Source organism: Perca fluviatilis, chromosome 19 (assembly GCF_010015445.1).
Source record: "Perca fluviatilis chromosome 19, GENO_Pfluv_1.0, whole genome shotgun sequence".
In the NCBI taxonomy this organism is placed as follows: Eukaryota; Metazoa; Chordata; class Actinopteri; order Perciformes; family Percidae; genus Perca; species Perca fluviatilis.
Genome location: NC_053130.1, coordinates 10,350,110 through 10,468,175, shown reverse-complemented (window position 1 = coordinate 10,468,175; position 118,066 = coordinate 10,350,110). Strand labels below are relative to the sequence as shown.

The following is a 118,066-nucleotide window of genomic DNA, read 5'->3' as shown; positions in this document are numbered from 1 at the left end:
TGGGGGTGGTGTGGTGTGGGTCTCTGTCTGTCTGTCTGTCTCTGTCTGTCTGTTCTGTCTGTCTGTCTGTCTGTCTGTCTGTCTGTCTGTCTGTCTGTCTGTCTGTCTGTCTGTGTGTGTGTGTGTGTGTGTTGTGTTTTCTGTCTGTCTGTCTGTCTGTCTGTCTGTCTGTCTGTCTGTCTGTCTGTCTGTCTGTCTGTCTGTGTGTGTGTGTGTGTGTGTGTGTGTGTGTGTGTGTGTGTGTGTGTGTGTGTGTGTGTGTGTGTGTGTGTGTGTGTCCCATCTTTCCATAATCTGGTATACCTCCTTCTCGCCTCTCAGACTCTTGCTCGGTGTATCATCATGTGGGATGAAATCCTCCCTAATACTGAGTGGGTCAAGAGTAACATACCCCAGGTGAGAAAATGCACACAAAGACCATTATTGAGTTGACATATTTGGAGCTGCGATGCTGCAGACCTGGAAATAAGTCACAGTGACATATAAAGAATATCCCAGCGATGAGGGTTCATTTCTGTGAAGGGGGGCAGGTTTAACTGTTTCAGATATGTCCAGTTCATCAGAGCTTTTCCATTTGCTGTTATACACACTCCCTGTCTAGTAGTTCTCCCCTGATGCACAAAAGAAGAACTATATAGTTTGCATGAACAGAAACAGCCACTCTGGATAAACAAGAAAAGAGCATCAGCTATTTCATGAGCAGAAAAGGATGTTTGACTAAACAAAATGCAGTGTGGAAATACCTAACTATTACATGTGGCTTGACATATTTTGCCCATTTGTGAACATGGGAGTCTCTTAGAGAATTACAGTACATGATATTTTAAGGTAATGCAATGCATAATCCATAATCTAGAAGTCATTACCGGCACTTAGAAAATAATTTCATTCTAGGTGATTGGATGGTTTTTCCTGCAACACTCCCTGGGAGTTGTTGTCTTTTAATATACCGTGTCTTGTACTTTTAATATCTGTCCGGTAACTGACAGTTATTTTCAACACCAATTCATTGTTTTGATTCAGTTGGAAGAATTGTATGCCCATTTAAATGTTCAAACGGCCAGATACTGTGCATAGAAAGGACCTACATTTGATTTGTTTTCAGATCATGAGGGGGACTTTTGACCCTTCAGAAGACATTAACATGGAGACAATGGCGTGAGTATTTAAGCCAAAAACTGGCATCTAACTTTTATCATAGAAATTCTGGGTTAAACTTTGAATATTGTACTTTTTCAGGGGAATTTAGGGTAATCCATTCCTTTATGTGACAAACTTCTGTAGTTGTGGTAGTGATGTTCTCCTACAACCAGGACTGATCTGATCATGTTATTTGTTTCTCTCAGCCAAGCTCAAGACTACATTACTGCCGGAGCATGTATGGCATTGGGCTTACGCTTTGCTGGCTCTGCCAACTCTGATGCCTTCGACTGCCTCTACGAGTTTGCCAGGAGCTTCATGAAGATCATGTCCTTTGCTGGTACAGCTGCGGTTGTAAGTGTTTGTATAAGTTTGTGTGTTTAAAGTTGATAGAGTTGAACTTTGATTTGTTATAAGAAAGGCCATAAAGGATTGTCACAGTCATGAAAAGTGCTGTGTTGCAGGGTGGGAAATTATCTTTTTTGCCCACCAGCCACAAATTTGCCCAATTTTACTAGCCACTTATATTTTTTACCAGCCACTTTTTCCGGAATTCAAATTTATAAAAGTGCACTAGCATATTTTGAATTGCTTCAGTACATAATTTTTTATTATTAATACATATTTTAGCTCCAAGGTTTTAAGGCAGTGCCAACAATGAATACATTGTGCTTAGAGGTAAAGAGATGGGAAAGATTTATTTTACCATCTTCAGTATTGATGATGATCTACAGCCACCATGGTTATGGCCTTCTCTTTTTCTGTACTTCGCCCTCAACAGCTACTGCTGACTCCGTGGCGGGCCTCTTAACACCGGGGATGTGTCGCCACATTTTTTTTAACCGATAATTTTCGTTTTGTCTGTGCCTCAGTTCAGCTACATGGTGTCACGGACTAGCGCTGAAAACTACTCGACAAAAGTCTGGAGTTGACGGAAATATGCCTGGTCAAAGCCCCGGCTGTGAACGGTTTCGTTTCCTACAAGTTTTTCAGAATAAAAGTCCTCCGTTATTTTGGTATTTGAATGTTTTTATTATGAAGCAGCAAAATCCGTTACAAGGAATGTTTTACAATCCACGCGCCACTGTGGCTGGTATACAAGGCAAAGTCACCCGCTACTTTGAAAAAGTACCCACGGTTGGCTGGTGGCGGGTGCTAATTTCCCACCCTGCTGTGTTGCCTCATGCACTTATACTTATTATAATTGGATAATTATTTCTTATATTCCTCCTTTGTTCTCTCTTTCTGTGTCTGTCAACCTGTATCCTGGTTAAATTAGCAGACAGGTTATTACAACCTGCAGACCGGCCTGTCAATGATTTTGCTGGCGATGTCCATGGTGATGTCCGGCACCGGGAACCTGAAGGTCTTGCAGCTCTGTCGCTTCTTCCACAAGAGAACTGGCGGCGAGATGAACTACGGCTTCCACATGGCTCATCACATGGCACTGGGCCTGCTCTTCCTAGGAGGGGGCAGGTGAGACGCAAACACATGCACACACATGTACACACGTACAGGTACTACTGTATAGACCTTTTTCCACAGCAGCCATTTAAATGCTATATTTGGGGTCAAAAATGTGCAATTACATAAACAAGAAACTATAGGAAATCGTATTGTGATTTTTTTTTTTTGGCTGAACATTTATTATTTTCCCTAGAATCAATATTTATTATTTTTATTTTTTACCAATGATTGACCTAAATAATTTCTGTTTATACGGAACCGTTGACGGCGACTTTATCATATCCGTTTCCAGCAAAACAGACCGAAAGCAGAAAATTCTGAAAATACATATATGTACTTCTGTACAAATGAACGACTGACTGACATGTGATGTGCATTCTTCTTAGAAAACAATAGTTTTTAGAAATGTCTTATGATATATTGTCTCTAGAAGTCTATTATTCAACTTGTTTTTGTTAAAGAAGGAAAAGAAAATCGCAATACTCAATACTAGCGAATCGCAATAATTCTAGAATCGCAGTAAATGAAACAAATCGGGACAAAAGCATATTGTCCCAGCCCTACAAGAAACTGACTCAACATTTATTTCACAGATTCTCCACAGAAAAAAAAAAAAACTTGGCTGAAAACATGTTTGAATACACAACATAATGATCTATTAATCTGTGCAATTATTTCTCCACCTTTTGAAATATAATTTCAGGGTAAGAAAAACTGTTACTGTCAGCTAGCTTTTAAGCTTTTCATTCGGCTACACTCTGATCCCTCCCCAAGTTTGTGTCTGGCACTATTGTTTAAAATAAATAGAAATCCTCCATTCCATCAGTCACATTGAGTAGATCTACTGTATTCATTAAAGTAATATATTTTCTCAACTGAACCTTGCTGCTGTAGTGAGTATTTATGGAAACAGTTTGGTGTTTGTGGGATTGAGTCAAAATAAGCTACAGCATCAATGTTCATGGTAATGAAGGAAAAGTGTCACCCAGGCAACAGTTTGGCTCATTGATCTGTTTTGTAATTGTTCGTCGACAACAATAAAGGTCTACGACAAAGAGGAATAAGATATCTCAGACTATGGCTACACAGGCAGTACGTTTGTAAGGTCCATTTGCTGTTGGTTTTGCTGTTTTTCATGGGATTTGTTGATAATAAGGAAAATACCAAGGCAACTGTGAACCTAGTATCAGTAGTATCCGTTTGAAATTAAAAATATATTTTCATTTCACCTGAATTGCTGTATGCACACAAATTGCACACAGACACAGGTGCAACCACATACACATACTATGGGTCTGTTTTGAGTGCTATCTTGGTTATAATACATGATATTTATACACACACACACAAACCAGGTTCTTCCAAACACTGACCCTGGCCTGGGTATTTTCAAGAGAAACAACGGCTCCCACTCTGTCATTACATGTTGCAAATGTTTCCCCACCTACAGCCGTAACCAGATAACCCTTTTGATTGTATTCAAATCATGCGTTGTTTTAGACCTGCCAGATGAAAGCCCACGCAGCTGCAGGGACTCAGCTTGAATGTCATGCACCGTAGTGTGTATTATCATGAGTGTGTTACCGTGGCTCTGCAGAAGTTAAAGTTCATGCTGGTGGGCAGACTCATGCCATGCCATTGTTGTTTTTCCTTCATTCTCTCCATCTGTTCGTCTGTCATTCAGTCTCTCACCTGTTTGCTTTGGAAAAAAAATTTATTCACATTTGCTTTCCACGGATTTCATCGTTATCGAATCATCACTGTCATTCTTTTTTCCATTCATTTTCTCACCTCTGTTTTTCCTCATTGCCGCTAATCTGATGTGGCGGTTTCTTCCTTTTTTTCCTTCCTTTTTTTCAGTCTTCCTTCCTCACTCTCTCTTTCTGTTGTCTCAGTTTCTCTTCCCATTTATTTAGGTTATTTTTTATTTTATTTTTTAGCAAGGTCTGAAGTGAAACTTAAGTTTTTCCACCCAGAGTCACAAATGGCGTTCAGACCACAGCATACTATAGGTCTATATTAGCTTATACCAAAGCCTGCCAGGGGCTTTGCATGTCCTTCCCATGTTTGCATTGCTTTCCTGTGAGTGCTCTGGTATAAATACTTCTGCCATTTCCCTATGACCAAAACACTGGCCTCAGAACTGGATATGGTACCTGGATGTTGCCCACTGCTCCTAAAATAGTTAGCGTGGGTCAAATTCAGAGGACAAACTTCCGCACAGGGACTAATAAACACTATTTTATATATATACACTACCGGTCAAAAGTTTGGGGTCACTTAGAATTTTGCAATTATGTAAGCACATAATGTAATCTGAAAACTGCTGCCCTAATTAAAAAAACAATGCAACTGATCTCAGCTGGTATTCTGTTTGTAATTGAGTGGAATGGAAATTTCTAAGTGACTCCAAACTTTGTGTGTGTGTGTGTGTGTGTGTGTGTGTGTGTGTGTGTGTGTGTGTGTGTGTGTGTGTGTGTGTGTGTGTGTGTGTGTGTGTGTGTGTGTGTGTGTGTGTGTGTACAGCATAAAAAAGTGAGTCAGAAAAAGTTGTTGCCAGGAATCCTCCTTTTAACGGCTCAATCGTCTTGTTGTAGCAACAGTGGACCCTCAAAACAGGAAGTAAGTATTTAACCATATTCGGTCTACAGAGGACAGCAGTGGTTTCCAACCTTTTGGCTTAAAGCAAATTGATATCTACTTGTGACCCTTGTCGTTTGTTTATTGGCTGTAGGCAGTTCGACCAAAGAGGATGTTTTATTTGAAGGATTTTTAAAATGGCGTATAATTGATTATCAAAGTAGCTGCAGATACATTTTCTATTTGTTTCAGCTCCAATCCGGCAATTTCCCTTGGGACCTCTAGGGGTATCCCGACCTTAAGATTGGGAACCACTGGAGTACACTAGAGGAATTAAAACTTTTGGTAAAACACACAATTTTACCAGACAGTTAATTTTCAGTTAAAGTTTTTGCTCTTCCAAGCTGACAAAGTGTAGCAGAATACTTTTTTGTATACATGAAGGGACCACCCAAAAATGTTTTGAAAGAACATACTTGCTTTAAAAATCTTTGAAAACAAATGCCGATTAAAATTCACAAAATTTTGCTAGCTATTTTATACCAATATAGTGCCAGTGCAAAGATGGCAGCAGTATCTGTTATTTCATTCATTTTTCACTCTTCCAACCAGTGAAACTTTAACTTCACTCATTCATTAGTTGCTGTTATGCATTCCCCAGTACTGATGAATTTAGACCAGATTTTCTCTAAAATATGCCGGTTTATCTTCACCTTAACACACTATGAGTCTCTATTTTAGGATGTTTTGAATTGTAAACTCGTGGGAAAAGAATGTAATGTTCGATGTGGTTTAAACATGCTTAACATGCCCCAAGCAGCCATTTAATTGAAGAGCATCCTTTACCTCAGTTGATCGTTAATAAGTGCTCTCACAAGTAACCTTCTATGTACAAGCAGCCTTTATTGTCTGACCCAACATTATTATAATTACTAAATTAGACAAAGCACACACTTCACTGCCAACTATTATTTTTAAGAGGCTCTGTTGTAGCGTGTGATGACGTTAAATAGATTTCAACACTCACCTTATTTTACTACAAGAGAGCAGAGGGTTTATAAAAAGTGTTTTATTTGGAGTGCATCTTTCAAAATGTGTAATATTGGCTTTGCTTTGTGTTATGTTGTATGGGGGAGTAAGAAATACATTCCTGCATTTATTTGGGATCATAAACACTGTAATTTTGTTATTTTTATCCTCCTGTCCCAAGTATACTTGTTATAACCATCACTGGGTGAATGTGGTAGCGTTGGTTGTCAACTGTTACGGCAAGTGGGCAATTTTTGCTCACGCTTTGCTGTTGCTTTTGGCCAGTGGTAAGAGTTTAAGTGTGTGTGTATATGTGCGTGGACCAGGATCTGGCTGGCTGGCTGTCAGTGAAGAAATTAATGAATGTATTTTCAGTATTTGTGATATTGTTTGATTCTGTCTGTTAGGTACACCCTGAGCACCTCCAATTCAGCCATCGCTGCTTTGCTGTGTGCCCTGTACCCACACTTCCCTGCTCACAGTACTGACAACCGGTGAGACACACACACACACACACACACACACACACACACACACACACACACACACACACACACACACACACATTAAAAGACCTTGGTCAAGTAGTGTATACAGATGCTTTAGAAAGTTTGTTTAGGTATGTATGTTTTGGGCTGAATGGATGGTGTCTGTCGTATGTGATGATCCACATGGTCCATAGAAACTGGATAAATGGAAAAACTTTAAATAAAAGTTCAAGTAAATTTTCTGTTGTTTTGGTAAAAGAGGAGCTTTTATAATACAGGACAATATCATGACTGTTGTTGTCTGGATGTATGACTGTGTCGATCTTTTTTTTTTTTTTTTTTTAAGACAATATAATAGAGCTGTCTACTGAAAGAAAAAGCTGTGTGTTGATGTTGCTCTTGTTGCTGCAGCTACCACCTGCAGGCCCTGCGGCACCTGGCCGTGCTGGCTGCAGAGCCACGCCTGTTGGTCCCTGTGGACGTTGACTCCCTGAAGCCCTGCTATGCCCTTTTAGAGGTAACCTACAAGGTAAGTTCATCAAGGTTGGTCAGGCTGACTGTTACGTCCCTACTTTGTCTAGGGGTGGAGGACGCGAGCAATTTAAATTATAAACCCGGGCGAAGGGAAAAGGAAAGGCAGAAACGCTTTCAACGATAACTTAAATGATTTATTATTCAAACTAAACACAAAACAACCTTCAAAAGGAAGGCGAAAATGACCACACAAAGACGAATCGAAACCCCACCGGCCCACTGGCTCTGGTACGCTGCTGGCTCCTCTCTCTGTCTCTCGCTGGCTTCCACTGAAGCTAACCACTTTCCTGTCACTCTGGCTTCACACAGACATTTAACACCTTCCCTGATTCCGGCTGAACCGCTTCAGCTGTGGGAGTGACGTCATAAGCACACCTGGAGGGAATCACACAGGCAGACAGCACCGCAAAACAAAACACGGCACGTAACACTGACACAGGTAGCCACAAACCTGTGAATGAAGGAGAAGCTCCCATTGCTTCCGGGCTGCCCTTCCCTTGAGCAAGGCACTTGTCCCAACACTGCTATAGTGTAGAGCAGGGATGTTCAATTACAAATTAAATTTTAAAACCACAAAATGTAGATAGGGCAGACATTTTCAGTAACCTATTTAAAACGTGGGCGTGTGTGTGGCTGCTTGTCTCTGTCACACACTATATAGACACAACTGATAAGTAAAATAAGTGCCTAGTTCAAAAAGCACAATTACAGTACAAACAAGATGATATTCCTAATAAATATAGTGGATGGGCAGACGCAGAGAAGAGGTGGAAGCGCCCCAAAGCTGCATGCTCCCTTTCGGCAGCCATGTTAACCAATTGGGCCGTTCAAACAGGGTGCGCTGTGGCCAGCTCGCAATACACTGAGCGTATCTGGCAAGAAAACGTAATGATAATCTATCATAAACAATATAAGGGATATATTGTATATAGCAGATTATGGTGGGCCACTGGGAGGTTGCTTCTTAGCCATATGTGGCTGCCAATTAAATAGGCCGGGTGTAGAGGCAGAGTTTGTTTTTAAAATGGCGTCGCAAAGCAACCAGGACTATAATATTTAAGAACTGATTAGTGGTTATTCCTACCTACAAATTGTATCATTGTTTCACCATGGCTACTTTTACTGTTAAATCTGTTGAACATGCCCCAAAACTCAAAGTACAATTTGTACAGTTTTTCTGTATGATAGCATGCACTTCCTCCCTTCCTGTCCCTCCCTCCCTCTCTCTGTCTCTCTCTCTCTCGTTCTCTATCTCTGTCACACATACTTAATTGTCCATTGCTGCACTTCCTCTTGACAAGCTGTTTTACATGCAACCACATTCACACAAACACGCTAACACAAGCTGTAATGTACAATATGTGGTGGTTTGAGGTCATGATGAGGCACAACAAAAATGGGCCTGTCCACCAGACTTGCATGTTCATCTTTTCTTTCCTTTACGTCAAGCATTACTGCTGTCAGCTGGACGGCTTCCTCAAACTCACAGTTCAGACACTTGAGGTGTAATTTGTGCAACTTGCTCACACCATTCAGCCAAGGCCAGCGGTCTGCTAACAAGCAGATGAATGAAGTTTAGCGTTTGTTAGAATTAGTAAACTACCGCTTTAAAAAAAAAAAATAACTACCTAGTGCCAGTTTTTAACCAAGTGAAATTGTTTACTTGTTTATAGGATTCCCATTTGCTTCTGCTGTTGTGGTTGCTAGTCATCATGGGGTCCGTTACTGCACACAAATATACATGAAAAATGAAATGATTAATTACACAGTTTAAAATAATAACACATGACTAGGGTTGGGCATCGTTTGGATATTAACAATTCTGATTCCAATTCCGATTCTTCCTTTCGATTCCGGTTCTTATCGATTCTCGATTCCGATTCTTTGAGTGGTGGAGTTGAAACGGGTCACATGCTTATTTCACTAATTAGAGGAACGTTTTATTTTGATTCAAAAGGTGGGTTGCAGTTTGACAGGGCTTTTTCAACGTAAAATAAAGCAACGCTAGAGCACTGCTTACTGTGCTCCATGGCTGCAACACAACAAGCGCCTGGCCGCTTCGGAAACCAAAACTTGCGCATGTTAAATTTGGAACCCCATGATCTGACCCCCAAATCCTCCAAACGATTCCAAATGATTCCAATAAAGAAACGATTCTGATGGAATCGTAATTTTTGAAACGATTCCAAGTAGGAATTGGTTCTCGATGCCCAACCCTACACATGACCCAGAGAGTGATTACAGAGTTATATGTTTACATTAGTCCATATTAACAAGACTATATTTCATTTGCAGTCTGAAGCTGTTTAGATAAGTATTGTATTTTAAGTGTGTTGGTAAAAGGTTTCAATCTGAGGATGATCTGTCTCCTTCAAATCATTTGTTTTAGAAACATCCACATTTTTGCAGAAATATTCTGTTAAAACTGTCCGGGATTGCTGAGAAAAACTGTAGTTTTTTAAATCCAAAAACACTCAATTGAAACCAACAAAGAGTTCTGGTTCCTCTTTGTTATGCCAGTTCTGGAGAGGAGCCACTGTGATGCAGTCCACAGTGGTTCAGACTTCCGATTTTGCGTGACCGACATTGCACAAGAGTACAGTGTGTCCATTCATTTTTGCCACAGTTATGTCATTTGGATCATGTGCGCTCTGTCACGACCATTTCCATGTGAAGCAGAAAGCAGACATACACTGCCAGCTGTTCCTGATGCCCATTTTTAGAGACACTTATAAAAAAAAAAAAAAGTTTAAAAAACCCAACCATCTGTTATAATGTTCAACCACAAAATAAGATGCTAACTGTAGATGTTTTCCAGTGTTCCATATTTACTCAACTATTATTTTCCTCCAGTCTTTCTGGAGTGCCCCAGCTTTTTCATGTGCATGTACATTCGACAGCCTTTGTTGCAATACTGTAGTTGTGTCTTTACAGATGCAGTAAATAGCTCCTGAATTACAGGAGCAGTACTTTCTAAATCACCATCTGTGAGGTTTTGTTGCTGCTCTGTAAACAGTACTGTAGATGTGGCTTTTTTTAAGAAGTCTTTGTTGTCGTTAAGCATTTAGATTTCAAACCTTACTGATTTTGCAAGTAGTCATTTAAAATTCTTCTTTAAAGCTTTCAGTAAACCGTAGTCCATTGTGGCTGTCTGCTAAAGCAGAATGTGTGACCTTTATATGGAAGGGGAAACACTGAGGAAAGTAGGAGTGTGCACATCCAATGGGGAGGGTAGGTGGTAGAGATTTATAGACCAAGATGGTTTGGACTGGAAGTTTCCGAATTTAAATCCCAGATCAACTGGAAATTCTTGTAGACGGATAGAAGAGAAATGTAGATGGTTAAAGATAGAGGTTGTTGTCCACAGTGAGGACCACGTCTGACAGCATTCCTCACTTTAATTAAATTCATACCAGAAAGCTCAGCTTGACACTGTAAAGATCATCAGTCACTCCTTGTGTGAGAGAAATGCAAACATTAATACGTACAAACATATAAGGTACAAACAAGGAATGGGGGGGGGGGCAGAGTAGTAGTAGTAGTAGTAATGGAGCCGAATGAAGTGAGTAGATGAACTGTGTCATTGCTACACAATGCACAATTGCTGCAATGACACAGCTCGCATGTAGCACTGTTAAATCCGTACACTTCGATGCAGCTGTAATGTGTTTAGAGATCTTACAGTTCAACTTTAGGTTGTGAGAGTGTGAAACTCTTTTGGCTAATTCTGGCACTTTTAACCCATGTATAATCATGTGTTTTATTAATTTGCACTGTCCCCTTAAATAAACAAAATTAAGTTGTATGTTGCTGTGTTGAAATGACGCCATTTTCTGTTTCAGGAGACCAAGTGGTATGATGAGACAACTGTAGAATTGATGGCTCCCACCATGCTTCCTGAGCTGCACCTTCTTAAACGGGTAAAGCCTGAGAACAACACTTCACCGATTCTGGACTTTGTAATCCAGTGGAAACCAGACTCTTCAGTGTACCTCCCTTTGTGCTGAGGATTAACTAAGTGATGTGGGTGTAGAGCAGGGGTGTCAAACTCAGTTTCCCAGAGGGCCAGACTGGAAAATGAGAATCCCATCCAGGGCCAGAAATGTAGAGATTATTGACATGTGTTTATTGAAGAGAAAAAGTCAAATATTTTGACTGTATTATTGCATGTCTCATATACTGTAGTCTTCTCACTTACATTTTGGGCCTCATAAAGCCCCCAAAAAGTTTGGCAAAAAAGTTCCTCAGCCAGCGACAAATGCGTTGGAAAAAGGCCGAAAACATTTCTATGCAAAATAGTCTGAAAAAGTTAGAAAAACATCAGAAAGTGCCAAAAACCTCGTAAAAAGCGCGAAAAACTTCAGAAAAAGTGGCAAAACATAGAGTAAAGCGTCCAAAATGTAAAAACAAAGTGCCTAAAGCATTGAAAAAAGCGCATATATGTAAAAAAAAAAAGCACCTAAATTGAAATGTGGGCCGTATCAAAACCTGTGAGGGGCTGGATTTGGCCCTCGGGCCTTGAGTTTGACACGTGGTGTAGAGTATTGATAAATGCATTATTTGCCGATAAAACAGGCACACACTGATAACATAATCCTTTCATTTTCTAATTTATGTTTATTTATTGGTTGCAGGTAAAGGTGAAGGGTCCACGATACTGGGAACTGTCCGTAGACCTCAGCAAAGAAACACAGCATCTAAAGTCAGTATAGAGGGTCATTTCAGTAAACATCATCTTTAACTTATTCAATCACTCAAATAATACCACTAAATACACAGTGTGAAAATGATACCCGACCACCTTTGTCTTCTTGTGCCACTATTTTGATAGGGAATCCAGGGTGAAGCTCTGATCTCATGAATTGACTCAATGGTCGACAAACTTAAAGGACAATCTATTTCTTTACATCTCCCTCAGGTCCATCCTATCCAGAGATGGGGTGTTGTATGTTAAACTCCGGGCTGGCCAGCTGCCCTACAAAGATGACCCTCAGGGCTGGAAGAGCCTGCTGGCCTCCACCGTCAACCACCGCAACTCTGGAGTCAGAGCCTTCGAAGTAAAAACATATAGATGTCACACATACCCAATAGGGCTGCAGCTATCAATTATTTTAGTAATCCAGTATTCTACAGATTATTCCATCGAGTAATCGGACAAGAAATAATTTAGCTTTATAGTAAATGGCAAAAGTAAATGTACAAAAGAGAGGTTTCCTTTTCAGAAAAAGCTAAATTTTTATTGCTTAAATTGCATACAATAACAGGGATAGACACTAATGTTTTAGAGGACTGGCTGCACAGGCCACAAAGCCCTTAAATTTGTTGGCCAATGTACATTTTTGGCAGGCCAAATGTAAACCTCTGTAATTAAGTCCCAACTTTTCCGCCCCCCTTCCCCCCATGCCTCTGGCTCTTTAGACTGGATATGCAAAATAGCTGTTCACAGCTAAGCCCAGGTAAATGTGTCTGTACAAAGCTTACAGCAGGGCTATTCAACTATACTGTTCAGGGGGACACCTTTTCAGAGGCTAATCTAAATTTAGAAAGAATGAATAAAGCAGACATCAGCGGCTAGGTCCGATGACATCATCAACGTGCATAATAATTAGCCATGAGCAGGTGCCGCTGGTAGAGAGAGAGGGGCTGGTTTGTCTTCACCAGTTTACAATAATTTGTCCAAATTTCAAGATTCCTGGTAAACTAAGATAAACGGTTAGACTACAAACCGACAGCTTTTCGTTAATGTTATCTTGTGTCGGGTCCGCTCCGTGGAATGGATGAATAGACTGGATGTTTTCTGCTGAGATGCTGTAACATGAGCAATGGCGCCATGCCATTTTGGTAAGCTAGTTCCATTTTACAATAGACACACTGTACAAAGTTTTACTTTTTTGCAGCTTAAAATGATCCCAAACGTTCTGTAGTTTTCGCCACCTGTCTCTTCTCTTAGCCCCTTATTTAATTCGCGTCAGCCCATTGTGTGATAGTAATAATCATCCGTGCGGAAACACAGTAAGCGGTTATAATGTTTGTTACATTGATTAAACAAAGCTTTGAGGCAGATCATTTTTATTAATCAGTTATTTGAGTTACTCAAGGATTCATCAAATAATTTAGGATCATCTGTGTGTCTATGATCAAGCCTCAGTTTGGGCTTCATTACAACCGCTTCCTGCTGGAGATGTTCTGACATGTTGTAAATTGCAGTTTATGTCGTTTAAGTTTAGATTTTTTCTTTCAATAACATTTCCTTTAATAACTTTGGTTTGAAACAGACCAACACATTTTAAGAAATAAGTCCACCAATACCCAGATAGAAATAGCAGTGAGTGGAATTGAATTGACCTCCTCCCCAGTGGCTGTTTGTGTCCAGTCTTGGCAGGTTGTCACTGCAGGTTCAACAGGCAACTGTGTGGTTGACAGACTATTAATGGTTTCCTGATGGCCTCAGTGTATGCTGTCAACACACCTGCAGGTCCAGGTGGGGGGGGAACACAAAAAAAACATGATTTACTCCACTTGTCCTCACTGTCTCCCTCATCCTTTTCTTTTTATGCATTCATCTTACCTTTCTTCCTTCCTTCTCTAATTATACTCTTTTCTTCCATTCATCCCTTGGCTTCGGATTGTCTAAAATAACCCTTTCCCTTTTCTTTCCTCTTACTCCTCTGTGACTTTTTTTCTGTGACTGTCTATTAAATTCGCCCTTGTTTCTCTATACAAAATAAATGTACATTTCTTCATGTGTTTCTGCAGCCTGAAGCCATCTCCACGTTCACCTCAGAGCCTGCCTTGGTCTCCTTTGCTGAGTTCTTCTGTAAAACATCTGAAGAAATTAAACACGTGAGTTTAACACAAAGAAGTGGATGTAGGTGACCTCTGTGTCTGTGAGGCACCAGTGAGCCTCCCTTCTCGCATTTTTGAACGGTTCACACGTGGCGCTCAAGCATGTGCACTGGAGCCAGCCAATGCCGATTTGGGGCTTTTGCCGGGGAGCTCCAAAAAAACAGTCCGCAAGAGGAAAACTTACTGGGAACTCGCCATTACATAACAATCACACCTGGCAATTAGGAACAACGACTAATAGCAACTCATCTCTACGTAAGAACTAGTTTGTATTGTAAAACTTCAGAGGTTTATTTTTTGAGAAGAAAACACTGGGGGGGGTTTGGTTAATGTTCTCAGCAAGTCTGAGTGCATCAGGGAATTTTACAGTGTAGATGCTATGTACTTGATAGCCTCATTCGCACATTCATTTTATTATAAGGTTGGCTTCAGTCCTTCTATTGGAAAAATCCCCTTTAGAAAAACATTAAGTAACCAGGAAGGATTTTTTAGCTCCTGGAGGTGCTCTGATTTTAATAATGGAAAGTCACGCAAAGGTTGTTGAATGTTTTATTAGAGCCAAAATGGAAACTGAGCTCTAATTCACACTTTCCTCAACATTCGTTTTGAGTGTGTGGTTGGTCTGGCTATCACTACAGAAACTCTCCGCTCTGTTAAAACTCGGCTCCAATGTCTTTCCTCCTAGCCAACTGGTTTTGGGAGCGAAAACACAAAGATGTGTTTGTTGTTTTTGTCAAAAACTAAATTAACATAGTTACATTCACCCTGCATCCCTGCTAATGTGTATCCTGAATCAGTTCTTCAGGCTAGCATCTTGATAAGCATCCGCACATCTAGTCACAAGTATGTGAAAAAGGACTGTTTGGAATATTAAATATAGACAAAACTTCAATCAAGAGGAAGAGAAGTTGGTATGCCTCATAATATACCACATGAATAACATTTAATCATCTAATAGTCATTAAAATGAATGTTCCAATTTTAGTAAAAGTCAAGGTTATGTGTCAGCTCTTAATAAATTATATCTTTAGCTTTCCCAAATATCAAAATACATGCAAACACACTGAATGTTTCTATAATAAACAAAATGTGTACCATAATTAAGACCTTACATCACAGAGTGCAAAATGATTCTACAAGCAACTATGGCATCTTTCAGGAGAGATTGATTAAAAGTAAAAGTGATGACCAGACTTTCTGTCTGTGTTTTTATATGGTTATGTAATAGATTGTAATAAATAAATTGACACCTTGAAACGTTTCTGGATAAGCTAACAAGTTTCCAAGGCTCAACAATGTCCGTGGTCTTGAAAGAGATCTTGGAAATATTTTGAGAAAGACATTCAACCATGACTTTGACTCAAAATGCCAAAACAAAACCGATTAGTAAACAAGATAAATGGAGAAAAAAACTCTGTATGCAGCTGCGTTAAATGTGGTTTAAAATCGCAAATGCATACATTTTTCATGTGAAATATCCAAAGCTGTTTTAACTTTGTTCATGTAGGATCCCATCGAGTAGGAAGCTGATTCAGTAAATAGGTTTTCAGGGCCTTTTAAATGGAGCACACCGAGGGCGCCCAGATAGCTCAGTTGGTAGAGCAGGCGAGCATATATAGAGGTTTACTCATCGACACAGCGGGCCAGGGTTCGACTCCGACCTACGGCCCTTTGCTGCATGTCATTCCCCCTCTCTCTCCCCTTTCATGTCTTCATCTGTCCTCTGAAAATGCCCCAAAAATAATCTTAAAAAAATAAATAAAAAATCTTCTAATAAAATTTTTTATCACACTCAGAGCAGGGACTTCACGTTTCTGTGCTACAACGTGGCAGATTTTCTCAGCTTTAAACACACAACTTTATATGTCATACACTGGGTAATTTAAAATACATATGTACATTTGTCAGGACCAAGGCACAATCTGCTTATTAATCACTTGACTCCTATTTTCTGAATAAAGAGGCTACCTCCGGTTAATGAGTTGGATTTCACAGAGGTTACTAGTTTCAGCTTGAACAGTGAAATGGAAGAAAATGTGTGGTTTTGTACCTCAGCGTTCTGTAATTGAATTTAACGACATGGCCATTTTGAGTCCTTCAATTTCATTCATAAAACCTTCAAAGTAATTTGAAAGTCATTCATTTTGCGTACCGGAACCCTGTTGAAAAACACAAAATTAGGGCGCCTGGGTAGCACACCTGGTAGAGAGCGCGCCCATATTCAGAGTCTCAGTCCTCAACACAGTGGCCGCACGTTCGATTCCGACCTGCGGCCCTTTGCTGCATGTCATTCCCCCTCTCTCTCCCCTTTCATGTCTAAGCTGTCCTGTTATAAATAAAGGCCTAACAAAAAGGCCCTAAAATAAAATACAAACTTAAGTACACTTGCTGGTATATAAGCAGTGTTTACGCTTAAATGCCAATAACCTCATGAAATGGGAACTCTCGCTCACGAATGAGGAAAAAAAAACAGCTGCTTTCATGCAAATTCATCATAAGGTCTGCGTCTGACTAACACGATATGTGCGGAAATGCAAAATGTATCATGATAAAGCATTTAAACTGTAACGTACCAAAACAAGCTTCAAGAAAAAGCATCATTGTTGAATAAATTACTCAACTAACTTAAAACTGTAGCTGCTAAACAAACCTAAATGAGCTCGGTATTTGAGATTTATTTTCTGTCATGAAGCCATCTATATTTTGTCAAAATGTTTGTTATTTTAGAGAGAAGTTATCTAATGTATGCACTAACCTGTTGGTCTGTGTTGTGTTTGCAGAGGGATGATACTCTTGTGTTGTTCTCGGCAATGCTGTATGAATGTGTGACGCAGGAATGTCCAGAGATGCTGCCCACATATATTGCTGTTGAGCAGGTAAGACACACACACACACACACACACACACACACGCTAATGTATGCAAATTGGTTCTCCTTTTACTTGTCAGTCCTCCTCTTACTTGTCGATGTTTCAGCATTTGTAGTGCAATTACATTACCAGGCAACAACAATGAAAACATTTCAAAAAATTAATAAAATAAAGGCAGAGTTCCCTCTCATAGGTTACTCATCTCAAGTTAGTTTTGTTTCCCCAAAATTGAATTTCATCACAGAGGCTTGCTTCGTTTTGAAATATCCAGTGACCGATCCACTGACAGATGAAAACCTAAAGTCACTGGCAAAGATAAAAATCATTCTGCCCATGTGATGGTAATATTAACGTGTTTCGTCGCTGATGTCTTTCAGGCGGTGGGTGCTCTACGTCGGGGCGACCTGCTGCAGACCTTCCCCTTGTGGCAGATGCGTTTGGTGGTGGAGTTGTGGGACAGCAGGGTGCTGCGGGGTCCAGCTAACCGCCACAACGCTCTGCTCACCTCCGAGTTTCTGCCTGTCATGAAGAACATGGTGGATGTAGCACTAGACAACTGGCTCAAAGGTGAGGCGGGGCGGGACGGATGGAGTGAATAAGAAGGCAGATCAATAGAGTGAAGACAACCGGTTGTGAATGCTGAAAAAAAGGCTCAGTAATCTCCACCTCTTCATTAACACACAGCTAGCAGAGCCGTTTCCACTGCCATCCTTTTCCATTACAGTAAATAAAACTGTGTAAATATAGCGACCTGACGGAATAGACCCAGATTCAACACAGTTACTGTGGGGAATTTAATTAAGGAACGATACTATTTGACCACATACACCTAATTAGTGTTGCAGGGTGATTTAACAGGTACAATTTGACACTCCATTATAAATCAGAACCTAAAACCCCAAAAGGTATCTATGTCAGGACCCCCGTTAACCCCTTGCATCAGGTATAAATGCAGCGTAAAGACAGTGCTGCAAGTTGTTTGAGAGAGAGAGAATAAACACCAAACCAGTAAAGTCAGCTCAAAGCAGCAACCAGTGTCCTCTACTATTTCCTTCTGTTTTCCTGGTACCTTGATAATTAACAAAGCCTGAGTTAGGCTCAGTTATTCCAGTGTAGCTCCTCATTTAATGATGAATTAGAAACTTGATGGGCAAATACCAACTATATTTAAATTCGTACTCGCCAACATTAAGGACAAAATGAGACTTCTTTAAAATATTAAAGAAAGTGTGAGTTCTTTACATAATTCATTTCACTTCAACTACATGAGACACAAATTTAAATTTGGCTTGGTTTCGCAGCAGTGTCACTGGTGGAGTATTTCACAAGCTGGGTGTGTTTCAGCTCGATTTCCTATTCAGGGTACACCCTGCACAATAATGTTGAACAGACACTCAAACAAAGTCACATTCCATCACATACTTGCACACGCATGCACACACCCCTACAGTAATACATGAGAGGCGTGGGAAACAGGTGAAGTCGTCAGACGAGAGTGTTATCATGTAAACAGTTAAAACGTGCTTTCACTGTCATGTTTCATGAAGCCTCTTGGTTCTGTCACGTTTCAAAGGAAAACCAAACTATCTTGACCTCAAGCGTCAGGAATGTTGCTGTTCCCTGGAACTATCCCACGAATGAAATCTGTTTCAAGATTTCTTTATTTTTTAGGATGTGTGTTTGTCCTCCTCTGCTCTCAGTGCCGTTTGACTTTCTATTAATGAAAAAGTGTTATACAGACAGCGGACGTTATTGAAAGGAATGCAGTTTCTAGAAGTTTTCCCCTTTATAGAATTTGACAAATGATGATGTGGTGAACAGAATATTAATTTTGCATTGAGGTTGTTTTAGTTTTATATTTAATTGTAGTTCATTTCGGTTTCATATGTAAATTCTAAATTAATTTAGATTAAGGCATTATGATTCTTATGTCAAACAAGTGTTTTTTTTTCTCCCTGTGGAGAAAGACAGATGATCTGTACTTGACTTAAAGTCAAGTACAGATAGTAATAGATTTACAGATAGTAAACAGTTATGGCAGCAAACATGTTTGATCATGTTTATTGCACTTTGCAGTCTGTCAACACTATCCTGTCTGATTTCCTTTATCTTACATTCAATCAGAAACCAGCTTTTACATTTATCTTGTACAAAAAAATTGTAATTGTTGCCTGATTTATTTTAATGAAAGCTGTAGGTACACCTGACAAAAAAAAAAAAATGGTATGTCTTGTTTGTGTATTTTTTCCTAGACAACAGCTCAGTGTTGAGATCCTACATGAGGGGCGAGGCCCTCCCTAAAAACGCCCAGTCCATCATGTTGGCCTGCTTCCTGGTGTACCGCTCCATCCCCTGCCTCAGGAACACACACACACAGCTGGAGAGTAAGATAAACACAAGTTTTCACTATACTGGACAGCTTTACCTGTGCACACTTACTGTATATTTGCATGTAAACAAACCGCATACTGTTCATACACACAAAAATATAGTTCCCTTGTGCAGCTTTAAACTCTCACTGATATCGACTTACTCTGTGCTGGAAAGTAACTAAGTACATTTATTCAAATGCTGTATTTATGTGTAGTTTTGAGGTACTTGAGTGTATCCATATCATGTTACTCATACTTCTACATTTCAGAAGAAAATATAGTTTTTTTTTACTTTTTGTTTTACTGCACTCTATTTTGTGACAACTGTAGTAACTAGTTACTTTTCAGATTAAGATTTTATATTAAAAATAAAAATTCAATGCATGATGGAAGATTAAATTTATTTGGCTAGTGTCTAGTAGGGGCTTCTTCTCACAGGTTTCAGATGTCGTTAACAATTTCAACAAATTAGCTCTCTACACTTCTCAGATGGTTTCATTTGAATGAATGTTTACAATCATTCAATATTTCACAAAAAAAGCTCAAGAAAAAAAAAAACAATTATTTTTTTTCACCTTTCCTACGATATTAATCGTCTAATGACGAACTTGTTACTGTTGGACGGGGCCCGACCCCCAGGTTGGGAAAAAACTCGACTAAACTACCTAACTATATCTAAGTAGTTCAAGCTAGTTCCACTTTGAGCAGCTACAACGGTAAAATGCTTACACATTGTTTCATTAGTACTAACAATCTAATCCTATAAAATTTAATATATGTTACAGTACATCTTCCAGCAAAACAAGTGCTTTTTATTTTGATACTTTAAATACATTTCACTGATATTATAATGTACCTTTTGTAATGGAGTATTTTTTACATTTTTATACTTGTAATTTTACTTGAGTTTAGCATTTGAGTCTGTGTTCCCCCACTGTACTTACATTGATCAAATTACATAATTGAGTCTCCTTAAGCCAAGTCCCATCCCAACATCCTGTTCATGCAGAACAACTACAAACTACCAAAGAAAATGCTTCTTGGGACAGTGATGTTTGACTCGTCTGAAGCTCTTGTTCTCTCTCCCTGCAGGTTGCAGCTCATTTGGGGATTTATTGTCGCGTAGCACCGAGTTACGCATCCCTCTCAGAGACCTGCTGAGGCTGGTTCCCGTCCTGCTGGGCTCTGCCTCCGGAGCACAGACACTGCTGGGCTTCCCTCTGAAAGCATTTTGATCCTGATGCTCAGTACTAGTCTGGTACTAGTCTGGCTAGTAACCTCTCATAGCCTTACGTTCCCACTAGGAGCACAGGTAGGACAGATAACTAATTTCTACCTGTAACACCTACTGGTGTGTGCAACAAGTGGGACAAAATGTCACCATAAGAGGTCTTACTGCATCCCTGCAGCGTGGCTGCTCTGCCTCTGTAAAGAACTGTTTGGAAAATACATACTGTGTTTCCTTTTTACCCCCTACTAACTAATATTAGTTTTGTAATATAATATTTCTGTTTAGTATTTTTACAGCATAAAGAACGTTTAGGCTGCAGTAATGATGCAGAACATGTGCCATGTCTGTGGTACAACAAATCCAGTATTGGGACTTTTTTGATGTGTACCAACTTTTTCTCACCCCCAAACATGGACAGAAAAGACTGGTCAGTACAAAATGAAAGGACTCGGCTGGACTCGTACCAGTGCCGATGCTGCTTGGGTGGGCTCTCATTTAGTTCAGGCCCTTGTGTTGTGAGGACGAGCAGACCAAGGCAAGACAATAAAATAGAACCTTTTAAAAAATACCTGCACACCTCATTATTAATATTGTGGTTTATTCTGTCTTGATATTTCCTCACAAGGCTCAGTCACTTCTTGCGATAATCAGGACATCAGCTGCCTTAATTGTTTTCTCTTTTGTTTTGTTTTTACTTTTAGTATGTGAACCACTTTGAAGAAAATCTTTTGGAAAGTATGTGCATTTCGTGGGTGTTTCTTCCAAAGGCCAGCTGAGGTCTCGCTGCTCATTAAAGAGAACTGTACTCTCCTTTTTTGTTTTGCTGTATTCTCTCATTAGCTGAAACTGGTTAGGCTTCTGACAGTGTTGTCCATCATGTCTTGTATATTTAACACAGATGTCGTTGTGGTGTCGACACATCTGGCAAGGACTAAATCTATATATTAAGGGCTAACTGAGTTTTTTCAACAGGCACTTCTGTTAGCTGAATTTTGTCTTGACTTGCCACATTACCTCAGGGCAATGATCCTTTTATGGTATCATTTTTACAGATAGAGCACTAATCTGAGACCAGTTTGCCTAAAATGATGAAGGTTGCTTTAGCCAATCACCCCCAGACAAATCTGTCTTAACTGTTGGTCAGAAATGCAGTTTGGTCTTTAAAACCGTATAAAAGTGTTTCAGATATGAAGATTAATGACCACAAATAAGTAATCTGATATTTAAATGATACAATTAACATTTAAAAATTGTAAGAAATACAGTCAGCAACACCCAGCTAGTGATGTGATATTGTCCACAGGGTCAGGGTGTTTTCCTGAATACATTTGCACATTTGTTATGTAATGCTGTTGGATTTTCTCATACAGCTGAATGTCAGTGTTGTGTTTAGCCAACAACTTTGAAACCTAAGACTGTGGGACTTTTACTACCAGTGCATGAATGCAGCATACATGCCTATGACATTTATGGAGGCACTTGTTACGATTTTGACTGAGGGGGTCCCACGGTTTCAGACTTTGAAAACCAACGCCTTTAGCTTTTAAAGTTGTTAAAAAGTCTTGGATTTTGATGCCCAACTGAGTATGGAAACCTGTAAAGTCCTTAGTGTGTGGGAGGATGTGCATTGTGTGTTTGGCTCAGAGTCTTAGATCGTTTCTAACCAACAGCTCTGAGGACATTCCAAAGTAAATGGAAAACATCCAAACAAACAAGTGGTCCACACCCTCCTCACAGAGCTGCAACACACAGAGCAGCTCCTCACACTCAGATCAAACTCTTCAGATGCTAAAATGTGAGTTCATTTTGTACAGTGAGGTTATATGAATAATGTTAAAGGGGCACATGCCACATGCCTTTTTTTTTGTGGTAGTCTTTACCTGCACAAAAAGCGGGTTCTAATGATGTCTTTTCTATCTGTTGTAAGTCTGCTCTTTCTCATACCAAGGCTAATGTCTCTGGTTTGCGCTGACAACAGCACAGGATCAGATCTGTTGTTTAAGTGTGGGTGGACCAGCAAAATCATTGTGCTTTCTGCTGAACAAAGTATTTACCTTCTCTAAAGGGATTTTCTTAGCTTTTTAACATTGAAAAGGCTCCAAAAATAGCAACCACACGTCACTCATATACTTTTTAGGGTTTGAATGAAACATTTAGACCCACAACTACGTGGACAGAGGTTTTTTTTTTTTTTTTTGGCCACAAGAGTACATTTTGTGGTTATTTCTATTATGTCTTACTTACACACTTCCTGGCTTGTATTGGCACTCCCAGTTATTGGGTGGATACTTGACCTAAACACCGATGCTTCATTTTCTCTTCACTGTAATTCTCTTTTATTCTGTATATACTGTATCATATGTATGTGACAACTGAGGTGTGTGCATCCCTTTTTTTTTCTTGAGAAATGGTTTTCTCTTTGTAATAGAATTCAATACAGAACACGCCAGAAAACTCAAACTAACAGTCCTGTTGCTGCTGAAAGACGTAGTACCTGGTCGTCTTCGCAAAGGTCTCATGTAATCAAAGTAATCGTATCATCATACTCACATTTGTTTGACATTTAAAGCTGCACAAATATTTTTGTATTAACAAAGGATAAATATGGGACTACATATATTGTCAAAGATATCTCTCACAGTGGCCAACGCACCGAGAATTATCACCTGACTAGAGCCCTCAGCTCTACAAAGTGCTTTAGCGTTTTTAGCTCAGTGTTTTGGTTTTCTGTCCTGCAAACGTTGCTCTCATCTATCTTCTTTCCAGTCGCAGCAGGCAGTTGTGTTTCACGAAAAACTCAAAAAAAAGAAGGAATGTCAGACAGACGGCTAGTTGGTAGACACAGAAACAGTGGAGCATTTAGCAGATAAAGGGCCATTCTTTATTGTCCTTTTCCAAGGAAATGCGTTGCCACAGTCCATACAAAGCCACCGATAAATACATAGATACATAAATATATTATGCACCAAAATAAGACTACATGAATGACCTCAGATACATCCGCATTTATGCACACAGACCTGTACATAGCAGGAGAACAAATATTGGACGCCAAATTAATGATAATGTTGCTCTATGTCTGCTGGATGTGTAAATAGGCTACTGTTAGCTAACATGTTAAGGTGATAAGTCAATATTGTGGTTTTAGCCTGTTCCGCTCCACCTAAGTGACAAGAAAAAGATTAAATGCAGCTTTAATGCTCCAAAACAGGTAAATAATAGTAAATGTGTTAAACACTTCTCCACACATATATTCTTTACTTGTGAGCTTTACTTTGACGCGGTCTGCATTAAACTTGTTAGAATAACTATTAGATCATATCTTATCATTAGGATGTCTGCCACCGTAATTGACCTCCCTTCTAACTATGCCAACATGCATAGCATGTATCATATTTGACTGAGTATCCAGTATAACCAAGCCTTCAGCGTCTTGCTGTGTTTAACTTTCTGATAATGTTTGTGTGGTTTCCTGGAAACACGTGTCACTTTCAGTCAACTGTCTTAAAAAACATTCCAGAGAAATGTCACGAACAGTAAACAGAGTGCGGGGAAGCAGGAACTGGAACCACCCGTGGGTGTCGTGGAGTGTCTTAAAGATGCTCAAAGTCTGGTGGTTTTAATAGTCCTGGAGTCTCCACTGAAGGCCATTTAAAGGCCTCTTTTCTGAACTTGTATGAGCTACTTGTATGCCTGGTTTTGTGATGCCACGGGGCCCCAGTATGTTCAAAGTAAGGGCTAAATACTGGGAATGGCAGGAAAAGAGACTACATTTCACCAGCTGTGTCATACCTTGTGCTGACAAGGAGGCACTCAGTCTGAAGCATTTTAGTACAGTAAATGCAACAAGATGCAAGTTGTTTGTGGGAAATGTGTGTTACGGTCATATTTCTCCTCTCAAACCCAGACAAAAAGTAGCATCTGCCTGTTTTGACACATGGTTGAAACTAGGGATGGAGAATTAATAGTGGAGTCAAAGAGGGACAAGAATACGACAGTGAAAGTGAAACTAAACTGAAGCTGACTTTCTCTGGTCTTCATCTCATTGCGGTTGCTTTTCTGGATTAGAAATACCAGCAGATGAAACTCAAATAGAAAACACGTGACACGAATGTGACTCAAGACTTAAGACATGGCTGCAGTGTTCAGGAACAGTGAGGCTGACTTTCTCACAAAGGAGAAGGAAATGATGCCTTGTCAAATGTGTCTTCAAGTCATCGAGATCCTGACTTTGATATCTTAATTATATAATATCACAGACAGCTTGAATTCCAGACCAATACTGTATAATCTAAATCAAAGAAGAAACAACTTCTGGTGGAATTGGTTGCAAGAGTTCTACTAATTGAAGTAAGAGACACTAGCAGCAGTGCTGCTAGTGTCAAAAAGGTTGGGAACCACTGTCCTAGTTCACCTTTCTCAATACAGAATATGCCAATTTCAAACACCAGTCTTGGGGAGTTTTAACTTTCCTTGTTGAACTTTATAGTTGGGGCCTAACTTCAACAGCTAGTATGACAAGGTTATGCTAACCGTTAGGCAGTTTGTCCCTTTATCAGCTCCAGATATAAATGCCCAACAGAATATAAGATTGTGTAATAATGTGGCAGTTGTGTTTTGTCCCAGACTACACTGAGGCATGTGTTGGGAAACAGACAGCCTCGAGTGTTTGTAATGACTGTGTGTCTGTATTGAGTCAGTGGGAAAAGAGCTCTTCCTCCAGGGGAAAAAAAATCCTTTTGTTTGTTTCCACAATAAGCCAATCTAAGTGTGTCACAATGAGCACGCCCCCTAACCCTGCAACTTGTATTGTACTTCTACACACAGGCGCACAGAGGATGAAGTGCATTTCATTCTAACCCTTACATAAATCCCCTAACAAAGGACATTTTCAAGGACTCTAATTTGACAGCAGCTTCCTTATTAAACCCAGCCTGACTGTGGACCACCAAGGAGACAAAACTATGGGTAATATAGCAAAGTAGTAAAGAAGAGGATTTCAAAAATAGGGCTTTTTTAAGTTGACCTTAATTGTATCCTTTGAAATCTTTTAAGTACATCATAGGAGCTGACACACCAGAATCTCAACATTTACTTTCTTTTAAGTTCCACACAGTTCTACTCATTCAATCAACTGGTTAAATTCCTGCATCATGAGTAATTGACACTAAAGTTTGATTTTGAAATGTGACCACAACATGAAAGAAGAAATGATAGAGAAATCACTAATGAACATTTCATATCTTGTTTGTTTAATCCGTACAAGAACCAATGTTTATTTTCCAGTATAATTCATGGTTGTATGGCAGGTTCCATGCCTCCTCCCAGCTGGACATGCCTGGAACACCTCCCTAGGGAGGCACCCAGGGGGCATTCTTACCAGATGCCCAAACCACCTCAACTGGCTCCTTTCGACACAAAGGAGCAGCGGCTCTACTCTGAGTTCCTCATGGATGACTGAGCTTCTCACCCTATCTCTAAGGGAGACGCCAACCACCCTCCTGAGGAAACCCATTTCAGCCGCTTGTACCCTGGATCTCTTTCTTTCGGTCATGACCCAGCCTTCATGACCATAGGTGAGGATAGGAACAAAAATTGACCGGTAGGTCGAGAGCTTTGCCTTCTGGCTCAGCTTTCTTTTCGTCACAACGGTGCGATAAATTGAATGTAATACCGCCCCCGCTGCGCCGATTCTCCGCTCCATTGTCCCCTCACTCGCGAACAAGACCCCAAGGTATGAACTCCTTCACTTGGGGTAAGGACTCATCCCCTACCTGGAGTAGGCACTCCATCGGTTTCCTGCTGAGAACCATGGCCTCAGATTTAGAGGTGCTGATCCTCATCCCAGCCGCTTCACACTCGGCTGCGAACCGATCCAGTGAGTGCTGAAGGTCACAGGCCGATGATGCCATCAGGACCACGTCATCTGCAAAAAGCAGCGATGAGATCCCCAGCCCACCAAACTGCAACCCCTCCCCACCCCGACTACACCTCGATATCCTGTCCATAAATCTCTCAAACAGGATTGGTGACAAAGCGCAGCCCTGGCGGAAGCCAGCACTCACCTGAAACTTGTCTGACTTACTGCTGAGTACCCGGACACAGCTCTCTTTGGTCATACAGAGATTGGATGGCCCTGATAAGGGACCCCCTCACCCCATACTCCCGCAGCACCTCCCACATTATCTCCCGTTTGGGCTTACCAGGTCAGTCAAGAGTCTTCCCCTGACCCAACTCACCACCAGATGGTGATCGGTTGACATCTCCGCCCATCTCTTTATCAGAGTGTCCAAAACATACGGCCTCAGATCAGATGATACGATTATAATATCGATCATTGACCTTTGGCCTAGGGTTCTCTGGTACCAAATACACTTATGAGCATCCCTATGTTCGAACATGGTGTTCGTTATAGACAATCCATGACTTGCACAGAAGTCCAACAATGAACAGCCACTCGGGTTTAGATCAGGGAGACCATTCCTCCCAATCACACCTCTCCATATGTCTCCATCATTGCCCACGTGCGTTGAAGTCCCCCAGCAGAACTACGGAGTCCCCCACTGGAACCGCATGCAGGACTCCATTCGAGGTCTCCAAGAAAGCAGAATACTCCAAACTTTTGTTTTGTGCATATGCACAAACAACAGTCAGAGTCCCCCCTCTCCCCCCACCCGTATGGCAGCGCACCCGACCCCAGCGGTTCCTCCTACAGGTGATGGGCCCATGGGATGGAGAGGGAGGTGCCACGTTGCTTCCTAGGGCTATGCCCGGCCGGGCTCCATGGCAAACCCGGCCACCAGGCTTTCTGTTGTCCCCTGTTTTGAGTCTTTATGCTGAGCTAAGCTAAGCTAATCACCTGCTGCCTCTTGCTTCATATTTAACAGACAAATGTGAGAATTGTATCAATCCTTTCATGTAAGTGTACACATATTTTCCAAAATGTCAAACTATTCCTTTTAAAACGTAGCAATGTCTTTCAGCTTTCTTACCCTGTTAATCCTCTCATGTCAGATTTATCTTGGAACTCCATGTGGGGAACCCAACCCATTGATTTTGGTAATATTTTATCACACCCTTACTAACTTAATTTACTAAGTTTAAATCCAACATACAGAAATCCCACTGTCTGTTCCTCAGATTTATCTTATAAGAATATGACATTTGGGTTATTTGTGGAACAAAATTATTGAAACATCTCTACTTTTTCAAAATCCCGACCTGACACCACATCTGTACTTTCCTCTCTTCTAACGTCCACTTTTCGACATTAAGGCAACGCTACTACCAACAGCGTTTTCACCACACACATTATGTAAATCGCAACAGGAAATTTCTCACTAAGCATTTATGCAGAAACAAGCCAGGGTTCATCTCGGGCCACTTCTGTAAAAAGTGTGTCCATGTGAGGAAGTCATTGTATCTATCCCATTGAAGCTTGAGCGTGAACAATTACTGACAAAGGTTGACACTTCCAAACATGCAGAGCAGTGACAAGGACACAATGACCCTCTATTAACATCCTATGTCTACTTTTGAGCAAGGCATCAAGAATGAACGAAACACGCTGCAGGGAAGTCACCCCAGCTTCTGCCATAACTTCTGCTTTTACTGTGTGTGTGTGTGTGTGTGTGTGTGTGTGTGTGTGTGTGTGTGTGTGTGTGTGTGTGTGTGTTCATGAAAATGTGCTGAATTTCCCTGACTTTTTTTTTGTTAATGCATGACTTCTTTTAATATATCTGCATAATGTCCTGTATTATTAGAAGGCTATATGAAGCATGGGAGAAAAAAAAAAGACAGACATCCTCTGCATGTGGCTGATGTGGATTTTCTTAGTAAATACTTTTTTATGGTATTTTTATAGTTCTATTTATTTATTGTGGCATATAGTTTTATGTGGTTTTAATCTATGGTTTCAGCTATTTATATCTTACAGTATGTTCTGTAATCAGTGTTTCTTGATTAGTATTCTGTAATTTCCATGATTTATGGATTAATAAATTGAACTTTGAAGCTTGGTGGTCAGTACGAGAACCAATCTGCATCATCCTCTTTTTGGCCACCCACATAATTGTACAGTGAATAAATAAATAAAACGGTATAATAGCTTACTTACAAATAAGTAGGTTTGATTTACACTGCTTGGACTCCCAGGTGGGTGGAAACAAGAACTTGAAGACCAATTGTAGTGAAGACATCCACCAGATAAATTCTCATGTAGAGACATTTACCTTGGATTTTCTGACACTGGAGATGGCTTTGTCAGTTTTGTCACTTTGGCTTTTGTCAGTCGGTTTACCACTTTGGTCCAACTGAAATATCTCAACAACTATTTCATAGGTAGTCATGAAATTATGTAGCCTACAGACATTCATGGTCCCCAAATGACAAATCCTAAACACTTTATGATATCCTAATTTTTCAAAGATTTAATTTGTCAAATTATTTGATTTATGACCAACCTGCAATGTATGCAGTTGCCATCAGCCTAGGCTACTTGGTGTTAGTTGCTAATTATCAAATGTTAGCATGCTAAGACGCTAAATTAAGATGGTTAATATGGTAAACGTTATCTGCTAAACATCAGCATGCTATCATGCCAATATTAGCATTTAGCTCAAAATACAGCCTTGTTAGGCAGAGTTGGAACAGGCCTCTAAGTCATTCTCTCTTTGGACCATCATAATGAAAACATTGAGTTCTTATTCAGAAATATTTACCTTTTTAAAGATGATTTTCAGACACGTTCGCTGTAGCCTACAGTATTTCCTACACTTCCAAGTCAAGTATACCAGTTAATGTGTGTACTTTGCAGTAGAAGCAGCCCAAGCAGCCCCCCATTGTTCATAAGGGTCAGTGATAGGTGTGTTTATACCGTCAAGCAATTCTTAAACGAAAGAATGTATCTATGTACTGTGAACATGGTATATATTCTATAACATAGATGGGGGAGGAAACAATACTTTGACCAATGGCTAAAAGCCAACTGGCCTTGTCTCGAGGCCCCACTGATAACGAATGTCAGATGTTTCCAGAGAGGTGTCTTCTGAAAGTAGAGTAAAGTTCATACGAGGTCTCCTGTCGAATCTTAGATGCCAGTCCTAAATGTTCAGATAAAGCTCAAATACATGTTATATAGAATGATCAAATAAAATAGGATGAAAATACACCTCAGTACATTTCACGTCTCCCTGTTTGTGTGTGGGATCCAGATTAATCACAGAGCTCCATTCATGACGAGGTTTCCCCTTGTGCAGTAGAGAGGGACGGACTGACAGGAGGTGGGTGTGACCAAAAAATACGAAAATGTATTACAGTGCAAGTCTCGCAACCACTTCAGTATGAATGGTGGAGCTGCTCAGGAAAACTCTGGTGCAGCAATTAAGAAAGTTAGTTAGGACAGACGCAGAGAGAGACAGAGACAGCGCACACATGGTTTCCTGACTGTGTTGATGATTTTTATTCTGCAGTGCAAAAGATTGAAAGTGAAAGAAAATGTGTCAGCGCTGGTGCAGATGTGCGCCTGTGTTGGCAGTTGGAAAAAGAAAAAGACGTGCAAAGTTTGCGCCTGACCGCCAGTGATGTGGGGTAAGTCAGAGAGTTCAATTTCTTTTATGAATTAAAACGCATTAAACTCCGTTAAGTTCTCCACTTCACAGCTGTGCGCTCTTCAAAGTTCAAACAAGGAAGCAGATTGTGACTTTGATAAAAACTCTGCATTCACTCAGGTTGAATTTGTGCGACTTCACAGCGATATTTCAACACGTTTTGCAAGTAGACACTGCAGAACTGATGGTAAGAATTCTTCAGAACTTCAGGGAGGTTTGAGGGCCGTGCATACTTCAGCTCACTCATGCGGAATGGGCGGTTTGTGCAAGATAAAAGGAAGTATGCGGTGTCAGACAGAGATAGTAACCCGGTCTTCCTCTTCCTTTTTGAATTTTTTAAAAACGTGATTGAATGACTTGAAACGTTTTTCTTTGACTTGGTTTTGCACCCTATCCGTATTTTGTATCCATGAATGAACCACACGCGTCAGAAGCAGCACCTGGGTATTATTAATATTCTTGTGACTTGTGTGAACTTCACTGATCTTTTTATAGTCTGATCCTTATCGGTATGGGAAGTTTGATTGGTGAGCGTCACCTCCTTGAGAGAGTCTTGCCAGAATCCAATGGGCGTCACTTACGAAGTCACTATGAGATGCTGCGTTCAGGTCCTCCATGAGTATGACTGCCTTTTTTTGTGTGCTCATACCTCAGAATTGAGACTTCAAAAACACAACTGATTGTGCTTTTGTTTAAACCATAATGACAAAACAAACTGACAAATGATGGTTTTTATCTGTTTAGAATGACGTACATTGTGCTGCAGCGTCAGAATAATGAAGAAAGAATCCGATGCATAGGCTAATTGAGTTTAATTTGAATGAAATTTGTGACAGCTGAATGTTACAGTGAAAAAACAAATGTAGATGTTGATAAGACATGTTCTCACTCTGCCTCGTCGGATTCAGGTTTTGCAATTGCACAGGACAGGTACTAATCACAATCCCGCCTCAAGGTCAATTTAGTAGTCGGTGCTTTCGATTGCATCACACAATCTTCCTCAGCGTTTTTTTTTTTCTTCTTTTACATTAACCCTACGAACTACAGGCCCCCTATACAACAATAATATTGTTGAAGCTGCCTGCACTTGGATGTAAGTTCCTTAACTGGAGGGCCTTGTCCTTGGAAATGGTAGTTTGCGTAAAAACTGAAGTCAAGTTCCACATACTAGGTTTTTCTTGGGCCTTCAACTGCATCTCACGTCATCTTCCATTAGACGATGACATCTAAGCAAGTGCTATCCACTGATTAAAACCGTGAGATGCAGTTGTAAGCTCTGGAAGTCTAAGGTCCTCTTTTTCTTTGTGAAGGATTGATTTATCATTACAGCACTACAATTACAACTCAAATTAAGGTGACATTTCAGTCATTTGTTGGCTCAGATTTGTCACATTGTTTTAATATTTCCAACATTATCTGAACTCATTATCACACTGCAAAGAATATTTCCTTCATTTGTTTTCCTAATAATGACACAACCTGGTGTAAATGCACAACCTTTCTCTTATTTTCAATTCTTAAGAAATGTCTTAGTTCCGTTTCCTGCAGAACTTCAAATATTCGAGGAAATAGCCTGAGATGACAGATGAAATTTCTATAACCTTTTTTTGCACATTCACCACCTTTTCTCCACCATTTGGACTCATTAAAAGTAAAGATGTAGATGAACTGTGTGTGTGTGTGTGTGTGTGTGTGTGTGTGTGTGTGTGTGTGTGTGTGTGTGTGTGTATGTTATGTGTATGTGTTTGTGTGTGTGTGTGTGTGTGTGTGTGTGTGAGAGAGAGAGAGTTTCATAATGTGTGACATGGGGTTTCCCGGCCCGTTTCCTCCATTCATGTGGCTGGAGACAGAAGTATAGAGCTGTCAACCCGGATGTGAGCTGAATATTCAGTAAGTGTGTTTAAGGGAAAGAGAGTGTGTGTGTGTGTGTGTGTGTGTGTGTGTGTGTGTGTGTGTGTGTGTGTGTGTGAGAGACACAATAGGAGGTAGTGTGTTTGCATGTTTTATTTATACAACCTTTATTTAAAGAGGCTTGTTCTTTAGTGTGTGTGTGTGTGTGTGTGTGTGTGTGTGTGTGTGTGTGTGTGTGTGTGTGTGTGTGATATAAAGACAGCAGCACAGTCATTTCCTCATTGCTTCCTAGTGACCTCTGCAGCACAAGCTTCCTCTTGTCACTTTTTGGCACCGACACAAGATGACGGATCCCAATACTTGTAAATCGGAAAGACAAGTCGCATTATGCGCAACCAGCTGTGATTTCTTTGTAGTTATTCCACCTGCTGCTCAAAACAAGTTAAAGGGCTTAAGATAATCTAGGACTTTTATCGATTCATTGAAAAACCCCAGTGGGTACTTTGGTCTGTAGTTCACACAAATATCTATTAGAGATGTATTTTATAATCATGGAATCATAATCCTGTGTTTAAAATAAAATGTAATATCTGTCGTACAATCGTCCTCTGTTGTTGAGCTTGTGAAATGCCTTTAGGGGGCAGTGTTACTGCAAAACAATGTGCAGCCTAAAACATGTTTTTAACACAAAAATCTGAGCAGCTGGCAAAGTAATCGGAGGCATTGAGGAGTCAGTAATCCTATCAAACCGCAAACGCATGTTATAGTAATTCAAAATTACTTAAAGGCCTGGTTACCACCACACAGGTGTTTTCACTTATTTTACATACTGTAGACCTCTTCTCAGGTGTGTTTGGGAGTTAACAGACTGTTTGACATCTCCCTCTTTAGTCCTTTTACACAGCAGATATTTTGGCTTGTCATAGTAGGGAAAGCACAGGTGTTACTAACAACATTAACAGTGGTGTCGCAGTAAAGCTGTGACAGTGAGCCAGCATGCACAGCATCAGGACTCTGAAGCTGAAGCTCATCAGCTGAAAATCATTCCATTTAGTATTTACGCCTGTCCTTTTCCTACTGTGTCATGTAAAACTGTCTTCAGATGAAAAAGATATTTTAAGGTAGGATGAACTTAAACTATTGGTAAAAAAAAGTTTGGTGATCTCCATGTATTTCCCAGAATAGCTCCGCCCATCCTGATCCGTGTGTAATGGCAAGAATACAAGAATATGGAAAGACCTGCGGAGGCGCGGGACCTTAAAACAACAGTGTGACATTTGGAAATACTTTCTTTCGCTTAACAAACATTTTGACTTTGTGTCATTTGTTGTGTTACTTGTTGGTCTTATACATAGTTGAATCCTTTTTCAAGCCAAAATATCAGGCATTCGCTGGTTCCAGGATTTGCTGCTTTGGTTCATTTGCTATATCTATTAATAATTGAATAGTCAATTAATCAATAGTGAAAATAATTGTCATTTGCAACCCTACTGGCATGACTTATAAAATGAAATCATTAAAGTTGTGCTTTTATCTGCAATGAGGAAGGTCTATTTAGGTTGAGGATGTGTTAGCTTAGCACAAAGACTTGAACTGGGAAAGCAGCTAGCCTAATTATTCCCCATTTAAAACCTCTTCCAACTTTATTATTTTTTTAAACCTTGTGTATGTTCGCTAAATATAGAAATAAAATCACTTAATATACTCTAGATGTGTCTATTTCTGGAGTATAAAGCCATAAGGAAGGGAATTAATTTACCATAGTGAAGTCACATCTTAATCGCAGTAAAGGAAGCCCTCCACTTTAGCTGTTGTGTCGGTGAGCATGGAAATAAATACAAAGTAGGAACTGATTATGGGCTTCTCTGTGTGCTGTTCCTCCGTATAGACAAATTAGAGGAAATGTACACGAGATGTTGCTATGGAGACACAGGCAGAAGCAGAGAAAGGTGAGAGTTCAAAAGTGGGAAGTTCATTTCATGTTGAACTTCATCCGTCACAGCCAGGTGAGATTCAAGTTCAAGTGATATTTAGTTCAATTTATCGTCCCTTTGTACGTTGACTGATTTGATACAGGAAGAAGAACCTGATTAAATCTAAATAATTAACAATCTGCTACAGCAGAAAGTGAAAGCATGTTGAAAGCCTGACCATGACAAAACTTAAAGCTGCAGTAGGTAAGATTGTGAAGAGCCAGGACTTTGCCAACAAATTTGAACATGGACAACTTCTCAGTCCCTCCCCCCTTTCTGCTGCAGCCCAAACCGTCTCCTAAGCCCCTCCCACACAAGGGAGTTTGACAGAACTGCCGGCATGTCAGACAGACAACATTTTCAATAACTAAACACTAACACAATGTTAACTTTACTCACCAACAGTAAAACGATGCTAACTAGCAGGCTACCGTTAGCCATTTCAGCATCATATCAGACCGACCACTGTGCTAACGTTACTATCATCCTCACCAACGTAGCTTTGTGGACTTTTGACTACTAATAACCAAGTGAAAGATAAATCACTCATGGTAATTATGTTACCTGTTGAGAAGAAATGTGGCTACATCTTCATCGTACTTCAGATCTTTAAAATCCTACAGCCACGCCACCTCTGAAAAGCCACTCCATTATTCACAGAGTTTTGGAAAACTTTTCTGCAGCTCGTGCCCGGGAAGGGGGAGGGGAGAACGCTATATATGCGTGTACGTGCCTGAGCAGTGATTGACAGGCAGATAGACCACCCCTGTGGCCCTGATTGAAGAAAATCGACCGGGAGCGGTGGAATTTTGCCAATGGCACTACAGGCTGTAGGAGGTGCCAGAGGAGCTGTCTTTTTTTTTTTACATAATTCATGTAGTTCTACTGGAACACAGGGTCAGTTTCAGCAAATATGACAGAAAGTTAGTTTTATAAGACTTATCTACTGCATCTCTAAGTTAATGTTACATAGCTATGCCTCTTTCCTGCCATGCTTGGTGAGATCTGGGGAAATTCAAAGTTGAATCCAGCACACTGTTGATCAAAAGCTGGAAAAAAGGCTACAGACAGTAGGTCAGAAAAAGAACAAAGATAGTGTTGTCACAATTCCATCCAGTGTCGCACTACAGCAAACTGAAGTCGTAACAAACCAAAGGTGTTCCGCGATGTAAAATTACTGTCTGGTGGCTTTGTGGAGAGAATACATGGATATAACTGCTTCAGTTCACTGTCGAAAAGGGCTGTCTGATAGCAAGGTAAAACAGTAAAGATATTCTAAATATAGCGTAAAATTAAACCAATATAGATTTATTTTTTTAGGTGGCAAAAATACTTATTGCTGTGTGGCCCGTAAGTTCCGTATGGGTACTCCTGTCTGCTTCTCCAAACTGGGGACCTACCGACCTGACCGCCATCTACTGTAGGATAAGTACCTCATATGACCCCACTTCAAAATATCCAAAACTATCTCTTAAATTTAAACTGCATTAACTGCTTTTTGAGCCACTTGTGGGCAACAAAAACAAGCTGTAAACACAATGGCATATTATCACGTTTTAAGTTGATGCCGTTGAACTTCCTTTTAGCTCTAGTTTTGGTCTCCACCAACTCCTGAAGGAAATCCCAGTCTCTTTAGCTGCTAAATGCTACACTATGTTCATCAGCTAGTCACTAACTGTGTCTGTCTACCGTTTGGTGCTGGGCAGGTTGTGTACTGTTGGTGCATTAGAGCTTTTTTTAAAAACTAAAAACGGCTGCCTGTTGTGGCTGGAAAAGAAAAGGCTGCAGCCGTAAAACCAAAACAATAAGCTGAAAGATGCTAAAGCGCTCTGTAGAGCTGAGGAGAACTGCAGAGTCGGGTGATAATTCTCTGTGCTTCGCTTCAGCATGCAGTCATCAGATGTCTTTAGAGGCTACTCCTGCTCTTTATGTTGCAGAGAGAGAGACAGATGCAAACTACAGATTATTCAAATGAAAGTAAACCTTGTGTCTATTTGTGCAGCGACAAATACAAATGAGGAGGCAGCTTTTACATCGCACACGCATACTGAAATTGGCTCCAGTCATCTCATCTCACTGCCACAGTTGTAGTCCTTATGTGTCTCATTGGTCGAAATACAAGTGAATTAGAGCTGCTACTTTACGGAGGGATGATATTGACTTTTAACCGTACCAATGCTAAATACCTCAAAAAACTAACTTTTGCAACTTCACCTCCATTTTTATGTTCTCACTTCAGTTGAAGGAGTACCTTGTTCCTCTGTGAGTTCCTGCTGTTTTACCACCTTGGTTCTTATGAAACCTTTTTTCTGAACCACAGTGGATAAAGTCACAGATGCAAAGTGGGTTGTCTTGACGCTTTACCACTCTCTCAGCAGCCATGTTTCACTTCCAGCAGTAGTAGTTTCGGTGGAGTGTTTTGGGGTCTCATTACGGTCTTAAAGGAATAGTAAGACATTTTGGAAAATATGCTTATTAGCTCTGTTGCTGTGAGTTAGATTAGAAGATGGATACCACGCTCATGTCTGTTCATTTAGTATGGAGCTAGAGCCGGGAGACAATTAGCCTAGCATAGCTTAGCATAAAGACTGGAAGCAGGGGGAAACTGCTAGCTACAGTAGCTTCAACATGAATTTACCATAAGGTTGCCAGGAAACCAGCAGAGACTCCAGAAATTCACTGCACTTGGATGCTGTTCTTTGGGAAAGTGTTACAGCACATAACTACCCAAAAACTATGTTTTCTTTTTGTGTAAGAACAAAAACTAAATATAATAATGAGCTTAGAGGTAGTGCTAGGTTTGTTTTTAAACTTTAGTTGTAAATTATAAGCTCTAAAAGTTCTCAGATCCTCTTAAAACCCTAAGGAATCTCCAGTGTCACAGGTATGGCCATTGCCATGGTGATAAGACTTTGATTGACAGTATTCTTGACTCTGCATTGGAATCAGTTGAGAATACACTAAGTGTGCAGTGTGTATTACCACAGTGCATGTTAATGCACACACACACATGCGTCACTGACAGCACAGGGACAGTAGCACTTTCTCTTCTGTCGCTGTCAAGTGTCGATTTTGACATGACACCCGTCAGGCAAAAAAACCCTCTTATCTCCAACATCTAACTTTTCAGGAACTGATAACAAGCCGCCTTGTTTGTAGCTCAACAGGCAATGTGTTGCATATTTCAGATTAGCAAATGGGCTTTGAACATTTTCTGAGAGCCTGAGGGTTTGTGAGAAACAAGATCCTGTTACTGAGGTTAAAACATGAAAACCACAAAATTTGTTTTATGCAAATTTCACACGACAAGAGCATTGGTTCAGTAAGGGTTTGTGTGTGTGAAGGAGTGTAGAGGAATGTGTCTATATATGTGTATGGGAGTATTTTAGGCTCGTTTGTGTGAATTTTATGAGGTTGTTTGTGCAAATGTATGACTAAGTGGGTGCAGTGAGTTTGCATACCTGTCGCTCCTGTGGCCAGCTGTATCCTTTTATCATTTTATTTTGTAGGAACAGTCAAAGTACAGTGGGTTTGGTTTGGAAGCAAGCTGATCAGTCTAACCTGTCAGCGGAATTCCTGTCTTATCACACTTTTCATACATGCATACATATACTGTATGTATGTATGTATGTATGTATGTATGTATGTATGTATGTATGTATGTATGTATGTTTTAAAATCTTATCAGCTGATAACTTGCAGGACATAAAGTTTAGGGGGGTGGCTGTCTTATCACTGGTGTGTGTCACTGTACCTCCACCTAGGAGGGTGGAAACAGAGGGTTGTGTTTTCATTCCGGTCTGCTTCTTAGAGAGATGTCTCAGAACGTTTCAGATTTGGCTGCACAGAGAACAAGAAATCTGCAAGAAATCTAGCTCATGTGAAAAAATCTGGAGCTGTGCTAAGATCACAGCTGTTCAGGCTAAAAAGAGCCATAAAAGGTGAAATGTTTTTGATGAATAATTAGAAACAATAAGCAAACATGCAAGAAAATTACTTTCAGGTAAGAGCGTTTTCTTTATAGATTGTAAAAGTTGCAGTGGAGACTTGCAGGGGGAGCAGATGGAAGCAGAATGCAGTGCATGTATGCATAGTTGTTTTTTCTTTATAGCATAGCCCAGCGGAAAGGACTTGGAAGGCTGCAGTTTTGCTTGTTGCAGAGTTCTTCTGTTTCTCTTGAGGTTTGGACTCTTGCTTGTATACAGCAATTGGACAGTGAGACCATCAGGAACTTGTCTCTTTTGATTTTCAGTTCAGTCAGAGAATCATTTTCATACCTTAAATAGGTAACACTCCCATGTCTGTTATCAGTGCTTGAACTTTGAAACAAATCCTCTTCCTGATTTGGTTGTGAATTGCTCTCGTCAGAATTGTAGCAATAACTGTTCACTCACACCCATAATACACAAAGGTGTGTGTGCGCAGGTTTTGTGGGGCGACTACACTGGCTTACAGTTGAAGCTACTGGTTTACAGTAAGATGCTGTGCACCTGGGGGGCTGGACGATGTGTGACAGTTCTTGTGTAGACGCCACTGAGGGGTTAACTGTCTCACACTGTGCAGTTTGTCGCTAACGGCTGCCACGAGTGCACCGTATACTACTACAGTGGGGTTTTTAGTCAGCTACTGGTTTCCAGTAAAGACCTGCACCCAGTGGGTTCACAGCAGAGGAAGTGGTGGTGGAGCCTGAAACTGTACAGAAAATGTTACCATGCATCAATTGCTTATCTTTTCATGCAAAATGTTTTTTGCCTCACATGCATTTACATGTCTGCCTTTATTCAATTGAGCTGATGCTAAAGCAACTTCCTGTGAGCATACACAGTGAAAGAAAAGGTCAAAGGTCAAAACTACAGCACACTACAATGAACAGAACAAATATGCCTGTTTTATGCATATTGCATTATGCAATTCTCATAATTCCTTTCTTAAAACAGTTTTTATGTCACAAAAGTGACCAATAAAGAATCTGACCTGAATGTTCTGACAGTAAATAAGTAAAGTTTAATGTTTGAAAAGCCTCAACAGTATAAAACATTCTAATATCTTTTTTGATCTGCTACATTACCTCATTTTACTTCGTGAATGGATGTGGAGCCAATGTCACCACTTCGTGCTGTACAGAGGCTTGTATCACCACCTAGTGGAAAAGCACAGACATGACGCTAATTGTAGGGGTCCACATCCGAATCTCCCATAAACATCTGCACACTGTAGTTGGCTGCTGCAGCAAAGTAAAAAGACAGCAGGTTAACATGAATATATTAAAATAGGTTTATTAGTAGGATTAGAAAGGTAAAACCTTTCAACATGCTGTTAAAAACCAAATAATAAGAGAGTGTAAATAATCTTGTTCTGGGCATTTTTCACTATACTCTGACATCTCAGACTTAATGACTAATTCATTGATAAAAACAATTGTCAAATCATTTGTTTCAGACCTACACTCCACTGCCCAGGTTTTCAGAGCGAGATGAGTCAGCCAACCTTTCAGCCTAAAACCTACAAGACTCTGCCTCCACCTGCTGTTTGAGTTTGAAAGATGCTGAATTTCTTTTTTAATTGCTTTCAACCCATAAATCACTCCTTGAAATGTATCTTTAAAAAGCCTTTTGTTAATGTTAACCACAATTTTATATTTCTCCAGTTATTTTCATCTTATTTTATTGTAATATATGTTCTTGTAGTTGCTGGATTTTATTTGTCTCATTGCTAATATTTGTAGTCTTCTACCTAGCGGGCCTTTGGACCTTTAAAGCTGCATTGTGTAAGAATGTATCCCATCTAGCGGTGAAATTGTATATGACAACCAACTGAATATTACTTTCTAGCCCCTTCCATTCCGAGTGCGTTTTAACTCCTACGGTGGCCGTATGCCAAGATTAACATGGCTTCCAGTACGACTTTGTTAACTTTAGAAAACAATTACAAATTGCATTTAGTTATCATTTAGTTATTTAGTCAGTTAACATGTAAAATGAAGAATAGTTTTATGTTTTTGTTATTTTGGTACCATTTCATAGCTAACATCAGCTATCAGGTTCCCAAACGAATGCAAGCCAATATTGGTAAAGTATCAGTGCTATCGTTATTCTGTATATTGTACGAGATTAATAGTGTAAGGCAATGTTTACAGCGTAGGCTACACATTTTTCTCTGTGAGCAGAGTCAGAGATCAGTTGATGCAACAGAGATGCGAGGGAAAGCTAAAGGAAGAGGGAAAGGTAAAGAAAAACCAAAAGACAGAGCCGGTGGCAGTGCATCGGTGAGACCTCCTAGGCAAAGAAAAACTAAAGAGACTCTCCAAAGATGACGAGGAGAGAGTGGAAGTCCTTCAAAGACAAAGGAGAGAAACAACGGAGGTTTGTGTTTTTAATATATTTCTCTGAGCAGTATGAACAATGTAAATGAAACCGAAATTAGCTGTCAGTATCTCCATCGTTTCCATGCAGCTGTTCTAGCTGTAGCCTAGTCAGTGTTACAACTACAGTTGTTGTCTGCCACGGAAATCACGACGTTATGCACAACCATACTATGCTATAGTAAGCCAAGCAACTATAAAACTTTGAATTTACTCAAATAGGCTGAATTACCTGTCGAGAAGAAAGCAGGCAACTTCGCTGTCCCTTAAAATCCTTGCTCCTCCATCTTGGAAAAGCCACTCCAATATTACCTTTGGTCTTGTTGTTTTGCCTGTCGCGTTGTCGTTTTAATTCTCTTTTTCGCTTTCTTGGCGACTCCGTTACATGTCAGTAATCTCCCCCTGGCATTCATCACAGTGCCGCTGAGTGTAAAAGCGTGAAAGGCGGAGCTTGAATTTCCAGGTATGTCCCTCTTTGGTCAATGTATTTTAAAGATGGAGGCGAAACATGGCTGCCGCCATTCGAGCGACTCAATCGTAAGTATTCCGAATGGGCAGATTCTACGCTTATGAGAATACTTTGATTAGTTGGTGGAAGTAATTACACATGAATGAGCACATATTTGTGAAAGAACAAAGGGGGTTTTGCTAAGAATAAACTCAAAATAACACAATGTAGCTTTAAGACAATTAAGTCAAGCAAATTTTAATTAATTATTTGTTTATTTAATACAGATACAGATTGCTACATAAGTAGAAGCAGTGCAGCAGTTATGTATAGAGGGTGTCTAGCTAAAGCTAATATGCTGTCCCTGGTTACGCTTTTAAATTCAGGTTAAAACAGCAAAACGAATAAGTGAATAAAACAAACTGTTAGGCTATTTGATGTGAATATGTATGTGTATGTATTGTAGATGACTGTATATACATCAGAAAAATAAGTGAGATTGTGTGTGTATGAGTGTAAGTTTATGTGTACTGTATATACCGTATATTAGTATGTTAAGCATACATATAATTGTTTAAGTATCCTTGAGCAAGACACTAAATCACTACAAGTCTAGGACTGTGGTTTCAATTGCTGATCTCTCATCTCATCTTTGTGGAAGGCAGTTCATCATGATCAATAAACTCCCGCTTCTACCGATTACAGGTTTACCTGGGAGAAATTTTAATACAAATATTACTGTATAAATCAGCTCTGAGGTAGAATTAATAATAATAATAATAATAAATTGAATTTATATAGCGCTTTTCAAAGACTCAGTCGCTTAAGAATGAAGCAGTAACAGAGTAGAAAATAAACTAAAAGTTATTTAAGAAACTATTTTTAATTCACAGAAATATTATTTCATAAACCGCACAGAAGTAAGTAAGTAAGTAAACTTTATTTATATAGCACCTTTCACAGACTAGAGGGGTCACAAAGTGCTTTACAGAAGGAACAAATAAAAAGAAACAACAAATTATGCTTGTCTAAAAAGATGTCTTTAGGTGTTTCCTAAAAGTTTCAACAGAGTCCAAGGCTCTCAAGGATAAAGGGAGAGAGTTCCAGAGCCTTGGGGCCACCACTGAAAAGGCACGATCACCTCTTGTTTTAAAACGTGTTCTGGGAACAGTTAAAAGGTTTTGACTTGAAGACCTCAGAAAGCGACCAGAAGTGTGTGCGTGCAATAGATCCTGGATGTAAGAGGGAGCTTGGCCATGCAAGGCTCTATAAGTAATGATTCAAATTTTAAAATGCACTCCAAAACCAATAGGTAGCCAGTGAAGAGCCTTAAGCACAGGAGTAATGTGCGTATGTCCTGCTGGTCTTAGACAAAAGTCTTGCTGCTGCATTCTGTACAACTTGCAATTTGTCCATGGAAGATTTGTTTAATCAAGTGTAGAGTACATTGCAATAATCCAAACGAGAGGAAATGAAAGCATGAACAAGCATCTCCATCTCTTTCTTAGAAACCACAGATCTAATCTTAGCAATGTTCCTGAGATGGAAAAAAACAGGAATGAACCACAGATTTCACATGACCGTTAAAACACATAGATTTGTTAAAAATGACACCCAGATTTCCCACAACATTACAGTCAGAGTTATAGAGCCTCAATGGCCTGCCTAATCTTAGGGGTGATGTTGTCAGGAGCAAAAATCATCACCTCAGCTTTGTCTGAATTTAGTTGCAGAACATGCCTTTTCAAGGCAATGAAGATATATTTTCATGCTGCACTGAAGTCAATATGAAAAATATGAATTTAATAAATCTATCCACAAAATGTCATTGTCTAAGTCAGTTTTAGGAGCTAAACATCTCACGGAGTACTAAAAAGTGTAAAGTACTCACCCAGATCAGAGACAAAAGAGTAACCGTTAGCTGTCATGTGGGTCCTGGTTGTTGCCAGAGGAGGGCAGTGGTTCCCATAGTGTGTGTGTGTGTGTGTGTGTGTGTGTGTGTGTGTGTGTGTGTGTGTGTGTGTGTGTGTGTGTGTGTGTGTGTGTGTGTGTGTGTGTGTGTGTGTGTGTGTGTGTGTGTGTGTGTGTGTGTGTGTGTGTGTGTGTGTGTGTGTGTGTGTGTGTGTGTGTGTGTGTGTGTGTGTGTGTGTGTGTGTGTGTGTGTGTGTGTGTGTCCGTGTGTCCGTGTCCGTGTCCGTCCTCCAGCACACCATCAGTGGATTCTTTCAACCGCTGTCATTTCCAGAGGGTGCACGTTTGAAACCCCGCCCCCTAAGGAATGGGTGGTATTGATTGGTTGGCGGGTGTCAGCTGGCGGTATTGATTGGCATACTTAAAAACAATGTGGGAGAGCAGTGAGAAGCAGTCTGGTTTTGGTTCACACAGTAGATGAGCTCAGTGAAAGCAGAGACAGGTGTGTGTGTGTGTTCCCTTTTATAGTGAATATTGATTGGGCGCTGCAGTTGGAATTTTCCAGTATGTATGGGAAAGAATCTCCAATCAAATGCCGCACACTGTCCTTTGCCTCATTTTTGTCAGCGTGCAGTATTACTAAGATGGAGACATGCTGCCCTGTCTTTTGGTATGACTGGGTTTTTGACTGACTGAACGTTATGTTGGAGCGCAAAATGTAAATGTCAGACAGAATGGAAACTTTGGCTTTTGTTTGTTTCATATCAGAAAGTGGAAATCAGATGCTTCCTCCACTCTCTAGACTCTAGAAAAAAAGTCATGTCATCAAATGCCTTCTTTTGTCCAACCAACAGTCCAAAAATAGATAGTCAATTTACCGTAATATAAATGTTCTCACATTTGAGAACCTGAAACCATATTTGGCATTTTTGTTTGAAAAATTACTTAAATGGTTAATTGTTTATTCAAATAATTGCTGGTTCATTTTCTATCAATTACTTAATCATTTAATCGACTAATGGTTGCAGCTCTTATTTACACTTTGTAACAGTGACTAAGAAAAGAGTATTTGTGTTTTAAGTCATGTCTGGCAGATTCCCAGTTCACTATAGACAGAGACACCGATCCAGTTCATCAGATTAGTTATTTTATTATTTCAATGACTGAGTCACTATTATACCCTCGGCGGGGACAAAGACATCCCACCTGCAGCAGCAGCAACCCAGGTGGTCTCACTCAGGCATTTATCAGTGAAAACATACACATTTTCTCTCTTTCTGTCACACACACTCAGCCCACAGGACCACACACAAATCTGGGAATACACACAAATGCCTCCCACACTAATGCAAACTCACATGATGCAGACATTGGCAGCTCTATGTAGGCTCCCACATCCATGCAGGATAACCCCCTGAGGGGAAAATCCCTCACACCCCCCATGTCTGTCCATGTGTCTCGGTAGGCTAATCAGAAACACAAAAGCGTCTCAGTGTACCACCTGGAAACAAATAGTGTTCAGACTCAAGAAGAGGTGAGTCAGATCGTCTGCTCCTTCTGACTCATGACTTAGACCCAGACCGGACTGAAGGAGACTGAGGGAATGTGGGAGGAAAGGCAAGGGAGGTGGGGCAGGGAATTAATTTAGCAGTGGCAGACAAAATAGAATAGACAGTACAGTGCAATACATGCCTGAGGCAATGATAAGTTGTTGTTAAGATTGTCTTGATGATCATTTTGGAGGCAGTATACTGCTTTTTGTTGCCCCGAAACCTGTTGCTATAACATGGAGGACTTCTGTACTGTATTGATACATGTTTTTATTTTGTCCGCCCCTGTGCATAGTGAATACATATACTGTGACAAAAAAGAGAGATACATTAAATGGGTGTGTGGGTGCTAGTCGATTCCCACTAGTTGTGAAGTCTCAGAGTCTTCCTGCCCAACAGTATTTCCATGGTAAACATCAGACAAATTGTTCCACTTTACGTCACCGCACTAACCAGTAATGAAAAAGTCATAGTTTAGAGGACAAAGGGGGAAGTGTTGTTTTGAGGAGGTGGAAAGGACTGGTAGAGTGACAAATGGATGGAAATGATTTCTGCTGAAATAAACTTCAACATGTAATAATTTTAAGAAGCTAACTCAGATATAGTGCTATTCAAGATTAGCTTGTTGCGTAAGCTGATATTGTGTTTGTCACCAAAGTTACAGTACAGTTGTCTTCTCATTCTGAGCAGGAAGTTAAAGACAGCAAAGTTGACAATTTCTTTTTTTTTTTTTAAATGTATAATCAATTTTGCAGGCATCATGCATTTAATTAGCCTAGAAATCTAGACGCACCCTAGCGGCAGCAAATGTAATTTGCAGCCAGGGGGGTCTAGGCACTCTCCGTTGGAAAAACCTAACTCTAGTCAGGCCAATCACATCGTGTATAGAGTCGGTGGGCGGGCTTATGGCTGCTGCTGCTGGGAACCAAGGGGGTAAGCTTCGCTTCAGAACTCGAACCTCCGATGGCGCCATTTTGTTGCTGCAAAGGTATCACCTCCTGTTAGCATTCCACTGACCACCATTTTTTTTTTACGTCACTTGACTGCGAATAACTTTACATCTGAAGCGTTTAAAGACTCTATTTGTCCATTGTTTAGTTCTAAAGAAACACGACAATGTATAAAAGGCTCCATTACCTTGTACCTCATGTTATGGCTCCGGAGCAGATGTTTTTGTAAAAATAGGCTAACGATTGTGTCATAACCAAGTGACTTACTGTCGCACAGTAGAGGAATTACCGTATAGTACAGGAGAAGCTCGCAGGCAGTTTCGACTTACATTAGCTGTTTAGGTTTAATTGCTAATGTTAACTAGCATGTTACGTAGCAATAATTAGCCTGTGCTTATGTTATCTCCTTACATATACCTACACTCTCCTTCTCTGTAAGATTGGGAATGATTGAGATTTCTCTTGGCGCAGCTACCAGAAGACTTACAACTTTCAGTCACGTTTCTCACGTCACATTTACGTTGTCTCCGTCAGTTGGAGGCTGCGCAGTAAAGCAAGGGATCACCGCAAAAATGCTTCTAATAGCCTTCACTGGTCTCCGTCCAGAGCAACGGGGTCTATTGGTCCATTATATATATGTCAATGCTGGGAACAGCGGTCTTCTGGAAGACTTGCGGAGTTAAGATTTTCTTTGAGTAAAGAACGGCACTGAAATCATTCTTAAAAAAGGAAGATGTGTTCGGAGTTTTGCCGAGCGGATACGGCAAAAGTTTAATCTATCAATTAGCTTCGCTACCTTATTTGTTGCTCTGCCTGGTTATAGTGTTATCCTATTGCGTGCAGAGGGAATTTGAAAGACAACCGTTTATCCCGCCCTTCGGATTGAGCTCCGTCAATGGTGAGTTCCCAGACCCAACATCTTGATGTGGGTCTGGCTTATCAGGCTAGTATTTACAGTTTTTTTCAATTGCTTAAGCACAATTTTGAAAACCGGGACAGTCTTTTTCAAAACACTACACACAATTAACACAACCACACACCCAATTAGCAGAACACCTCAGACCCTTTGCAAAATGAAACACTCTTGCAAAAACTATACACTAATTTATAAAAAACATATTTTGTTACCATATGAAACACACGTTTCATTTGACTTAATCCTGTTTGAAACGGTTACACACTGCTGTTGCTAACCTAAAACACTTTTAGCAATTCTACTTCTCAGTGATTAGAGTACTGTAAATGAACTACACAGAGAAAGTGAAAATATACAATAAGTTCAACACAATACATAACACCAATGCTGCAGAATGAGAGAAATATAATTTATTTCTCTCCATATACCCAAATCAGTCAACATGTCAACATGGAGAATCGCAACAAAACAAGTCCCAGTTTTCATGCTACTACAGTAGTGTGCATAACACTGTTATCTCCACAAACAACAGATTGTACAGGTTACAATCACAGAAAAAACAGACAAACAAAAAAAAAAGATCTGAAAAAGTACAGAAAATACTAGACATTATCTCTTCGCCTAGCTGGATCTGACCAGAGAATTTCATCAACATCACAGGCAATATATCCTCATTGGCAAGACAACCGTCTTGAATGTCGAATCCATCCTTGCACAGCTGCGGCGTCGACTTGGTCACAGGCGTCCTCCATGGCCTCAATGAGGGGTACCTGAGCCTGGGGCCGGAGATCGTAAAACCTCACGTGAAAATGGCCCCCCCCTTCCTCCTTGTCATTCTCGACCCTCAATCCTCAAATGTCACAGGGAGGGTTGCTGATATGGTGCATACAGGAGGACAGATTTTCTTTTACAGGTTTCCTTGTCGAAATGTCCTTATGACAGATGCCACTGTATATCTACTAAGGTTTGGCTGAACTCTTAGTCCAGCCTCCCTCAGCATCAATCTGTGGTTCACAACATGGTCCACTAGTGTTGCGCAACTTTCATTTGATAAATTTGGTCGTCTTCTTCTTTGAGCATATTCTCCGGCTTCAGGTCTTCCTCTTCCTCTATCTCCACCTCGGCCTCTACCTCTGGCTGGGCCTCTTCCTCTTCCTCTACCTCCTTCTCCTCCTCTGTGGATTCTCCCTCTCAGTCTTCTTCTTCTGACTCCTTCCATTTTGGTTGAGGGCAGGTGAACTTACCTGCTGCATTTTATATAGTGCTTAAACCTGATTGGTGTGTCTACAATTAAGCAATCATGTGTTTTCATACCTGGTGTTTAAGCAATTGGTTCATGGGTGCGTTCATTTGAAAGCCTTTGCTTTGAAATTGCAAGGAAATGACATCATGATACATTTCTGTGTCAAATGCATACAAGTGTGTTTAGTGTTTTGCAAATCACTGTGTGTGATGTTTTGCAAAAAGTGTGAAGCTGACAATGTGCTTACAGTTGTGCAAATCTAGGCCAGTGTTTTGCTCCTTGAGTGTAAGGTTTGCTAATTGTGGGAATGTTTTAATTTTAGTGTGTAAGCAATTGTAAAAAAACTGTAAGCACACATGATAAAAATACACTAAAATGACAGACACTTACAACACAACAAGGTTTCATGTTTTTTTTTTTTTTTATCCCAGATGATATATACAATCTTGACACAATGTGTCATACTATAGCATTGGACTGATATGATTTTACCATATTCAGCATATTAACTTTGTATTTATTCAGCAGTTTAACTTTGTATTTATTCAGCAGTTTAACTTTGTATTTAGTCAGCTAATTACGTAGAGTACATCTTTCACACCAAACACACTGTAAAAAAACAATATTTAGCAACCTTTTTGTATTAGACCTTGGCTCTTACTGGACTAACAACATTACATTAACACTACTTAAATGTCCTGTGTGGAAAAACTACAAAAGCAGTGGGACTTAGTAAGGAAGTAAAACAACCAACACCTATTTACTCTTCCCATTGGCATGTACCCTGGAGTGAGGTCAGCAGACCCCTCTCACCTTCTGAGTCAGCAAGACGCCCTGCAGAGTAAAGAGATGGTTACTGGTTACTTAACACAAGATATGGGGGTGTCTAAATGAGTCAGGCGCGCTACTCGTCCAAGTTTTTCTTTCTGCTTGATATGTTGTTTAGAAGTTCACCTTCCCGCTGGTGAGTTTGTATTCTTAAAACAGACTTATTATAAACTTTTTTTTCAGATTCATACTTGTATTTTGTGATTCTACTAGAACATGTTTACATGCTTTAATGTTAAAAAAACCACTTTATTTTTCTATTACTGCCCATGGCTGCTGCACTTGTATTCTCACTCAGAGACACTCTGTTGGAGCGCCTGTCTCTTTAAGCCCCCCTATTGTAAAAGCCCAGTCCAATCCTAGATAAAAGCTTCTGAACCAAATACTACCCAACCGGATATGTTTCAGCAGTAATATGACCCGAAATTGGGGAGAAATTAACCGCAATGGCAACCAAGATTATAGCGGAAAGCTGTAATCTTGGCTGCCGTTGTTGTTAATTTCTCTCCAGGTGCAACCAGTGTGTCTTCAAAGTACAGTAAAACAATATTTGGGCATGGGCACATAACCTAATAGTAATGACTGTGCGACAGTTTGATTCCCACACAGACACCAAAGATGGACCCCTGTGCCATTCATTCTGATATTATGTGTAATGGTTTTCGTTGGCGTATCTGTAGACTCAATCTTCCACAATCCTCCCACAATGTGTACTTTTGCTGAGCCAGCATTTATCAAAGTCTTACTTTCTCTTTTTATCCTTATGGATTGAGTCTGTATAGTTGCAAGTCTGTAAAATTACAACTTAGTTGTAATTTATTTAGTGCATATAAAAGGTCACAGTTGCATACTGTCATCATTATACCTCAGCATGCTAGCATGTTGAAGTTAGCTCAAAGTACCATTGTGAGCAGAGCCTCAAAGAGTAACTAGTGGGGTTGTAGACCCCAGGTCTCATTCAGGTCAGTGTCCAACATGACCTCATAATCTGTCTCAGGCAGAGAAGTTCAACTCTGTCTCCATAAGATGACAGGAGACCTTACAGCTGTATGATGAGACAGTGCTGCTTACAGCACTTTCATCCTGCCATGGTCATGGAGGAAGTTAACACATAACACATACTCACATTCATATCAGTCAGAATACTTAATTGATCCCTTCAGGGAAATTGTTCAGTTGCAGTTGCTCCCTGTCAGATTCAAGAGTAAGAAAAGAGCTAGTCAATAAGTGTATAAAGGAAAAAAGTAACCGCTACAGTGCATGAAATAAAAGGTTAAGTAGAAGTAAAGTAAGATTAGTTTTAAAAGTAAGATTGGGTTAAAAGATTGTTACTTAAACAATGGATTGTACAAATGCTTTTGTAGTTCAGTGTGAACATAAATAAAGTATAGTGTGAATATAAGTAGTAGCAGTAAATACAGATATTGCACATGTAACTGAGAAATTATTGCACCTAGTAATAATTGTACATAATTGTCCAAACATATTGAGATGTGATGTACAGATACGTGCACACATATGGATAAGCTTTACTGCAGTACGGTCAGGCCGACATTGTTTTCTGTCTGTGCTGAGGTGTTTGGATTAATGATTTAGGTAAGCATACATGCTACGGCGCTCGCAGTATCTTTGTTTACATTGAAGGTTGAGCTACACTTAAAGCTATAGTGTGAATCTATTTTATATTAATGGACGCCATTGCCAAATGAGTTGATACAAAGCTAATTAAGCATATTGGCTCAAAAATGCTCTCTCTGTATATGGCTGTTTAGAAAATGGTGTCATCTGGCGACTTTCGCGCATGGAAGCTTGAGTGAAGATAATTACCTCTTCCAGAGAGTCCATTGTGTTTTTTAATCCTCTGTGTTCTCCAAGCAACTGCATGGAGGAGGGGTGGGGGTGGTGCGCGATCATCGAAGGCTTGCATCATGTGGATGCAACGACAGTCTTGTTGGCATTTTTTAGAATTCCTCATGGGGGAGACAGAAACTATGCACTATAGCTTTAACAACTCCAGCATGAGTACACACCTACAGGAGGACAGGAACTTCAGAAGTTGTTTTTTAAATGCTTCTGTGTAAATCATCAAAGTCTCCTGAACCTTCTTCACGTATGTATCCGTTGTCTTCTTTTCTTAGTCTTGTTTCTGTGTGTGTCATTTGCAAATCAAGGACTTGCCAGTGACATTGAATGCACCTCCTGCCACACTTCCATCAAGCTGGTCAAGTTTGCTGATGACTCCACAGTCCAAGGCCTCATCAGGGATAATGATGAGTCAGCCTACAGAAACACTGTCACAGCTGGCAGCATGGAGTACAGATAACAACCTAGAGCTCCATGTCACAAACATGGTGTGGCTCGTCATGTACTTCCTTAAAGCTCCACTACTCATCAACAACGCAGCTGTAAAGGTGGCAGAGTCTATTAAGTTCCTGGGTACAACAATCGCCAGCGACCTCAGATGGGAGACACACTCATCTCATGCTAGTGCACAGGCACAGACATGCACAGACATGCACACAAAATTATTTACAGTATACTTGGGGTCAAAGTGCTGTACAGTGACAAGGCAGGGTAGCTTCTAGCTGGATGGTCTTCTACCAGAAACTGGCATACACATTCTTCAGTGCTGCAGTAGTCTCGCTTTGCCAGACCCTCCTCTAAAGTGCGCTGAAGGAGGGTCCGGCTACTCCACATAGCATTCGGGGATGGGAGGAAAACGTGCTCTGGTTTAATGGCATTTCTTTAAACCAATCAGAATCATCATCCGCAAAGAGCCGCTACAAAATAGTTGTGCGAGAGAAAACTCAGATTGGACAGATAGTCTAGCTAGCTGTCTCAATTTACTATGTAGAGATCTGAGGAGCAGTCAACAATAGTACAAAAATCCACTGAATTTAAAATTCCAACACAAAGATAGCAGAAGGAAACTGAAAATACATGCATCTGGCGGAATTTCCTGCGGCACCGGAGCAATCCCGAAAGTGGAACGTCAAGGATATAGAGTAGTGGTGTAGTAACAACTGCATGCAGAACTGTCCTATCCTGTTCGTCACCAATATACTGTATGTGTAATTTACCAGGCTGAATCATCCGGTGTAATGTGTAATTTGTGTGTGTTACCCATTTCTTTCACTGCCAGTATGACTACACATACTATGCATGAGACCTCATGTCCAAGTCTGTACTTGCCTAATGTGTGTATATGTGTGTGTTGGGAAAAGCGTGGGAACTGCAGAGAAGAATGTGTGTATTTTCAAAGTTGGCTCAGAGTTCCCATGATTTCCTCCGGATAGGAGGCTTGGCTGGATGGGGCAGGAATTAATGTGTATCACAATAACCTCAGAGGCAGGCTGATTTATACTGTGAATATAATATAAATCCAGGATTCACTATTTTTGGTATTATGGATAATTTCAGGTTGGTTGCGTCTCTACAGTGCTAAAACTTGTCCTGAAACATTGCAAACTGTATCGGAATGCGTGGGTGTAAGGTTACATCTGTACAAGAGTTTTAAATATCACAGGACAAGAAAAACTGAATGATACATTCTCCGGATGATGCAGTCATTTTGTTCACTTTATCTGTCTCATGACTGCTGTGTCAATATGTAAAACCAGGGGCAAGATGACAAGTTCCTAAATGTCACAGAAAGTGCTGGCCGGGCTGAGGGTGCAGATGTTCAAGTTCTCTGACTTACAAAAAGCATGACATAAAATGAAACCATTTGCAGTTAAGCACAAATGGATTAAAATAAATTACAAGCCGCAATGACCTGAACCTGTGTAGTTGGGCCCAGCCTAGTCAAGTGCAGAGATGATACACAGGTCATCATAGGTTACCAAACTTGAACTTCGTGCCCCCAAGGTTGTGAAAACATGCACTTCCACCATCTGCTTTCTTTCCTGTTTTGATCTCAGTGCTCTACTGACCGAACCTCACTTTTGCCATCCCATGCGGCTTTCTTTGCTCATGCTTTGCAGGATTTTAGAAGTGATTTAGAGGCAAAGTATATCCGTCTCAAACCTCCTAAATCACTTTTCTTCTGTCTAACTGCACCCTGTAACATGGCCTTGGGTTAAGGTCATTAACATTTTGGGAAATTTGCTTGTTTGCTTTCTATCTGAGAGTGAGATGAGAGAATTTAGTTATAACCCAATGTTTGTGCGATAAGTACCGAGCTGAAGTCAGCACATGGATGACTTAGCTCAGCATGAAGATTTACAGCAGGTGGAAACGGCTACCCGGGCTCTGTCTGAAGTAAATAGATATGCCTGTAAATAACTCATTAACATGTTGGGATGTTTTACAGTACATATAAATTGTGGTTTTAGGGGGAGTTGTGTATGTGGTGGAACTATTTCTTGGCGAACAGCTAGGGGAATGTTACTGTGCACAGTCTTGTTGTCACAGAGTTAAAAAGTGCCTTTACAGATGCCGAAACAGAAACCTGCACTAGGCAGAGATGCTCAGAAGATAATCTGGTACATGTCAAGAAATAGTTCCAGTGCATTACTCCCCCTAAAAACCCCACTTACTGTTTTTACATTTCTGTTTATGTACGTATAAACAAACAAGATATGTGTTAATTAATGAGCTTTAGAGTTGTTGGTTTCCACAGAGCCAGACCAGCTCCCCCTGCTTCTAGAGGTGTAAAGTTAGGGGAGTGACTCAGTAATGTCAGTTATGCAGCAGTATCTATATAACGTTAGCTACATACTGTAAGCCAGTGGTCATAATGCTAACAAAACCCCTGAGTGTATAACACTGAGCGAGGATGTATATCTTATGAAGTAGGTTTTATTTGTAAAAGAAATACTGTAATGTGTTTCTTCCCTCAAAAGCTACACTCTCACTTTAACACACATTAAGTGATATCCATCATCTGATTTCACTCTCAGAAAGACCACAAACAAGCATTTTCCCCCAAATAATGAACTATTCCTTTATGCAAGGCACTAAGCCTGATTTCTCCAGCAACATATATTATACTGTGGATGTGAAGCAGAGTGTTCAGTAACCCTTCCCTGGATGGATAAAAATTAAGAAGTCATACCTCTGGGAATTCTGGGAAAAGGGATACACTGTTTATTTCTTAATGTAGCAGCAGACTGTGCTGTTTCTCATGACACACATAGTAGGGTCAGTTGATGGGTCGGCTTCTCAGGCTCTCTCTCACTCACTCACTCACTCACTCACTCACTCACTCACTCACTCACTCACTCACTCACGCACTCACGCACTCACTCACGCACTCACGCACACACACACACACACACAAACACAAACAATCATCCCATATGTGATAGAGGAACTAGTGTGAGCAGTTTGAAGCTGAGAGAGTAGGAGTGATTACAGTTTAAGTAGAAGATGATTGTGTATGTGTTTGCCTCAGAAAGTTGGCCACTCATTAGTAAAGAGCTCTTGGAGGAAGTGGTGGTTACCGATGACTCAGCCAAGCCATGCATTTCATTCTTTCTCTCTCCAGTCTCTCTCTGCACTCTCCTCCCCTCTGTCATCTTCTTTTCTTTCTACATTCTATTCATTCCTCTTTTCTATTCTGGCTCTTTTAACATTTTCTGACCGTCTCCCATTCTCTTAATCCCTGTCCCCCCTTCTTTTCTCTCTTCTCCTGATTCATCCTTGACCTTTGGAGGTGTGTGTGAGTGAGTGTGTGTTGTGTGTGTCTGTGTGAGTAGGACACTCAGCAATGTGTGTGGGAAGATAACTGGTTTCCTTCAGAGTGATTAAAACATTCCTTCTCTCTTCTTTTTCCTTTCTCCTCTCTCTTTCTCTGCCCTTCTTAGTTTGCAGTGAAGACTTTCTGATGAAGAGGAGGACGAAGACTGACAAACTGGTGAGTGAAAGCAACATTGGCTGGTATTTATAAATCTAAGAAGGAATGCAGTCCTCCGAATGTCTCTTTTAGATTCAGGCTCAGGATTCCGATGACGACGCAGTTGTCTCTCTACCAGCCCATGAGAGACTGTCATTATAGATCAGCATTTCTGCTTTAAAAAGTTTGGTAAAAGAAACCGAAATTAAAAATCCAGATTTTATGTTGTTTATTTGTAAGACTGGAGAAAACACAGGGCTAAAGAGCAGGAAGGACTCAAGAGCTAGATGGAAAATATTACAGAACGTTTTCTAAACTTTGGTCGACTTGTAAGTGAGGTGCTTAATGTATATTTTATGTCACTTTGAATTCATTTTATTTCTCTTAAGTCTTAAAAAAGCAGCTGATGAATCACCTTTTTTATTAAATGATTATGGTGAGGGATTTTCCTTGATCAATAACACCGCATGCAGAAGAGGTTTCTCCGTCCACAGCGATAGGTTAAAAAAAGAAATGTAATGTAAAATCTTACTAGATAGTCACAGAGATGGGGAATAGAGGACAAATGTGTTTAGTTTGTTTGGCAGTCAGTTAGGTTTCGGCATATATCTGCTATTTTTGGCACTTGGCACATAATCCACTGCTCCAAATTTAGTCATGTAATGATGATGTGACATGCTGACCGCACCTGTGAAGGGCTGAAGTGAAAGTAGCGGTGTTTGTATATCCTGGTGATATTACAGCAGCTGTCTTCAGATGGAACAAGCTGATCAAAATAACCCCAATATAGGAGCACTTTAATCAACTTGATCAATCTGTGTACAGGAATGAGTCTCTTAGTGACGTTAATGGGAGTTTCACAATCTGTACTGACGCACAGTATACAAGACCTGTGAGCAGTATGTTGTGTATGAGGACGCTGTCAAAAACACATACTGCACTACACTCAAGACTCACAATTTGAATTCGGCTGAAAGGCTTTGTTGACTGGGCTAGCTACTGTATAAGTGAGGACTGTATTCCTGCACAAATTGCTTGCGTAGTTTAGTAATAATGTTTCACACCCAGACACATTTAATTTTTTGTTAATTATCACTTGGAAGATGAAGGCTATGTGTTTGTTTTTCCTCAATGGCAAATTACAAATTTGCTTTATAGGTATACTTGCAGTGGCAGAAACTTACCACTATAGCCACCACATGCCACTTTATATAGCCAACTAAACTCTGAACATTTGACTATATCATCTCTACTTGGCATTAAGACATTTTGCACTCTCTGGCAGCCATATTGGAGGTCAGCTCTTGGTCGTGCAAGCTGCAAACATCTGCTCATGTTGAGCATGATTACCACCTATTTGGCTGATTGGGTTGTGATCATTTTTGGGTAGTGATAATTTCACAATCTGTTTAACTTTCTGTTTGTCTGATTCTCGGTAAGCTTGTACTGTCATGAAACCATCCCTTCCATGCATGTATTAGGAAAACTAGTTACCTTGTTACGAGATGGTGCTGCATTCATTCCAATGAAAGTTGCGCACTGGGTGCATAAACCAAGAATGTTCTTTGGACATAATAGTTCAAATCGTGATACAGAGTATATACAGAGAGTATATGCCCGAAGAAATGTATTCCTTGTTTTACAGCATTTAAATTTGAATGATTGTGTATGGGGAAAAAGCATTTTTGGGCCTGTCATGTTACTTGTAATTCTGACTGTGATCACGACAACAAAGTCACTTGGTCGTGGGGGCTTGATCACTGCATACTAGCAGTATCTAGTAGAGGCCAACCTTAGTGCTGGATAACACCTAGTTGCTTTGCTAATTTACCCTACTGACTACTTAGCTTGCTAAACATTACTGTTGCTAAACATCCGTGTTATGTTTCGCGAAGAGAATTTTTGCCTTTGGTTATTCACGTAAATTTGACCGCTGGACCATTTGTGCAGTCTGTGTTTATTCTTCCCAAACAGCCGACTGTACAGACGTTATCTGAAAGCTTGTTAGGAACGTACTGTACGCACCGACTGTGTGTGTGTGTGTGTGTGTGTGTGTGTGTGTGGTAGTGTGTGTGTGGTAGTGTGTGTGTGGTAGTGTGTGTGTGTTTTGTGTTCAGCTCAGCCTCTGACTGTTTTCAGAACCCACCAGGAACTCCAGTTCTTTGTATTGTTTTTCTCCTTATTTTCTGAAATCCCACCCTCTCGCGTCTTTCCATTGACTGTATGTTCAATGATGTTCAGTGTACATAAAACAATCTAATACAAAGAGAAAAGACACTTTGTACCAGATTCGGCTACTTGCTACTTTCTGTCTGCAGTATTTTCTGGATTGGTCTACAAAAATACACTGTCGCTGGAATAGTTTACTAGCTGCTCAAAAAGTAGAAATTGCCATACCGAGTTTTGAGTCAATTTTAATATTGTTAACCACTGTCAATCAGTGGTTCTTTGAGTTAACTCTAAACCCTGGTGCAAAATTAACCAGAACTTCTGAGCACCGCTACAGGCTGAAAATGGCAAGTTTTAAGGAAACGTTCGCAAATTACTTTTATCAATGTATCCAGCTAATTTATATAGCTCACGTTACTGGATTGTGTGAACATTTAACTTCATAATATTGTGCATGTGTATGTGGCGTTTTCGTTTGTGGAGTGCAAATGTTCTACCAAAACAAGTTCCTTCCCGAGACCATTTTGAAGAGCCACGCTCGTTGCATTGGGAGCTTAGCCCCGCCCAAGACAATTGTGATTGGTTAAAAGAAATGCCAATAAACCAGACCATGTTTTTCTCCTATCCAGGAATGTTGTGTGGAAGGGCCAGACCTTCCTACACAGCGCTGTGGAGATAGGTCTGGCAATGCGAGACTAGTACATACTACACTGGGTTTTCTTCGTATATGCGTTCCAGACCTGTCTGGTCAGCGCACTTATATGCTGACGGATGTTGAGGCGCAGCCCAGGTTCTTCTCATGTCCAGGACCTCAGGGACATGTAGATGACAAGTTGTATGTCCCTTACATCCACAATGATGTAAGGGACATACAATAACTGAGCAGCTGAAAAAGTTACAAAGGTCATCATTCCTGTCTTCACCATTTTTTGAGCTCAGATACAAAAGAATTGTGTATTCAATCTGAAGAAAATACTACAATCAAGAAACTCATGAGGGGCAGGTTGCACTTATAAACTTAGCACAAAAAGTAAGGAAATTTGTATTTGGTAGATTATTTCTCTGTGGTCACAATGCTTTTGGCAATAAATATTATACCGTTGGAAAGCCTGTTTAGTTCCCTTTCAAATGGTGCCCCATTTGTAAGGAACATGCATTTGTGGGATGAGCAGCAGCGCTGAGTATGTGGGTTGCGCCCCATGAAAAATTTACCAAATCTTCTCTGGTGGAGGCAGAGTGATGGTGTGGGGCGGCATCTCCCTCACTGGAAAAACAAGGCTGGTCATCATAGGAGGCAATCTCAATGCAGAGAGATATAGAGATGAGTTTCTGCAACCAGTGGCAATCCTATATCTCCACAGTCTGGGACCGAACTCTATCCTCCAAGATGACAACGCTCGCCCCCACAGGGCGGGGTTCATCAGAGACTACCTCCAGAATGTGGGAGTGGAGAGGATGGAATGGCCTGCCAGCAGTCCTGACCTCAACCCCATTGAACACTTGTGGGATCAGCTTGGGTGTGCTGTTCGTGCCAGAGTGACCAACACAACCACGTTGGCTGACTTGCGACAAATGCTGGTTGAAGAATGGGATGCCATCCCACAGCAGTGTGTGACCAGGCTGGTGACCAGCATGAGAAGGAGGTGCCAGTCTGTTGTGGCTGTGTATGGTTCTTCCACACGCTACTGAGGCTCCTGTTTGTGAAATGAATACATTGTTAAATTACCAATATGTCTTTTTTTTTCTTCAAACTTCAATCATCCAATCCACCAAACACCAAACGAGTCAATGGCAGAATAAGCTGTTTGGCGCAACCCACATACTCAGCGCTGCTGCTCATCCCACAAATGCATGTTCCTTACAAATGGGGCACCATTTGAAAGGGAACTAAACAGGTATAAGATGTATTGCCAAAAAGCATTGTTACCACAGAGAAATAATCTACCAGTTACCTTACTTTTTGTGCTAAGTTTATTTTAGTCTGTTTAGTTTATGCATGCATTTGAGGGAAAAAGTCCCTTGACCCTTTTTAAACCCCCTTCTAATTAAATCCCTCTGTGTTCAAAACTGACAAATTGACACAACAAAAACATGGATAACTTGATGTCTCAGCGGTAGTTAAGACCTGCTTTGTATTTACAAGTGTGTTGGTTTGTTGAGAACTGTACTGTCATGCTGTCCATCCAGAAACTTTGAATCTATTTGAAATTTCAATTTAATCACGCCTATAAATTTAATTTTACTTGTTTGCTATCCGATTGTTGCTAGCCTGTTGTATTTGTATTTATTTTTAGCAGCACGATTTCTCCACTGGACTGTCATGAAACTGTAGTCTAGAGAATACACACATAATATCTCTTTTTCCCACTATTTTTTTTTACATTCTTCATAATGATCTATAAGTGGTATCAGTTTCCATATAGTGCTAGAAAAAGGTACACACACACACACACACACACACACACACACACACACACACACACACACACACACACACACACACACACACACACACACACACACTTATGCCAGCCCTGTTCCGTCAAGGCACCCCTCGTTTACCGTAAATGTGTGTTTTTGTCATCTGTGGGCCTAGATGAAGTGATGCAGTTAGTTTTGGTATCATGTCATGGCCGTGCATCTCCACCACTGAGAGAGAACGAGAACAGTGCAGCGTGGGTAGGCGTGGGAGGGCTGCGCCAGAGATGACTCAGCACTCTGTTGCCGGGTAGAGAAGCACCAAACCCACTCCCTCCCCCATACATTTAAAAAATACAGTATTTGATGTAGCTATTAATCATGATCCCATCCTTGGATAAACACTTATCTAAGCTTTAGGCCTACATGGATAATATTTGCATGACCCATTTCACAGCAACCATGTTCCTCTTTACTGGAGAGTTAGCTGTATGTAAATAATGGATTAATAACAAAATCAGGCAAGAAACAAAGAAATACCTGGCAAAGATTGTGGGGGTGGGACTAATTTTAAAGTAGCCCACTAAACTACATTGTTCAGTTAACTTGAATAGGTTGCTGTTTGCGTTGTAAGCTAGCAACCAGTGTCAACTTTAAAATGTAACTCACTTCTACTACATAAAGGCATTCACTAACAATCAAACCAAAATGTGTTGAAGCAAAACAGCACTGACCAGATACCTTGGTTAGCTGACAACCTATCGGATGCCCCGGTAGATGAAGCATGATAAAGTGCCCTCGACGACGGCCCTATGTGCAAGAAAAGGGGATGAAGTCCCTTGTAGGGTGCCAGTCCAGTGGAGAACATGCCTACATGCTCGTGTAAATGTCAACGTTATTCTTAATCTATTGATACATGTTCACGGAGATGTTTTTGTCGGTTTTTACGTGGTGGACAACACGAATATGTGAAGTAATGTATTTCAATGGGAAGCATATTTTGTGGCCACAGCACGAAAATGGTAGGGAGTAATATAAAAAGCCAAAAATCCGCGTAGGGACATTGGTCGGGGTGGTGGATGGGTCAAACAACACCGGACTTTCACCCGGGCGAGCGGGGATGGTGTCCCGCGTGTGGCGCTTTGTTTCCCGGGGATGGTGTCCCTGCGTGTGGCGTTTTGTCCCGCGTGTTACTGTGGTGCGTCTCCCGGCGTTTAAGGCACCCTTTCCCCGTAAGGTTTTTCCTAAACCCAACCTCCGCCATCCCGTTATTGTGGCGCGTCCCCAGCGGGCCGCCTGACGGGCTCCTCCCGGATTATGGAGCTTCCTTTTCGGCCGCCTCCCGGCGTCCTTTCCCCAAGAAAATAACGTGATAGTTACACTTAAAAAACGAGAAAAACGTCTCTGTGAACACGTATCAATAGATTAAGAATAACGTTGACATTTACACAAACTGCTGTGAGACCGGGTTGTCTGTACGCATTTTGTAACTAAAATAGTTCTAATGATACATGGAGACTTTTTGGCTGTGGATCACATGGCTAAAAATCACGAGGACTCACGGGAGTCCCCTGACATGACTTTGAATACCACTGTACAAAAAAGAAAAGAAGAAGAAGGTGGGTGTGAGGTTGAGTATGAGCAACAGGTAAAGAATCACAGGACGCCGGTCTATTTTGTCAAAAAATCACACTTTTAACATTAACCTTTAACTGTCTTATCTAGCTAAATGGATGCTGATTTTGCTGTTACAAGCACACAATTAGATTAACTGTAACTTAAATTATACGAATAGTAACTATTAAAACTGACCGATCAGATGAATCAAATGAAAGATCTACCTTCTAGATTTGATAATAAATCTACAGGTGAAGTGAGGGACTCGTATTCAGCACCACTCAGCAGAAACATGAAGAAGAGGTTTCAGTTCTAATATTTCACACACCAAAGGACCTTGAGATGAATACAACATTACAAGAACACAATGAATACAACATTACAAGAAAATCTTTCTTTCAACTGGGGTTGAGAGGAATCTATTAATATATTAAAGATGTGGGTTCAGCAGATAAGAGCAGCTACAGAAGTGAGAACTTGCTATGTGTCATCTAGAGGATTAAAGCAGAAACGAGAGATTAGAAATGTACTTCGCACCACAGCTCAGTCGAGGTAAACAACGATCGGCCCTGTTCTTTCAGTCTGAGCATAGACTATTTTACATTTTTATGATAATACTCCACCTGAAATATCACATACAAATGGATGCATATACAAATTATTGCACATCTGAAAATGTATTTGCCTCAAGGGAATTGATACTATTAATGTACAAAAGCCAACATTGAACCTGACATGAGTGACGACTTATAATTTAATCTGCTACCTTGTAACCCTTAAAGTGTGCAGGTTGCATTGAAGAATAACGTTTTTATTTTTGAAAATGTAAAACGACTGCAGTCTTGATTATATCAACAGATTGCGTTGCCTATTTTCCAATGATATATAACACTTTGATATTTCCTCTCATAGGTGATATTATCCAAAATATGAAGACACCAAAATGTATTAATGTAACATTGTTTACTAAAACAACATTCAGGACAATATCCATTAAATGGCTGTAACTCACTGATGAAAAGGTTATACCAAACTCCAATACACCTAAATACAACTTTTCACATAAACAAACAAAAATGCCCTGGTTGACAATAGAGTTATTCAACAAAACCGTTTAATAACTCCATAGTTTTTTTTTCACTGGGCCATTTTGTTTAATGTCAAACATGGTTTGCTCACACAAAGGTAATAAATGATGACTTCACACTGCACCAGAAAGAAAGGGTTGGTTCCCTGAATCATATTATATAACCTTTGATTCTGACTGAAAGAATACGCTCAGAATTAGCAAACATATAAAACTATGTCCAGGAGTTTCTTTGTCTAGGCTTTAGAGGGTCAAACACATTTTATAGATTAACAAAACAATCTCACCACAAAGTCCATTTACTAGCTGTTCTGGAGCTTTCAATTATATTACAGTCTTCCTCAGCAGACGGAGTTTGTCCAGTTGTCAGAAGTTTAACATTTAATATTTCCGTGCACTTTAAGGACTTCTCTTTCATATTTGCTTCAAAGTTCAGATTGAAAGTTTGGTCCTGACTTTGGAAATAGACAATTATCTAAAACAGATACTCAAAGGACCTTGTGTTAAGATATTCTTGTCAACAACTGTTTCTAAGATCAAGAATGGACTTTCAATCTCTGCATTTATAGAATGTTGGACTAAAACTGAGCAGATTTGTATTTTAATATAACCCTAAATATACTCTCTTTAAGGTCCACATCCCTAACAGTGACTTACACCTCTTGTTGTAAATTAACATTGGCTAATTGGTCTCACAAAAATAGAACGTCCAAATGTTTAATCCATGCTGTATCTATCCTCTGCTTCAGTGTGTGTGCTGCAGTGATACTTCCAGTGTTAAAGGGTGTGATCGCCTCTGAAAATGCCCAAAGCTAGTAGAAAATGGCAATAGCATTAGCAATTTTGACCCCAATTCACTTGAAATGATCCAAGTTGAGTGTATTTTTATACTGTGAGCGCTTTACAGTAAATGCTGAAAACGAGAACATACAAAAACAAGCTGCAATGCAAAAAGAAGAAGAAAGTAACAAAACACAGAAGAGAAGACGGGGCCAGAATTGCTTTTATGTGCGTCTGTTGTAAGCTTTGTACTGGTTTCAATCAAACTGGTTTTGGTTTGTCTGAATGTGAAACCGTGACATTGTCCTTAAAATGCCTTATCACTGTAGAAATGAATGAGTCGGTAATGTACTACCAGGGGGGTCGAGGTACCATGTGGAGGTTTCAATTGAATGAATTGAATGCAGACAGAGTCGTTGGAAATCATAAATAAAAGTAGATAATTTCTCATAATTGAACATGAGCTCCATTTATAGTATGATTTTAAGAGAATACAAGAACAGTGAACATTTAAAAGCCGTCACTTTCTAGAAAAGGTCTGCGCGTGAGGCATGATTGCTTATGTCTTTGTGCTTGCAGATTTGGGTTGAGAGCTGGCGATATGTGTCCCAAAATGACGATAAACCTTTCATAACACTCTGGATAAGAGTGTGGTGTTTGTTCTCATGAGTCAAATGAGTTCTAGATCAATAAATGTCAAAAGCTGAATATCCTGTCAAGTTGAAAACAATAGTAGGTCACTAGTTTGTGGGCGTGTGTGGGTGTGTGTGTGTTCTGTTGCACCTTTACTCATCACAAATTACGCTCTAAGATACAGTAAATGACTAAGAACACCACAAACATCACTCTGCTCATTACTCGGGTGTTGTAAGAGAAGTTACAATTGACGAAGAAGTTTTCAGATGCTCATATTCTGTGGCTAGCTTACTCATTTGTCTGCTTTTTTTCGAACTCTTAACTCCCATAGAAAAATGACTAATGTCATCCTACTAGAGATTCCTGATTTGTGAAATATGGAGGTTACAGAGTTCAACTAATGTTTTTAAAATGGCCTTGCTGTCTAACCTAAAATCGGTTTGGGTAGCATTTTAAATGTGTGCAATGACTGCATTCAGTTGAAGCCTGAGAAAAACTTTAAACAAGATGCCATCTTTGAGAGGACTGTCATCCTCTAGTGGCCTCTATGATGCATTTAGCTTTTTCATAGCATTGCAATCAAGTCATGTTTGTTATACACTGTAAGTTGTTACAAAACTAAAGACTTCTGTTGCGTCTTCATTTTTTTATTAATTTAGATCAACTTATTGATCCCACACAGCAGCAAGTGCAAGAACAGATGCATATAAATTTAAAAAAGAAAACTTGATGTATATTATGAGCAGCTATTGTTTACAAATGGAGCATGAAAAAGCTAAAACAAAGAGTACTAAAAGCTAGAGCTAGAAGGATTAGTCAATTTATGGATTAGCAGTTTTATTCAAATTTTCTCTAGTTAGAGCTTCTTAAATGTGAAGATTTGAGGCTTTTATTTGTCATATATGAAAACCTAAAGACATTCAGTTAGCTATCAATAAAATAAAACAAAAACAATTTAAATACATATCATTGGGCTGTGGGAAATGATACTGGGCCCTTTTTTTAAACTGCCGGTATTTTTTGTATTTTATAGACTAAACAATGAATCAAGAAAATAATTGGCGGTTGCAGCCTGCTAAATGCTAGTAAGAAATGGTAACATGGAGACAAAGCTGCAATAAAAGATTAAAATGGTTACTCAACATTCAGAACAATAATATAGAAGCAAACAACAATTTGCTATTTAAAGATATAGTGGAGTAATGGCGTCATGAGCAGAGAATGAACTCTCTATGTGCACAACAGTGGTGGAATGTAAATAAATACATCTACTCAAGTATTGTACATAAGTACAAATTTAAGGTACTTGTACTTGAGTCTTTTCTTTTCATGCCAGGTTCTACTTCTATTCCACTACATTTCAGAGGGAAATAATGTACTTTTTACTCCACTACATTCATCTGACAGCTTTAGTTACTGTCCAAGTCCAGCTGAAATATTTAGCTGATTAAACACAGAACGATATTTGAGTTGAGTTTCCAGTTTAGAAAATGTGAGGATTTTTCTGCATTGAGTATTTTTGCTTTTAATACTTTAAAGGTCCCATGACATGGCGCTCTTTGGATGCTTTTCTATAGACCTTAGTGGTCCCCTAATACTGTATCTGAAGTCTCTTTCCCGAAATGCAGCCTTGGTGCAGAATTACAACCACTAGAGCCAGTCCCACAATGAGCTTTCCTTAGGATGTGCCATTTCTGTGTCTGTAGCTATTGAGGAGGAGAGAGGGAGGGGCAAGGTGGAGGGTGGGGATGTGGCCTTGACCAACTGCCACTTTGCTCATTTGAAAGCCATGATGTCTCTCTCTCATGGGTTGGCCAAATTCTCTGGGCGGGCAAAGCAGAGAAAGGGGAGGTAACCTTGCTTGTTATGACCTCATAACAAGCAAGATTCCAGATCGGCCCATCTGAACTTTCATTTTCTCAAAGGCAGAGCAGGATACCCAGGGCTCGGTTTACACCTATCACCATATCAAGCCAATTGGGGACCATAGGCAGGCTGGGGGAACGCATATTAATGTTAAAAAACCTCATAAAGTGAAATTTTCATGCCATGGGACCTTTAAGTACATTTTCCTGATGATACTTATATACTTTTACTTAAGTAACATTTTTAATGCAGGACTTGTAACAGAGTATTTTAATAGTGTGGTATTGCTACTTTTACTTAATTAAGGATCTGAATACTTCTTCCACCACTGGTGCACACAGTGTTGTAATCTGAGCTTCTCTGTTCTTAGTTTTGCTTGCCGGACTGGCCGCGCGTGCATGTGGCACTGACAAAACATAGGCAGTATTTCACATATTGGGACACGGTAAGAGCCGAGTGCAGGAAATACCATCCTGCCGTTTTGTGGTGGGGACATAGACTGTTAATATTAATGGACAAAGCATCCGGTTCGGCGAAGTACTGCAAATGCGGAAGTGCCTTAAACCTGCATTCTATCTGAATTCCAGCAGGGGGCGACATGTGCGGTTGCAAGAGGAGGTCTGTTTCTGTAGAAGTCTATGAGAAAGTGACCCACTTCTCACTTGATTTATTACCTCAGTAAACATTTTCATAATGAGTTTATAGTTCTCAATCGCTAGTTTTAAGTCTTCTGCAACACAGAATGATGTTAATTTTTTAAACTATGTGTTATAGGGCGTGGCTATGATGTGATTGCCGGTGAAAGTGTGTAACGTAATATAGAGTGTAAGCAGCGTTGCCAACTCTCACCTAGCTCCTCCCTCACTCCTCCCTCTCGTCTAAAATCGTCACATCCGCAACCAGGATGGCTGCGCCCGTAACGGCAAACTCAACGACTCATAACAGATCTCCACAAATCAATGGGTGATGCCACACATGCGCTGTCCATTAATATTAACAGTCTATAGGTGGGGATCGAATAGTCTGACAGCCACAGGGACAAAAGACAGATTACAAAATATAACCTGTAATTTCTAACAAAGTAATGTACTTCCTTCCTGTGTATTACTTAGCATTTACCTCGCAACAGTTTATAAAATTAGGACAGGAATCCACAGTGGTGGTGTCATGCAAGGTATTTTACTTGGTGGAACAAAACATAGTGTGGCTTTTATTTTGATGTTTCTCGTAAATCCTTTCAGTACATCTCATTTGGTACCAAGCAGCAGAAATAATAACTTTTTGCAGCCTCTAACACATCGCCATCCTCTGCCTCTCAATTCTAACCACACAGTTTCAACTTCATGTCTAAATGTGAGGTGGCTGTTATCGGCTCCTTCCATTATTCTTCTTGATCTTAAAAACAAACAAAGCGATGAGAGAGGAGGGCGTGAACAGTAGCAAAAAAAGCAGGGTTTATTGTAAAGTATAGTAAGTCTTTATTCTGGGAGAGATTAGCAGAAACAGTTAAACCAGTTAGAAGATACCAATCATCTCCACCATGGAATCATTTGTTTATGAAAACTATATATTGAAAGGTCAGTGTTCACAAGAATATACTGATGTTTCAAAGTGCAACACGTAGCTGATTTTAAATTTTTTTTAATTTAGCTCAGTCTCCAGGTAGAAGCTGTTTGGCCCGATGCCCACAGGCATTTAGATGTTGATGGACACAATAAGAGTAAGTCACATTAAGCTGGCATTGTTGCATCCGTTTCTGTGTTTTTCTGCCTTAAGTCCGTCCACACTAAACCAACAACTGAGCTTTTCCAAAATTCCCCCCAGAGTGGACAGCGGTGGAAGACGTACTCAGATCTTTTACTTGAGTGAAATTACTTGTACAACCGTTTAAGAAACTCCATTACAAGTAAAAGTTTTGCCTGTAAAATTTGACTTTATTAAAAGTATGTAACATGCAAACAAAGTATTTCAGAAGTATCAGTACTACAGAAACATTTCTTCTGTAACTGATATATTATGACATTAGATGAATCAATTACTGTTGCAACCAATCTAGGTGGAGCTAGTTTGAGCTGCTTTATATACAGCTCTGGTATTTCAGTCCTGTAGTTCTCAACCAAGGGGTCGTGTCCCCCCAAAGGGCCACAGGATAAATCTGAAGGGTCATGAGATGATGAAGGGGACAGGAAAGAAGAAAAAAACAAGTTAGATTACAGACATTTGTATTCTTAGAAAATCCTAGTATATAAATGTATCTCAAGTGCCAAATGTTAAAGTTGTGCTCATTGTGAACAGCAGCTCTTGTCATTTACAGTTGTTAAGGATGCAATAACATGTCTTGACTCCATATACTGTTTGAACTCGTAACAGTGCATCATATTTTATGAGCTCATTAGAGGCTGTAGCCTGATAAAGTGTTCCACTGCATCACAGCATTAAGAAGTCATCATATCTGGAGGGTTTACCTGGGTGGGAGCAGATGCCATTGTATGGGCGTTAACCGAAACCTTAGGCAAGGTGACTGACAGTAATAATTGTGTGTGTGTGTGTGTGTGTGTGTGTGTGCGTGTGTGTGTGTGTGTCAGACGGACTGATGTAGTTCAGTTTTTTTTCTCTACTAGAGGGCGACTCTTTCCCACAGGAAACAGCCTGTTCACTCCAACGATGTCTTTCTCTGCTACAAATAAGTGTTCGAGTGTTTCCACTGCATCACAGCATTAAGAAGTCATCATATCTGGAGGGTTTACCTGGGTGGGAGCAGATGCCATCGTATAGGCGTTAACTGAAACCTTAGGCAAGGTGACTGACAGTAATAATCATGTGTGTGTGTGTGTGTGTATGTGTGTGTGTGTGTGTGTGTGTCTCTGTCTCAGACGGACTCATGTAGTGCAGTTGTGTCTCCACTAGAGGGCGACTCCTTCCCACAGGTAACAGCCTGTTCACTCCAACAGTATCTTTCTCTGCTACAATTAACTTACCTGCGTCTAAAGTAGCCTACATTTTAGTGAACTTAAAACATTGTTTTTGGAAACGTTTCTGTTAAATTTCGATCCACCACCAACATGAACCACAACCAGCCACTGTTTTACATCATTAAACACCCATTATTAAACATCTGTGTTAACAGGAAGCATATTATCTTTTCAGTAAAAAGTCTAACACGAAAATAACACTTTTCTGACAAATAATCACCATAACACAGTCTACCAAATAATAGGACTTTATGTTCTGAATAGTGAAGCTGTGGCGCTTAGTAGTACTGAGTTTAGTCACTTTCTACTGCTTTGCGGTGTGTGTATTCTCTCTGATGATTTATTATGTTCCTACTAATAGCCTATTCCCACTAACGAAATGACGCTGCTGTTTTTGGTTTGAATAAGTGGCCTATGCTGTTCTTGTAGGCTATTTATCGTACTGGCCGAATTTTATTAATTCAAATCCACATAATATACGTTTTTATAAAACACCAGTTTTGCTGTGAAATATTGCGCAATCTCCTCTTGTCTCCTACTTCGTGTAGTCGGTAAGATTCATTAGAACATGTTGTCATTTTAAAACGTGTCACTTTTCTTAACAGGATTTCAAGACTATGACATGTAACACGTCATTTTTACCCAAACGAAAAATATTGGTTATTTGCTTATTAATTAGTATTTGATCTACATGTTACACACCTCCATTTTAAAGGAATATATCACCATCAATAACTAAATAATTGGATACCTTTTTGTGTACGATTACCGGCTAATATACAGTGTTGATGGGTTGGAGAGTAAATGCTTTATCAAATGAGGTTATTCGTAACCAACAACAAACATGTATGAGCCGCGATAAGATATAGCCTTCATAAATATATTGTGGGAGCACGGCTTTGCTATAAATCCTACAGTAAAAGGGTCTAAGCACGTCCTCACTTCAGAAAAGAAAAGAAAAGAAAAAAAAAATCTTCAGATTTCATAGCCGTATTAAGTTTGTTTATAGGCTATTTAATTTGCTGCTGCTGTTGGAAATTAATTAGGAAGCAGCTGCAGGAGATGACTCAAGATTTGATAAGAAAAAAAATCCTTCAAGCTAAACGCAGTGATGACTAATTAGACTGTGTGTGACTGTGATTTCTAAATGAACGTCTGTGCATTTCGCTTCGCTTTTCTACATCCTACAGATCGCGTTTGGACGAAGTTTATGTTGAGAAATGGCCTGCAAAACTCCATCATGTCCGCCGAGCCGTTGCTGCTTCCATATACAAAACGTCGCTGGAACTACAAAAAAATAAAAATAAAAAAATGAAGTCCAAATGTCCAAAATGTTTTTCACTTCGCACGTCTTAAATCCAGTTTGATTCCTCTTCGACGCGTAATGGGGGACGCTGCAGGGGTTTTGCGGCGAGTCTTTGCTTTTTAACGCATCTCTTTTATTTATCTATTTAATAATCTATCACTCCACAGCAGCTGTTACTTTATTTTTTTGAACTATCTATTCGAAGTTGAACTGGTAATATGAAGAATACAGATCGGCAGAAGTTCGTTTTATTTCGCCAATCTAAAAATAGTGCATCCCAAACCAGAAGAACTCCAGTCATTTAACAATGCGTGCATAAAATACGTCCTAATTGAATTTGCATTAAGATATTTTCCTTTTTAAAAACGGTTTAGTTTTTTTGAAAAAAAAAAGCCCGTGTGATTTGAATAACATAACAAAATATTACGATATCCTTTGCATGACATGGAAATATCTGTCTGCGATGTTGTTGACAGCCACGTTATCACTCTGTAAACATCAAAACAACAAGAACCGATGGGCTAATCAAAATGTCACAGCCTAATGCACTTCCTGTGTGATGAGATGGTACACATTTGACATTTTGGGTTTTGTTTTTACTTCTTGCACTTTCTCACACACAGAGAAGGAAATTCAGTCAAATCACACAAGCAGGGATTAATGATCTGTAACGAAATGTTTTTGTGTATTAATACCCCACAACTGTCATATCTAAAAAAGAAAAACCCTTTAACTGTAATAGGATGTATAGTGTTTGAGTTGTTTTATTTAAAACATGACACAATTATTAAAAACAGTAAAAGTGTCTAGTAACACTCTTATTGAGCAAAATGAATGATCAATATTTTTTCTGTAAACTTAACTTTGAACTTTGTAATACAGGGCTATATTATTTATAAGAGCGAATATAAGAGAATAACTAAATGCCTCATTTTCAGTATCTGAGCCATGACAGAAAAAAACATGGCTATAAAATCCTAAAAACAGACCTAGCCTACTTAAACATTTTGTTAAAATCCACATCAGCATTTAGAATTTCATTTTCTTTGAACTTTGAAGTTTCACATCTTAATTCTCGTGTGAGTGTGTTTGTGTGTTTCTGAGTCACCTGCGGTTGTGAGGAAGATACTATTCACCTCACTGGTTCCTCTCATTTTAAGTCAGCGTAAAATGGATATTAGAAATTCTGTAAAGGCTGACTGGTGCTGCAGTCTGCACCCTTCAGACACTTAATGTACATGTAGGAGGTGGAATGTGTTTCCCGTTATTTCACATTGTAGCTGTGAGGAGCTAACAGCTGCTTTGACTGTGAACCAGACAATACAGACATATAGTGGAAAATATAGGAGGGTGTTTCTGTTATTTAGCCTTCCCTCATTGATATAAATGGGGTGGACAAAAAAATGGAAAAACCACCAACTGCAGCCTCCAAAAGAATCATACAGTTTAATCAACATCTCTCTGAACAGTTTCAAGAAAAAAATAGTTATCATAACCTTTGTGACTTTAGGATTTATTGTTGTATTGTATAGACTGCATTAGTTTGAGCTTGGTGTACTTAATAAACGGGCAACTAAGTGTAAAGCTGCTGTAGCCACAGGGCACACGGATATTTAGGTCATGTATTTAGGGTGTTGGCAATGCCATTTTCTGAAGTGGAAGTATTTGAGGTGGTTGTGGTGCCTTTATAGGGGGGAAAAATGCTTTAGTATGTATAGGCCTATATTCAAATGTATCTGGTACTGTAGTTGTGGATTTTTTACTGTTAGTTGTGTGTAATGAATCCCCTCCTGACATTTTTTATGAAATACAAATACCCAGAAAGAAAATCTTTGAATAATACTTTGTCTGTTATATCTCCACAAACATTCTTAGAATTACCTAAATTTGAGGTGAGCACAGAGAAACTAATTTTGAGTGTCAAACTGCACTGTGAAGCTTAAACATCCAAGGGAATTAACAACAAGCAAAACATATTTTTGATTGGAGGGGGACTTTAAAGCTATAGCTTCTGTCGCCCCCAAGTAATGACAACAAAACTGTCGGCTTGCCCACATGATACAAGCCTTCTGTGATCGCGCACACCCCCCACCTCTCCTCCACACAGTTACCAGTAACCAAGGAAGACACGGAGGATTAAAAACCCATTATGGTCTCTTCCGAAGTGGTAATTATCTTCACTCGCGTTTCTGCGCGCGAAAGTGGCCGGACGCCACAATCTTCTGAACATAGCCATACTGAGAAATACAGAGAGAGTTGTGTGGAGCTGATGGTCTTTAATAGCTTTGTAGCAACTCATTTGTCAATGGCTTCAATGTAACAGACGTTCATAAACATCAAAAAGTTTTAAATAACACTTCTTTTTTGGGGGGGATTCTTTATAGCCAAGCAATTGGGAAGATATCCATTTGTAGTACTGGGTGGAATAACTTTACTTGCCCCAATGCAACTCAGCTCACAGTTTATTAACCTTTTGTACTGGTTGATTTTATGATTTTATTTTGCTTCTAAGATTGATATTCGGCCTAATCTGATTTCAGATGAGCATCAAGTGAAATTGTACAATCAATACGGTTCTTTCATTCATCATGCAAACCATAATCATCTAATCGGGGGAAAATTTACACCTGCTTCTAAAACTGTCCGAATACTTACGACTTCTAGAACTGTCCATGCAAGGACGGAGCAATCAGCTGCACGCTGCTGTAGTTTGCTTTGGCATTCTCACTGGTTGTTTCTTTTGTAGTTTTTGCATTTTGAAATTGAAGCGTATGCTTCTGTTCTGTTGTTCTTTTATTATTCTAGTGTTAAGAAATTAAATATATCTTTTAATTCTGCAGCCGCTGATGCACCAAGACTTAGAAACTTTAATGCCTGATTTAAAATGAGACAGTTACAGTTCCCATTTAGGAAAGATAATGTGGGACATTTATTTTTTTGTGTCATAATGGAACAAGTGTATACATTTACAGATATCTGCCCTACAGCATTTTATGAAATTTTGTTCTTTGAACTACAGGTAGAAAAGATATACAAAATTGAAAAAGAAAAAAAAAGATAATCGATAGACTAGCCCTAACAAAATTCATACAATCATACAATATGTGCGGCAACTCAAACCTATTTAGACAAACTCCTATTGTGCACCTGGATATGAAATCAAAAGTGTCTTTTCACTCTGCAGCCGCTGAGCTTGCTGCAGAAAGCATAAAGCAGAGAATTATAGAACAACAGTACCCATCACAACTTAATACCTGATTTAAGATTGGTAATGTTTTTTAGTTCCTCATGCATACACTGAAACTACAGCCGAGTCGAGGCAGCAATTTAATGTTTATAACTCTGCCAGACACCACATTACAAACGCATGTTGCACGGCAACATGTCCAAAATCACAGAACTTAATCGAAGATAAAATCCCAGTTTACCCAAAGAAAGCAAATACTGTGTATTAGACTGAATTATGTCTGTAATGTGTATGAAATTATGCACAAAACACCATGCACAAAACATTTACCATGCTTGAGAAAGCATATAAATATTTTAATATATAAGCATCATACAGCTTTAAGCAGCTGTATGCTGGAATGTTGTTCAGTGTGGAGACTAAATTCTCCAATTTGAAACCTGCATCAGGGGCCATTTAGTTTTTTGGGAAGAATCAAAAATGAACTTTTATGAGGTTCAATAAAGCGACCAGTTGGTCCAAATATCTGACAAGAGTATTGGCATTAAAATAATCTCTCTCTATCTGGTGTGCATGCTGACACGTAGGTTATGTAAGGCCTGTATGCAAGATGATCAGTAACCACATTAAAAACACACCTCACCGTCCCAGTATTTACATCTGTCAGATATGTAGTTGACCTGCAATAACTAGGTCAATCATTATAACTTTGTTTTCCAGTGAAGGTCTCAGTCTGACTTAAAACCTGTACTGTAATGTAATTAAATTTAGGCATGGATCATATCGTAGGAGGAAGTTTTAGTGTTGTTTCGTGTGGAGAAGTGTGTGTGGAATGAAACCCGACGTTTGTGTCAACTCACTGCTGTTGTGAAGCTTCATAAGGAAATCAGGCAAGGATCCGGCCGTGACGCATGCCTGCTATGGAAATAAGAGATTATTATCATAAACTCATCCTGTCCCACTCGCAGCACACACCTACATGCTCTTACCAGTTAACACCCTCATACTGTCTCACGCAGGTAAACACTGAGACACCCACATACTCACTTTGTCTCTCTCTCTCTCTCTCTCTCACACACACACACACACACACACACACACACACACACACACACACACACACACACACACACACACACACACACACACACACATCCAACCCTCCACCCATCAGCACAGTCTTCTACATGACCATCTTGTAAAATCACATTTGCTACGAGTGTGTTTTCTAACCCTTGACAGATAAATCTGCTGTGTGTGCTACGTTTTTTCTCAGATTTTTTTTTTTAGCACTTTACGTTACTGACAAATGTCACTAGTTCCTCTCCAGTGTCACATGAAGATTTGTACATCTAACACACACAGGTAATTTAAAGTGCTATACATGATGCATTCAAAAGGAAATACAGCATAAAACATAAGAATGCAAATGCTAACATTGCTTCTTGCTTCTGTACAGTTATGTACAGTAAGTGGTGCTTTGCAAACACTCAAATAAGGCTTTTGGGCTGCATGATGGGCAGACATATGATGCACTTTACATCACGCTGACCCTTGGGGACCATGGGGGTCATTGACAGTCACATTTTGTTACCTTGCTGGCTACAAAGAGACTGGATTAGTCAGCCAGCTTGATCCAGCTGTTTGACTCTCATAGTCAATCAAATCGCTAATAAATATAAAAAAAAACTACTGGTCAGAGAAGCCGCACCAGCTTGACCAGTTTGATGATCATGTCCTGTTGTGACCGCAATTACTGGTTTAGGTGGTCACGACTGGGATAAAACAGCATTTTGAGCACATGTTCGTCCTGTGTGGTCAACCAGCATCATTTAATTCCTGACCAAAAGAAGCCCAGCTGTTTCCGTCAGCAGATTTGTTTTCAGGACTGAGGTCATGTCCTCTGCGTTTCTTCTCTGTGTGTCTTTAACCGGCTGATTTTAGTGTTTATAAACTCAATATGTTTAAATGTGACTACTTTAATGATACATCATTTATTTCTGGCAGCATGGAGAAGGCTTTGAAACAGCATTTGAACCTTCATATTGGGAAATAAAACTCTAACGCTTTATTTTACAGGCCTATAACTTCCTAATCATTTTCAAGAGAACTGCCAGAAGTATGTAATTTGGTACTAATTACAGGGAAAATGGAGCCAAGGGTCTGACAGTAATTTGAGTTATAGTTTAGATGATTTTCAGAGGATTTTCCTTAAAATTAAAAAATAAAAATAAAAGACTCCATAAATAAAATATGTAAAAACCTACACTCTCATGTTGGTGCCCATCACAAAAGAGCTCAGACATCCTCTACACAGCAGTAACCCTCTTTAGTCTGTTTCCAGCAGAGAGATAGATGCACAGAGTAGTACAGTAGGAGCAGCAGATATTTTCTGCCAATCACTACAGTAAACTAAATAAGCTATAAACCACCTGGCTCATCTCTTCTGTCAGAAATGTCACTTTCCTCTCTGCAGTTTGATGCATTTCCTGATGTTTGTCAGCATGGCATTTAGAGCAGATGAGCATGACCTTTGAACGTTAACATTAAGAGAAAACCTAATTTGAATCTTGCACACAGCTGTAAATAGCAGGTACATCACCCTGTTACTGTCAAAGTCTAAAAATATGCAGCTTTGCAAAAGAAAAAAATGAAAATGTACAGGAGTGTGTGAACAATGAGAGAGACGTATGAGTTAAACTCTGTGCAGAAGGTGTGTACTTTGTTGACTTTGTCGTGTGCTTGCAACTGATGACATCTGCTGTGTGAGTTTTTAGCTGTGCATGTAATAGCTGCAAATATAACAGGAGAGTACCTGAACACATTTATTGTGGCTTCCATTATTGATACATTTAAGGTAAAAGTGAATAATGTGCATGAGGGAGATTTATTTCCCTCAATTAAGTTTTTGAATGTAGACATTTGGCTTAGTTGGCGAATAAACAAGCCAGCTGCTACTCCATGCTGTTATCTACTAGATTGTGTGTGTCGGATTGTGAGCTACTTATGTTTATAAAACGGATAATAGTTTCCTAGTTGACGACAGTATCTAAACATATCACAATCAACAATGAAATGATCAGTTCCCAGTCAAACCTGCTCATAAATAAACCACGCCTGTTCAATTCTGTGGAGGTTATTCAGTTGAGATCCAATGATTGTTTTTGTTGGATTTGCCTATTATTATTTTTTAATTAATTGATTGATTGTTCTATAAAATGTCAGAAAATACTGTAAAATGTCCAAAGTGATGTCTTTAAATTGTATCTTTTGTTGAACCCAACAATCCAAACCCCAAATACAAGTATTCCATCTATCATCGAAGGAGACAAGGAAATACACTGAATATTCCCATAAACCAGTCGATTTAGCTTAAAGAAAATACATTCACCATCAAAATAGTTTTTGCGTCATTTTCTATCGACTGACTAATTGAATAATTGACTTATTGTTTCAGCTTTATAATCAGCTGTTGGTTAATATTGTTGTCAAGAGATGAGAAACTTCCACATGGCTGCTGCATCACTGAAAATCCACAAAATAAGAGAGACCTAATGGTGTTGAGGTTTAGGTGAGAGGAGTGTGCCTGGGCTTTATTTGGCTCCACAGATGGCGTACACACACACACACACACACACACACACACACACACACACACACACACACACACACACACACACACACACACACACAATGTTAAATGTCAGCATGCAGTAATACCGTTGCCTCCTGTCACACATCTCCCTGAATAGTAAAGCATGAAACCCACAAACCTTTTCTCAGTTTTGTTTTTCAGAAGTTGACAAGAAAAAACAGTTGTTTCACCTCGAAGCGGTCTAAATAAGGTGTGTTTTGAGCCAAGATATTCATATTCCTGGAACACACAATATCACCTGTTTATTTATCAGAAGCAGTTGGTTTATGAAGGATTCCCCTATCACAGGCCTGTCTGTTCCTGTCTACACAACGCTGTGCGAGGAAACAATCCGCTAATTTGAGGTAGAGAGATCACGTGCTGAGCGATCGCAGGCGACCTGCTTACCGCCTGCCTCTTATCAGATATGAAGCTGTGTCATTATTAAAGCAGAACTCTGACACACTCACCCAAAATGGACTTTCCCAGTTTATCACATTCATTTTGATCAGTAGCATGTTCACATCTTACCTGCCTGCATGCAGCTCTACCAAAGGATTTTAAGCAGTAAAAAAAATGTGTTTATTTTGTATTGTCTGAAAGAAAAAAGGTCCCTGGACTAGAGCCAGACAGATACATTGGCTGGGCTGATATACTGGTAGATCAGTTTATTGTGTATACTTTTATTGTGTATAAGTTGGCTGAATTAACAAGAACTTGCAGTACATAAATGCCAAATATTTTGTACGTTTTAACAGTGATGCAACAACATAGTTTGTTTTCCAGAGAGCTGTAAAGTACCCTACTCAGTACATATCTTGGTCACAATTTGAAAAAACTAAATCAAATTTAAGGGGTTATTATCAGATTTTTTTTTTTAACTCTCAAATATCAATATCAGAAATGTTCCTTTAAGGACTGGATTTTGCCTAAGGAAATATTCTCACATGGCTAAAATCAGGAGTTCAGCATGTCAAGGTGCAACACAAGACATGCCAATGTTTATAGGAGACATTAGCTATGGATTGTTGTATAAAGTCTCAGGCTGCTGTCTTGCTGTTAGTCAGTGTCGGCTAAAAATAGAAGAGTGATGTTACTGCTTTATGCAAATACAGTTAAAAATTAAATGTGATCGTCTTTGTGCACAGTCTTCTTTTTTCTTTTTCTCCAAAAGACAGAACTGGACACAACTTATGAAACAGATCTGTATGCTGGAGCAGAACAAAAAGCATGCAGCCTAACTCAGCTGCACCTCTTGATTTATTGTTGCACTGCTTCAAATTGCGGAGAAATCTGCCAGCTGGCAAAAACAAAACAAGAAAGAGCTGAGGCAGTGACTAAGATGGCATCTACAATTTGAGATAGGTTTGACTTTAGATCATTTTTATTATTTTTACTGTCATGAGTCACCAGTGAGTTGGAAAAGACGTGCTTTGTCCATTGCTTGTTAGGACTGCACTGGAGGGCTGGCAGAAAAGATGTGTGCTCTACAGTTAAGCGGTGCTTCATCTTTGTAAGCTCACTTGTTTAAAAATGTGCGCTCAGATAATTGGCCTATTGTAGATGTCTGGAAACATACCACAAAGCCACCATTGTTTTGGTTTTCATGTTTTCATTTCAAGTGAAGGATGGATTGAGTAAAGTCTGTGGCCCTTGAGGCTCAATAAAGTCTTTCAGAAACCCGCTGTTCAAACTCAAACCTGCTCAGTGGTCAACAGTTTGGTCAGAACGATGATTACGGTGGAATAAAGGAAGAAAAAAGAAAGGGAGAAAAAAAAAATTTTTTTTAAAATAAAAAAAAAAAAAAAAAAAAAAAAAAAAAAAAAAAAAAAAAAAAAAAAAAAAAAAAAAAAAAAAAATTTTTTTTAAAAAAAAGAAAAAAAAAAAAAAAAAAAATTGTGGTTTTTTTCCGGGGGGGTTTTGTCTGATCCAAAATCCTCATCACCATTTAATGTCATCCACTTTCACATTTGAGCAGGACTTATTGCTCTGATCATGTTTGCACAATGCAGCATTATGCAAGTAACATTCTCTGCTTTGGCACTGTTTTACAGTGATTTCTCTTTGTCAACATGGTAGCCTATTATCTACAATTACCCCAATTTCCCAACATTGTGAAAAGATGACTGTGAGACACTTTTCACAGCAGGTGAAAAGGACTTACTGCTGCCAAGAAAAAATGCTACTACTACTACTACTACTACTATGATTCAATCCTATCAACACATCCATCTGCTTTTTAACATGCCTTGACTCACTGGGAGTCTTCTGGTGTGAATTGTAACCATTTAAATGTTTCATGATTTATATTTTCTCTAGCGTGTGTTTATTCTTTGTCAACATCTGAGATGATATTGATTGATCCCCTGTAGCTGTAAATGTTGAATATGATTTTAATTCACAATACAAAAAAACAGCAAAAAGTCAAACATTTCCATCATTCACTGTTCCTCTTCTCACAGCTGAGAAGCCAAACTGGGTTAAATATTGACTTGCTAATATTTCATAACATTTAGTGAAGTTTGGAGTTACCAAATCACTTGGTTTATCACGTGGGAACATAGTACTTCTTTAAAAAAAAATACAAAATGATGCAATTAATGTGACTACACATTTCATCTCTTTGTAGCTTCATGTCTAGATTTGTACTAGAAAGAGCAACCACTCCGGTGGGTAACAATGCTCAGGTGTTGCCTTACAGTGGCTCTGTTGCTTTAGGCATATACTGTTAAAATCCTCAGGGAACATAGAGTATTTTCCAGATGCTTTGCCCAAACTATGTTTTCTGTCACCCTGAAGGTAACACAAGTAGAATTCTGATCTGATGCACAACACACCTTTCAGAAATCTGAGAATATTGATGAATTGTTTATTCAGTCCAGTTTCAGCTGTATCGCCTCACTTTAAGATCTAATTGCTGGGAGCATTATCCAACAATGTTGTCACATCTATCACTAATGCTGGGACAGGAGACACTGTAACAATTTTATTTACTCTTAGAAAGGAAATAAATATGCAAGCTCTCCTCTAGAAACACCTTACTTTGCAAAATCTGTTTTGCCACAGAGGTTTACCACATAAAAAAATACAATAAATGCATCTCTTGCCTCATCACCGGTGTCAGCAAATCACGTGAAATATAAAATTAGAGTAATTGTACTGGGGGTGTAACATGGCACCTGATGCTCTAAATTTGTACATTAAAAGAAAATGAAAGTGTATCATCAGCAATGTAAGAAAAAAGTCTCCTTATCAAGTAATTCTTCCTGCAGTGTCTGTAAAAACAGATTTATTACAACATCCGCCAGTGCAGTGAGCTATTATCAACCAGCTTCCAAGGCAAATTAATTTTTGAATTATTTTCTAATACTAAGTTTATTTTTTTTGACTATTGCAATTACCTGCATCATTCTTTTCTTGAAAAGTGGATTTATGTTTGAAACAATATAAATATTCTTATTGCACTGCACAGAAAATAAGGTTTTTATGACAAAAATAGACGCTACTTGTTGAAGGAATATTCAATGTCTTATCGACTGTGATTCTGTGCCATTGTGTGTGAGTATGTGTGTGCATGAGACCTCTCCCACTTGTGGTTGTCTTTTCTCCCAGACCGTAGGAGGCCTGCAGTCTCTCACATCAGGACGCTAGACGTGTGCATGCCACCAACACACGCAAAAACACAAACACACACACGATAACTGACACAGACTTGTGCACACACACTGTTCTGTGATGTTAAGGCTGATAAAAAGACACACATGCTGTGAAGAGAGAAAGTGTTAAAGTTTAAGGACACATTGTGAGGCAAACAGTCAGTTTACCTCCCACCTGACCAGATAAAATCATCTTCTTTCTGTCAGAAGATGCACCAACATGTTTGAAGTGTAAATGCTGTAGTGATGTTTGATTGAGGCTTTTTAATGAAATCTAAAGAAGTCCCATTGTTGTGTAGAGAGAGGCAAGTAAGAGCAGTAAAGGAAATGTGGTAGAGTGATCTGTTGTTTGATTAAAAAAACTCATAAACCCACACTAAAGGTCACAAGTTTGATTTTTGCAACAGACAATTTAAGACATAACCACCTTGTATCTGGTTGAAGCAAGGTTGAAGTCCGTCACACTGCATGCTGCACTGGACAAATATTAAAATGTAAACTGGATACTAAAGCATTTAAGTGAATAAGAAGAATATAAGACTGGCATACTGTCAACAGATTCCATGACGAGACCGAAAAAGACTGAAAATAGTTGCAATGCATTAGTGAGTCCTGTTTTAAGTGATGTTTGCTAAAAACTACAGCTGTTTTAAGATATTACCTAACCTTTTTAAACAAAACAGCCTAGAGCCATGCTAGCAGCTCTGCAAGGGCTGCACTAAGGCACAGCAATTCTTCGAAATAAATGCCAACATCGGCATGCTACCACGCTCACAATGACAATGCTCGCATGCTGATGTTTATCAAGTATGTTCACCATGTTCACTATCTTAGTTTAGTGTGTCAGCATTCTATTTTTTGGGTTTGCATCCAGATTCCCATCTGTTGTTTTGTTAAAACTTCACTGTCACTGCAGACATTTTTTGTATTAAACAAGACCACGATATTTCCCTACTGTTAACCAAGTGCAGCCAATCCCTAAATGTCCCATACGACTTTTACATCTGCATCGTCTCACATAATGAAATTCTTTGTACCTCAGTGTAACCTAAGTACATTTTAGCAAACAGGCCTCATTGTTTCTAAATCCTTCACACTTTGCATATAGGAATAGAGTGGGAGTTGGTGGTGTACTGACCTATAAGCTTCATTGCACTTGGAAACAGCAGGTAGTTTCTCTTGGAGTATTTTATTTTATGGCATTTGAATGCATTACAACCATATATTTTAGCATGTAAACAAATGGCTTACACAATTGCTGGAATCATGGACTGTCTCTTTTTTAGACCTCAGCCAGCACTTTAAAATGAGGTTACAAAGAGAGGTTTGCCACAAAACAGTTTTATGACCCATATTCACACTGACTGTGAGCTTGTCACCTTCTTTGATTCGTTCGCAGTCCAACTGAACCAAAGTGTTGACTATCTGTTTGTGTGATTTCAGTGAAACTTGAATATCAGTGAGACCAAGCAGTTGTTTTTCTGGCAGCCTTTTCTGGCCTCTAATTAAAAAAAGACAAAACTGCTGACTTTTCTCAGGTGTCATAATAGAGCCTGTATTTGAACAACATCTTAGTGTGTGCTGAAATTAGTTATAATCTGGAATTGTGGGTTATTTTAATGCAGAGATATACAGTAGTCTGTCTTTTCCTTCATCATGTTAAAGGAGAAACATTCTGACATGAATTCTCAATTTTCTTGTACGTAAATATGTTCTAGGCACTATTCATCCCTTAAATATTGTCACACTCCTAATATTATGAGGGAGCTCATTGTGGCCTTATTTCCTCAGGAGATGAAGAGGATATATTATTAATTTAATAATAATAATAATAATAATAATAATAATAATAATAATAATAATAACAACAACTTTTATTTATATAGCGCCTTTCAATTATTATATATTTCAAAATAGTATTTGACTTCATCAGAGCCCTGCCTTGGAGTCCTTCTGAATAGAAAACAAGGGCTGAACCTAATCATTGTTTCAAATAATCGATTCATCTGATTAGTTTCTCAATTACTGCAGTTCTTTATTCTATAAGACACATCCAAAAAAAACAGCTTTTACCTTTTCTCTGAGCCCAATGTGACATCATCATCATGGAAGGATAATTATTTTTCCTCTGTGAAGCTTAAATGGTTTTAAGTTAAGAGAAAAGATGTTTGAATTTAGCAGCAAGTTTTCCCGTTTTACGCATTACTTTACTGGCTTGGAATGTATCACAGCCCAAGCATGATAGAAATGATGACAAAAATCGGATCAACATGTTGTTTAGAAAGGCAGGTTTTGTAGACTTATTGGAGGTTTGAGAGAACGAAGGCCAAACTGCAGCTTGTTCTGCGTCATTAAGGCCATCCATCATACAGTAAACACCTGATGATGTTTACCTGCCCCACTGAGAGAAGAGAGAGGTATTTTGTGTATGCAGTGGTTCGATTAAATTAATGAAATGTGATGTTCAATAAGTCCTAATATGAACACCATTTCAATATACTGGAAGTTCAGCATCCCTGAAAATGACCAGAATGCACCGTGAAATGCTTTTAAGCATCTTTACTCACTCGATAGTAGTTTCACTAACTCTTGTTGACTTCCTCTCAGTGACTTCCCCTGAGAAGATCCCCATCTCCACCGTAAGTGACGCTCCAATACTGGAGTAGTATCTGTGACACTGACCCACCAAGAACACACTGTAATGTAGTTTTACACAGCTATAAGGACATTTCTAAGTGTTTGTACAGTACCTTTGACAAATACATTTATAAACACTTATATCTGCTTACAACTACATTAGTGTATTATAAACCACTTATCACATGTTTCTTTACTGTTTATGACAAATAAAGGGACTTAAAGTGTTGCCAACATCTGATGTGAAAAAGGCCTATATACTCATTCACAATTCCCTATAATCTTTCAATAGTTACTAGTACTCTATAGTGAGAAGTAAGATGAGATCTCGGACACTTATGAATCATCATTTTGTGCCGTCAATGACAGGTGTATTGTTATTTAAATGTAATTTCCACAGCTAAAAGTAAAGCATATAGCATTGTGAGAGTTTTTAAAGGAGACATATGCTCAATTTCAGGTTCATACATTTATTTGGGGTTTCTACTAGAAAATGTTTACACGCTTTAATATTAAAAAAAGTCTGCCTGAATATACCTGTGTGTGTATATATATGTAACACTTAGTTTTAGTGCTTGTCTTTTTCAGCCCCCCCCTCCTCAAAAGCCCAGTCTGCTCTGATTGGCTTGTGCACCTTTGTGAAGGTAGTTTTGAAACTACAAATCCCGCGCAAAATGAACCTAAGGGTTAATAACACATGTGCACCCAGTTGACCGTTCTCTGGGATTTGTTTTCATGCTAATCGAATATGACCAGTTTTATTGCAAGCCGCTAATTACCTTATAATGCTAGTCGTCGGGGCACGAGTAAAGTAAAAATAAATCGCTATTTCTATACCACTAACAAGGCTCAAAATAGCACCACACATCCACGGCAGCATAATGAGGGTCCCTACATGTAAACCGAAGCATTGAGAACTTTGTAAGTGTACAGACAGTTTATTAAAAAGATAGTTTAGAAAGACAGTACCGTTCACGTATACAGGCGGGCGCCATCATTGGGAAAACAGTCACGACCAGTGTCAACTGTCTGTACACTTAAAAAGTTGTCAATGCTTCGGTTTACATGTAGGGACCCACATTATGCTACAAATCCCAGAGAACGGTCGACTCGGTACACATGTGTTATTAACCCCTAGGTTCATTTTGCGCCGGATTTGTCCTTTTAGCCGTGACTAGTCTCGCTTTGCCAGACCTTCCTCCAGAGCGCTGTGGAGGAGGGTCTGGCTAGTCCACACAGCATTCCGGGATAGGAGAAAAACATGCTCTGGTTTATTGCCATTTCTTTAAACCAATCACAATTGTCTTGGGCAACTAAGCACCGGCAGCAGGCCCGGTGCTGCTGCTAAATAGCATCGGGAAGGAACTTGTTTTGGTGAACATGTGTACATTCAAAAGTTGTTTTAGTCGTGCAACAGAAAACTCAGATTGGACAGATAGTCTACCTAGCTGTCTCGATTTACCCTGCAGAGATCTGAGGAGCAGTTAACCAATTTAAAATTCCATGTATGTGCACAACCACTGAAAAAGAGTTTTTTTAAAGGGGGACTTGGTATTCAGTAAACAACAATTTTCTATGTAAAGATATAGTGGAGTAATGGCATCCTGAGCAGAGAATGAAGTCACACTCTGTGTGTGTGTGTTACAACCCGAGCTTCTCTGTGCATGTAAGTGCCTTGTGCATCGGTATCGAATTCGCAAGTAGAGTACAGCCCCTTATAACTGAATGTAGTTTAAATGCTAAGGACGCTACACACAAAAGATTCATCCTGGTAAAGTTGCCAGATTTTTAGCAACACCACGCTTGACTGTTATTTACACACCTTGCATTGTGTCAGTTGCCAGAGTGTCACATACAGAGCACATTATTTGGTGTTAAGTGCCTTGATGGTAGTTTTTGAGGTGGGGGTTAGGATTACTAATTCACTTTCTCCAAAGTTTTTCCAAACTCGACTTTCTGTCATCTTCTTGTACGCCAGCAGCGCTCAGGCAGGAGGTGTTATTAGTCACAATGAGTAAGGTTCAAACCACTGGATGTAGTCCTTAATTCCACATGATTCAGAGCTCACTCAGATCACTTTGTACACATTTACTGCATGAGTTGACTTATATAACCATTTGGAAAACACTGCAGCCAACTTACATAACGCACCAAAAGGTCTCAAATTCTAACATGAGAAAGAAATGATGTGGGTATGTTCATAGTTATCTTGCGATACATTCAGTTAGTGTGGAGGTGTGTGAGGCCTACTTATAATTGGTTGTCTCTTTACCACTTCAACACTTTCAAAAGATGGTGGTGTTGTTTTCACATCTCACTTCAAAATGGTGACTGTTTGTAGGCCACATCTCTTTCCTACAGACTTTTGTTTTGTCTCTGTATCGCCTCCCACATTTCTGTGCTTTCAACTGAGCTGTTATTTTCAGCAGGTCTACACGCACCACTACCGTGTCTTTCTTTTCTCTCTCTCTCTCTCTCTCCTTTTTTCATGTCTCTCTTTCCCATGGCGCTTGCTGTTTCTGCTTCAAAACATTCAGAAGCACACAAAAGAGAGAAGAGTAGATTTTTCTATTCCTCTGCAATGAAACTGAATCAAAAAGAGAACTACTTTGATCTGTGGTGCATTAAAGGTGACATGATTCAGACTGAACCCACGTTTTAGAAACTAACGCTTCATAGTGAAATATAAACTATGACTTGTGAATATAATGAATAAGAATTTATGACAAACCTTTTTTTTAAACAAAAGCCTCCCACATTTCTTTTCAAATGAGTTTTACCTGTTTCAGAATTGAACTTCACCCTTATTTTTTACTTTCATTTTACTTTGTCTTTCTACCTAAAATATTGGTAATTCAAAAATAATAAAAAAAACAGTAAATTGGAGCTAATACTCTCAAAATGTTTTAAGGTCTTTTTTTATTAATTTAAATGCAGAAATGAATATATTTCTAAATGCTCTATCTCATGTAATTTTTAAATTCTGCTATTAATTCCTTCCTTCTGTCTTTTCTGGTTTCTTTCCTGCCCTTCTTTCTTTCATTTTCTCCCCTCTTTTAACATAAAAATGTCAGCAGCAGAGAAAGAGAAAAAGCAGATTTCAGCTCCTCTACCCACCGTTCTCTCATCCTCTCAGCTTCCTTTTCACTTTTTGAAAGGCACACCGCGCTTGATCGCATCAAAGCCCAGCCTCAACGTTTTCTCCTTTGCTCTCTGACTAATTTTGATAGCAAAAGACGCAGAGTAAAGCTGATCTGACTTTCCTTTATATTTTTAGGCGACACAGTCATGCTGGATTATGTCATGTTTTTCGGGTGTATTTTCTGAAATAGGTCGGTGGGACGATCGTCTCCAGCGACGGCTGTTTACGTCCCACAGAGACAAACTCATGCTCTGCTGTCTGGGGAAAAATTGTCCACCTTAGTTCTGATTTGACTTTGGGTTTACTGTTTTAGTCGCACTCTAAAAAATTGTAATCGGCTGGTTGGTGTTTTGTCACAGGCCCCTCAAGTGTGAACAACAAAGTTTAACTGTTGATGTTGCTGTAAAAAAAGAATGCTAAGTAATTATTTGAACCTTGACGTGTGCACAAAGTGTGGTTTGTTTGCTTCGGGTTTATGTTTTTCAATAAATAAAACTACCAGTAATAGTGAAACTCTGAATCAGAATGAAAATTACTTTGATCGATGATCCTTTAAGGTGACATATAAACTCTTGAGTAGTGGGTGGAGTGGTGTAAATGTTGGCAAACCGTTATTTTCTTTTTTACGTACAATCTACACTTCTGAAAATGTGCTTCAGAGTGATATTACTTACTAACTAAAGCTTAATGTGCTGAAATTTTTTTAGTATTTAAAAAAATATTTATGGCACCATGTATTTTCACTTTGGCATTTACATTTTGTAAATGTGGTGTGACTTATTTCATCTTGTTTTTTTATTTTATTTAACAGCTTTAACTAAATTAATATAAATTCTACAATGTGAGCTTAGCCACACTCTGTCATTGCATTTATGAAATGATTGATCATATTGAAAGTGAAGCAGATACTGACACTCTAACATGACATTTGTTTGTGTCAAATTTGTTTTTTAAGATATATGTTGGTTTCAAAATATGCTGCTTAAACTTACATATAAGCGCTAACCTGTGACTGTATTTTGTGTTAATTGGTGTCAGACTTGTTTTCTTCTTATAAATAAATCCATAAGTCATTCTGAAACTATGATGCTTTGGAGTGATAATATTACCAGAGCACCAGGGGAAATTTGCCTTGTGAAATGTTCGGTTCTCTGACAACCCACTCAGTTTCGACTGGAAAAAAAAAAATCTTTTAACCTTTTCAGCAACAACAAATGCATGTTTAAAAAAAAAAGAAGAAGAAAAGAAAAAAAGAGTGAAATGAGGGTGGCTGAATATTATCAGGGTGCTGTGTTTCTTCACTGCTGTCAACAAGTTCAAAGTAAAAAAAAAATCCTGATGTGTGCAAAGAGTGATAATTAAGCAGGATCATACAGTCATCTAAATTCACAATTTGACTCACTTTTTGTATTTTTTGAGTGTCTGCATATTTATATTTTCTATTTCACATCTCCTGCCATACGTGCCTGTTTGATACGTTCTTCCTTGTTTATGACTGAGATGAGCAGTTTCAAAATGAGACACACGATATCACACAGCGCGCTTCCCGTCCCATATGTACGATGTTGATAATATTTATTTTCATTGATGACCCACATGTGATTATTGTAGTTACACTTTAATTCATGATTTTGAATGTTTTGTTCAGTAAGTTTTAGTCTCTTATTATTGATTTGACTGTACATGTGTTGATGCATTTGCTTGTGCTGATGACTCAAATGCAGCTTAACATTTTAATCATTATGTTCAAATTCAATGTAGGGACATTTTTAAAGAGCTTTATAATTATTATGACTTACTTTTCTTTGTTCTTTTTCCGATAACCCAGTTGATCGGTTAAATGTTTCCTACAGTATTACAATTTGTTTCTGGAAATTATAAAAACCAAAACAGTAGATACTGTATTTTATATTTGACTCTGCCGATGAGACCTTGTTGCTGATTTGACACTAATCAATCTTTTAAGGGAGTTCTTTGAAAATGTGTGCATTTAGTGGTTAGTTTAAGCTATTAAATGTCAGACACTGAATGTTCAGTCTTCCTGATCTAAAAGGACACAATGAGTAAATATAAACATGTTTATGGTTTCAGTCACAGTGGTGCATGCTCAGAGTCCGTGGGTGGCATCACTTTGTGCCAATAACGACTGTTGACTGACTAATCACCTCGCTAACTTGTTCTCTGTGTGTGTGTGTGTGTGTGTGTGTGTGTGTACAGTTGGTGTGCATATGTAAAATTACCACTTATACTACTATACTACCGTGTGTGTGTGGACATACAGTATGTACTTGCATATGTGTGTGTGAATTAATTTAATTGTTGACGTGTTCAACTCTGTGTGTTTATGTACATATACATCAGTGTGTGTTTACATGTGTAATTTGTCTTGTCCATATGAAGGGTGTGTGTGTGTGTGTGTGTGTGTGTGTGTGTGTGTGTGTGGGTGTAGATTTGGGTGCATTTGTATATGCAGTTTTTTAATAATACTAATAATAATAATAATTCTTATTATGTGTATGCACAAATGCATCTCTCTGTGTGTGTGTGTGTGTGTGTGTGTGTGTGTGTGTGTGTGTGTGTGTGTGCTCATTTCTGCCTGTGCATGTGGTTCTATGAGTGTGTGTTATTGTTTATCCGCAGATCCAGATGGGTGACAAATTAATTAGGTATACATTTGCATAATGGCAGATTCTTCCATACAGGGCATGCAGGGTCTTTGCATGTTTTATTGATAATGACAATTATGTGAAATCACATAATCACAATCACCAGATCTCAACTCAATTTAACACCTCTACGAGAGGACCTACTGACCACCATCATCCAAACACCAAATGAGAGAATAGTTTTCGGAAGATCATTGACGATCTCTTAAGTTGAGTTTCATTGATTTATAGAATCTATTACGAGCAGCATTGAAACTGTTCTGGAACTTTGTGGTGGCCCAACACCTTATTACTGAACTTCATGTTGTTTTTTTCTTTGTCACCCATCTCCGTGTATTTATGTATACATCTTTGTTTACAGTATTTGTCACCATATGTCATGTGCTAACATGTAGCTTGTGTGTGTACAGTACAGCAGATATATTTATTTTCAGGAATACATACAAATTACACTGCATTCCTTCTCGTGGCTATATATACAAATGGTTCATGACAACGTCCTGGTGTACAGCACTGTGTCACTGTATATGTATTTATTTGCATGCACGTGGATGTGTGAAAGAGCTTGTTCCCTCTTCTCGCTGCTCAATGTCCCTCCCGGCTGACATTTACACATTCAAATCAGAGAACATTTATCGTTTGAGGCACATCACAATATTTCATTCTTTGTTTAAGATAATCACTAACATTGCTGCAGCACGTAGATACACTGTTTCATACTGAAAGACAGATTTGATGCTCTGTTGAAGTGAAGTAAAAGCCTCACATCTCAGAAGTAAACTTTTCAGGAACTAAGAGACACAGCTTTGTTTTTAGCTTTTACAAGCATTTTGTTGACTTTTATATTATTTAAATGTAATTTATGCTCTTTAAAAGTTAGTTAATATATATGTTTGTTCTGGTTGGGGACCTTTGGTCCTCTGTTCCACTAAAACACACCAAAAAAAACAACACTTAACACTGGATACTCCTTTTCTTACTTTTATGAAAATTGCTTATAGACATGATTTTGGACTGATAACATGTTTCAGAAGTCCACAACAGAAAATTATGCATTACTGTACTTCTGTTTGGGGTTTTATATCCAATACTATTTGGATTTCTATAATTGGAGTTCTAATGTATAATACAGTACACATTTTAAAGCATACCGTTTATTTTTTGTGAGTATTATTCTGTACAATCTATCAATTCTATGTTCTTTTTTCTCAGCATTGAAATGAAATACACTTCACATGTGCTGAGCTGACTTTTCACATATCATATAGACAAGCTCCAGTCTCTGTAGCTCTAAACCTGACCCGGTTTTAACTGCTGACTCCTAAGAACTAGAGCTAAAATGATGACATTTTATAATAATTTCAGTTTGTTTGAATATCTGTTAATTATTTTTTAACATACAGTAGGTAAGAAGAGAACAGGAATCCAAACCCAGTGTCTCACTCGAACAGCCTCATTTTACAGTAAATGCACATTTCGCCATGTTTGTGTGTTATGCCGGGCCTTGCTACAAGTGTAAATACACAAACAGAGCATTATATGAATAGAGTGTTGGGAAGGACTCTCTGCCGATGAGGCATTTTATTTCCATCTGTCAGGACGTCTTACAGCAGCTGTTATTTTGTAGCTGATCACAAGGGCAAATACTGTACAGCGCATGTCCATGTACTGTTAAGTGCTTCAAACGAGCCCCATTTAGCAATTAAAACTAAATGAAGCTTACACCTAGCACCTTCATTATCTGTATGTTTTTTTCGGAACACTTTCTTATTCAAGTATTAATAGGTCTGTTTCATAAACGTGACTACAATTCAGCTTACTTTATTAAAGTACTTTTAATGTACGAATTTCACACTGCCAACAGCTATAGTAAATTCACTGAATACCTGTTTTAGTCCAACAAACTTCGTCGGGAAATGGAAGTGACAACAAGTCCTCATATATATTTACATTTTTCCACAGGATAACCAATTCAAGGGACCAAGATTTGGATGGTTGATAGTGTTGTTCTCTTCCTTGAACGTGTTTATTTGTTGCTTCTTTTAAAGCTGTGTATATACTGTATACTCTGTGAGGACTTGTTGTCACTTGAAATGCCTGTTGAAGGTCAATTCTCTGAAATGTAGCTTGTCACTAAATGTACCGCAAGTGTCGATGGTGTGCAGGATGATTTTAGTTTCTTTGACTGATCACTTATTCTCTTACACACCTGTTCAACTTCACAAATACGTTATTTTTCATCTGATTAAAAGGGAACTCCACCAATTTAAAAAACATCAATCAATTTACTAGTCATTAGTAGTACATAGTTGTATAATGGCTTCTGTGTCTATAGGCACATTACCGCCAACAACCGGACTGGTGGGACGCAGTACACCGTGTTGAATTGTGGGATACACATTGTTCTCAATACTGCTTTGAAGTGGTACTAGGAAGAGCTTGCATCAAGTATGACTCAAGAGGACTGTGCGTTGGTACATTACTGAAATGGGTGTGTTGGTATAAGCACAGACATGGTGACGCATTTTTTAACAGAAGCGTCTCAGTTGCATTATGGGACATGTAGGATCCAGTGTTTTTTTAGGTTGACACATACAGGATTAAAAGTTAAGATACTTCAGACTCTGTTGATTCCACTTTGACTGTTCTATACTATAAGTTAACATTTGTGGATCAAGTGAGAGATACTAAAAACAAGTGGCACACAATTTAACCTAAAGTTATCTTAGAGAATGTGAGTGGGCTATTAAAACAGAGACTGTAATATTTTGTCTGTGAACTAATTTCCTTTTCTCTGTTACTGCCTGTGAGAGTTCAACATTTAGGGATGCTAATAATGTGGGCAGCACATCGAGGTGTAAACGAAGACATTAAGAGTGTATAGAAAAAAATCCTCGCTCTGACTTGTATGTGATTTTGATTGCAATATTGTTAAACCCTAGCCTGGTCCTACCAGACTCTCGTACATTTCATTTGTACAGAGTCTGGCCACTCTCCATTGACAAGTGTTAACTTCCTTGAAGGCGGGTACTCTGTTGAAGTTTAAAACTATTGGATCTGCCCAGAGCCACTCTGGATCTGCCATAAGTAATTGCTAACATTTGTGCAACAAGAGGGGAGACCGACAACAACTATCGGCTTATATTTAGCATTTGCATCGCTAGCGTTAGCCTTACCCAACTCCTTCACCACTAACTGAGTGAGCTGGAAAATCTAACTTTTCCTGAAGCCCGTGGGGAGGAGGGCAACGACATCATGGCCACCAACACAACTCAGCAAATATTGTTCTTGCTCGGGCTTTAACTTCTGGATAATCTGCAGCGTTGCCACAACGGACCGAATGGCTTTGCTTGCATCTTTCAAGCACATGTCATAACTTCATCGTTCTCAGCCACTCCCTCTGTTCTCTGATTGGAGCGCCAAATATTTGGCCGGAGAAAACCCAAGAATATACCGCGAACCCAGACCGAGTACTGAAGGAAAATGAAAATTGAGCGGAAGTACGTAGGAGGGTGGAGCCAGGCTAGTTGAACCCTGCAGGTTCCCAGGAATATTAGTCACATACTTAGCTTAGTCACAGTGGCTCATCATGGCTTGCTGTTCTAGGAATCTCTGTTATTGCAGACATTACCAGGGACCTGTATATGAACCTCAGCTAAATGTAAATATGCTGTGTGAGGCTTTACATGGCCATGTACTAAGAATTGAAACACATTGATTCTGGATTTTCCCTGTGCTCTGCCGCCTCATCTACTCACTGATATTAAACCTCTCACTTCCTTTTTGAAGCCGCTTTGTTTACCAGCCAACATGCTATTTTTACTGGAGGCCTCTCTGCTCGCTCAGCTTCAGTTTACTGTTGAAAAGGATGTGTCCTCTTCAGCACGTGTCTTGTCTGGAACAACACACACTTACTTTTTCATTTTCGGTTAAATCCCAAATGTTATGAACCCAGTTAACATTAGAAATAATAACTTTGCCTATATGGAGACATACGCTGTGGACACTGTTTGTGATTTTACTGTTATGCTTTTTAGTAATGTCTGTAGTTTAACAAAGTTGAAAATCCAGCAAAAACGATGTACTGGTAAAGACAGAGGTCCACTGATACCATGAATCATACAACAGTTGAGCTCGGCCATTTCTTTTTCTTCTTCAACTAACTTGTGATTTCTCTGTTCTTGTTGTCATGAGAAATGCAGGCAGTAGTAACATCATACACATCAAGTGGTGCTTTTCTCAATCAAGAGGTGATGTATTGTAAAGCCTTTGGACAGAACCATTCTAGCAATCTTTTTTAGCTTAGCTATGCGAATAACGTCCTGGCCCATGCTTCATATACACCTGAGTCATGCTGACTTCGGAAGAGGGTACATAGGTGTGAGTTATGTGTCATTTTGAACCCATTTGAAGTTTGGACAGTAAATCTCTTGTTAACATTAACACAATATAACAGGAGCTCATATTGACACAAAGTGGGGTGGACACAGCTACAGGAATGCAGTCATTTTGAAATGCAATACATGTCTGTGATATACCCTTCCACTGTGAAGCTTTTATGCTTGTTTGTGTTGGAGCTATGTCAGAGGGGTTGTATGGTCATTTGTGATGGTGTGGTTTGTGTTATTGTTTTTATTGGACTGCATTATTTTTTTTATATAAACATGTATTTATTGATTTGTTTAATTCACAGACAATTCACAAAGATGCATTGTAACAAGACAAACATAGTTGCACTAAAGTAAAACCACCCTCCCTAAGAAACAACAACACACAAACAAGGTTATAACATTACATAAAAGAGATACCGGACAAGATAGCATTGTGACATAAGAGTTACACTGGCATTCCTGAGGGATATAACACCTTCAAGTGTCAAAAGTTTCCCCAAGTTCACAATCCTCCAAGAATGTAAGAAAGGGACCCCAAACCTCATGACGTTTGCCTGATTTCTTTGCCATTGTGTATGTACATTTTTCAAGGATAAGACATGCCGACAACTCTTTACTGTAAGCCAGCGACCATCAGAAGAGCCTTTTACATCCTTCCAGCAAAGAGAGATCAGGCATTTTTCTAGAAATTTATATAAATCTGTCATTTTCTTCTCTTTGCTGTTTAATGTACAATCCTCTCTGGGTATGAATTAATTCAATTCAATTCAATACAATTTTATTTATAGTATAAAATCATAAAAAGAGTTATCTCAAGACACGTTACAAATAGAGTAGGTCTAGACCACACTTTATAATTTACAAAGACCCAACAATTCCAGTAATTCCCCCAAGAGCAAGCATTTAGTGACGTTTTAGGGAGAAACCTCGGGTGGTGAGGAAAACTTCCTTTTAAGGAGAAACCTCGGACAGACCCAGGCTCTTCAACAATGCCGGTTGGGGGTGTGATGAACAGTGGCAATAATAGTTACAATAAAGATAATGGAACTATGACTAGAAATAGTAAATTAAGTAGTTCATGGCGTAGCAGGGCACTGCAGGGCGTTACAGAATGTAGCAGGGCACTGCAGGGCGTAGCAGGGCATTGCAGGGCATAGCAGGACCTAGTAGGGCACTGCAGGGCCTAGCAGGGCACTGCAGGGTGTTACAGGGTGTAGCAGGGCATAGCAGGACGATTAAGAATAGGTTAGTAGTAGTTTAGGGCAATCTGGGACTTTATTTAAAATAATTTGAGAAATACATTTTTTAAATTTCATTTCAGAACTTTTGTATCTTGGCAGTGAAATAAGGTGCATTTTTCTGCATTCTGCAATATCCGTAATATTTGGACTATTTTATTCAGTCTATCTAATATAAATCCTAATAATCCAACTATTCTTAATCAGTTTGAGATGGGTATTTATTGTTAGTAGTTGAGGCCTTGAGCTCATTCCACTCTCCCTCTGAGATATCTTCATTTGAGTGTCTTTATGCTCAGTAGAACCTATGCTTTCACCAGTATGTTATAGAGTGAAGATTATTGGACTGCATAATGCATAAAAAGGGTGTTGCTAAAAAAAAAAAAAAAAAAGACGCCTGACAGTGATATGATACGTGACTGGTTCATTGCTCAATAAAATAATAGTTAGAATAACAACAGATAACACAGCGCTCTGGCGCCACATGTCGTGAGTGTTTTTTGTGTGTGTGTATGACCGGTTTAACAGGACGGAAATTAGTGTTGCATTTTAAAATGTATATCTGTGAAAGATTGGAGAAAAAGACTTTGATGAACTTGCGCTTCTGCAGATTGTGATCACAGGAGAGCCTCAGACAGTTTCCCAGTGAACTCCACAAAGGGTTTATTAAAGCAGATATTATTTTTAAGAGGAACCATAATGTTGGCTCACTTATGATGTCTGACTAAAGTTTTTTTCTGCTGCATTTACAGTAAGGCTCAGGTCAATAGATTTGGGATGCTGAAATTTACTGGTTGGTCTCATCCAAACCCCAAATCTGTGACAGGAGAAGCAATGTAGGCACAAATCTTTATGCCCATTGTATGGGTTGGGTAGTTTACTTTTTTTCTTTATTGATTAATTTATTATTATTTACCCTATTAATTGATATATCTTTTATTCCAATAAATGTCAGACAGTAATGAAAAGTAGTAGAATTAGTAGTGGAAAACTAAACCCAATGGTGACGTTTTCAAAGGTCTTGTTTTGTCTGATCAAAAGTTCAAATCTGAAAGATATTCAGTTTCCAGCTATATAAAACATCATATAATCATTTCGGTTCCATTATGATTACATTTACTAATTAATACATTTACCCATTAAAGCTCCATTACTTTGACACAGGGGCGTAGCACAAAATTCAGGGCCCTATAGAAAGGCATTTTCTATGGGCCCCCCCCCCTCATCCACAGCTATTCATTCTAGCATCTTTTTGGGCCCTCCTCACATGAGAGCCCTGGGTACTCAGTCCCCTTTTCCCCCCCAGTCCGACGCCCCTGCTTTGACACAATGCGGGGTCGGTTTGTTCACAGTTTAACCAGGAGGAGTATGATGGGAGGATGTATTACAGCCTGGTGCTGGAGCCAGAAGTGTGGAGCATGTAGCCCCTAACAAATGAGACTCATATTTGTATCTTGTGTATGCTTGTTGGACCACAATTGTCTCGTTTTCTATTTCTATATGATGTAACGTGTGGGTGTGTGAGGCTTTAAAGTTTGAAGAAACCTTTGACGCAGTGGTACTGAATAACAAAAGTAAAGTAACAAGTAACACATTTCTTTTTCTGCTGAGTTATTAGTGAATTAATGTGACTACTTTCATGAGTACATTTCTCAAGTAACTATCCCAGCACTGGTTATATTCTATATGTTTTTGTGTTGTTGCATCTAGCCCCTGTTTAGTTTAGGACTTACGCCTACAAAAACGTCACCTAAATGTGCAATTATGTTTTCACTATTACCATTATTTTCGTGATAACAATATGAGCAGCAGTAGTAGCCACATAAGTAATACAAATTAAGAGCTTTAATACTTCCATACTGCAGTTTGAGCTGAATTTCAGAAGAAATACAGCTTGAATACTGTACCACAAGTACATAGTATATTTGTCAATATAGGAGGGAAAGTTTATTTTTTTATATTAACTATTAAAATATAAGTTCATATTATTCACAATAATAAACAGTATAATAATAACATTATGACAGAAGCTGTTTGATACAATGACATTTGTAGAGTGAGAAAATGTATTGAAAACTGTAGCAAGGAATACAAATTCAGCTAAGAATGGGGGTAAGAGATAATTTTATTAAATCTAATTCCACTTTTGTTAGCTTAGCTTTAGATTTTACATTACTGCATTTACACGACGTGATTCTAAACCTGCTATATAGGCATTTGTCAGTTTTCAAGTGAACAATAGTCTCCCATCATTGTGGGTCACCCTGACTCTGCAGCACTGTGAAAACACACCAATGTTCACACCTTTATATTGATTTAGTGATGCAATATTTGTAGTCGTTCTGTCATCGTAAGGGTACATTTGGTATAGGAAGTTTGGGCTGTGGGCTAATTAATGATAAACGTGTTTTATAACAATTCAGGTTTAGGTTATTGAAATGTGAGTTCCTCAGTAGGATACAGTAGCTATGATGCACAGTGTGTGTTTATGCAGACAGTGACCCCCAGGCAGAGTTGTTGTTGCATCAGCTGACTGTCTACTCTGTTCACAACAGCATGGGCAGAAGAAACTGAGAGAGAGGAAGAATGAGACAAAAAAAGAAGAAAAAACTTCAAATGCAAGCCTGCTTTAATACAGTACACTTCAGTAAGTTTGTTTTTCCAGGATCAAAATGTACAGAGAACTTCAAAGACAGTGAACAACACATAAAGATTCAGTAATGACAATGAAGTATAATTAATGAAAAATTAGGATTAGTGGTATCGAAGAACCTGTGAAGTTCCAGTGTAATTGTATGATAGTTATAAAGATGCACGGCAGAATGGCAAGGATGATGGCCAAAGTTTTATTTATTACTTTGAGGCACTTTACTGCAGCGTCAACAATTCAATATTTTTTATTAGAAATGTGTAATAATCAAGGTGCATGCTGGAGACAAAAGAAAAACAAAGGTTTAAAAATTATATAAATAACACTGAAATGAATTTGAATAAATATCCTTAAAAATGAAATAGATGACAGATTAAAGGAAGACCAGACCCATCTCTGTCTCTCTCTCTCTCTCTCTCTCTCTCTCTCTCTCTCTAATTCAATTTGCTTTATTGACACAAACAAATAAAACATGTTATTGCCAAATCAGTTTACAGAAAATGCATATATAGTACATATTACATATTAAATACATACAGTAGGTGTCACATCGATTCTATACTGCACTGATCGTTATACAACACACTACATTACAAAACAATTACATAACACAATATAATACTTAACAGTTTTGTACAATATAATTACTGTATGATACTAAACCAATCTGTAATGTTGGGATCTTATAGTGGTGAGTCCTTCAGGTTGTGGCAGGCAGATACTGTACATATTTAGCTGCCAGTAGAGCTGCTGTCCTTCTCCTAGGAAAACTACCTATCTTTTCTGATGTTAACATTGGAAAATTTGCTCTTCTTTTTGGCTATTATTCCTAAGTGTAAATCTCTTAATGAAGAAGATTTTTCACAGTGGAGGAGGAAGTGTATCTCTGTTTATACCTCCCCTGTTGAGCAGTGAGCACATATACGCTCCTCTCTGGGCAGCCATGTCTGTCTGAGTCTTCCTGTCTCTACGGCCAGTTGGTGGTCACTGAGCCTGTATTTAGTCAGGATCCATCTCTGCTTCAGATCTCTGACAGTGTGCAGATACCCCGTCAGTTTATATTCTCAAATAACAATTTAGTCTACTTTGTGTTTTTGTTAGATTTTTACAATATTCTAAATATTGATTTTTTTTTATGATTCATAATTATAATTCTCTCTCTCTCTCTCTCTCTCTCTCTCTCTCTCTCTCTCTCTCTCTCTCTCGCCCTCACACACACATGTGCACAAACAGCCTTCAGGTTTAGTCAAATGCTGCCCACACAAAGGCTCCTTTTGTATCTGTCTGCTGTGTGTGTGGGATGTCTTTTCAGACATGGCCTCATGTGTCAAACAATACATTAACCCATGCGAGTGGTGAGTGAGCTTAAGTGTGAGAAACCTCACAAAAAAATGTTCCAGACTCTAAAGCCAGGGTTCCCGTGGCCTTGAAAAATGTAGAAAAGTTACGGGGTTAAACTGGACTGAAGAGTGGGAATTCTGTAACATTGTTACAAATTTCACAGCATAAAGTTTTACCTTGGCCAGAGAAATCTTTGGTTTTCATCTTTGGTCTGAGAGAGACATGTTATCTATTAAGTCAGGAATTACTGCACGTATTATTTGGATGGAAAAAATAATCGGATACAATTTTGATGTGTATTTTAAATTATTTGTTATTGAAATTACAAATTTTAAGAATGTGTGGCTATGGTTGAAAACTTATACTTTAATAATGTATATAATTGGATATACCGATGATGTAGAAAACCTGTATTTGAAACGTATGTTTCACTCAATTATGAAACAAAATGTAGTCATCCAGCATCTTTTGGTGGTTTCAGTACATGACTCCATTGATTTCAGCGCTGAGGGAACTTTGGTTTTTCAGATAGAAAAGGTCTGTGCAGCAGTGGAAACAGGATCAATCCAGTTTACTGTGAGAAAAATGTTCATTTTGGGCTGTACAGCATGCAGCTCTTTCTGAACGGAAATGGTTATTTCTCAATAAGAGCATGCCAAGTGTGTGTTTACCTCCACACTTACTTTACATGTTTATGAGTCAACTGAAAGGAGTGTGATATCATATTGTGTCAAAGAAAATTAGAATACCAAAAAGAGAACTTGGGCAACATGTTCTTTGAAGCCTTACACTTGTCAATGGGTGTATGTAAGGGCAGGGCACAGTAAATGCTTCTTATCAATGCCAGACGTAAGACAGAACAAGCCTGCTTTATGTACAAATAAGATTGAACAGGTGTGTTTTTATTAACTTATAGATGGTTAAAGGTGTCTGCATTAGGCCTTGACTTGCGTCCGGAGAGGTGTAACACTGAACACTGCTGATGCAGAGCTTTGATTGCATTTTGCTTTTTAAACCTTGCTTTTTAAACCTGGCTGCATTGAAAAATCAGTCTTTCCTTTCAAAATTTCCATTTGCACTATTCCCCATAAAAACAAAATGACAAAATACAAATAGGGTAAGATAATACGTGATTGAAATAATAAGTGTTACCTATTCCAAACACGAGGGAAATGGGTACACTCCATCAAAATAAGTATTTGCTTGTTTTAAAAATGCAGTTTAGTACTCAAAGGCTAAATGATTTCTTTTTGTTTTGCAGGACTAAGGCGCATGATTGAGAAATGTCTCACCACAGGACTATCAGGCTGGTTTCCACCACATTTACCCATCCTGACAACTGATGGGGTAATCAACTCAGCAAACCTCATCGGGTAGGAGTTAACATGTAAGTGACCTATTGAAAAGTTCCTAAACGATCAAAACATGGAGAGTCCCTGACCTGCAGTGAATGTGGTTCACAAGCCTACATTACCTTATTTCTGCTGTTGCCTGCTCATTTCTACAGCTCTCCGAAAAAGGCTCCAACCCAGAGCAGCTTTGCCCAAGTTTTCTTTTTGTGGCTAATCTTTGTTTTATCAGTACATATTTTAATTGTCCTGTCAAGTGTCTTAATCTGGAAAACCTGTATTGTAAAAATCATTTAGGGTATATAAGAATCCTCTGACACAGTCTCTCTGTTCCAGCATGCAGGTTAGAGCATGGTGGTGCTGTTGCTGAAAGACATTCAGTGTGTGGTTCCCTGAGTGTAAAATACCATACCTCCCTCCCTCACACTGCAAGTTAAATGGATCTGGCACAAATTTGGCTCAATTCTAAAATTCAATTCAGGGTTGAAATCAAGCTTAAAAAGATGTATTTTTGAAGTGGGGTTGTATGAAGTACTCATCCATAGTCAGTGTATTAGCTAAAGTAAATGGCGGTCGGCACATCCCCCGTTTACCGACACAGAAGCTAAGCAATGTACTGTATTAAAGGAACACGCCGACTTATTGGGAATTTAGCTTATTCACCGTAACCCCCAGAGTAAGACAAGTCCATACATACCCTTCTCATCTCCGTGCGTGCTGTAACACTGTCTGACGGCTCCAGCATTAGCTTAGCCCAGCACAGATCCTGTAGGTAACTGGTTCCAACTAGCCTACTGCTCCGAATTGTGACAAAAGTGACAAAATAACACCAACATGTTCCTATTTACATGTTGTGTGTTGTGTTGCGTGTACAAAAAACAACGTAACATGAGACACAGCCATCTTCTAACAGTAAACAAACTGAAAAAGGACTATATTCTTCCGCCTGAGAATATAGTTCCCGGTTTGTTTACGGTTAGAAGATGGCTGTGTCTCATGTTACGTTGTTTTTTGTACACGCTGTGACTCTACAAATCACAACATGTAAATAGGAACATGTTGGCGTTATTTTGTCACTTATTCGGAGCAGTAGGATTACTGGAACCATTCACCTGCATGTTCTGTGATGGGCTGATGCCGCTGGAGCCGTCAGACAGCTTTACAGCACGCACGGAGATGAGAAGGGTATGTATCGACTTGTCTTACTCTGGGGGTTACGGTGAATAAGCTAAATTCCCAATAAGTCGGCGTGTTCCTTTAAGGCAGCTGTGGCTTTGCAGGTAGAGCGGTCGTTTACCATGGGAGGTCTGTAGTTCAATCCCTGGCTTCTGCAGTCTACATGTTGAAGTGTCCTTGGGCAAGAATGTTTATCTGATGAGCAAGGGGCACCTTGTATGGTAGCCTCGGCCACCAGTGTATGAATGTGTGTGTGTGTGCATGTGTGACTGGTACCTACAGTATAGAGTAAACAGCTTTGAGTGGTTGCTTAGACTAGAAAAGTGCCATATAAATGTTTGTTTTAATGTACGCTATATTTGGAATATTTCAATCCAAATTAACCCTAAAACCCTAAAACACCAAAACCACACAATAGCTCAAACTAATAACTAACCGATCGGGGCAGCGTAGACCAGCAACTCCCATGTTCTGGGAGATAAAAATACGATATTTTTTTAAGAAATCTGGCAGCTGTGGCGGCCTGTAGCTCACCCAGTAAATGCGTTCGTCCCATGTTGGCTGAGTCCTGCAGCGGCGTGGGTTTGAATCTGATCTGTTGCCCTTTGCTGTGTGTCATCCCCCATCTCTCTCCCCCTTTTATGTATATCCACTGTCTCTATGTAATAAAGGGAAAAGCCACAAAAAATAATCTTAAAAAAAAAAAAGACATCTGGCAGCTCTTGGCAAGGGGAGTCTGACGAAAAATGTTAGGCTTTTCATTAACACCTAACATAGCCCAAATCGTATGCCACATCCTCCCTCCTCTTCTCTCCTCCTTCAGCTATCCTCTGTGGTCTTCCCTTTACATTTCAGCCTTCGGGTTGACTCTGATGCTGGTTTACTGAAAGGTAGTGCAGCTACAGCGGCTCAGATTAATTAGCTAAAGTGGAGTCCATCCATTCATCACAAAGTCCAAATGATCAATAATATAAGTGTCATGGCGTCAGAGAGGGCAAAAATGCTAGTGTCAACACCAGAAGCTCATACGTCAGTATGTGTGTGAATGGGTGTATGTAACCGGTGTTTGCTGCTTTATACATCACAGAGAGAGAGAGACTGCATGGCAACAGTGGCAATGCCAAGAACTATAAAGCAACTGATAACAGCAGCTGACGAAGCATTTAGAAAGAGGTTGGAGTGACACTGCATTAAGCAAGTAAAACTAGAACTTTTATCAAGGTTACAAATTAATTGGTTTTAATATGAGGGTTGCCAGCAGCACAGACGGCCTGTTTGTACAATAAAGGGAAATAAATGTGGTTGCATGAACCTAATTTCTTATTATATAACTGAGAACTTCCCTCAGTCGGAGTTCAGTGTTATCACAGTAACCTGCAGTATCTGGAGTTCTCTGATTTGACCAGTCACAACATGTTTACACCTTCATCACAGTTATTTATGTGTTAGCAAGTTGCTCGTGCGTTTAACTACAGCAGCTTATGTTTTGTCTGTCTGTTTGTTGGAACACTTGCAAGGACAACATGTCAAATGTTAGAGAATTATTGGTACAAAGCCACTGAATCAATTATTGCTTTCCATTTTTTGCATTGACCTTTATGTATTTTTAAGTTTATACAATGTGCTTTATTAAAAGGCTTTCATCAGCCCGGTTAGTCACACAATGTTCTCAACCAGTAAACTTTGATTTTCTTTTGTTACTGGTCTTGGTCACAGAAAACAAATAAGCAATATTTTAAATATGCATACATTAATCAAAGTAACATGTTATCAGGGGAGGGTGGTTGGATGTGACAGGAAAAGTGGGAGTTTGCCACGGGAGACAGCTGCCACCTCTTCATAATTTTGTAATTGGAACCCAAACATGATTTTTTTCTAACCCAACCAACTACTTATTCCAACACAAACCATGCTCTTTCCCTACCAAGTCGTGTTTGTGTCTAAACCTAACCAAAACATAACCATAGTGTTGTCACATCATGAAACAGATTACCTTTTTAACAGTGATTTGGAACAGTTTTGGAAGGCGCCGACAAACGATGTCCTCCCGCCCATAGGGGCGTCAGATCATAAAAACGCTTTGTGTCGTTCTAAAGGGCAGTTACAAACAACACATTTTGTCATTTAATTATAAGTACCTGGCAAACTGTCATTCAAACACTTTCGGTTTTTGTACAGATCAAACAAACAAGGTGTAGCATGTTTATTTGTGAGCTTTGGACATGCTGTTTTGGACACTTCAGACAGAACCAGGGTAGCCGTTTCCCCCTTTTTATTTTTGTATGCTAATATAAGCTGACTGGATGCTGTACATATTTACCATACAGACATGAGTGGCATTGATCTTCTCATCGAACTCGGCATAAATCGACACACATTACCCAAAATGAATACTAATTTAATCTTTGGGGTTGAAGATAGTGTCATGTTATGGCAAATTAGTTGCCACTTCAGATTGAAGCCATCTGAGGATAGGAGCACATTCCACGGTCAGTTAATAAAGTAGGCAGCGGCTTTATGAGAGTATACTGCAGAGACCAGTCTCCACACACACACACACACACACACACACACACACACACACACACACACACACACACACACACACACACACACACACACACACACACACACACACACACACACACACACACACACACACACACACACACACACACAGCTGTCAAAACAAGTCAAGGAATAGAGGCAGGGTAAATCTGGCCATTTTATCTCCACATCCATCTCCCCAGTCAGCAAATGAGCTCCTTCTCCCGTGAAATGTAAAAGCAAGAGCAGATTAAATGAGAGTCCAACGAAGAGTAAATCACTCACTTCAACTCTAAAGTCATTTTCTTTTTCCTGCCGACGTTGTTCACCTCAAAAAACATTGGTTCATATTTTTTCAAGTCTATCTTAGTAAACAAAGTCTTTTTCACAGCAGACATTTTGAGCCGTCATAGTACAAAAAGCATCACATTAACAATGGTTTCATTCTTGTCAATTGTTCTTGTGAAAGTGTGACCCTGAAACTGAAGCAGCTAAATGTAATTCAGCAATGATTACTTACTTTATTAATTAATTACTTATTATTAAAAAAAAGCCTAATAAAAGAGTTACTGGTTGCTGTGGGCAACTTATCAAAAGGGATAGTGGGAGATTTCCAACAAAGAAAGGACTTGTATAAACAATGTAAAAAGCTATCAGATGTATTTGTTTTAGACAGAGTCCCCGGCCCCAATACTTCCTAAAATGAAAACACATGACTGAGGTTGCAAAGTTATGGCATCTGTCAAATTTGTCAAATCAATATATTTTGGACAATTTTTAGTCAGTAAGATAGGTAAGTACCCGGTGTATATAATCTTAAACTGTAAAAGAGTTCAGTGGCTGCAGGAAGTCATAGTGCCCTTTGCTATAAATGCCTTCTTTTGACAACTCTTTCCACATTTGAATTCCAAAATCATAAAGACCAGTAAATAAATATTTTTTTGCATCCAAGCAGAGACTGCTGAAAGTGTAAACTGCTACCAAAGAAGAAAATTCTGTATTGTCAGTGATGTCCTCCATCTCTTACATTGGAACTGCATTAGGAAGGGATCTCGCCTTTGTGGACAGCAGGAATGGAAAACAGTATGAATATTGTATTAAGATACTGTAGACTTATGTGAACCATTTAACCAAGGAAAATGTCGATCATAAAAGAAATGTAAGAACATCCCAATCTAAATCCGTTAAATCAAGCTGCACTACAGTACTTCACATAGGCTACTGGTATGCACCATAGACATGTGTGGCAGGTATGAGAACATTATGAGCATTGTTTGGACTACATTCAAAAAGACAACTAACTTGGTCTTCAACCTTTGGAACATGTTCCAACAAAATTCAGTTTCAGAGCAACCAAGAGATATTTTGCAGATAGAAATTAAATGTAACTACAAGGCAACAGCAGATAAATGATGTATCTAAAAACACAGGCACGATGCAAACAGGCTTTTTTTTGAACGCGAGTGGCTGTTTTTTAACCTTTGATGAACAAACCTTGTTAAATGTTCTGTGTGGTTTCTCAGTGCTGTTGTAGGAGGCTTTTTTCTTCCGTTTGATCACAAAGGATTAGTAAGTCGGTTTTAAATGTTCAAATGAGCTTCTCTGAGCTCTAGAAACTAAACAGTGTGTTAGTGTGATCTTAAATTAATCATCGTCACATCAGTAGATTTTTAATATAAACAAGTCACAAACTCACATTTGTATCTGTGTTTACACTCTGTAGAGTCAACATAGATATTTGTGAAAAAATATCCAGATGTTTACCCATAAAGAATTATTAATAATACTGAATACTACTTAAACCTGTTCACTAATTGATTCACTTATTTAGCAAATATACCTTTACTCTCATGTTTTATCATTTAGCTAATTGCATTTTTGATTTGTTTGAACTATGTGCACATATGGAGTGTATGGTTAGCACTACTGTAGCGACCAGTTAAAGTTCAGAATATCAATACTTTTTACATAGATTCACCTTCCATTAATGCGTCTTCATTAAAAAGTTACTTAATTAAAGCTTATTTTAATAGTTGCCTGCATGTTTTAAAGTCACATACGACAAATATATTTATGTACAAATTCATAAAAACCATACTGCCAGTTCATTAGGTACACGTAACTTAAACTAAAGCAGTCTAATACAACACTCCTGCAATAAATGGTACTATCTGGAAGGTTATCACTGGTATACCAAGGGGTCTTATATTATATAGTCTATGTAACACAATTTAACGGCACCACAAACTGCATCCTCCAAAATGACCATTAGGTTAAATCAACAGCTCTCTTAAACATACATTTTAACGTTTATAAAGGTCAGATGTATTGCATTATTTTTTGCTAGATGTACCAATAAACTGACAGTGGAGAATATATAGTATGTAGCTCATCCACAATAACTGTAACATTCAATACAGTTCAAAAGAGGATTGTAAGGAAATGACTTATCTACTGCACAACTCTCTCGTCTTCACCTTTGATCTCCAGCCAATACATACAGCTGGTGTTAACTCTTAAACCTGCTTAACGCTGATGCAGGTTTCCACTTTATCAAAAGGGGCATCAAGACAAAACATCTACTCATCCATCAAACTGGTTAATCTCCTTTCACCAATAATAAATGGACTGATTCATTAAGTGGAGAAAACCCATGGCGTAACCCCTGATCTCCGAATGAATTGCAATTTGTATTCACACTTACAGGCTGCGTATAGTAACTGAGTGTCAGATAGGAGCTCCAGCATAACACAATTTTCATTTCATTTATCTGCGGAAGGAGGGGCTTGTGGGCTCTTAGGCTATATACTAATGCTGCATTAATGTCATAACAACAAGTACACAAGTAAGGTAAAAATGCTCACATCACCCTCCAAGTTGTAATTATTTGACATTAGAAATAACTACAACATCTCTCACTTACAAAACTATAGAAATGACAACAAACTGGTGGCAAAATGTATCTAAATAAAATGCCATATTAACCCTAATGCAATCAATACAGCTAATAAAAATGAGCTATTTGATATCTAGTTTCACTTGTAAATAAATTGCTACAAATATGTAACTTTTTTTTTTGGTCAACAATGGGGAAATAATCTTTAAATAAGGCGTTGATCGTTAATTAACACAGCTTTAAAATTTTACTTTGTTTAACAATTTAATAGGAATGCTTTTGGTTGTCAACAGATCATCACTTTACTTAAGAACCTATATTAACTTAATCCACCTTTCAAAACAAATCCCTCCATATACACTCGCTGTATGTTTGATTCAAGGCCCATCAAACTTTTATTTTGAATTATGTATTATGAGTTTATTAAACATTCACACGTCAGTTTTAAATCATTCCCCCAACCTCATTTTTGTCACATTTAAAACTTAAACTGTAGCAGAATATTTCTCTGACATATCAGGACATTCTGGACAACTGAATTTCAGATTTTTTTTTTTTACTAATTTCTCTAATTAAATCCACTTCTACATGAAGGCAAGTGTAGCCAGAGATGAGATGCTGTTTCTACAAGCTTCTAAAGCACCCCCCCCCCATAAATGTACTTGGCAGTATTTAAAGCTGCCCGAGAGAGCTAAATCCATTTTATCAGGCAAGGAAGACAAAGCGCAGGGTAATCCATCAGACTGGTTAATCAGGTCCCGTCCCTTCAGTAAATTATTCATCATAGTTATACGTCTTTGTCCTGAGTGAAAAAGATCACTGGAGTGAATGGGCACCCCTGTTTAACCCTCTGAGGGCAAAGGACACACCGGAGCGTCCAATGATGTTTGGACAACAGACAACACTCCTATTCAAAAAAACAATGTTACAAAATCTCACTTATACTATTTTATTAATATATTACACTACTTTTGTGAACCTAACACATTGGGAAAATCCTTTTATGCAACAAAACAATTTGTCTACAAGAGTAAAGGTATGTTATCATCTTCACAAGATTTGAGGAATTCCAAAAAATGAACATTAACTTTATCGGCTTTAGGGTCAAATGATCTCTTTACACATTGCTGTCGGACAAATTTGGGACCCACTATACAGAATGCTGAGTTTGATCTAAACAATTTGATATTCAACACATTGGGATCAGTTATATGGAAATACTCTTAAAAAGATAATTTAAAAAGATATGTAAAAATCGAAAATGCCCTTAGATCTCAGAGGTCCTGTATATAGACAGCCCCAGTTTACTTTGAAAGAGAAGATGATTGTGGTTATGGATTGAATGTTGCTGCAAGTGTTTCTCTGCAAAAATTGCTCTTTTAGGCCTTTGAATTTGTCAAAAATCTGTTGTTTTCTTTGTATATTTTTTATTATTGATCCCTGAAATATCTGTTTCATGTTCTGATAATCTGATTTACTGCAGACGCACTGTTGTTGACACAACGATTTCTAACACTTGTACCGAAATTGACTGGTACCGAAACATCTTCTGACAGCTATTTGTTGAGTCTATAACTAAGTGGTGCTCCACTTAAAAAGGGCAAATGACTAATTCATCTCCTCAGCCCTTAACAGAATGATTAACAGCGTCACTGAAGCTGAGAAATTTCAAACTCCCTGGCCTGTGGTCAGTGTAATGGCCACGGTGTGAGGGAAGAGGCTGGGTTATAAATGGAAGACTGTAATTTATCTTTGTTGTACTTCTTTACAAGGTCTTTAATCACAGTGTCCACCTTTGGGACTTTAAGATATTCATCCTCAGGAGAAGAGCCTATCAGTCAGTAGATAACTAAAGAGATCGGTCTTAATAAAAATGGTTGTGTATATGAGTATCGTGTATTTACATAAGATAGCTTGGTTTCTGGGGATTTTAATTGTGTCTACCATAGGATACAGGATGTGTGTGTGTGTGTGTGTGTGTGTGTACGTGCGTGTGTGTGTGTGTGTCTGTGTACGTGTGTACGTTTGTCTATTTAGAGCTATTAAATCCCCTTTTTCTCAAAATGAGTGGGGAAAAAATAATATTAATAATCTCAAATAGGGCTAGTAACTGCACTGGAATCGTGAAAATCACAAATTCTTGAAAAATGTAAGTTGCTATGAGAAACAGGTTGGAATAATCTAAAATTATATCACGTGTTTTGAGAAAATAAGACTTTAAACACTCAATAACTGACAAAAATGGCTTGATTAGATAATAATTTTAGCAGCGCACTGTAACGGACTGCACTATATAGTCTTTACCAAATTTGAAATAAAGTTTTCAATCGGAAACAACTGCACATGCTCACGGAGCACAAATTATGAGTCATAATTATCAACGTGCTGAAAAGATTTCACCACAACTTGACATACGGTATGCATTTAAAATGCTGCAGGAGAGTAGGAGTTAGGTTTGGTCACCAGCCCTTATTAGTATGTGATGCATTTACTTGATTTAAAAGAAAGTTTACAATCGAAATAAGGGGTATAGTCTTTGACCAGATGAGTGCAAAAACATAATCCACTGTCAAAACATCTCACTTGTGTTGTCTCGCGCTACAGTCGTTATAGGCTTTCCAGAGTATCATCTGCTAAAACAACAGCCTGAAGAGTAAATATCTCCAAACAGCTTTCTGCCTCATCGTTTCCACTGATGCACAAAGCACTGGGGAGGAGGTCCTCTTGTCTGTTGTAAAGCCAAAAGTGCAAGGCACTTTTTTTTTTTTTATACCAGTGAGACAAAGCTTCAAAGGACTTTGTTTTAAATGGTTTAGACTGGGCAGATGAGGTACATTCATGACTCAAACAAAGCTTGGTCAAATCAAAGTGACCCTAATTATTTGTCTTTAAAGTAAATAAGACTTTGCTCACATATTTGTGAATAGATATAAAAAAACAATCTATACAAAGTTAATAAGAGTTGGCATGATGATTTAACTTTTAGTGAATAGATGTAATGTCTTCAGGCTCTGCAGTAAATTACAGTATAATTTACTCCATCATGCTGCTGTATGTGTAATAAATCCTTGACAATGACCTGTAGTTGCTTATTGGCTAACAGGAGGAGGACTGCCTTTGCTTTAGTGTGTCAGAGTGAGCTGAGTGGACGTTTTGGTGTTCTGTAACAATGAGAAACTAATTAAGGCATGTCTGTGGTGCAGACTATGTTAATGTTGAAACTATTGTCCATTTCCTCTGCAGAAAACATGTACAGTTTCTGTGTACAGTAGGAGATTTTGGCAGTCTCCAAACACACGTCTTCTTCTTGTCTGTGGCGTTAAGGCATAGGAGGCTAGGAATTGTGTTGCCCTCTTGCTTTTATACATTTATTTATATACATAGGCTATACAGTCAACTAATAGCTTTAGTTGAATGTGCCTTTGTGTCTTTGACCAGCAAGTACTCCGAAAGGCCCGGTCTATATTAGACTGCACAAACCACTCCCTTCACTCTGAGTTCGTAACACTCGCCTCAGGTCGATGATTTAGAGTACCCCCGGTTCAAGAGCAATAGGAGTAAAAAACTCCTTTGTCCCATGTGCAATAACTCGGCTTAATTTGCACATTTAGAGATTCCTCCAGTGGTGATGAATTGTGTTGTGTGTATTACATACAGGAACCATTTTTGTACTCATGTCTTTGTATTGTTGTCTTGTTTATTTGTTTGAATGTGTTTCTTTTTATCTTGCACTCCTGACTGCATATCAAGTTTAAATGAACTGAACTGTGCTACAAAGTAGGTTTTCTGTGCATGTAGCCTCTGATACGGTGGTGTTGAGGCTGAATGGTCAGGTGGAAAGGTAGCTCACTAATCTGCCAGGTTTTTAAACAACAGAAAAGTAAATGCAGCTTTTAGAAGACAGTATAAAAGTGAATACAGACTACATACATGTAAAGGTCTATTTAAGGTCTATATGTCATGAAATTGTTATCAAAAGTCAGGTTGTCTCATCTGTTGTCCCTGGCCAGATTACATTACATTACATGTCATTTAGCTGACACTTGTATCCAAAGAAACTTCCAGTGAAGTGCTTTCAACCATAAAGGTAAACTCCGAACAGCAAGAATCAAGTGCAAGCACATTAGGTACAAATAAGCCAAACTACAAAGAGTCACATGTAAGTGCAAATGTAAGTATTTTTTTATTTTATATATTTTTATCCAAGGTGCAGTCGGAAGAGATGTGTTTTTAGCCTGAAGAAGATATGTGCAATGTGGATTGCTTTCAAAAGCTGGTGCCTTGCTGTTTATTTTTTCTTTTCACTTTTGTGCCTAAATGTAATTTCTTTTATTGTTGAACCTCCATCTGCAACTAAAATGTTGAAGGAAAAAGAAATTAAATTCTGGTTTAATAAGAGCGGGAAGATCATCTATGGATTGTGACTTACTGTGTATTTTTAGTCAAAATCATAGCCCGACATTTCCTTTGTTTTCATCAATGCTGCCGTGTGTGTGTGTGTGTGTGTGTGTGTGTGTGTGTTGCGTGCGTGCGTGCGTGCGTGTGTGCGTTCAACAGTCTGATTCAGAAACCGGACAGAAAGTCTGGAAGGAAAGCAGGAAGCTGCAAAGACAAACATTGTACACAGATGTTTATCAAATACAAGTGTCGTAGTAAATAACATATTTACATTTGCCAAACTGCTTTTTGTCTAGACTTGTATTTATGTTTGTGAAGGCAGTAATTACAGAAGTGGGTTTTTACTATAATTAGATAAAGTTAAGTCCTAACCATGAGAACTTCACGGAGGACACTTGTTGAAAAAACTACATTTATTGTGTTAGTAGGCCCTAGTTTAATAAATCATGGAGATTAAGAAGGAACATTTTGGCAGCTTAGGTGTTAAAGGCACACTCAGTTTGATATATTACTTGTTTGCTGATATTCGTAATATGATCTTAAAAATCAAACATTGATTGTTACTCTAATTATAAATATGATAAAGAAAGGTTTAAAGGAAGTCTAATGACATTGTTTTTACTTCATTTTATTTTAAGCAGGAGACATACGGAACAACAGCAGCACGTGTGATATAAATAGCAGGCTGTTAGACACAGCTAACCTATAATAGAATACCATCTGAGAACTCCAATCGTATTAAAAAAAAAAAAAAATCTTCTAAGAGTTACCAGAAAAGAAGCAGAGTAAAATGTGTAAAACCAATAACACACTCCAGATTCTGATGCATCTGCTTGTTATAAACACATCAGTGGTGCCAGTAGCCATTACAGAGCAAACCGGTTATTACTTACAGTTTTTGCCGATTGCTTACACACTGAAATCAAAATTATTACACAATTATCAAAACCTTACACTAAAGGAGCAAAACATTGGCCCAGATGTGCACTACTATAAAAACAATGTCAGCTTCACACTTTTTGCAAATAGATAAAATAAAATACACACAGTGATTTGCAAAACATTAAACACACTTGTATTCATTAGACACAGAAGTATATCATGATGTCACTTCCTTGCACTTCCAAAGCACTGACTGTCAAATGACCACACCAATGAGCCAATCTGTGAAACACAGCCATCAGGTGCGCAAACACATGATTGCCTAATTGTAGACACACCATTCAGGTTTAAGCACTATAAAAATGCAGCAGGTTAGTTCACCTGCCTTCAACCAGGCCAGATCCAGCTAGGTGAAGAGATAATGTCTAGTATTTTCTGTACTTTTTCTGATTTTATTTTTTTTATTTTTATTTTTTCTGCAATTGTAACCTGTACTGGATACAGTATATTGTGTTTGTCTGTTTTTTGCTGAGCTAACAGTGTTACGCACACTACTGTAGTAGCATGAAAACTGGGACATCCATGGTATATGGAGAGAAATGCAGCATTGGTCTTTTGTAGTGTTTGATGAACTTATTGTATATTTTCACTTTCTTTGTGTACTTCATTACAGTACTCTAATCACTTAGAAATAGAATTGCTGAAAGTGTTTTCGGTTAGCAACAGCAGTGTGTAACTGGTTCAAACAGAATAAGATCATGAGAAACATTTGTGTCTCATATGGTAACAAAATATGGTTTTTATAAATTAGTGTATAGTTTTTGCAAGAGTGTTACATTTTGCGAAAGGTCTGAGGTGTTCTGCTAATTGTGTGTGTGGTTGTGCTAATTGTGTGTAGTGTTTTGAAAAACCGGTCCCTGCTTTCAAAATAGTGCTTAAGCAATCAACTGTCATTAACAGTATAAACCCTGCACTGTTTTTAATACCAAGTTTTGTTATATTAAATAGTATATTATGGGATATTACAATTCCTGATATAATACATGTAGACAATCTGAGGAACATTGATAAATTGTTGCCCATGTTGTAAGGTTTATTTTTAAGAAAATTAAATGTTTCCTTCTCTGTAGGTCTGCAAAAAATACATTTTTATTAGTGGCTTATTGGTGTTTTATTCTGTTGGATTTGGTGCCGTTCCAGCCTGTTGTGTTTAATTTGCTCACAGCCTATAATGCCCAATAATGTGTCCCCTTATGTTTTCATATTTTTTTTAATAATTTCCCCCATTCATGTCCTTTCACTGTGTTGTTTTGTGTTCTTTCCCTCCATCCTAACAATGTTTTTCTCTCGTGTTCCAGTTGACATATTGCTGAGTCAGTTTGGGGTCATGACATCATCGTCATGAGATGGGGCGGCTGCTGAGTGGTGACCACAGGCAGCGACAGAAGACTTGGTGCTGAATGTCCTTGTTTGCAGCTGCTGGTTCTTGGCAAAAAAAAACATTGTGCGGTGGAGTTGCCTCAGGAAATAATTTGCTCAAATGTTGAAAGCAAGAACAAATTCAAGAGGTTTGCAAGGGCAGTAAGTAAGATTTTTATTGTCGCATTGCACCAGATGACCATAAAACACCTGCAGGAGGTCGATAGCGTCTGTAATTGTCCAGGTGCTGAGGTTAGCTGGCTTTCCAAACTCTTTCCTTTTCTTTTAGTTTCGCTTGTGGGCTGTTTTGGCTCAAAATCCCCAGAGCCAGTGAAGTCCTGCAGATACTGTTAAAATCCCAGCTGGTGGTGAACACAGCAAGTAACACATACGTGAATTAGTACTATTTTATTTTTATATATATATATATATATATATATATATATATATATATATATATATATATATACATACATACATACATACATACACACAGTACATATCATGAAGAGACAAGCTGAAAAAGAAAACATTTGAAAGTGTTGAATTATTAATATTTTAGTGATTTGCAGGCATCTATAGACTTTCAGTGAAAGGGACTAAAATAAGTTGGGATAAAATCTAATCAAATAGACTGTAATATCATTTTATTTCTTACATTAATATTGTGTATAAATTGTGAAACACTTTTTCACAACCATAAACTGTTCTATAATAATATGTTGAGTGATAATCACTAATGATTTATTTTAAACGATGATCACTAAAGATTTATAAGTTTTTATTGGCAGCTCTGTCCTTTTTCTTGTAATTTGGGTTCACGGCAGCTTTATACTTTGTTAACTTGAAATAAATGAGTTAGTGCTGAAACCTTGCATGTAACCTTTCCTTGCGTGAGGAATCTATGTTGCTAGTCTTGATTTACTATCTAAGAAATCAAAAGCCAAAATATCTTACAAGCTTCAGTTCTTTGTTCATTAAATTCACTAGGTTTGGCAGGGAGATTGGCACTAGCAGACACATAGGAGCAGTAAGACACAAGAAACACACACAACTACTGACTTGAAAGAATAATAGAAAATATAATGAATAGAAATACATTTATGAAAGGTTCTGTTTAGTTTCATTTCTCTGGTATACCTTACTTCCCTTTTCTTATGTTTTTCATTGTCTTTAGAAAACCAAATTAGTTCCACCTGACTCAAATCTACCTAAGTCAAATATAACATGGAAATAATTAGAAAACAAATAAATGTACAGCCAAAATATACATAGTAATACAATTATGATAAAATAAAGGTTAAAAAAAGAAAATGCTCAACTCTCAGGTGTATAGCCATACGGAAAAATGAAACGTATTCTCTGTTTGAACAAGTTGGTTCAGTTATCAGTTCTTAATAGGCTCAAGTACAGTATGCTGTTATTTTGTTTTTATAACTGTGTATTTACAGGTTTTCTCCTATACTAAACATCCTCTGATGACTAAATTCATTTGTTCTTCCTCTTTGTGTTGCAGATAATATACCTTGCCTGTATCTACATCAAATAAATCCTATTCTATTACATCTTGTTTTGGAATTTAATATTAAAAAAAAAAAAGATCAAAACAGGTAACGGCAATGAATGATGTAAGGTGATGTAACAGACGTCATTAGGTCACGGACTAAGGTCTAAAATTCCTGTGTTTGTTTGACACTCCACCACCCCATAACCCCAACCTGCTTATACTTTGTCACCTCGCCTCCTTGCAAATCCAAGTGATGGAAAAAGTACTCTACTTCAATATAAGTACCAATACCACAAAGTACAAATACTCCACTACAAGTACAGTATAGGCCTACAATTCCTGCATATAAAATCTTACATAGCCTAAGTAAAAGTACTTGTTCTGCAGGGACTTTATAAGATTCAAAGTGTGAGCTGCATTTGACTGTTGTGACTACATGGTTGAGGTGGAGCTACTTTTAATTTCTACTTTTGGCTCTCTCCAAAGGGTCTAAAAAGAAGAAGAATGTATTATATAAGGAATTATTTTGTTGTAGTTCTTTACTTGACTAATTCCATTTGATGATATTTCATACTTCTACTCTCTTAAGTTTCAGAAGGAATTTTTTTATTTTTTATTTTATCTGACAGCTTTAGTTACTAGTTATTTTTTATATCATTATTTTACTTTGGGAATCATAAAAGCTTCTCAAATACAAAGCATTGGCAAAGACATTTTCCCAACTTTATATTTGTTTTATTCTTGGAGGCCCGAAAAGGTAATTGTGGTCCATTATTTCACAAAAAAAAAAGCAAAGATAAGAGAATAGTTTAAAACAACATGGATTTGTAAATCAAATGTTTTTTCTTCTCTTCTACCTGATTAATAATCTCATGACCCCTGAGATTTATTTTTAGACCCTTTTGGAGAGGGCCAAAAGTAGAAATGACTGGTACTGTATTTACCCTCATGGCATTTTTAAATGCATGTAACTCTGTTAATATAAAACCCCTTCATCTCTCAGTACGTGACTTTTCCTAAATAGGGTAGTGAGTTATGGGGGTTGCGGTGTAAAAAGAAAACCACCAGCAGGTAAATTTGACCCCCACTGTATATTAGCATTCACAACACCGCCTAGAAAGGCCAGCATTCCATTTACTCCTAATTCATAATAATCATTGTGCTTTTTTTATCTTTTATTTTCAGACATTGTGTTGTTTCAAAAATCTCATCTGCAGCAGCAGAGACAAGAAATCAAAAGTGAGATAAAAATGCTGATTTAAAAAAAAAAAAAAAGGAAGAAAGGCAGATCCTGGGTGGGTGTGTTAGTGTTTGAAAGAGAGGGTGTGAACTAAAGGAAGAGAGGGACAAAGAGCGAACAGGAAAGAGTGTGTGTGTGAAAAAGAGCAAGACGGTGTGAGTCAGAGGAGAGAGAGAATGAGGAGGGGAGATATATTTGTCTGCCTATGAAGCTTGTTTGGGATACCAGCCTGTTAAAGTTTAGCAGAAGTGAATCCTGTCTGTAAGCATCTGATGACAATACACCAATAAAACATCTCAGACCGAGGAAGCGGTCTGTTGTTGTTGGTGTGTTTGAAGGAGAACTACAGTTCACGTTTCTGTAAAGTACATTTAGGACATGTTCACATACACGTTTGCTTCGACACCCACTGGCGAGAATTATTCAAAACTGAACACTTTTTATTTTCAACAACGCTGCAAAGTGATAATGACAGCAGACAGCAAGTGACCAAAACTGTACTCTACATTATTTAAAACTCTCGACTGGAGGGTGAAACCTAATTTCACAGAATGCAAAGTGCAACGACACATCTCACGTTTGATTGACACAAAAAAAAAAAAACCTGGGTTTGCTCACACTCAACTGGTAGTTAAATGTCCTAACTGTACATTTAAACTGTACGAAAAATAAACCTTCATTCATACAAGTTGAAGTATACATCTAACACTTTGCAAGTTGAATTGACATTTAATAACAGTATATCTTAATGGAACCATATCTTGGTTCAGATTTAATCACTTTTTAAAGGATAGTTGTTTATTTTTGAGCAAAGGAATTGTATTGATTTCATTAGGATCAGTATATCTGGCCAATAACAGCCTTTCATCAAATGTCAATAACTCAATGTATTTCTATAAACATAGTTTTCTTTTGTTTTGCACATTTTATTTTTCAAGTTCTTCTTTACTTATTTAGAAATCCTTTTTCCATTATGAAAAGTAACTTAGCACTGGCTGGAAACCATTTCTATTTTTTTTTTGCTGACCTGCATTGGTTTTGCTTCTCACCTTCCTGCAACGATGTGGAAGTGTAATTGAGGATGTTCTGACCACACCCAGCAGAGGTGCAAAAGACTTTAAATGTTCAACCAGAGAGGGCAGTGAAACACTGCTTTTTAGCCTGGTATTAAAGGCACAGTTGGACATTTTGAAAAAATGCGCTATTTACCTTTTACATTTTTTTAAGATTATTTTTTGGGCATTTTTAGGCCTTTATTGACAAGACAGCTGAAGAAATGAAAGGGGAGTCCCGCTTCGTCGAGGCGTCAACCTCTATATATGGGCACCCGCTATACCAACTGAGCTATCCGGGCACCCCGCTATTTACCTTTTGACGAAGAGTTATATGAGAGGTTTGATACCACAGCCAGGGTGCGATTTGCCAGCGGGGATGCGTGGAATTTCCCCCTTTCTGGTCTATATATCCCTGCCTCGGCTGAATTATTTTTTAGCCCCGGTGGGGACAAAATCAAAGTGATCATCTACGTCACCATTAGCCTAGACCAGTGGTTCTCAACCTTTTTGAGTCGTGACCCCCAGAAGAATGAGGCTGGTGTTCACAACCCCCCAAACCCATCTGCAATGAAAAAGAGAGCTGCAAAGAGCTTTTTTTTCTTTTATCAAACTGATCATTAGATGCAAACATTTACATGTTTCCGCATGATCCAATGGTATTTATCCCATGTTTATAACCTAAGGGGTCGAACATTAGTGTTATTATAATTATGATTATAATAGTAATTATTAATTGTTTGCAAATTGACAGATTAGAGGAGAATGGACTGGAAAAAATCTTCTCTCTGAGAATGCAAGTCTGCTTTCAGAGAGGCTGAGCAATGCATTAAATCATGAAACATGCATTAGTTGAGCATTACTTAATTATATTATTCATACCCTTATTATAAAGTGTTGCCAATTTCTCTTTTGAACTAGAGTAAACTTTCATTTACGGTTAAAGTGATTTACAGATTTCATAGATGGAAGGGTAACGTAGGGACGGCGTGTAGATGGTGCTCAGTAAGGATGGAATTACTCCTACTGAGAGTTCATGACTGTATGGGGTTAGAAAAGTCATAAATGTAAACAAACAAGAGTTGATGAAAGTCTGTTTTTTTCTGCAGAGTTGAAATTGAAGGGTTATATCCTTTTTTATATACACGTTCTTTAGATCTTAATTAGAAACAACTAAGTAATTACTACAGTTGTCTCACTCAAAAACGGCTATGTGTATATATTTAACATTTTGTCTCATAATCTGTCTTTTTGAATGCTAAAAAAAATAATACCACCAACTATTTTTAAACTCAAAGGGAAAAATCTGTGGCTCTACACTTTTCTCTAACAGCAAAAACAAAAGGCTGGCAACCCCGCAAAAGTCAAGTCAAGTTGAAAAATCAAGCTTATAAAAGAAAAGATCAAAGATGGTCAAGTATTCCGCCTTCCTTGATCAGAATCAGAATCAGAATCAGAAAAGCTTTATTGCCAAGTACATTTTTTACACATACAAGGAATTTGTTTTGGTGTCGTAGGTTCATGTCACACATTATCTAAAATAAGTTAGCAAACAGGTTAACAGAACAGACAATATAAGTATAAATATATGTGTATATATACACACACAGGATGTAATAAAATAAGAGTAACAATTGAGATAAAAAGAGCAGATTAAGTACAATGGCATGTAGAGCCAGAGGTGGGTGTGGAGAGAGTCAGGGTGGTTTCCGTTGATTTTAACATAGACATCTCAACACATTTTATATTATTATTATTATTATTATTATTATTATTATTATTATTATATTAACACTGGAAATGAACTAGACTGTAGTATCTGCTGATCAAAAGAATATCCTAAAACTAATGATATTATGCAAATATTAGCATGTTAACATGCTAAAATAAGATTGTGAACATGGTAAATATTATACCTGCTTAACATCAGTATGTCAGCATTTTCATTAAGAGCATGTTAGCATACTGATGTTAGCATTTATCTGTCAGCTTCACATGGCTGTAAAATTTTATGCTGTGCCCCAATTCCATACTACATACTAATTCTACAAAATATGTACTACTATGCTAATAGTATAGTATACTGTTTTAGCAGTATCTTAGCGAATTGCATAGTCAGCTATCAACATGGGTGTGTGCATCATGATTATAAAAATGAGCGTGCCATTTAGTGCT

At 38.8% G+C, this 118,066-nt stretch overlaps 1 protein-coding gene and 1 long non-coding RNA gene across 3 annotated transcripts in view; both read left to right on the top strand.

Moving 5' to 3' along the window:
- The window catches only part of anapc1 (anaphase promoting complex subunit 1), a 67,061-nt gene extending 45,694 nt beyond the window's left edge, over positions 1-21,367 (top strand). Inside the window, exons 38-51 of the mRNA XM_039784723.1 lie at positions 322-396; positions 1,106-1,158; positions 1,347-1,494; positions 2,420-2,616; positions 6,624-6,710; positions 7,116-7,233; positions 11,081-11,158; positions 11,873-11,940; positions 12,157-12,295; positions 13,995-14,081; positions 16,865-16,960; positions 17,332-17,521; positions 19,207-19,338; positions 20,419-21,367. Coding sequence (XP_039640657.1) covers positions 322-396; positions 1,106-1,158; positions 1,347-1,494; positions 2,420-2,616; positions 6,624-6,710; positions 7,116-7,233; positions 11,081-11,158; positions 11,873-11,940; positions 12,157-12,295; positions 13,995-14,081; positions 16,865-16,960; positions 17,332-17,521; positions 19,207-19,338; positions 20,419-20,561 — 1,611 coding nt within the window. The 3' untranslated portion in view covers positions 20,562-21,367. The remainder of the gene's footprint in view (positions 1-321; positions 397-1,105; positions 1,159-1,346; positions 1,495-2,419; positions 2,617-6,623; positions 6,711-7,115; positions 7,234-11,080; positions 11,159-11,872; positions 11,941-12,156; positions 12,296-13,994; positions 14,082-16,864; positions 16,961-17,331; positions 17,522-19,206; positions 19,339-20,418) is intronic.
- Positions 21,368-29,885: 8,518 nt separating this feature from the next.
- On the top strand, positions 29,886-117,352 carry LOC120547508. 2 transcript variants are annotated; one of them, XR_005637070.1, is made up of 5 exons: positions 29,886-30,145; positions 54,004-54,053; positions 67,479-67,532; positions 98,687-98,812; positions 112,032-117,352. It is a non-coding gene; the product is annotated as an uncharacterized LOC120547508 (long non-coding RNA). The 2 variants fall into 2 exon arrangements; XR_005637069.1 differs by lacking the exon at positions 67,479-67,532.
- Positions 117,353-118,066: the final 714 nt, after the last annotated feature.